Genomic DNA, 138877 nt, shown 5'->3' on the forward strand with positions numbered 1-138877 from the left:
AACCAAGTGCTATGACAATGTTCTCTTGCAAAACATTAATGTAGAAGTTTAAAAATATAAATATAATTAATGAACGGTACAAGAAAGTCTGTTGTTCCACTTCAAAACATCCTAAAAAAAATTACCTTTAATCCTGCACTCTGTTCCTACTATTGTATCAGTGTTGCACACTGTGTGGAATCGCATTACAGGCTGTAACTCTCAGCAAAGACTTATTTTTTGCCTGCCAAAATAATGCAATGTGGACACAAGGACGAAGTATCACCTTTAATTGTTAGGTATTTAAGACAGCATGCCATTCACTTGACGTTTAACACAGAGAGCTCTGGAGAAGATATAGCCTCTCAAACAGAGGTTACTACAGCATTTAATGCTAGTGAGACCATACATTAGCCGAATAGATTTGGGACAGCCTTAAGAGTTAGCCGTGAGCTCGCTTGAGGCTTTTTTATTTAAAGGCATAAACGTAGAACGTTTTATATAATGCGCAGATTATTGTTTCTGATACTGCCTCAGCTGTTAGCAACTGGTACATGTGATACAAGCCTAGGTCCTCAACAAGAAGGAAAGCATGAAGGTAAGACGATTTGTTGCTTCGACAGGAAATGTTTCATTTCGATTGATTTGAAAAATCTTACCATGGGGAACAAATTGATCTCCTGTATTTGTTACTGCTATCTCAGAAATGTGCTTTCAGCAAATAGTTGTTAACAATGTGAAAGTCTTTTTGATAAGGCAAGGAATGAAAGATTAGTGTAAATTTAAATTATAAAATGGGATTTTCCTTAAATTTTAACAAGGATGCATAGAACTCGGTTACCGGGCTACCCAGTTGAATACCTTTTTAAAGCATGAAACAGTCTGACTCGATCTTCGTATACAGTTTCTGTACAGTGCAATCATTTCAGTTTGTGAAGCCTCAAGACATGCTCTGGAATTTAAAATGACTGTGTAAGTGTGAATGTGTTTATTCGCGTCTAATAGATCATTTGTTTGTTAGAATTTAACGTTACTAATTGTTTCCTGACATATACAACATGTTCGAATGTTCCATGTAATCATTTTTCTTCACTGGTCGCTTTATCTATTCGGTGGTCCCTGTAATGACCTGCGCAAATAATAATCTATTCAATACTTGAAATAGACATTTCAGAGAGCTTAGCAGATGGGAGGTCATGTTGCTGCTGTGCAGGACATTAGTTATGCCACTTTTGAAATACTTGTTCAATTTTGGTCTCCTTCCAGGAAAGATGTTGCTAAAGTTGAAAGGTGCAGAAAAAACTTGCAGGGTTGGAGGGTTTGAGCTATAGGGAGAGACTGAATAGGCCAGGGCTATTTTCCCTGGAGCCTCCGAAGCTGAGGGGTGACCTTCTTTTCTGGAGGTTTATAAAATCATGAGGGGCATAGATAGGGTGAATGGCCAAGGTGTTTTTCCCCAGGTGGGGGAGTCCAAAATGAGGGGGCATAAGTTTAAGGTAAGAGGGGAAAGATTTAAAAGGGACTGAAGGGGCAATTTTTTTTCAGAGGGTGGTGAGTGTACGGAATGAGTTGCCAGAGGAAGTGGTGAAGTCTGGTACAACAACAATCAAAAGGCATCTATATGAATAAGAAGGGCTTAGAGGGATATAGGCCAAATGCTGGCAAATGGAACTAGATTAATGGAGGATATCTGATCAGTATGTAGGAAGTGGACTGAAGGGTCTGTTTCCTTGCTGTATGACTCTGACTTTGTGTAAGTTTGCAAAAAGTAGTAAGCTGAAGCACATACAGTGGGAATAAACTTTTTTAAGCTTTGGAAAATAATGTAGATAATCACCTGGCTTTGTCCTTCAAGATATTGGCAACTATATTTTTTTTAAAAAAAGGAACAGGCCTGCAGTTATATAGTGCAAAACTTTGGATGGGGTACCGCCTTATGAATGAGAAAGCAGCATTTTGCCATCTCAGGTGGACCTAGAAGATCCCACTGTGTTATTTAGAGAAGAGCAATAGAATTCTCCTGGTATCCTGGCCAACATCTCTAAATCAGACTTCCCAGTTATTTGTCTTATTGCCATTTGTGAGATCTTACTGCACTTGCATAATCTGACATGTTCCTTACATTGTCACAATAAGAGTACTGTACAGTAATAACTAGTTGTGGATCATTTTGAGGTAATGAAAATGCTGTATAAATATATCAATGAGATCTAACTATGTCTGTATGTATTATATACAACTATTTTCTCTTTAAGCTCGCATTCATCCTTTAATGCTGCTTTTTTTCACTTTGTCTGTGGTGTAATCTCTTTTTCTTCTACTCCTCTCTCTGTTCTTCCTTCCTTGTTTGGATCTGACTTCAATTCAAGGCCCAAAATTTGGTTAGGATAAGGTCATAATTTTTAAAAATTAAAATAACCACTAAATGTTTTGGTGAATCTGTAAGCTTTTTGATATTGCGCGCTCTCAGTAGGTGTTTTGAAACCTGATAGGATGGTAACTCAAGCATTGGTGGATTTTTTTCCACTTCACTTTCCTCACTTGTCTTTCCTCATTTACCTTGCATTGATAGTCAAATGCTGGCGTATTAGCATGGAGTAGTTAAATTTAAATGGGCGCATCTAGCTGGAGGCAGAGCTGAAATGCAGGATAGAAACTGCTGAGCGGAGCTCAGCATAAGGTAGGGCCATTTTACCTTGTATCTCGTGTCGCATTTGAATAAGCAGGACAGATTCCTGTGTGCTCCTGTAAGGAGTGACATCAAGGGAGGCAGACAGGGAAAGAATTCTGGGCATGCAAGGGAATGGTTTTTGCTACAAAATGCACACTAGAGTGGGCAGTTGACAGCTGATCCACTTCCATACTTCTGTGATGCCATTGCCAGGAGAGAAGACCAGGTGCCGGAAGATCTGAGGATAACTTGCAAAACCAGGTGGACCTTTCCAGCTTTTCTCCTATTCCAGCTACCACCAAAAATTAAATGCAGTTCACTAATTTTTCTGTCTCTGACTCCTGCCATGGGTCACCTGTCCTAGTTGACCCCTCAGTGGGCCTTCTAAATTCTTAATGTCAAAAACCTGTGGCAGTGCTCATTGTAAAAGGGTTTCCAGATTCGCCAAAGGGCCTAGTCCTCTTTCCTGGAATCCAGTTTATTAAGAAAGTTGTGACGTGGGGGATTAGAGCCAATGGTTGGGAGCTGTGAGAGCTATCAGGAAAAGGAATGTAATCACAGACCACGTTCATCATTGCTGCATTTTAAGGCAGATCCTAAAATCTACTTTTGAGTTTCAAAGTATAAAGAGTAACTGCAAACTTAATATGCTGCAAAAATTAAAAACCTCAAAGTTTGTAACAGATTTTGCCCAGACCTAGCCTAAGACCACAAGACAAGAGCAGAATAGACCATTCAGCCCAATAAATCTTCTCCACCACTCAGTGAGATCATGGCTGATTTAACGATCCTCAACTCCACCTTCCTGCCTTGTCCCCATAACCCCCTTGACGCCCTTATTGATTAAAAATCTGTCAATATCAGCCTTGAATCTAATTAACAGCCTGGCTTCTAGAGGCTTCTGCAGTAATAAACTCCACAGATTGACTGACTTAAAAACTGAAAGAACTGCAGTTGCTGTAAATCAGGAATAAAAACAGAAGCTATTGGAAAAGCTCAGCAGGTCTGGCAGCATCTGTAGAGGAAAAAAATCAGTTATGTTTTGGGTCTGGTGACCCTTCCACGGAACTGATAGTAGCTGGGAAAATAGGGACTTATACAGATTCACTACCCACAGAACAGAAGAAATTTCTGTCTGTCTTAAATAGGTGACCTTTACAGTTACATTGTCCTTGCACTTATAGTGACTCTTCATAAGGAATCGCTTGATTCTTCAGAACAACCTGGGCTTATAGCATCAAAATTTCATACAATAATCCCATCATGGTTATTGTACTGCACCAGGTAGTTACATCCGTCAGATCAGAGGTACCATACCAGCAGCAGACTGCAGCATTTCATTGGCTGCACAGTGCTATGAGAATATCAAAGTTATGGAGGGCTATAAATAAATGCAAATTTATATCTCCCCTCTGTTTTTCCCTGAAACTGTAGGCACTGAGTGACCAGTGATGGTTCCACTTGCCCACACTGGAAAATGCCAGTGGCTTTGGGCAGAAAAGGGCCTGCTTTTTAGGAAAGTTATAGGGTGCTTAATGGTGGCATCTCCATGAAAACCTGCGTGAGATCAGCCTTGGAGTGGCTAATCGCATCCATAATCTGCCAATGGTTGTACAGCGGCAGTTTCTGACTCCTTATTCTGTAACTAAGCCCAAAGGCAATGTTCAGGCCTGCTCTGCCTCAGACCACCTATAGTACAAAAGATTATTACCCAGTACTGATACTCAGCATAGCACCCCTGCCAGCTGGCCCGCCCTTTGGTACCAGAATGGGAAGGTGACTTTGAACATTTGCATAAGGTAAGGGTGATGAAGCCTCTGGTGCCTTACACAGTGGAGGTTAGATTGGTTTGCTAGTTGCTTTGGCACGTGCCAGGCTGGCTTACTCCTGGAGTAAAAATGGGCTTTATCCTATCAATGCAAATTAGAATAAATCATGCCCCCCACTCATAATTAAAGGCTGTGCCAACTATGCATTGACCCACGAATTCACTGAGCCAATTATAAAACAACAGCAGAAAATGCTGAAACAAAAACAGAAATTGCTGGAAAAGCTCAGCAAGTCTGGTAGCATCAGAGTTAACGTTTCGGGTCCAGTGACCTTCCCTCAATCCAGCAGAAAATGTTGGATACACTCAATAGGCCTTCATCACCTGTGGCAAAAGAAGAGCAAATTATTAAAATTGGAACTTCTTTTAAGCAAGTGAGGAAGGGAAGGGGGAGCAGAAGATCCACTGGTAATCTGTGGTATTTATGGAATGATTGACCCTTATTTTTGCACCATCACTTAAGAGACAACAATATCTAGTGCAGTGTAAATGTAATATGCAGAGTTACCATCAAGAGTTGCCAGGGATAGAGATTATGATCTGAAATTGTTGAACTCAGTGCTGACTCTGGAAGGCTGTAAAATGCCCATTTAAAAGATCTGGTGCTATTCCTTGATCTTGGGTTGAGCTTCATTATGACGGCTTAGAAAGCCATGTTCAGAAAGATCAGACTGATAGTGGAGTGAAGAATAAAAATGATAGGCCAAAAAACGCTTTGAGTTTTGCTTGAAGACTGACTGAATGGAGCTGTTCTGTCAAGCAGTCACTCAATCTACATTAAGACTCTCCAGCACAGTTAGCAGTAGTGTAAATTGAAAGACCGATAACTAACTAAATCACTGTTTAACGTGGAAGGTATATTTGGGACCTCAGATGGTGAGTGGGGAGGAGGTAAAAGAGCAGATGTTGCATCTCCTGTGTTAGCATGGAAGAATGCTGAGGGGAAGTGTTGATGGGAGAATGCTGATAGCTGACATGTAGAAAATGGAACTGATACAGCTGAGGGCTCCACCAAACTCGGTGAGGATAATCCTCTGTTAAGAAAAGGGATTTTTTTTTGTAGTAAGCTGCATGATCAAAGGAACTGGGAGAACGGAGTGCACTCCTTTGTCAGGAAGCCAGGCAGAAGGATGATTGAAAAATGAGAAGGAAAACCAAACATGATCTGAAATGTTATTGCATATTTTATGACAAGTGCATTTTATTATAGCGTGATTTGAGACCAAGCACAGGATTTGTCTTTTATCCGTACACGCATGATTTAGCAGCAGGCCTACAAGCTACAATTTAGGAACAAATTTTGACCTAAAGGAGGTGAGAGATGTAGAAAGACAAAGATTTTTAAGTAGGGAATTCCAGAGTTTGGTGCCTCAGCAGCTGGTTAACAAGAAAAACATAGCCATGTGCCAGGAAAATGAAATGTGAGGCTGGATGAACACAGCAGGCTAAGCAGCATCTCAGGAGCACAAAAGCTGACGTTTCAGGCCTAGACCCTTCATCAGAGATCCATATGCCAGGAACTCTGGTTCTACAACTAATACTTGAGCTTTCAAACCTTTTGTACAGATGCAGGCTTATAAGCACCATTCTCTGGTGATTTTAAAAAGGCTTGACAGACAGGAAAAGGTATGTGAAGTGTCATAACTTTGATTTGATTGGACCCTTTTAGATTACAGGATGTTGCCCTGGAGCTGCATAAACAGCAAGCAATGCAGCACAGGAACAGGCCCATCAGCCTTTCAAGCCTGCGCTGAGACATTTTGCCTTTCCAAACTAAAACCACCTTTACTTACAGGATCTATATTCTCTATTCCCTTTCTATTCATGTATTCGTCCAGATGTTTCTTGAATGTTGCTATTGTGCCTGGTCCATCACCTCCTCTGGCAGGGTCTTCAGGCACTCACCACCCTTTTGTGTTTTTAAAACACACATTTCTCTCAAACTATACCACCCCCCCACCCCCCGCACCTTGATCCTGTGTCCCCCATGGTAACTGCCGTCTCTGTTCTGGGGGGAAAAAGCCTCATACTACCCACTCTATCCATGCCATTCACAATCTTTTAAACTTCTATCAAGTTGCCCCTCTACCTCCTGTGTTCCAGTGAAAACACAGCCAATTTTTCTTTATAGCTGAAATCCCCCATACCAGGCAACATCCTGGTAAACCTATTCTGTACCCTCTACAAAGCATCGACATCCTTCTGGTAGTGTGGTAACAAGAAGCATGAAGTTTACAACTCTAACTCAATATAGTTGTGTTTTACAGTAACTATTACTGTTAATGGTTACTGGGCCTTGTATAATGAATTCTTCAAAATTCATTATTGAATCCTTAGACTCCCTATCGTGTGGAAGCAGGTATATGGCCCAACAAGTCCACACCGACTTTATGCAAAATATCCCACCCAGACTCTCACCCTGCCCTATCCCTGTAACCCTACACTTCACATGGCCAATCCACCCAACCTCTTTGGACTGTGGAAGGAAGCCCATGCAGACACTAGGAGAATGTGCAAACTCCACACAGACAGTCTGAAGCTGGAATTGAACCTAGGTCCCTGGCACTATGCTGCAGCAGCAGTGCTAACCACTGAGTCACAGCTCTGCCCATTTATCTTCAGGTCATTATTCGTCAATAGTGAGGATTAAAATCCTATATCAAAGATCCTAATTTAAGATTTTTCGGCATTTAGCAGTTCAAACATGACTGCAACAAAAACAGTAGATCTTCTTGTTTTGCTCCATCTATGGGTATCTGACAATGGTCGGAGGGAATAACCAGCTGTCACTTGACCTGTTGACTACAACAGATGGAACTGACCAAAGCAGCCTGTTCACGTTGTTGTCCTCTTTTTCTGGAATTTTTTTAAACTTGTGAAATGGTGGCTAACCTTCACAAAGCTATGTGCATAAAGTGACAAGAATACAGAATGTGCTACCACATGGAGTGGTTGAAGCGATTTGGGCACCAGGTCATTTAGGATGCAGCTTGATGAAATGAGAGGGAGAAGAGGCTACAGGAGAGGTCATTTGAGACCGAAGACAGGAAATTTCCACTCGTGCCTTGCATAACTCCTGACCCAAGTCCATTGCCACAGGACCTGGCAGCTTCCTTATGGCAGACTTTGTGGCAGTTTCCAGGATCAGTGTGAAGCCCTCCCTCTCCTCACACCCAGCCCCAGCCCCACTTCCTGCGGGCACCATACCAACATAGCTGCAGCTGCATGCCACCCTCCCCCTTCACAGTAGTGGTCTGGCAGCCCTAACCATATTTGTTTTTACTCGTTTTATTTGTTGGCACTGAGGTGAATCTTTCTCTTGCCTGCCTCACCAGGCTGTCATAGTCTCAGTACTACAGAACCTTCTATTGCCACTCCTCATTCAGGATGAGCTAAGTCGTCTATAATTGCTCAGTGACTACACCCTCCAACCATTTGTACAATTGTACAAAAATTGGGTGCAAGACCATTTCTGACATTGTGCAGTCAGGAAATGTACTTGGTTCCAATATTGGGACCTAGTCTAAGAACAAAAGTGCTGACCATAGCATCTTTATAACATTAAATCTTCCAAACTGTAACATCGGCTTAACCTCAATTCATTGATACAAATTGGCACCACATCCATACAATATTTTGTGAATCCCGCGAGTTTGGAGTGTGGCCTTCTAAAATTTTATGATAGAATTATACGACTGGAAGCAACTTCAATGTTTGGAATTTGTTCATTAAAACTTTGGTAACAAGTGATGAGGTCTGTCCCAAGATTACCCATGTGCTAATCTCTTAATCATAGTCCATATTCCTGTGGGGGAAACCCAGAATGAGGGAAAGGTGCTTTAGGGCAGCACAGTGGTTCAGTGGTTAGCACTGCTGCCTCACTGTACCAGGGACCCAGGTTCAATTCTACCCTTGTGCGACTGTCTGTGTGGAGTTTGCACGTTCTCACCACGTCAACATGGGTTTCCTCTGGGTGCTCCGGTTTCCTCCCAAAGTCCAAAGATATGCAGCTCTGATGGATTGGCCGTGCTAAATTTCCCCCATAGTGCCTGAGGATATACAGGCTAGATGTGTTAGCTGTGGAAAATGCAGAGTTACAGGGATAGGATAGGGAGGTGGGTCTGGATGGGATGGTGTTTGGAGGGTCAGTGTGGACTCAATGGGCCAAATGGCTTACTTCCACACTTGGGGATTTTATTGTTCTACAAGTGGTCTCTTCCAGGTGGAAAGGTAAAAGAGCAAGAAACTATTGTTTGTGCTGGAATAGTGAAAAGTTTTCAGTGTAGTGTTATGGGGAGAAAGTCGTCTACCTAGTTTCTCCTTTACTTTCTGAAAACTCTAAAGGAGAAATGATGCTAAATAGAATCTCCCCAAATATCACACCAGAATTGTTAACATGCATAGCATAGGAACGTAGAAGATAGGAACAGGAGGAGGCTATTCGGCCGTTTGAGCTTGCTCTGCCATTCTTCATGATCATGGCTGATCATCCAATTCAATTGATAACGAGGTGTAGAGCTGGATGAACACAGCAGGCCAAGCAGTATCAGACGAGCAAGAAGGCTGATATTTTGGGCCTAGACCCTTCGTCAGAAAATTTTCTAAAATTTTGTTATCTCAAGTTCTCCAGCATCTGCAGTTGCTATTATCTCATCCAATTCAATAGCCTGCTTTCTCCCCATAACCTTTGATCCCATTCACCCCAAGTACTTTCTCTAGCTGCTTCTTGAATACATTCAATGTGTTGACATCAATTACTTCCAGCGGTATAGGAACATAAGAACAACTTTTAAAGTCTCTTGAGTTGATTGAGTCTATTACTGTTAGAGATAGTAAGAACTGCAGATGCTGGAGTCAGACTAAAGGGTGTGGACTTGGACAGCAGGTCAGAAAAGGGTCCCGACCCGAAACGTCAACTTCCCTGTTCCTCTGCTGTCTGATCAGCTGTGTTTCTTTAGCTCCACATTTTATTACTGTTCCTGCCATTCATGCTAAGCATTATTCCTTTATTACCCTTTAAGCATGCTAGTGAATGTAAGGCTTACATGCATTGAAAATGCCACAAGAAAGGGTAAAGAACATTTGCCTCATAATGAAGAACATGTTTCTGAATATTGGAACTTAATCATCTAAAAAATATGTCCCTTTATTTAGACCTTAAGACCATTAGACATAGGAACATAAATTAGGCCATTCAGCCCATCAAGTTTGCTTCTCCAGTCAATAAAGACTGACCAGTTTCTCAACCCCATTCTCCCGCTTTCTCCCCATAACCCTTGATCCCCTTAACGATCAAGGGCCTATCCATCTCAATCTTAAATGTACTCAGTGACCTGGCCCCCAGCCTTCTGTGGCATAATTCCATAGATTCACCACTCTCTAGCTAAAGAAGTTTCTCCGTATCTCTGTTCTAAAAGGCCTTCCCTTTAGGACCTGAAGGCACAGCCTTAGAGTAGTCTCTCTTATCAATGGAAACCTCTCCCCAATATCCACTCTGTCCAGGCCTTTCAGTATTCTGTAAGTTTCAATTGGATCCTCCCTCATCCTTCTAAACTCTGAGTATAGACCCGGAGTCCTCAAATGTTCGTCATGTTAAGCTTTTCATTGCTGGGACCATTCTTCACAAGATATATGGGGCCCAAAACTCCACAAAATACTCCAAATGCAGCCTGACCAGATCCTCCTACAGCCTCAGTAGTAAATCCCTGTTTTTATATTCAAGTCCTCTCAAAATAAATGCCAAAGTTGCATGTGCCTTCCTGACTACTGACTCACCCTCAGGTTCACCTTGAAAGAATCCTGGACTAGAACTCAAGTTTCTTTGTACTTCAGACTTCTGAATTTTCTCCCCATTTTTAAAAAAAATAGTCTGTGCTTCTAATTCTTCTTACCAAAGTGTTTGACCTCTCTCTTTCCCACATTGTACTCTATCTGCCACTTCTTTGCTCACTCTCCTAACCTGTCCAAATCCTTCTGTAGTCCCCTGCATCCTCAATACTACCTGTCCCTCTACCTATCTCTATTTCATCTGCAAACTTAGCCAGAATGCCCACAGTTCCTTCATTTAGATCATTAATGTATAAAGTGAAAAGTTGTGGTCCCAACTCTGGCCCTTGTGGAACACCACTTGTCACCGGCTACCATCCTGAGAAAAACCCTTTTAATCCCACTGTCTGCTTTCTGCCAGACAGCCAATCTTCTATCCATGCTAGCACCTTGCCTTTAACGCCATGAGACCTTATCTTACTCAGCAGCCTCCTGTGTGGCATCTTTGTCAAAGGCCTGCTGGAATTCCAGGTAGATTACATCCATTGGCTGTCCTTGGTCGAACCTGCTCATTACTTCCTCAAGGAATTCTAACAGATTTGTTAGGCATGACGTCCCCTTGGTGAAACCATGCTGACTTTGCCTTATTTTACCATGCACTTCCAAGTATTAAGAAATCTCGTCCTTCACAAGTGACTCTAAAATCTTAGCCACGATTGAGGTTAGGTTAAAATAAAAACTGAAAGAACTGTGGTTACTGTAAATCGGGAACAAAGAGTTGGTGGAAAAGCTCAGCAGGTCTGGTAGCATCTGTGAAGAAGAAAAACAGTTAACATTTTGGGTCCGGTGACCCTTCCTCAAAACTGAGGAACCGAGGTTAGGCTAATTTGGTCTGTAATTTTCTGTCTTTTGTTTTACTCCCTTTTTAAACAAGGGTGTCACATTAGCGATTTTTCAGTCCTCTGGGACCCTCCCTGACTGTGGCGATTCCTGAAAGATCACCACTAACACCTCTTTAGCTATCTCTTCAAGAACTGGGGTGTAGTCCATCTGGTCCTGGTGGTTTATCTGCTTTCAGGCCAAGCATAAAACTGTAAAGTTGTGAAAAATTGCCAGTTCTGCACACTTAAATTTATTTCAGGGATAAGGGCATTACTCTCCTTGAGAAGGTGGTGGTGGGCTCCCTTCTTGAACTGATGAATTCCATCGGGGTTAGGTAGACCCATGATGCTTTTGGGGAGGGATTCTGATCCAGTGACAATGAGGAATGGCAATATGTTTCACATTAGGATGCTGAGTGGTTTTTTGGGAGCCTGCAGCTGGTGATTATCTTATTTATTATGCTGTTTTTATCCTTGCAGAGGATATAGGTTTAGAAGGTATTTAGGCAGGACTGGGGTGGGGGGGGCGGTGGCGGTGAAGGCATGGTGAGTTACTGCAGTATCTTCTGTGGATGTTAAGTGCTACTGGCACCATACATTGGTAGAGGGAGTGATTGTTGAAAGTGAGCAATGGAGCTCTGTCCCGAATGGTTTTAAGTTGCTTGAATTTTGTTGAAGGTGTAAATGAAGAGTATTCCACGACACTCCTGACTTGTGCTTCGTAGATGGTAGTCAGGGACTGGAAACTGAGGTGAGTTTTAATGTAACTTCTATGTTTAATCACAAAGCTTAGAATTGTGAAGAAAGTATTTATTGCATGAAATAGAACACATTTTAGTCTTAAAAATTGTCCTAAGCATCAGACTAATTTTATTCCCTGTGGCAGAGTTATTTCTTTTTCATTTCACATTTTTGTTGAATTAGCATGAATGAGTGAGCAATTCGGTATTCTGCAAACAGACAATGCACAGAAATCAGCAATTAATTTGCAATACGCAATGACTAACAGAACATATCATTTGTACTTCAATTTTCATTGGGAGCAAATAGTCAATACACCAATCTCTATGCTTACTTGTGGTGTGATCCACAGCGATCATTATGAATTGGCCTCCTACAAGAATCTAATGTGCGAATGAAACATATCAATTCAAGTGCTTCCAAACGGAAGAGGAAAAAAAACTTGTAGTTATGTTGCATTTTCATGGCATCAGGCCAACATAAAATGTTTACATGTAAATGATTTACTTTAAGAGCAGTCTGTGTTGTCATGCAAGGCAATTAAAACCACTCCAAATTTGCTTTAAACAACATCCCACAAGAAGTAATGAAAGACATGAGTTGATGATCTGTTTTAGTTGTTGATTTTAAGGGATAAATGTTAGCACGACAACTTAGCTATTCTTCAAATAGCAGCTTGGAATGTTGTTTTATATCTGTCTGTTAGCTGAGATTGCAAGTGCGTTTTTCGTGGGGAGGGAGAGTGATATGGTTAGGAAGAAAGTGGTCAGAAAAATAATGACAGCAAAAATAAATGCATTGGATTGGCTCTCCAATTAGTTCCAACCTGAATTCTTTTTAAACCAGACATTGCTCCAAATTGGTGACTTCAACCCACCTGTAGGTGGCTGGAATCCAGTTAAGTGGAGGCAGTTTAACCTCCAGTCTCCCAATGTGAGGGAAGGTGAGAGCAGCAGTCCTGAGGCTGTCTGTAGACAAATACTTGCAATTGTTTGCTCATTGCCCACAGAGAGAAACCCTCAGGATCATATGGCGCAAGAGGAATTGGCTGCCATTCTTAGGTCCTTCAGTATGATCTGAACAGGTTGGCTGAGTGGGCAAATCAATGGCAGATGAAGTATAATTTGGATAAATGTGAGTTTATCCACTTTGGAAGCAAAAACAAGGCAGTTTATGACCCAAATGGCTATAAGTTGGAGAGGGGAGTGTGCAGTGGGACCTGGGTGTTCTTGTGCACCTGTCGCTGAATGTAAACCTGCAGGTGCACCAGGCAGTAAAGAAGGATAATGGTATGTTGGCCTTCATTGTGCGAGGTTTTGAGTACAGGAGCAGGGATGTGTTGTTGCAGTTGTACAGGGCCTTGGTGAAAATGCACCTGGAATGATGTGTGCAGTTTTGGTCTCCATCCCTGAGGAAAGATGCTCTTGCTCTTCAGGGAATGCAGTGAAGGCTTACCAGGCTGATTCTGGGGATGGCGAGACTGACGTATGAGGAGAGATTAACTGACTAGGTTCAGATTGTCTCAACTCCAGTGAAAACAAATAAGTGGGGAATCTCCAGAGACTTATATAGTTCTAACAGGACTGGACAGGGTAGATGCAGGGGTGATGTTCCTGATGGTGGGAGTGTCCAGAACCAGGGTCACAACCTGAGGATTTGGGGTAGACGGTTTAGGACGGAGATGAGAAGACATTTCTTCACCCAAAGAGTGGTGAGCCTGTGGAATTCATTACCATAGGAAATAGTTGATGCTGAAACATTGAACGTATTCAAGAGGTGACTAGACATAGCACTTGGGGTGAACAAGATCAAAGGTTATGAGGAGAAAGCAGCATTAGGTTATTGAGTTGGATGATCAGCTATGATCGTGAAGTATGGTGGAGCAGACTTGAAGGGCTGAATGGCCTCCTCCTGCTCCTAGCTTCTATGTTTCTACCAGCAGTGTGGCAGCTCTGCTTGTGCCTCTTCTCTTTTCACCTCAGCAGTAAATAACTTTCACAATGGGTCTGTCAGCCGCCCAGACATTCTGCTTTGGCCCTGCCCACGGTCTCCAATCGCTCAGCTTCCCGAGCACTGGTAGATGCAGCTTCTTTAATAGCCTCTTCCAGATGAAATCATACCCGATGTCCCCTCTCATTCAAACTCAGTTTGTGAATTGAAAAGGAAAGCTCAGACCTATGGTCTCTGTTCAACATCTCTCCAAAAGGCATAATTTCCGATAGTGCAACATTTCCTCAGCACAGCTCTGAAATGCCAGTCAGATTTATGTTCTCGGTTTTCAAGAGTGGGACTTGAATGCACTTCTGCTGAGGTGGGAGTGCCACTCCAAGCCAGAGCATACCTTTTCCAGCCTAGCGTAGAGCTAGATTGGAATAAAATTTGGTTATAGTTTTGTAATTGAATGCAATACTCTATCAGGTCAATTAGGTGAAAATTGAGGTGTTTAGCTGCTGAGCATTGCAAAACTGAAATTGCATTATGAAGCACATTAGTATGAAAGCGTTTAGTTCCCTAGTTTGACAAAAGATTGATTAATGTGTTAATGCCTTTTGTTAATATGTACAAAGGAATTCCAACCTGATGCCTTGGATGTATGTTTTATTAATAGCCCAGAGCAAGATTTCAACACCATGTTGACAAATAGATGTAGTCAGGAAATTACTAGCACATAAAGTAAGCCAATAATATTAATGTTTGAACAATTTGTTCCACAAAGATTAATTCTGAAACTCTGCACATTGCAGGTAGGCATATAGCCAGTGGTGAGAGTTTTAAGAAATTCCCACCCACATAATGGATTCAGGAATCCAAATGACCATATCCAAAACAATTTTGTTTCAAATTTTCTCAGTTTCATGTTCAGCTGCATTTATGGTCGTAAACCTTTTTTTTTTGCTGATAGTCCGAGACTTATGTCATTTAAGGATAGTTGCATACGATTCCCATGGATTGTGATACCAATCAAAGTGGTCTACGTCTACAATTATTGACTGGTTTTCATTGGACCATTAAAAATCATGTTTTCAATTTTTACTAAAACATCTTAAAATGAGTTTTTTAAAATGCACTGACTGGAGAGAGGAAAAGAAATAACCAGCACAGAAACTCAACATGGGTGACCTTTGCACCAGTACAATAGTGTAGTTGTTGGAAATGCATTGAGATCTAACTCTCAAGCATTACTGTAATTGAAAGACAAGCCAACAATGTTTTGTATAAAAAGTGAGTTTGTTTGCAGTAACCAATCTGTTCCCTGAAAGAAATATTCAGTAACTCCAATTCAAAAACTGAAATTAGAAAACAAATCTACCTGGTTTAGCTTTAAATAAAATTTGGAAGTTAACTATAAGTTAGCGTCTCATCAATGCATTCTGTATGGCACATATCTACCAGTCAATCTGCTTTGCGACAAATAAGCACTGTCCTCATACAGTACAAAAACGCTGTTTTCCCCTATGATGTTGATGTCACTTGTCCCTCTTCAAAGATAACCATTGTAATCCTTGGTAAGCTATAACACCACCAGCTAGGTACACTTTTGGACACAATTATGCAGTTACTTGTTCAGCTTCTGATTTAGATCTAATTTGGAAGTTAATCTGTCTATCAAAACTTGTTTTGCCTAAGATGACCAATTCTATTTGGTTTCTCTCTGAAATTAAGTCTTCCTGCCAATATTGTTGATGGTGCCACATCTGGATGTGATCCTAGTTTTTGAGAAAACAAATCTCATTTTCAATAACTGCAGCTGTTTCACTTTGACACCATGGACAGTGTAGCCGCTACCTTGAAGGTGAATGAACCATTTCTGTTCTTGACAGCTAAAATGTAGGATTGCCACCTTTTCACAACTTCAGTGTATGAATTCCATTGTTTGCAGCTTTAATAAACAGTTCCGACATTGATCATAGCTTTACCGAATGGTTCTTATTCCTCATGACTTAAAAGAATGTTACCTTTCATTGCAGCTTCAATGAAGGATCACACTCTCTTTCTCTTTCCAAAGGCTGAATAGTCTCCCAAATTTTCTGTTCCAGTTATACCAGGTCCGTTTAAGCTTTTAATCTGCCCAGCGTTGCATTAAAATCTAAAGAACCAGGTAATGTTCAGGGGACTTGGGTTCAAATCTAATTACAGCAGGTGGTGAAACATTTTTAAACAAAATCTAATGGTCACGATGAAATCATTGCAGCATATATACCAACCGTTTCCTAGCTACAATCTGTTCTGAAAAACAGTCATTGGACCTGAAACATTAACACTTATTTTTCTCTAGACTATGCTGCCAGACTTGCTGAGTATCCACAGCAACTTCTATGTTTTGGTTTTATGAAACACTGTTGCAAAAGATAATCTGGTAATGTCCATTAGGGAAGGATTTCTGCCATCTTTCCCTGGCCTGGCATACATGTGATTCCAGTCCCACAGCAGTGTGGTTGACTCTTAACTGCCCTTAGAATTTCCCGAGCAAGCCACTCAATTGTACAAAGTGCTTAAAATTTTTCAAAAAAAAATTAAAGCAAATGGAACAACTAGCAATGATTAAGGCACCAGAAATGAGTATGACAAACAATTTTGTGGACCCAGCATCCATCTGGGGGTTTGAACCAAAGTTTGGAGAGCAATCTCTCAGACTAGTCAAGTAACAAGGTCAGAAGTCATATGATACCAGGTTATAATACAACAGATTTATTTGGAATCACCAAGCTTTCAGAGCTCTGCTCCTTTGTCAGGTGAGGTGAGGAGAAACACACAGGCACAGAATTTGTAGGCAGACAGATCAAAACGTTGTACAAATGGTGTGAGTGCAGGCTGAACAATAAGTCTCTCCTGGTGATCAAAAATGTCAGATGGTGTGAGTAAAGTGTCAACAACTGAATAAAAATAAATGAAGGGATGACCTATAATTTGATTAATTGACGCAGATAGATAATTACAAAAATTAAAAATCAGGTGCTGCTGGAAACAAGCTAAATGGCTGCAAAAACATGATGGGTATAAATGTCGCTGGTCAAGTTGTAAAGGGTATTGGTGCTAGATTGTTTATAAAAACACTGCCTATTCTGATCTCAAGCAAAGATTAGGATCAAATCTAACCAGTAAGATGCAAGCACATTTTTAAATGAGAGTTCACAGGAAACCTTCTTCACAGGTCTCTCCACTGTGTAATGTAAAAGACACTTAGATGAATAATACTGACCAATCTCCTCCTTTCCCACCATTACTAATACTTTATCTTTCAACCAACTTAATCCCTAGATTTTATCCTTCTCTGCTCATCTCAATCAACTCACCAACCATTCTTTTCCACCCACCCCACCCTGCACCCCCCCCCCCCGATGAAATTTCTGCTCCCTTAAGTCAGAGAATATGGCAGTAACTGTGTCTTAGCTTTCAGTGAGCATTTCACAGGTAATGGGTGGAATGACAGTGCTGGGAGTCCTCACCAGGTGTCTGAGCTATTTTAATCCTGGGCTTTCATTTTACGAAGGTTTGGTGAGCTATGAAAGCTGATGCACCATTCACCAATAGCTTGCTGATGAAGGCTTGTGTGGAAAATCTCTTTCCATCCCTTCCTTAAATCATTCACACTTCCCTACAACTCCCTTTATTTATCCTCATCACATCTGTGATGCAGTGAGTTTCATGTAAATCATGATACTGTATCTGATCCTATGGCTCCAACATCAGTAAAAGTAAAGTCGCCATTGTCCTTCCAGATCAGAGAGCTGCTTTCTCATCACAAAGTGGTGACTGGCGGTGGTTTAAAGCTGAAGGTGAAGGGAAGAGGTTCGGAAGGAGAATTGAGCCTATGCTGTTGATATTAATCTTCATAACAAATCAGCCAGCTGAGCGAATCGACCCCGAACAGCATCAGTAAGAGAAGACATCACTCTAGAATGAATATGAAGAGTGGGGCCTTCAGCATTGCATTTGAGAACCCATTATGAAGAAATATAAAAGTAGTGCTATTGTATATGGGAGTTGAAGGGCCTTACTTACTGATAAGGAGCAAAGAGCCTCAAGATAAAGCAATATCTTCTGTCACTTTATCTTCTCTTTATCTCCTTCCTTTCCTAACATTCCTTTCCCACCACCACTTATCTTTCAACCACCACTTAATCGCTAGATTTTTCCCTTCTCAACTCATCTCAATCAACTCACCAACCATTCTTTTCCAACCACTGCCCCCTTCCCAGATTAAAATTTCTGAACCCTCTCACAGGGGATGTCTCCTCTTCAACCCTTTTCTCCCCCTTTTTATGTTCTCTTCGTCTGGTTCCTCCAAAGAATCTTGACCAAGCAGTTGAGGTTCAAGCTGGGAGTGCAGATAAAAGACAGTGAGAATCAAGATATTATGTATACTCATGCTAAATCAAAAAGCTAGTAAAGCTATGCAAATCTTTTCAAGACATTGCTGAGGTTGTGATTGCAATATATGGGCTGATATATTGCAATAAGCTGATGTATTAGATTATTATCCAAACCAATGAAAAGATACCACAAAGATATTGACCATAGAATGCTTGCAGTTTTGTGCAGCTACCAAAGATCAATTTTAATCTGGAACCTAGAAGGCAGAGACAACAATTTTTTTTCTAACGAAGTATAAAAGGATAATGATGAGAATGGGACTATTCTAACATATTTGAGAGGGACCATATTTGTGCACAAATTATTTGAATGGGTGAACTGAAATGAATTGCATGGAAGCTATGATTGGTCTCTTTTGCCTCAAGCGCACCTCATTGGACTTTTTGTTTAAATATACACTTATTTTTATATTAAACAAAAGTAAAGTTAGGGAAACAGCATTAATTTGTGTACAAGTATGGTTCACTGTGGCTCACCATGGTGCTAGCATGGATAGAAGCTGCCTGGAAGGCCGGCACGGTGGCTCAGTGGTTAGCACTGCAACCTCACAGTTCAAGGGACCTGGGTTCCATTCCAGCCTTGGGCAACTGTCTGTGGAGTTTGCACATTCTCCACATGTCTGCGTGGGTTTCCTCCAGGTGCTCCGGTTTCCTCTCACAGTCCAAAGATGTGCAGGCTAGGTGGATCAGCCATGCTAAATTGCCCGTAGTGTATAGGAGTTTGGTTCGGCCACATTTGGAGTACTGTCACCACATTACCAAAAGGATGTGGATGCTTTGGAGAGGGTGCAGAGGAGGTTCACCAGGATGTTGCCTGGTATGGAGGGTGCTAGCTATGAAGAGAGGTCCAGTAGATTAGGATTATTTTCATTAGAAAGATGGAGATTGAGGGGGGACCTGATTGAGGTCTACAAAATCATGAGGGGTATAGACAGGATGGATAGCAAAATGCTTTTCCCCAGAGTGGGGGATTCAATTACTTCGGGTCATGAGTTCAAAGTGAGAGGAGGAAAGTTTTTAAGGGAGATATGCGTGGAAAGTTCTCTACACAGGGTGGTGGGTGCCTGGAACACGCTGCCAGCAGAGGTGGTAGATGCAGACACGCTAGCGTCTTTTAAGATATATTTGGACGGGTACATGGATGGGCAGGGAGCAAATGGACACTGACTGTTAGAAAATAGATGACAGGTTAGATAGAGGATCTTGATTGGCGCAGGCTTGGAGGGCCAAAGGGCCTGTTCCTGTGCTGTAATTTTCTTTGTTCTTTGTGTTCAGGGGTGTGTGGGTTATAGGGGGATGGGTCTGGGTGGGATGCTTCAAGGGGCAGTGTGGACTTGTTGGGCCAAAGGGCCTGTTTCAACACTGTAGGTTATCTAATCTAATCAAAGAAAACCTCAGTATGATTCAGGTTGCAGTGGGACAACTGTGAAACTTCCTATTTAGCTGAGATTGCAGATGTGACGTGCGCTCAAATAGAATCCCAAATCCACCTGCAGATTTACTGTGTCCTGGCTCCACTATGGGGGCAGCATGTTAAATTTCTTCAAGGCTAAGTTTAGATTTCTGATAGATAATAGTGGGGTTGAGGGGGAGCAGACAGCAAAGTGAAGTTGGGACCACTGGTCAGCTGAAATCTTTTATTAAATGGTGGAAGGATCTCAAAGGGCCAGATGGTTTACTCTGCTTCTACGTTCTGTTTTGAGCAATAACAAAGTTAGTGTCATGCTAACCTTGCTGACCCCACATTGCAAATTTGCTTTAACTATTCTTGATGCAAATGGTACCAGGCTCCGAAATTGATCTCTGCTGACCAGCTGTGTCCTTTGTAATTCCCCCTAGTCTCTGTGGGTTTTGTGTTTTCTCAGGACCTTGCTCCAGGGGCTGAGAACAAAGGTTCATGACATTGCCACACTAGCCTGTTTCTCTATGGAGTTACATGGACATAAGGGCTTTCAAAATATTTTTATAACTTCTTCTCACAAGCTCTAAATAAATCTCAAAATAGTTGAACAAGAGAAGCACTTAGATGGTCAAGATATTAGTGAAGGGAATTGCAAATTGATAACATAGAGGCACGATACAGCAGATGCTAGAGATCTGGAATTAAAGCAAAAGCTTGCCAGGTCTAGCAGCATTGGGGAAGACTATTGAGTCCTATGACACTGCTTCAGAACTGGCCTCTTGCCAGACCTGCTGAGTTTCTCCAGCACTTTCTGTATATTGGTAAGAGAAATATTTACCAATCCAGGTATCCCAACCTATAAATATGCAGGAATTTGGATTGTGCACAGACCACTTGTCCCTCAGGCCTGTGTTTCCATTCAGTGGCTGGTGTCCTGCATCACCTTGCTTTCTAACCAGTTTCCTACATCCCTTGATTTTCTGAGACTCAATCTGTCTAATTCCACTTTAATTTTGCTCCCTGATGGTCTGCCACAATCTGCTGGGGTAGAGAATTCCAGAGATTCACACCCTCTGGTGAACTTCTTCCCCCTCAGCCCAAAATGGGCCACCATTTGTCCTGAGACTCTGTTTGTTTGTCTGTTTCCCTGAATTTTAGACACCCAGACAGGGGAGCAACATTTCAGTAATCACTATGCCAAGTTTATTCCAAATCTTAGTTCAATGATAACAACTGACTCTTTTTCTAAACTACTGAGAGAATGCATCTAATTTATTAAGCCTTTCTTCTTAGAGCAGTCCTGTCTTTACATGAGTCAACTAAAACTAACCTTCGCTTTATTGACTACAAGGCAGATCTTTTCCTTTTTTAGATGTGGAAACTGTATACAAAATTTTGACATTTGGAAGATACTGCACTAAGTTATGCACACAGTTTCCACATCTAAAAAGGAAAATACCTGCCTTGTAGGCAATAGAGCAAAGGTTAATTTCAGTTGGCTCCCATGAAGACAGGACTGTTCTATGAAAGGCTGAGTATATTAGTACTACTGTGGGCAATGGCAGATGCCTGTGCACCCATGCAAAGCCAAGGATCATCATTCGATCATGGTTTGCTTATTATGCTTCCTGCATGTTGAACCCCTTGCTACTGCCTGATACATACCAATGACAATGTGATGAGGCATCAAATTGGTGTTCATCGCCTTTTTAAAGGCCATCAGGTGACAGTGGTGAGTGGCCTTCCCTCCCCTGATATTAATTTTAATTCATTCATGGAATGTGGGTGTCACAGGCTGGCTCAGCATACACTGCACACCTTTATACCCTAGAAGGTGGTAGGAGCTGCCTTCTTGAAATGCTGCAGTCCATGTGTTGTAGATCGATCCAGAATACTGTCAGAGATGGATCTCCAGCAACACTGAAGGAACAGTGATATATTTCAAAGTCAGGGTGGTGAATATATTGGAGAGGTATTTGCAAGTAGTGGTGTTCCTATGTATCTGCTGCTCTTTTGGATTGTGGAAGTTGCAGGTTTGAAACATTACATGCTTGGCCAGCATTAAGTCTCACTGGGGGTGGAATAGTACAAGATTGAGCTCATGTGGACAGCTTAATGCCTTGATTGACAAGATGCTGACAGATGGAGTACAATGTGGGAAAGTGTGCAGTTTTTCACTTTGGGAATAAGAATAGAAAAGCAGAATGAATAGACTTGAAACTGGTAAATGATGCTGTCCAGAGAGACTGCTATGTGTACAATGTTAGCATACAGGTACAGAAAACAATTGGGAAGGCAAATAACAGATAGGTACTTATTGCAAGGAGATTTCAACAGAAAAATAAAAGTAGCCTTGTATAGTATGGCATCGTCCAAGTGTCTGTACATGCCTACCTTCCTTTCTGTTCAAGATAGAACATAGAACGTAGAAAAGTACAGCACAGTACAGGCCCTTCGGCCCACTATGTTGTGCCGTGGAATAATCCTAATCCAAAAATAAAATAACCTAACCTACGTTCCCCTCCATTCACTGCTGTCCTGTGCATGTCCAGCAGTCGCTTAAATGTCACTAATGACTCCGCTTCCACGACTACCACTGGTAAAATATTCCGTGCGCTCGCAACTCTCTGGGTGAAGAACTTCCCTCTTACGTCTCCTCTATGCCTTCCTACACCTTAAAACTATGACCCCTCATGGCAGTCAATCCTGCCCTGTGGAAAAGTCTTGGGCTATCGAAGTTCCCCTGCAATAACGGCCTACCTGCCATTTACCTTCCCAATTGTTCCACAGAGCTGTCAAACTGCCTGTCAGAAGCTGTCAGCTGGCAGAATCTTGACTTCCGCCCTCCCCCACCCTTGGTTTAAGTTTTGACCATTCAGAAAGTTGGATTCATTAGCTTTGGTACTTTCAACTAAGTCATATAGATTGTAACTGGCTGATTCCAACCTGAATTATGAAGCACTTCACTGGTCACAGCCTTACTTTTTCTTTGAAAATTTGCCTCTACTGTCTGCTACTATCTACTATCTCATTATCTCTTTATTCATTCACGGGATGTAAGCATTGCTGGCTGACAAGCATTTATTGACTGTCCCTCGTTGCCCTGGAGAAGGGCAACTTCACCAGTTGCCCTGGTGAACTACTTTCTTAAACTGTATGTTTGGTGAAGGTATACCCATAATGTTTGTAGAGAGGGAGTTCCAGGATTTTAACCCAGAGACTGTGAATGTTTCCAACAGGATGATGAGTGGCTTGGAGGGGAACCTGCTGATGGTGGTGGTGGTGTTCCTATGTATCTGCTGTCCCTGTCCTTGTCCTTTTTAGATAGAAGTGGTCGTGGGTTTAAAAGGTGCAGTCTAAGGAGTCTCGGTGAATTTCTGCAGTGCATCGTGTAGCTAGTATATGCTGCTGGTATTGGTGGTGGATGTGGTGCCAGACAAGCTGGCTGCTTTGTCCTGGATGGTGTCAAGCTTCCTGAGTGTTGGGGCTGCACTCATCCAGGCACATGTGGAGAATTCCATCACACTCATGATTTGTGTTGAAGAGTCATACAGCATAGACCCTTCTGTCCAATTAGCCCACAACAGTCAAGTTTCTTAAACTAAACTCGTCCCACTTGCCCGTGTTTAGCTGCTATCCCTCTAAACCTTGCCTATTCATGAACCTGTCCAAATGTCTTTTAAATGTTGTTGCAACTGCACCTGGATCTACCACTTCCTCAGCGTAGATAATGGACAGGCTTTGGGGAGTCAGGTAGTGAGTTGCTCAATGCAGGGTTCCTAGCCTCTGACCTTGTTGGCAGAAATGGCTAATTCAACTCAGTTTCTGGTCAGTGAAACCCCAGGATGTTGCATGGATCCTTATTCCCTATGAACTCTTTGTATTACACCTTACCGAATGGATCTTCAAAAGCCAAGAATATTGCCTCTACAAGCTGCATTTATTTCTACCAGTGATCAAAATACACAGTGCAGTGGATGAATTCACCTGACAGTTCCCAAAAAGATTGGAGTGACCAACCAGAGGAGAGTTGCCCTGTGATAGAATCTGAGGTGTTGCTCCTCCAACCACAGGGTGATTCTCTCATGCTTCCTGCTGATCGACTCATTGCATGAGGAAGACAGGAAGGCTGCAATGGCTGTGGACATAAAAAAGATGATGGCGATGGGAGAGGGAGTTTACAAAGAAGAGAACTGTTTTAAAGCTGTCAAAGAAATCAACTATCTAAGAACTAGAAAATATAATCCCCTCTAGTAATGAATTCGTTAAAAATTAGTGTGGAATTTCTGCCTTAAGGTACTGTACATTCAGGAGCTACTGTATAGGGGAAAGGATGTACAGGATGCTGTTGGAATAATCAGTGTGTTGATTTGTTATATTTAACCCTGAGATTGAGTTTCAGGAAGCTGTAAAAGGGGGTAGATAACTATATCTGGTTCAATCTTCCAGCTTTGTGCATGTGTGATTAAATATGCATAAGCTATGACTTCGCCTGCCTAGAGATTTTCTTTTTGGATGTAGGGCTATGCATCAAAGGTTGGCAGGGGGGCGGGAAACATAGCGACATAGCCCTGTGACAATTTAAATACTGTGGTGCATAGGAAATTAACAGTTTTGTGCATTGTGGCTTCAGGTTTAATGGAGTGTTGATAACTATTGAGGGTATTGGTGAATTCTTCTACTTCTGCTTTCGTGAGAATCAGCAAAAAATATAGATAATCCTGGAAACACTGTCTCAAAAGAACTTATTTTTGTGCTAAGGACTACCTGTTAGTTACATGCCTCAACTCAAATTTGTCAATGATTTAACTTAAGTAGTAACATACTATTTATGAACTTCGAAGCATCACTGACAGCAGTAGCACCACAGAATCTAATCTGAATGATGAAATTTCAATTCCCACCATCCAAATGTAACAAAGTGTCCATTAATACGAGTCGAATGCCATCAGGATTTTGATGGCAACAATCAGCCATGTAAATACTGTAGCTGCAGAGCAAGTCAACAGAGGATGAGATATAATGGGAACTGCAAATGCTAGAGAATCCAAGAGAACAAAGCGTGAAGCTGGATGAACACAGCAGGCCAAGCAGCATCTCAGGAGCACAAAAGCTGACGTTTCGGGGCCCGAAACATCAGCTTTTGTGCTCCTGAAATGCTGCTTGGCCTGCTGTGTTCATCCAGCTTCACGCTTTGTTATCAACAGAGGATGAGAATTGTGTGAAACATAGCACAACTTCTGACTCCCCAAATCTCCTCAATCATCCACAAGGTACATAATGGGAATGTGATGGAATACACCCCCTTTGCCTGGATAAGTGTTGTTCCAACAACCCCAGAAAACAGTTAACATTTTGGGTCCGGTGAACCTTCCTTCTGAGGTCAGAAATGTTAACTCTTTCTTTTCTCCTCCACAGATGCTGCCAGACCTGCTGAGCTTTCCCAGCAACTTTGTTTTGTTCTTGATTTACAGCATCTGCAGTTCTTTTGGTTTTTAACATAAGAAGCTTGATGCCATTGATAGTGGTAGAGTAGTAGGTTGATAGTAGTACAGTAGAAATGCCGTGAGGCTAGCAGTCAGTGGGCCCAGGCAGCTCTGGGAGCATTGGTTCAAATCTCATCAGGGTAGCTGTGGTGTTATTCATTGATGGCACGGTTAGCACTGCTACCTCACAGTGCCAGGGGCCCGGGTTTGATTCCACCCTCGGTCCATGTGGAATTTGCACATTCTCCTCATTTTTGTGTGCGTTTCCTCTGCGTGCTCCGGCTTCCTCCCACAACCTAAAGATGCGCAGGTTGGGTGGATTGGCCGTGCTAAATTGCCAGTAGTGTTCAGGGGTGTGTAGATCAGGTGGGTTATACTGGGATGGGTCTGGGTGATCTGACGGTTGGTGTGGACTTGTTGGGCTGAATGGCCTGTTTCCACACTGTAGGGATTGTATGATTCCAGGAAAAGCACCCAGTTTAATTAGCAATCCATCCATCCCATTAAACCAAAATGCTGTGCCGCCAGTACATACTATGTACAAGATGTATCACGGTAGCTTTGGCAAGGCTCCTTTTCATGGTAATGTCCAAAACCTGCTGACCCCTACCACCTAGAGCAACAGAATTCCACTACCTGCAATTTCCCCTTCTAAGCCATTCCGCATCTTGAGTCAAATCTATATGAAACCTGTACAGACCAAAAACCCATTGCTCAGGAATATTAAATGCCCAGATATTTCTTGAGCAGACCCTGGCAATGTACAGCATCATTTTTCATGCTTTTGGGAGCAGAACATTCAGTATTTGGATAACTAAAACTATGTTCATTACTGCCTTATTGTATTTTTATCACTGTTGGATGCTGCAGGAAATCTATTTTCTGCTTCAAACTTTTGAGTCATTCTTACATCCTTCTATAATCCAAACATTTGCAAAATTGCGATGATCAATCCCAAGAATTTCAGACTGGAAAAAGTTCCAGAGTGTCCCAAAGTCATGGGGCTGGTGGGTAAACTTGCCACTGAAGTAATTCTGGGATGCAAAATTGCAGAAAAGTTACCGTGTGGAAGAGCCAGCAACTGTTGCTCCAATCACAAGCGGCTTTGCTCCTCATCTGATTTGATTGGATCACAGTGAGAAACAGCGTGTGATTGGAGGAGCAGCCAACAGTTGGGAAGCTAAATGGTAATGGTCAGTAGATGACTAAGGGCTTTGCACTGTGTGCTGAAAGGGTATGGAGAGGCTGTGGCTGGGCAGAGGGTGCTGTTGTCTTGGATTGGGGTTTGTGGGTGATGAAATTGTCTGTCTGGCTGGCTGGCTGGCCGGCTGGCCATCATGGCTGAGGTGTGAGGTATTGAGAACTGCCATGTTCCAGGGCTGGTGAAACTGACCACAGAGCTGCCTGCCAGGGAACAGTCTTCTGATCCAGAGGGTTCTGCCTGCTTTGGCCAATGGAGTTTGCTGCTGGATTTAAGGTGGATGGAGGCTGCAGTGGTAGGAGAGGAAGCCTCCAAGGTGGATTTAGAGGTGGGGGGGAAGGGGTCATGAGGAGAAAGAGACTCAAATAATCCATAAACAAGGGAATACTGCCTTCCTCCAACCAAGGCTAACTGTGAACCAAGAAAACATGATTTCACTGGAGTGATAAATTCCTTGAGAATGCATGTAAGAATCTCTAGCTCAAGGCTGCCTAGGTTCAGGAACTAGAATTTGAAGGAAGAGTAGCAGTGCTTTGGAATAGAGTACAGCTAATTGTTCAATTTAAAACTGATACTAGGATCTGAGATGTAGTAAAAAGTGTAGTCACTACGTAAATAAAATCCTGCAGCTTTGTGCAGAAATGATGCAAGGCATTAGTTGTGATGTAGTCAGTCTCCAAAAGGGATGTTCAGGAGACTTATTTTTAGTGAAGTGTATCAGTTTGTTTTAATACAGATTTTTTTTTTGTTGGTAACCTCAACTGGTGCCACAGTAGTAAATTCTGTGCTGGTGAGGAAATTATTGCTTTCCTCCTGTGTCTGGCTTTGCGTTTAATGGAGGATTTATTATTAAAGATATTGGTTTTTTCCTATTTCTGCTTATAAGCCCATAAATAAAGGGATGTTGTGAGATGACTGCATGTTTAATAAATGAGTTACTTAGAGGGGGGATAAAAGGAATCCTTGAATCCCAAAAGGTTGCCCCTAAGAATCTCAAGAGGATCCCTCTGAAAATTATTTTTGACCCCAATGTATGGCCATTTGTCCTACGTCACAAAGTCAAAGTTGTGAAACTGTAACCATGACAGTACTTGAGGGTGCACCTGAACCACCACCTCCAAAGCATTATCTGACCAACAGTCCTGTTGTTGTCTAATGGCTTTGCTGTGAATTCTTGATTCAGCTCCAAAGCTAATGAATTGACTCTGCCCAGGAGCTGGATTGTTTACTCAGCTGCAAAGACAGGGTCTAGCTGTTTGATTGACAGCTTTGAGCTTGCAATAAATTTTCTGACTCCGTTTTAAAGCTGTTTTTCAATGTCTTATTGTGTTTACTTGCACAGAATTAAGAGGAGTTAGTTGGATTTTAAAAGTTCTTCAATGGGACATGCAAAAGGGACTCCCCCACCCCAAGAGAATGTTAACTCCTTTCTCCTCACACCTCACCAGCATTTTAAGGTTTGTTTCTGAGCCTGGTGGGTATGGAGGTTGCAAGGGATGTAGAGAGGAGGAAGTGGAGGACCCATGGGAGATAGAAGAAAATATAGGTGCAGAAACAAAATAATGTGCAAAGATTATGGAGATGGCTGAGATGAGAGCTACAGGTCCAGAAGAGCATGGATGAATAAATAGAATTGGGCCTTTTTACTTCACTGGCCGCACTATCTGCCTCCCTGCATTGCAGACTTAGGAAGCAGTAGCCCTGACTCAAGCCTGCAACAATTCTGAGACCAAAATTGGTGTGTCAGATAAATTTTAGAAATCTGTAAAGGGACACCAAGAAGCAGCCTGCCCGTAGTATTGGAGCTGAGGACAAAATGTTTCTGAAATTAACCTGAATTTCGAACTATGGATTTCTAGCTTGATTTCAGGAACACCACATGTATAGTTTTTCTTGGTACTGTGAAAAAAATTGTTGTCAAATACTAACACTTATGTAACATATGAGCCATAAGAGGTAAGTTGAAGGGAATGATTTCTCCTGACCTGAAATGATTTCTTTTGGAACCACAGCATCCTAAACTTGCAATTCCCTTTAATGAAATCAGAAGTACATTGACCTTTGTCATTGACTTTGAATTCCTGACTTTGAAGTAGAAATAAACTAGGGAGCAAATATAACTTTGGAGTTCTGTGGTATATTTACAGAATCATTTTCCTAAAAGCTTTCGTTTATTACTTCATGGTAAATTCTTTGAGTCAGAAATCCTGCAGTGCCATTACACCACTCGTGAGATACCAGAGGAGAACCTCCTGTTCCCATGACTTTAAAAGATGGGGTTATTTAAACAGTTGCATTGAAAGCCCATACCTATAGTGGTGCCCCAGAAGGGGAGGTCCATCCCACTGAGACTATAATAATTTGAGGCAAATGACCCTTCTAAAATTGTTTTCTCTCTTGCCTTCTTAAATTAGAGGCTTCAATGTAAATCCAATTGGAACCAAGTCCGCTTTCAGCAGCTGCAGATCAGAGGATTTTATGGGAAAATTCACTGCATAGTCTGTAAATTACATCTGAGACCTCCTGAACTAGCAGCATAAATAATAGTGTATGGAGGGACATGACGGAAATGTTTTACTCTGTAAGGTAGTTTGAATGGTATGAAAAGGAGCAGAAATCATCAATGAATTTTCTTTGTTTTTGGACTCTGTTGCATTAGATCATCCCACAAAGAGTAGCAAATGTGCGCTTAATGATTAGAATCGATTACACACACACTCAGCGGCAGGTCTTTTCTCAAGTCCTAAATGTTTATCCCAAAGAAATTAATGCATAATCAAAAAAGACTAGTGTGGTAATAAGGAATAATAGAAACGGCTTATTCGGAGAATCCGAGATAACAAGGTGTAGAGCTGGATGAACACAACAGGCCTGAAGAAGGGTCTAGGCCTGAAACGTCAGCCTTCCTGCTCCTATGACGCTGCTTGGCCTGCTGTATTCATCCAGCTCTATACCTTTGTTATCTAGGGTGGTGATAACATTCGTTTTAGTGTAAAATGGCCTGTCTTAGCCCAATGGGTTTTACCACTAAATGCTAATAAGTATTTTAAAAATGGTTATTTGTAACTACTCTTCAAATTATTGTTCTTGGTAAATGACTATTGACATGTCAATAATTCTTTTTCTGTTTTTCTTCCCCAAGGTGAAATGTTGTCCCATTGGAGTTATGAAGGTAATAATAGCTGTTTGGATATCCAACATGATTCAATGTTGATCTTAGCAATTAAATCAAAGATTAATAATTGGACAGCAGTTACTTGTTTAACATGCGCTTATGTGGGACTTCAACTTTCCAGATATTGACTGGGAACACTATATAGTTCGAGTACTATAGATGAGTCAGTTTTTGTCCAGTGTGTGCAGGAGGGCTTCCTGACACAGTATGTAGATAGGTCAACAAGGGGCGAAGCCACATTAGATTTGGTACTGGGTAATGAGCCTGGCCAGGTGTTAGATTTGGAAATAGGTGAGCACTTTGGTGATAGCGATCACAATTCTGTTACGTTTACTTTAGTGATGGAAAGGGATAGGCGTATAGCACTGGGCAAGAGTTATAGCTGGGGGAAAGGCAATTACGATGAGATTAGGCAAGATTTAGGTAGCATAGAATGGGGAAGGAAACTGCAGGGGATGGGCACACTAGAAATGTGGAGGTTATTCAAGGAAAAGCTCCTGTGTCCTAGATAAATATTTACCTGTCAGGCAGGGAGGCAGCTGTAGAGTGCAAGAGCCGTGGTTTACAAAGGAGGTGGAGTCTCTCTTCAAGAGGAAGAAGAAGGCTTATGTTAGGATGAGATGTGAAGGCTCAGTTAGGGCACTTGAGGGCTACGAGGTAGCCAGGAAAGACCTAAAGAGAGCTCAGAAGAGCCAGGAGGAGACATGAGAAGTTGTTGGCGGACAGGATCAGGGTAAACCCTAAGGCTTTCTATAGGTATTTAAGGAATAAAAGAATGACAAAAGTAAGATTAGGCCCAATCAAGGATAGTAGTGGTAAGTTGTGTGGAGTCAGATGAGATAGGGGAAGCGCTAAATGAATATTTTTCAACAGTATTCACTCTAGAAAACGACAATGTTGTCGAGGAGAATACTGAGATACAGGCTACTAGACTGGGTGGGATTGAGGTTCACAAGGAAGAGGTATTAGAAATCCTTCAAAGGGTGAAGATAGATAAGTCCCCTGGGCCGGATGGGATTTATCCTCGGATCCTCTGGGACACCAGGGAGGAGATTGCCGAGCCTTTGGCATTGATCTTTAACTCGTCATTGTCTGCAGGAGTAGTGTCAGATGACTGGAATATAGCAAATGTGGTTCCCCTGTTCAAGAAGGGGATTAGAGACAACCCTGGTAATTATAGACCAGTGAGCCTTACCTCAGTTGTTGGTAAAGTGTTGGGAAAGGTTATAAGGGATAGGATTTATAATCATCTAGAAAAGAATAAATTGATTAGGGATAGTCAGCACGGTTTTGTGAAGGGAAGGTCGTGCCTCACAAACCTTATTGAGTTCTTTGAGAAGGTGACCAAACAGGTAGATGAGACTAAACCGGTTGATGTGGTGTATATGGATTTCAGCAAGGCGTTCGATAAGGTTCCCCACAATAGGCTATTGTAGAAAATGCGGAGGAATGGAATTGTGGGAGATATAGCAGTTTGGATCGGAAATTGGCTTGCTGAAAGAAGACAGAGGGTGGTAGTTGATGGGAAATGTTCATCCTGGAGACCAGTTACTAGTGGTGTACCGCAAGGGTCGGTGTTGGGTCCACTGCTGTTTGTCATTCTTATAAATGACCTGGATGAGGGCTTAGAAGGATGGGTTAGTAAATTTGCAGATGACACTAAGGTCAGTGGAGTTGTGGATAGTGACGAAGGATGCTGTAGGTTGCAGAGAGACATAGATAAGCTGCAGAGCTGGGCTGAGAGGTGGCAAATGGAGTTTAATGCAGACAAGTGTGAGGTGATGCACTTTGGTAGGAGTAACCAGAAGGCAAAGTACTGGGCTACTGGTAAGATTCTTAGCAGTGTAGATGAGCAGAGAGATCTTGGTGTCCACGTACACAGATCCTTGAAAGTTGCCACCCAGGTTGACAGGGCTGTTAAGAAGGCATACAGTGTTTTAGCTTTTATTAATAGAGGGATCAAGTTCCGGAACCAAGAGGTTATGGTGAAGCTGTACAAAACTCTGATGTGGCCGCACTTGGAGTATTGTGTCCAGTTCTGGTCACTGCATTATAAGAAGGATGTGGATGCTTTGGAGAGGGTGCAGAGGAGGTTCACCAGGATGTTGCCTGGTATGGAGGGTGCTAGCTATGAAGAGAGGTTGAATCGATTAGGTTTATTTTCATTAGAAAGATGGAGATTGAGGGGTGACCTGATTGAGGTCTACAAAATCATAAGGGGTATAGACAAGGTGGATGGTAAGAAGCTTATTCCCAGAGTGGGGGACTCAATTACTAGGGGTCATGAGTTCAAAGTGAGAGGAGGAAAGTTCTTTACACAGAGGGTGGTGGGTGCTTGGAACGTGTTGCCAGCGGAGGTGGTAGACACAGACACGTTAGCGTCTTTTAAGATATATTTGGGCAGGGAGCAAATGGACACAGACCGTTAGAAAATAGATGACAGGTTAGGCAGAGGATCTTGATCGGCACAGGCTTGGAGGGCCAAAGGGCCTGTTCTTGTGCTGTAATTTTCTTTGTTCTTTGTTTAAGCTCTAGCTGTCTGTAGTTGTGTGTAGTCCAATCTACTGAGCAAGTACAACTGCATACCATTCAACCCAGAAAGGTCCCAGAATTGATCCGTGTTCTGTTCTGACTGAGCTGATCTTAGCTGAAATTGATTTTACTTTATTTGATCTTAGTGCCCCTAGTTTAGGGAAGGGAACTCTTCCTATTTAGATCTGCTAGCCCAATTGGAAGTTTGGAGATGTGGATATCAGATGAGAGTTTAAACTTGTTCATCTGTGATGGTCTGTCTCTGTATTCCTGTTGTATTAAAGAATCACAAACCATGTAGAGAATGTACCATTTGTACGTGGAGTCAGAGGGCACCCATGTGATAATTTTGCAAAATGTTGGTTAAGAGCTTGTATTGCAAAAAATACTCCTTCAGCCTGCAATTTCCCGCCCATTAACTTAACTTTAACTGAGGAGTTGTTATAACATTTTCTTTATGGACATGAAGGGCATCACAGTATAATTTTATTTCTATATTCCAGTTGAGTCAATACTTTCATGGTGGGAAAGAAGGGGAATGTTTGTGATGGTAAAATTCCTAGAATATAATAGGAGAAATTCTTCCTTTTTTCAGTAATATCAACCAATTGACTTGTCAAAGTTGTTAAAAATTAGTAATATAATTTTTTAAGTGTAACCTTGTCTACTGTTTAATGAAGTAAGAGTCACAATGATCTATGTGATGTAAATAGCTCTTAATTGGGAGTATGGGTGGTCATAATGTGCCAATTGTTAATTTATTTCTTAATTGGAAAGGAATATTAGCCATGTAGTTAGAAATTGTTCAACTATATTAATAGCTATGTCAACTAGAATGTAGTGTAGATGTGTTAATCTTTTTGGATAAAAGTTGCTCCAATTGGAACTTTTACTCTGAATTCATTATTTACACTGTAACCTCCCAAAATATGATTGATAGCAATAATACGCTTGCAGTCACTCTGTTAATTCAAGGGATCATACCTAACAGTGGTGTATGTTTTGTTTCCATTCAGATCAAAACTGGGGCAAAGACTATCCACTTTGTAATGGGAATGCACAGTCTCCTATCAATATTGACACAGGAAAAGCCACAGTCGACAAAGAACTACCTTCAATCACTTTTGAAGGATATAATCTAAAGGAAACTGAACAGCTTGATTTATCTAATAATGGGCACACAGGTAAGTGTGAAATTGGGGTTTTCATCTTTGCGTAGCATTTTAATTCATCATAGAATATGGGCAGTAAAGAAGTTTGGGATACATAAAAGGCATTGAAGTTTTTGATCAGCTTGATCGTATTGAGTGGTGGGGCAGCCTCCACAATTTGAATAGTCTATTTCTGTATTAAATTTTTAGATGTGGACAATAAAATCTAAATCCAAAATCTAATACTTCCCTGTGTCTGTTCCACTATTCAATGGGATCAACTCAACTCCAATTCCCAGCCAATAGGAGGAAACAAAGCGTAGATCGGGTGACTGATTCACAGAACATTTTATGTTCTATCCCACAAAAAAGACCCTGAGCTTCCAGTTGTCTGCCACCCCAACACACCATCCTGTTCCCTGGCCGCCATTTCTGTCTCCGGGTTGCTGTAGTGTTCCAGCGAAGCTCAGCGAATGCTGGAAGAACAACTTCTCATTTCCCACTTGGGAACCCTACAGCCCTCTGGACTCAATATAGAGCTCAATATTTTTAGGACCTGAACTCTGCCGTGTTCCAGCCCCCTGCCTCACATACCAGGCCTTGTTATCACACAGGGAGAGGGGGAGGCAGGCTGAAGATGGATAGAGGAGAAGATAGGTGGAGAGGAGAGTATAGGTAGGGAGGGGATAGGTCAGTCCGGGGAGGAGGGACAGGTCAAGGGGTGGGAATGAGGTTAGTAGGTAGGAAATGGAGGTGTGGCTTGAGGTGGGAGGAGGGGATACGTGATAGGAAGAGCAGGTTAGGGAGGCGGGGATGAGCTGGGCTGATTTTGGGATGCAGTGGGGGGGAGGGGAGACTTTGAAGCTGGTGAAGTAAGGGCCGCAACTACCACCCCACCCCCCCCCCCCCCATGACCGCAGTGGTCGAGAATGTCCTCGACCGTGTCTCCCACATTTCCCGCACCTCATCCCTCTCACCCCGCCCTCGCAATAACCGCCCTAAGAGAATCCCCCTCGCCCTCCAACACTTCCGCCATCTACAATCCGATCCCACCACCCAAGACAATTTTCCATCCCCACCCATCTCCCTTCTGGAGAGACCACTCTCTGCAACTCCCTTGTCCGCTCCACACTCCCCTCCAACTCCACCACACCCAGCACTTTCCCCTGCAACCACAGGAGGTGCTACACTTGCCCCCCCACACCACCTCCCTCACCCCCATCCCAGGCCCCAAGATGACTTTCCACATCAAGCAGATGTTCACCTGCACATCTGCCAATGTGGTATACTGCATCAACTGTACACGGTGTGGCTTCCTCTACATTGGCGAAACCAAGTGGAGGCTTGGGGTCCGCTTTGCAGAACACCTATGCTCAGTTCGCAGTAAACAACTGCACCTCCCAGTCACGAACCACTTCAACTCCACCTCCCATTCCTTAGACGACATGTCCATCCTGGGCCGCCTGCAGTGTCATAATGATGCCACCCATAGGTTGCAGGAACAGCAACTCATATTCCGCTTGGGAACCCTGCAGCCCAATGGTATCAATGTGGATTTCACCAGCTTCAAAATCTCCCCTCCTGTCTCCTCCTCTATCTACCTTCAGTCCGCCTCCCCCTCTCTCCCTATTTATTTTAGAATCCTCTCCCCATCCCCCTTTTCTGATGAAGGGCCTAGGCCCAAAACGTCAGCTTTTGTGCTCATAAGATGCTGCTTGGCCTGCTGTGTTCAACCAGCCCTACACTTTGGTCTTGAATGCTCCAGCATCTGCCGTTGCCATTATCTCTGGGCTGATAGAACTGTTGCCTAGTTCCTCCTTAAAGCAAGTCTGATAACTCCAATCAGTGTATTTATGAATGAATTTACCCCGTTATCCTACAATACTGAAGTGGTCAAATCAATACAAACACTAACCCAGTACTGATGCAAAACAGTCCCAACTTGATAAGGAAGCAAGTTACAATTGCTGTCTGGTGTGTGGGTTTTGTGACTTCAGAGTTTTACTTGGCCAATGTACCCAGCATTCCTTGCTGTTTGGTCAAGTTTCTTTCTATTTTGTTTTGTCACAGGTTTCCAGCAAAGCCAATTACTGCTGGCCACAGTATCAAATGGACACTGCTTTAAAAAATATACTTGTTCTATAAGCCATTTATTGAGGTCTCATCATTGAATTGAATAGTTCTGAAATTAGTCATTTTATGTCGACCCTCAATTTTTCTCATTTATTCTCCCCTACCACCACCATGTTCCACAGCCATGTCATATTTGTATCTTATTTACTTTGCGCTTAGGACAGATTCTCTTCTTTACACCCTTTTCACTTTTCTGTACTTTTAACAATCCCTTTGCCTTTTGCATTGGGCCTCCATACTGTCTTGCCCTCTTGGTCTTCCTCTGCCTCTGTTAAACATAGACAAAAGAATTCATTTTTCAGCATCTTTCCATCCTGAAGAGGAGTCATACCAGACTTGAGAAATTAACTTATTTCTTTCCACAAATGCTGCTAGACTTGCTGAGTTTCTCCAGCATTGTCTGTTTCAGATTTCCATCATGTGCAGTATTTTGCTTGATATACTTGTCCTGTTGAGATAGATAGTGTGTTCTACTGGACCCTAAACTCTATGAATTTGTTAATGGCTGTAAACATAATGAATTGTTTGTGAATACTTTTCTAAGTTTTGTGTAATATCCTTTATTTGAACACAGCAATTCCGTTGTTCATTCTTTTTTTGCTGATTACAAAGATTCTCTCTATCCTAAGCTGAACCTTAGGTGTGAGAAATGTAACTGTAGGCACCAATTTGTGTTGCTTTGTAATGTTGATTGAACTTGTGTAAGACAACACTCATGATTCCATCCTGTTTGGTATAAAAGGATCATAACACTGTGCTTTTTTGTTTTTCCTCAAGTTCAACTTTCACTCCCGGATTCCATGAGCATAAGCCGTGGCTTCAAGCAGAAGTATCTAGCGTCTCAGCTGCATTTTCACTGGGGATCAGACACCAGCCCTGGAGCTGAGCATACAGTGGATGGTACCCAGTATGCTGCTGAGGTAATACTGTCAGCCTTTGTTTATTTACTATTGCAAATGTTGGTGATTTTTTTTATGTTATTAATGCATTACAATTTCAGTAACTATATTTTGCATTTGGATTTTTTTTAAGTGACTGTTACTTGAATATAATTTTTAGTAATGGGTATACCACCACTAGATCAATGAAAGCCAATACAATGAAACAAAGCATTGCAACGTGATGTTATCTTAGAATGACAGAATCCCTACAGTGTGATATTGGGCATTTGGTTCATTGACTCGACACCAACTCCCCCCAAAGAGCATCCCACTCCTACCCTATCCCTGTAACCCCATATTACCCATAATTATCCTGGATGCTATATGGGCAATTTAGTATGGTTAACCCACCTAATCCCACTATGTGGGAGGAAATTGGAACACCCAGAGAAAACCCACGCAGACACGGGGAGAATGTACAAATGCTGTGCAGACGGTTTCCTGAGGCTGGAGTCAAATCTGGGTCCCTGGCGCTGAGGCAGCAGTGGTTGGTCTTTGAAAGGTACTTCTGTGTCTACGCTCTTTGCCAACTGTAAGATGCACCATGGTTGCTAACATGGCCAGTGGTCATTGATGATTCACAGTTAATATTGGAATAATTTTCCATTGATAATTTTAACAGATGCTAAAAGTTTGGAATATATCTGACAATTTTCATTCAGCCTGGCTTTAGCTAAAAGGCATGCTACAGCACAATTCACACTAGCCTGAAGCCAACATTATACAGAACATTTAGGGATTTTTTGGGGAAATCTGAATTCCCTGTTCTTGCCCTGTGTGACGTGAATTGCTAAGAGAACACTGTCACAAGCAAGGAGAATATTGATATTGTCTTCCTTTTGATAGTGAGAGTTCATTCTCAAAATGGTTATGCAGGAGGAATGGTTTGTTTACATTCCTTGTTGTAAATGCATCTGTGCATGTGTAAACTCTAATTTAAGAAACTGACCTATAACTAAAATTGTCATTTCAGTGAAGTATTGTTTACCATTTTATGCTGAATGCCATCAGAGTTCTTTGAATTTAGGATTTTTTTGAAATTTGTTTGTCCTGCAATGATTCAAGACCATTCACAAGAATACCAGATGTACATTTATTTAATATTGAATAAGAAGAACATGTTAATGAACTGCAGGCTGATTCTGATTGGCAGAGGTATTGCCATAGAGAATGGTTGTATTTTGATTCTGCAACTAGAGTCCTCAATCTAGATTGAGGAAATGACAATGGTATAGGACACAAGTTTGCTTTATTAGATTGGGAAGTGTTACTGAAAGGGATGACCATGGAAAGCCAATGCAAACATTCAGAGTGCTGAAATTAACCACAAAAATTGTTCAGTCCTAATGGTGCAAAAGTTAAAATGGAAAAGGTAGCGAATTTGAGGCTTAGAGAAATTAGGGTATTAGCTCTAAGGGGGGGTGGGGGGAGGCATACAAATTGGCCAGAAAAAAAAACTAACAGACAGGAGGAGTGGGAGCAGTTTCTGAGGTGAATGTTATGTTGACCTTCAGTATGAGGAAAGATTGACTGACTAAGTTAGGATTGTTTTTGCTGGAGTTGAAATGAATGAGGGGGGAAATTGCAAAATTCTAACAGGACAGGATGGGGTTAATGCAGGGAGGATGCTCCCGGTGGTGGGTGGGTACCAAACCAGGGGGTCACAACATGAGGATTCGGGGTAGACCACTTAGGACGGGGATGAGGAAACATTTCTTCACCCAAAGAGTATTGAGCCTGTGGAATTCATGACCACAGGAAGTAGTCGATGCCAAAACACTGAATGTACTCGAGGCCACTAGATATAGCACTTGGGGAAAATCTAATCAAAGGTTACAGTGAGAAAGCAAGATTAGGCTTTTGAGTTGGATGATCATGAAGCCGTGATCATGAAGAGTGGTGGAGCAGGCTTGAAGAGCTGAATGGCCTCCTCCTGCTCCTCTCTTCTGTATTTCTGTGAATTCAGGAGAGAATGACAAAGAAATGGATTGAGAGAGGGAAAGTAGAGTGAGAGTAAGCTAGTGGCGAACAAAAAAATTTGCCTGTAAAAATGGCTGACCAACTAAGTACATTTTTGGTTCTGTGTTCACAAAGGATTATACAAATAACATGCCAGCAATGTTGGAGAACACAGGATTTAGTGAGAGGGAGGTACTGAAGGAAATCGGGGGTCAGTAGGGAAATGATGTTGGGGAAACAGAACACAGAACAATACAGTGCAGAACAGGCCCTTCGGCCCTCGATGTTGCACCGACCTGTGAACTAATCTAAGCCCTTCCCCCTACACTATCCCATCATTATCCATCTGCTTATCCAAGGACTGTTTAAATGCCCCTAGTGTGGCTGAGTTCATTACATTGGCAGGCAGGGGATTCCACACCCTTACCACTCTGAGTAAAGAACCTGCCTCAAAATTGAAGACTAAATCCCCAGGTTGTGATAATCTATACCTCAGCATGTTTAAGGAAGTGGTCTTAGAAATAGTGGATACATTGTTCATCTTTTAAGATTCTATAAACCCTGGAAAAGTTTGTAGAGTTTGGAGGGTAGCTAATGCAACCCTACTCCTTTAAAAAGGGAAGTAGAGAGAACTGGGAACTACAGACTACAGGGTTTGACATTGATAGTGGGAAAACTGTCAGTGTCTATTTTAAAAGATTTAATAGCAGAGCTATTAAAATGGCAGGATCAGACTGAGTTGGCATGGATTTGTGCAAGGGAAATCATGTTTGACAAATCTACTGGCACCCTTGAAGGATATAACTAGTAGGGTTGATAAGGGGGTATTGGTGGGTATAGTTTATTTGAACTGTCAAAAGGCTTTTGACAAAGTCCCACATATCAGAGTAATGTATAAAATTTAAAACACATGACTGACGATGGTATATTGAGATGGATAGAAAACTGGCAAACAGGAGACAGTGTAGGAATAAATGGTTCTTCTTCAAGTGGCAGGCAGTGACTGCGGGGTTACTGTGGGAATTGGGATAAGGACCCCAGCTATTTGCAATATATATATACTAATGATTTAGATGAGGGAACTAAATGTAATATTTTAACTTGTAGATGATAACAAAGCTGGGTGGAAGGCTAACCTGTGAGGATAGGGCAGAGGTGAGTTTAATGTGATTTAGATAAGCTTAGCAAGTGGGGAAATACATGACAGATGCCCAATAATGTGATAAATATGAAGTTATCCACTTTGGTAGCAGGCAGGCAGACTATCGGAGAAAGGGAAATGTGCTGGTTGTCCTCATACACCAGTCATTGAAGATAAGCATGCAGGTACAGCAGGCAGTAAAGAAGGCAAATAGTATGTTGGTCTTCATAGCAATAAGATACAGGGATACCTTCTGCAATTTGTACGGGGCCTTGGTGCGATCACATCCAGAACATTGTGTGCAAGTTTGGCCTCCTTAACTGAGGAAGGATATTCTTGCTTTGGAGGCTGTGCAGCAGAGATATGTGAGCACCTGGAGAAAACCCACACAGACACTGAGCATTGTTTTAAGTTTGAAGCCAGTGTGTTGACCCTGTTGGCTTAAGGAATTGCCCCGAAGAATCAGGGAGCATGGCTGCCAACTTTTTTCCTCGTGCCTATTCCGATTGGAAAAGTGGACACATTTTTCTTTGTCTGCAAAGAGCAGAGTATTCTGCCTGTACAGGAAACTATGATGTGTGTCAGAGTAACAATCATGAGCAGGTTATCAGCATAATTCTGGGCAATCAGGACTTTTTAGCAATTGTTGTTCAATCCTTTTTTGGCAATTGTCGAGTTTTATACAACCAAAACAACTATTCATTTATAAATATATTATGCTTAACTGTACTGACAGTTTAGCATTTTACTGAATTTGAATAAAATATTAGAATGATGGACATTGGCAAGGCAGTTTCTGAAACCTAGGTGTTCTGCTGAGTATTAAGCTAGCACACTTGCTGCATAATATAACCTTAAGCTGTGACTTCCAAATTTCCAGCATTACTTAGGTGAAAGAAGAAACAAGATAATGCAGATATCAGAAATCTAAAGTAAGAGCACAATATATTGGAAACACATAGTCGCGTCTGTGAACAGAGAAACATTGTGAATGCTGCCTCACTGTTTAAAGTATTTTCTGCTTGATTCATAGCTGTGATATGCAGAGTCCAAAGCTACAACTCAGATTTTCAAAATTAATTCTTTGTATTAATGTGTATCTAGAAGAATTTGAGAACTTGCTGACAAATAGATGAATTCAGATGCTGCAGCTTCAATTTTTTAGCAGCAACATGTGTTAACTAGGTAACTTTCTATATATTTTATTTGAAGGCAATTTCCACAGCGTTCTTAAATAATGACTTTCTAAAGCTGTGAAAACAGGAAGCTGCTGTACTCCTTGAACAAGATAAGATGTTTAGTTTAAGACCCCATGTTAATTCTCTCTCCCCGAAAATCAGGTGAAGGAATAAATAAACATGAAGTTATACACTTCAGTGTGAAAGCATACCAGGTATTATTTTAAGTGGTGAAATATTGGGAATTGTCAATGTACAAAGGGATCTCATACATAAGTTTTGAAAGTAGCTGGGCAGGTACTGCAAGTGATTCAGAAGAAAAATAGCACTTTGGCCTTCATTGCAAGTGCAGTTAGCTGTCACACAGGCATTATATAACTGATTCATAGAATGAGAAAATAGGACCAGGAATAGGCCCTTCAAATCTCTGCCATTATGGGCATGGCTAATCGTCCAATTCAATAACCTGTTCCTGCATTTCTCTCTCATCATTGCAAGCAGATTTAAGTTCAGAAATTGAGACATCTTACGACAGCTATACAGGGCCTCGCTGAGACTACACCTGGAGTATGCCATGCAGTTTTGGCCTCCCTACCTAAGAAAGGATATACCTGTCATTGAGGGAGTGCAGCAGAGGTTCACTAGGCTGATACCAGGAATGGCAGAACTGTCCTTCTTTAATAGAATCCCTGCAGTGTGGAAACAGGCCCTTCGGCCCAACAAGTCCACACTGGCCCTCAGCATCCCACCCAGACCCATCCCCCCAATAACCCATCTAGTCTACACATCCCCGAAAACTACGGGCAATTTTAGCATGGCGACTCCACCTAGCTGCACATCTTTGGATTGTGGGAGGAAACCTACAGTCAGTCACCTGAGGGTGGAATCAAACCTGGGTCCCAGCTGCTGTGAGGCAGCAGTGCTAACCACTGTGTATCCTATGAGGAGAGATTGGAAGTGCAGGCAAAACATTCGTTAGAGTTTAGAGGATCCATTTGAAACATATAAAAGTTGTAACCAGCTGGGTAGCAGGGCATACAGTCAGAGGATAAGGGTTACGTAATTTGGAACAGGAATAGTGAAGCATTTCTTCACGCACATGCACGGAATTCTCTATCACAAGGCTATGGAGGCCAAGTTACATGAGTACATTCAAAAAAGAGGCATTTTTAGGGTTTGAGAGAAAAAGGGAATATGGCATTGAGACAGAGAATTGATGATCATGCTCCTGAATGGCAGAGCAGGCTTCGTGGGTCTCACAGCTTACCTATAGTTGTAGTTTCTGAAATTCTGTGAAATGCCCTGGGTCAAACTCTTGTAAAGGCAATGGCTGGAATCATTATATTTGGGGATGAATTGCCTAATCCTGTTCCTTGCACTGGTGTTCCTTATGTGCTGCTTATTTCTGCAGATGCACATTGTTCACTTTGCTGCCAAGTATGAAAGTTTGGCCAATGCAGCGCAGGAAGCAGATGGTCTCGCTGTTCTGGCAATACTCTTTCAGGTAAAGTGCTATCAAGCCTTTATTTGATCTTCTGTAGGAGATCACTTAAGAAATAACCCTTAAAGTCCAATTATTATCAGTTTCTTCAATGTATACTGCCTCCTTTTCTTCCTGCAATGTTTCAGACCTATGTTTGATACTCTTTCCTACACAATTTCCCACTTTATTACGCATTTTTTCTTTCCACATTATCAGCTTGAAATACCACCTAAGTTTAACTATTTTTATTCTGCGGCATACCTTTATAAAGTGTCACAATTTTGCTTCTTGAAGATTTATAAAGGTTTTCAAACCATTCCTACATCCTTAAATAGCACCCCTCCCATAATTTGGCAATGTTTTTCATGTCTCCTCGGCCAATACTGCATCCCCTCCCCACCACAGACAGTATATACTTTGTAATTGCCCAACCAACAGATCAGATCAGACATAAACTCCAGAGTCGTGAACGATGGCGGATAATTAAGCAACTAAACAGGGGAATAGTCACAGATATCCCCATCATCCAATGATAAAAGGAATCTAGCACATCAGTACAAATGGTGAGGCTGAAGCACACTCAAACCTCTTCTAACTGAGGTGCAAAATGGATGATCCATCTCAGTGTGTTCCTTCACTTGCCACCATTACAGTTGTCCACCTCAAGTCAATTCAATTCTGTTCACTCTGTGAAATTTAAGGAATGCCATCTCTGTTCTCTCAATTCAATGTGTGTGTAATTTTTCAAAGAACTCAGCATTCTGTTGCCTTTCTGCATTTCTTTCTTTTAAAATGTTCCTTTTTAAAGCAATCTTTTAGCCAACCTAAAATCCTTTCAGAGATAGTAGGAACTGCAGACGCTGGAGAATCTGACATGAGGTGTAAAGCTGGGTGACATCATCCTTAACTGCTTTCTGGAGGGACCACTGTCTCCGTGACTCCCTTGTCTGCTCCACACTCCCCTCCAGCCCCACCACACCTGGCACTTTGCCTGCAACTGCAGGAAGTGCTACACCTACCCCCACACCTCCCCCCTCACCCCTATCCCAGGCTCCAAGAAGGCTTTCCACATCAAGCAGATATTCACCTGCACACCTGCTAATTTGGCTAACTGTATCTGCTGTTCCTGTTGTGGCCTCCTCTACATTGGGGAAACCAAGCAGCGGCTTGGGGACAGCTTTGCAGAACACCTACGCTTGGTTCGCACTAAACAACTGCACCTCCCAGTTACGAACCATTTCAACTCCCCCTCCCATTCCTCAGACAATATATCCATCTTTGGCCTCCTGCAGTGCCACAATGACGCCACCCGAAGATTGCAGGAACAGCAACTCCTATTCTGCCCTTGAAACCCTGCAGCCCAACAGTATCAATCTGGACTTCACAAGCTTCAAAATCTCCCCTCCCCCTACCGCATCCCAAAACTAGCCCAGCTTGTCCCTGCCTCCTAACCTGTCCTTCCCCTCACCTATCCCCTCCTCCCACCTCCATCTCCTACCTACTAACCTCATTCCGCCCCCTTGACCTGTCTGTCCTCCCTGGACTGACCTATCTCCTCCCTACCTCCCCACCTACATTCATCTTTACTGGCTCCATCCCTGCCTCTTTGACCAGTCTGTCTCCTCTCCACCTATCTTCTCCTGTATCCATAGAACATGGAACATGGAACATAGAAACATACAGCACAGTACAGGCCCTTCAGCCCACGATGTTGTGCTGTGGAATAATCCTAATCCAAAAATAACCTAACCTACATTCCCCTCAATTCACTGCTGTCCAGGAGCCTGTCCAGCAGGCATTTAAATGTCACTAATGACTCCGCTTCCATGACTACCACTGGTAAACTATTCCATGCGCTCACAACTCTCTGGGTGAAGAACCTCCCTCTGACATCTCCTCTATACCTTCCTCCTAACACCTTAAAACTATGAGCCCTCGTGGCAGTCAATCCTGCCCTGGGGAAAAGTCTCTGGCTATCGACTCTATCTGTGCCTCTCATTACCTTGTACACCTCGATCAGGTCACCTTTCTTCCTCCTTCTCTCCAGAGAAAAATCTGAGCTCAGTCAACCTCTCCTCTTAAGACAAGCCCTCCAGTCCAGGCAGCATCCTGGTCAACCTCCTTTGCACCCTCTCCAAAGCCTCCACATCTTCCCTATAATAGGGTGACCAGAACTGGACACAATATTCCAAGTGTGGTCTCACCAGGGTTTTGTAGAGCTGCAGCATAACCTAGCAGCTCTTAAGCTCGATCCCCCTGTTAATGAAAGCCAAAACACCATATGCTTTCTTAACCTTATCCACTTGGGTGGCAACTTTGAGGGAGCTATGCACTTGAACACCAAGATCCTGCTGTTCCTCCACACTGCCAAGAATCCTGCCTTTAATCCTATATTCAGCATTTAAGTTCAACTTCCCAAAATGCATCACCTCACATTTATCCAGGTTGAACTCCATCTGCCGTTTCTCAGCCCAGCTCTGCATTCTGTCAATGTCTCACTGAAGCCTGCAATAGCCCTCGATACTATCAATGGCACCTCTAACCTTTGTGTCATCAGCAAACATACTAACCCACCCCTCAACCTCCTCATCCAAGTCATTTATAAAAACTACCAAGAGCAGAGGCCCAAGAACAGAGCCCTGCGGGACATCACTCAGCACTGACCTCCAGGCAGAATACTTACCATCTACAACCACTCTCTGCCTCCTGTCAGCCAACCAATTCTGAATCCAGACAGCCAAATCACCCTGTATCCCATACCTCCTGACTTTATGAATGAGCCTGCCATGGGGAACCTTATCAAATGCCTTGCTGAAGTCCATGTACACCACATCCACTGCTCGACCCTCGTCAACCTGTCTCGTGGCCTCCTCAAAGAACTCAAGATTTGTGAGGCATGACCTGCCCCTCTCAAAGCCATGCTGACTCCCTTTTAATCATGCTGTGCTTTTCCAAATAGTCATAAATCCTATCCCTCAGAATTCTTTCCAAAACCTTGCTGACCAGAGACGTAAGACTGACTGGTCTGTAATTTCCAGGGATTTCCCTATTCCCTTTCTTGAAAAGAGGAACAATATTTGCCTCCCTCCAATCTTCAGTTATGACTCCCGTGGAGAGTGAGGAAGCAAAGATCTTCGCCAGCAGCTTAGCAACCTCCTTTCTCGCTTCCCGGAGCAACCTAGGATATGGTCTGGCCCTGGGGACTTATCAATCTTAATGTTCACTAAAATTTCCAGCACATCAACTTCCTCAATCTCAATCTGTTCAAGCCTGTTTTCCTGCTCCTCAAAGTTCTCATTTACAACAAGGTCCCTTTCCTTAGTGAAAACCGAAGCAAAAAACTCATTCATTTAGGGCTTCCCCTATCTGCTCAGACACCACGCACTAGTTCCCTACACTATTCCTGATTGGCCCTACCTTCTCCCTGATCATTCTCTTATTCCTCATGTATGAGTAAAATGCCTTCGGGTTCTCCCTAATCCTTCCTGCCAAGTCTTTCTCGTGCCCCCTCCTGGCCCTCCTCAGTCCATCTTTGATCCGCCTCCCCATTTCTCCCTGTTTATTTCAGAGCCTCCTTCCCCTCCCCCATTTCTGAAGAAGAGCCTAGGCACAAAACGTCAGCCTTCCTGCTCCTCTCATGCTGCTTGGCCTGCTGTGTTTATCCAGCTCTGCACCTCGTTATGCCCCGAAATACCTTTGGTCTGGTGTCAAATTTGATTTGATGTTTCTAAAAAGGTTGTTTGGTGATGTTTTACCAGTAAGAATCTGTATAACAACAAGTTATTGCTGTTGTGCCATGGCTGTGTGCTATTGGTATAGGGTATTCTGTAAGAAGGGTAGTTTTAAAGATAATTGAAGCACCCAACCCTATCTTGACTCCTGACTGAAATTTTTGGTAAGTTCTTTTTTAATGAGTTATTTGAAAGTGAGTGACGTTCATTGCAATATAAGTGACAATATTCTAGCTCACATTCTAGTTCATTCTCCGGGTGGTGGAAATATTGATGGGTGCTGCCAGAGGAGGCAGCGAAGGCTGGCTAAAAATATATCATTCAAAAGGTATCTGATGGGTACACGAATAGGAAGGGTTTAAAGGGGTGTGGGCCAAATGCCAGCAATTGGAATAGATCAGTTTAGGATATCTGGTAGGAATGGACGCGTTGGACCAAAAGTCCTGTTTCCTTGCTGCATAACTATGACTGTAAGTCACATTAATTCCTCATGCAGCCTGCACTTAATGGGTATTTTCTCATCCTTACCAGAAGTTTAAATTAACTTTATTAATAATGTCCTTCCTGAATTGAAACCACTTTTCAAGATGAATAAATATCAAAAAATGAGTTCAAAAACAAAATCATTACAAAATGTGCAATTTCAAGGTAAAGAAATTGTTGCAGGTTCTTCCTGCTGGCATCTCACAATGGATCTTTTCTGTAATATCAGTAGTTGATGTTTATTTGATTACAGCAAGAAGAATATTTCCAGTGTCCTGTCTCTCAGGGCCTGATGATCGTGTTAGGTAGTGAGCTGACAGCCCACAGCCATGTGGATTGGAGGCCAGGGGAGATTATCTTGTGTTGCCTGATGGAAAACAATCCTGTTCTCCTGGGTTACAAGCACAGCTGTGAAGATATTTCACGCTTAATGAAAACTTCCTTGCTTTCATTCAGCTGATGACCCAGAAAAATCGGCCACCTGTGCTTAAAATTGGACTGACTATCAAAACAGACAGATGACCAAAATGAAAGAGGACACCTTCTTAGAAATAATTAGCCAAGCTAGTCCCAGGATCAGGTTCAGTATGGACTGTGTGTAGCACTTCAGACTGGAAATGAGTAGGTTCAAGGCGAGTATGGTTTAGTTTTTCTTTTACCTCCGACATTTTCCTAACCCTATGTTAATCTTGCAGGTTGGAGCACAAGACAATAAAAACTACAAGCACATATTTGATAAACTTCAAGATGCTGTTGAAGGTAATTGATCCATGCAAGATTACAACTGGCCTGCCATCTGTGCAATCAAAAGTATTTGTCTTTTTATTTCAAGGAAAGACGTTGCAATTATTGCTATATTGTTGTCAAATTAACTCATCACATTGAGCTGATGTTGAATTTAAGCAATCCTAAGGCCACAAAACAAATGCCATCCTTGAACATTTTGTCACTACCTGGATTCTGAAGATAAGAGCCCAATTCAGATTTCCCTTAGCCAGCAGTGCTCCTGTCAGCAGCTTGTTACCTCCCCACAGTGCATCCATGTTTTGACTGATCACCACACAACTTTCTAGCTCTGTATACATTCAAAATGTAAAGTATTGCAGATGTTGGAAATGTCGAAGCACTTTGCAGGTAAGTCAACTTCAGCAGGTTGAACAGTCAGTTTCAAAGTTATTCCTTCAGGTTTGGAGCCTTACTGCGAGCTGGAAGATATTTTGGATGAACAGTGTTGTAAAAAAGAACAGCGCAATTGGAACGAGATTCTTCTGGCACTTAAGCACCCCTAACATTGCTGCTTGCTGTCTTGCGACTATTTACTTTTAGTCTTCATTTCCCACATTCACTTGCATTTCCCCCCCGCCTTGTATCTCTGGTGTTTCTATCTGCACGGCTGTAGCCAAGGCTTTTGGCGCTAACACTGATCATATCAGTTAATTGTGGAATTAGTTAGCAATATCTTATCGGAGGCATGTGATAGAGGTGTGGGGGACCACTTAGTGCCATCATAAAACTTTAGAACTGAAGTTCTGTAATGTTAGTGAGGGGAGGGAACACAGCCAAATTCGGTTTTAAAATGTCGGCCCAAGTTGGAAATACAAATAGTGTTGTTTGACTGAAAGTGCTGCAAACAGTTTTAGTTTTCCATTGTTAGTCTTTAGGCCTTGCATTTTTGTACTGGAACAAAACAATGGTTTTTCTTCTGATCTGAAAGATTAGAATGAAACACCAATTATCTGATGCCCCGTTTTGCTTGCTAAATTACACAATAGTTTTTTGAAAATGTTGTAGATGGGACATTAAACATCAGACTTTTCCACTCATTTCATGGTCTCCTATACTAACTGGGATGAACTGGTTTATCTGTGTGTATTAACGGTCATTCAGGGATTCTGTATTGCTGTGACAAGAGCACTTTGTACACGTTTTAGTGTGGACTGCTGAATAGTGATTTTCCTAGAGGCTTTTCCATTGTTTTCCATCATATGTCTGACGAGGGATCTTCCTCTGTGCTTACAACCTGCCTTTGGCACCTGGTGGATGCATTTACCTGCTTGGCCACATCACTTTAGTTGTCAAGTCCTGGAGTGAAACTTGTATGTGGAGCCTCTGGCTCAGGCAAGGATGCCATCCACTGTTCCACAAGACCATCTGATGAGCTACATTGAGAACAAAATTGACTTTCTAAAGGGAAGAATAGTGGCTAATATTATGATTCTAATATATTGTGATACAGAAGTTTACGTACAGTTAGCCAGTCCAGTTAAGGATGGTGGATTGACGTTCTGATTTTAGTGTGGGGAAAACCCTTTAACAGATACAGTTGGGCTCTTGAGTTCACTTTGAGCCAGTGGGTGTGTAAACAGACGAATCCCATCAGCTGTGATTTATTGGAGAAGACCACAGACAACCACCATGAGACACTCTCTGAAGAGTAATGGAGATCACAACCCAACCAGGCTACACCACTCCAGAAGCACAATTGTCTTCTCGTTGGTTGGTTTACTGAAAGTAGAGTTGGCTGAATTGCCTCTGTCTTGCCCTTTCTCTAAGGGGGTGAGTAACACTTTAGGAAGCATCCACTCCTTCTGAAGATTGAAGTGAAGATCTGAGGAAGTGTAGGCTGCTGTGAGGTGAAGGAATCTCAGAAGGTGAACACATCCAAAATTGTAGTTGGAGAGGAGTTGTGGTTTGGAACTCTTTCTTGTTTATGGATCTCATTACCAGATGCAGTGCCTCAATTGGTTACATCAGTACAATTTCTCCATGTGGGGCGGGCCATCAATGGTGGCCAAATGTGCCTTGGGTGGCACGGTGGCTCAGTGGTTAGCACTGCAGCCTCACAGCACCAGGGACCCGGGTTCGATCCCAACCTCTAGCGACTGTCTGTGTGGAGTTTGCACATTCTCCCTGTGTCTGTGTGGGTTTCCTCTGGGTGCTTCGGTTTCCTCTCAGCCCAAAGATGTGCAGGCTAGGTGGATCAGCCATGCAAAACTGTCCATAGTGTTCAGGGGTGTGTCGGTTATGGGGGATGGGTCTGGGTAGGATGATTCAAGGGGCAGTGTGGACATGAAGGGCCTGTTTCCACACTGTAGAGAATCTAATCTTTATGTTCACGTCTGTCTTAATTTGAATGTGTTGTCCAACTCTGACAAAAGTTGTTGCCCAGTGAGATGCAAGATAACGTGCAGCTGTGGGCAAGGTGTGCACCTGATGGTTGGAAAGTGCTAGAAATAAAGAAGGTGCAAGCGGTAATGAGCTGGAGGGCTGTAAGCTGTGGATGGTGAGGACGTGTGATGAGGGCACTGATGGCTGCTGTCATCCACCAGGGCACTTACGGTCGATGGAATCTGGTGGCAGTGGGGATGTTGGTCACCAGCAGGAGAAACCAGTGAGATCCCATGTTAGCTGTTTATGGGACGGCCCACATCCTGAGGGCCCTTGCCAGGCTAGTGACAGGCTTCCCTCCATGGATCAAGGACCCTGCAGAAAGAGGTCCTGCCCTCCAAGAGCCACTGGCCAATCAAAAGTTAACTGCCCTCCTGTATTCAGCAAGGGGAGGACTGTGTGGAATATGAATTACACACTGCTTAGCTAGTAGTTTTGAATGGGGGCATCTATAAGCAATCCCTCCAAGACTGCTGCTTCTTCTCCCCATAGACTGAGTTCCTCCAGCCACCTCTGGGCTAATGCTGGCAGCAGTTTGATGGGGCCCCTGTGGTCATTTATAGCCCACTTCAGCTCATCAATTGGCAATAGGTTAGGAAAGCTATACAAATGGGAATGCGGTGGGGCAACCCTTGAGCCTGATCAGATGCCCTTTCCCCAGCACCACCACCATCATTAAACTCCTCAAAGGGAAAGGGTCAAGATTCCTCTGACAGTCTCCTGTAGCACTGGGCCATGATTATCTCCCAACCAGCTCCACCTTTACCAGTGGATACCAGGTCAAGGATATGACCTCCAGATGCCTCCTAGCAACCTTCTATCATGGCTCTTGCCCCTCCTATGTGGGGGCATGATCCCTTGTTACCACTAGGTCCAAGTGTCTGGCGTTTGTTACATATAGTCTTTTTTGGACAGATTGCGATTGTGATTGGTGGCCGTTTTCCCCATACACTACTGCCACTTGTAAATCCATAGTGTTCATGACTCCATTCAGTTTCAATTTACTAAAGGCCCATTTTCCCTGTCAACTTGTGTAGCACCGAGCTCTCCTCTTCCCAAGGTCTGGAATGCTGCCGTCTAATGTCTTAAGGGTTCCTGCCTCTACCACCCTTTTCAAGTTGAGAGTTCCAGATGCCCACAACTCTCTGGGTCTTAAAACATTACTGCAAACGTAGGCAGCACAATGGCTCAGTGGTTAGCACTGCTGCTACACAGCACCAGGGACACGGGTTCGATTCCACCCTTGGGCGACTGTGGAGTTTGCACATCCTCCTAGTGTCTGCGAGGGTTTCCTCCCGTGTTCCAAAGATATGCAGGATAGGTGATTGGCCATGCTAAATTGCCTGTAGCATTCAGCGATGTGCAAATTAAGGTGGGTTACAGGGGGATGGGTCTAGCTAGGATGCTCTGAGGGTTGGTGTAGACTTGTTGGGCTGAAGGGCCTTTTTCCACACAATCCCTAGTTTTTAAAAAAAAAAATCTCCTCCAAACATCCTGCTCCTTAGCTTTAAAACTGTGATCCATTGGGATTAGCTTCTCCCTATCTACCCAGCCCATGCATCTCAGAACTTTTGTACGCCTCAGTCAGATCTCCCAATAGGCTTCTCTGTGCTGTGCAAAACGACCACCATCTATCCAGTTTCTCCCCAGGATTCTTTTTTTCGTAATTGCAATTGCGTCAAATTGTATTTCCATTAATCACTATATAAAGTTATTATGAGAATTCAAGACCACTAAATTATTTTTCAGCTATTGATGCTAATTCCCCTGGAGTTTCTGATGATCTTTCATGAACTTAACCCAGGGATCTGTAGAAACCCCCATGGAAATTCAGGGCCATTATTCTGCAGTAATTTTTGGCAAGGCCTGCACACTTCTGCAACAGTGCTTCAACCTGTTTTGGTGTGTTTGCAGTTCATTCCCACAGTCTGAGTCATTTGTGTGAATGGTGGAAAGATTCCCTTCCTGCTGATAATGATTAAGAGACAAATCTTTTTCTGAGGCCTTAAATAAGCAGGAGGGTAAAATTACATCTAGAGGTTATAGAGTAGGACCGTGCACTCCAAAAACAGAATTTCTTCTCTCAAACTCTGGCCAACGAACAGACTGGGAGATCCTGCCCATAAAAGCACAGTTTCCTAATTGGTTGAAGAATCAAGGGATACTTTGTGCTAGAGATAATGGGAACTGCAGATGCTGGAGAATCTGAAATAACAAGCTGTGGAGCTGGATGAAAACAGCAGGCCAAGCAGCATCTTAGGAGCACAGATATTTTCTGCTGTCAAAGTGGACAGGATGTCTGATAAAGGAACAGCTGGGAGAAGGGGAACTGAACTTGCTGTTTTGCTTATGTGCCAATACACTGATACAGATTCTGAGTCAAACATATTATTTTGCTAGTGTTACTCATGCACCATTGCCAGTGTGTCTCAGCAGTTTGATGTTAAGAACACTGTTGTTGGGAATGCGGATAGTAAATGCCAGCATGCAGTGATAATATGACAGATAACACATTAACGTGCACATAAACTCTTCAGATAAGGGCATTGAGTTTCCATAATGATCAACCTGTTTCTTTTTCCCTTGTTCAGATGCTTGCTGTTTGCTCTGTTGATTCCCAGAGAAGAATTCCCACTCAGACTTCTGCTAAATATAATTCTATTCAAAATTTACAAGCACTGCTGCATGCTGTCCATCACAGCATCGTAAAACAGGTTATGTTTCTATAAGTACACCTAGTTTGATGCCACCACCACTTCCACTCCTAACCTCCCCAATTATCTGTAAATCATCAGCCATCATCTTCAGTTTTCCAAACTTCCTCCAGTTCTCTAAAGAAACTTTTCCACAGCTATTGACTCCATCTGTCCCCTTGGCAATTCTGAGACTGAATCAGTCTGTTTCCTGCTATGTTAATGGTCTAAGAATCCAATGTTTATCAAGGATTGACTAACTCTGGATTAGTTTATCTATGACATTAAAACAAATTACAAGTTCAGCGAAATCACTTGGTTTGTGCGTGCAGCTTGCAGACTGACAGGAAAATGCACAAGATTGTATATAAACACCTAAGTTCTAGAGTCCTTTATTAGAAGAACTTCTTTAAAGGCAAAGTATACAGATCTAACATTTCATATTAGGTTTGACTGAAATGATCATCTAGCCTAATACCCACACCACTATCGAGACTACCCATTTGCACCTTTGTAACATCACTCAACTATACCCTTGTCTCAGGTGGCACGGTGGCTCAGTGTTTAGCACCATTGCTTCTCATTGGCAGGGACCCAGGTTCAATTCCACCCTTGGGCAACTGTCTGTATGGAGTTTGCACATTCTCTCCATATTGCCTCTGCATGTTCTAGTTTCCACCCACAGTCCAAAGATGTGAAGCCTAGGTGGATTGGCCATGCTAAAATTACCATAGTATCCAGGGATTGTTTAGGCTAGGTGGGTTAGCCGTGGGAAATCTAGGGTTACTAGAATAGGTAGGAAAGTTGGGACTGGGTGGGATGCCGTTCAGAGGGTAACTGGACTAGGTGGGCCAAATGGCCTCTTTCCACATTGTAGGGATTCTATTATGATCTTCTCAATTCATTTCATTTGCTCAAGCCCTCATCTGTACGCTCATCACATCTAAAGATGAAAATTCCAATAGACACTCTCAGCCTAAGTTTTACCCTCAGTAAATTTGACATTATCCAAACTCAGCTGCACATGTCCCAAATTGCAGCTAGTTCCATTTAATCATATGCCTGTAGATCTAGACAGGTTAAGAAATGCCTCAATTTTAAGTCTCAAATTTGTTGCCAATTCCTTCCATGCCACCTTTCCTATCTCCATTAATCCCCATTAGACCTGTGACCCTCGGAAATTCACCCTCCTCTCATTGTGACCTGTTGAGCCAGTTATTAGCTATACTTCAGTTGGCAAAGCTCTGATATCTGGAATTGTCTGTATAGACCTGTCTGCTGCTTTAAGATGCTCCTTAACGCTGTTTCCAACCAGACTTTTTTGCTCATTATTTTTCTGATTTCTCCTTGTGTATTGGTGTCATAAAAGCAAAGAGTGAAAATAAGTGGGTGTCTTTCTGATTCACGATCAGTGGCTAGTGATGTGCCTCAGGGCTCGGTGTTGGCAACGTAATTGTTTACAATTTTACATGAATAATTTGGAGCTGGGTACCATGTGTAGTGTGTCAGTTCAGATGACGCGAAGATAAGTGTGCAGAGAACACAAAGTTTGCAGACGATATAGATAGAATGAGTGGCAAAGGTCTGGCAGATGGAGTACAATGTTGTAAATATGAGGTCATCCATTTTGGTAGGAGACACAGCAAAATGGATTATTATTTAAATGGTTTTTAAAAAATTGCAACATGCTGCAATACAGAGGCACTGGAGTGTCCTTGTGCATGAATCACAAAAATGTTGGTTTGCAGGTGCAGCAGGTATTTAAGAAGGCAAATGGAATTTGTAGGGAGTGAACGATAGGCTGGGAGGGTGAGTAGTTGTTAATGGGGACTGTTAATGACTAACAATAGGGGGTGTGTAATGGCAGGCTGTGGTAACAACAAGGCCTGGTGTGTGGGATGGGGGGCTGGGACATGGGAGAACTTAGGCACTAAAATGATTGAACTTGCTATTGGGTCCAGGGAGCTGCAGGATGGTGTTCTTCTGGCTTGTGCTGAGCTTTGCTGGAACACTGCAGCAAGCTGGAGACAGACAGTTGGTCAGGGAACAGGTTGGTACGTTAAAGTGGCAGGCAATGGTAGTTCGGGGTCTTCTTTGCAAGCAGAATGTAGATGCTCTGCGAAGCAGTCATCCAGCCTATGCTTTGTTTCCCCAATGTAGATGAGACCATATTGTGAGTAGTGAATGCAGTCGACTAGATTCTGGGACGTGCAGGTGAGGTGTTGCTTCACCTGGAAGGTATATTTGGGTCCTCGGATATTGGGGAGGGAGAAGGTAAATGGGCAGGTGTTGCAGCTTCACTGGTTACAGGGGAAGGTGCCATAGGGCTGTTGGTGGGAGGGGGGGAGCGGTGTTGGGGGTGGACCAAGGTGTCCTGGAGGGAACAGTCTGCGGAAAGCGGACAAGGGATAGAATGGGGAATGTGTCTGGTGGTGGCATCTCACTGGAGGTGGCAGAAATGGCATCTGATGATCTTCTAGATGTGGATGCTGGTGGGATGATAGGTGAGGAAAAGGGGAACCCTATTGCTGTTGCAGGAGGGAAGCGAGGGGATGAGGGCAGAAATGTGCGAGATGGATTGGACCCGGTTGAGGGCCCTGTCGACCACGGAGCTGGAGAATCCTCCGAGGCAGAAGGTGGACATTTCGGAGGCTCCCTTGTCGAAGTTGGCCTCCTCTGAACATGACGGAGACAGAGGAACTGAGAGAAGGGAATGGGATCTTTATAGGAAGCAGGGTGTGAGGATGTGTAGCCCAGGTAGCTGTGGGAGTCGGTGGGTTTATAGTGGATATTAGTGGCCAGTCTATCCCCAGAAATGGAAACAGATGTCAAGGAAGGGATAGAAGGAGTCAGTTAGACCAGGTGAAAGTGAGGGCAGGGTGGAAATTGGAGACAAAATTGAAGTTTTTCCAATTCCAGACAGCGTGGTTTGGATAAAAGATATAATGACGTTGGCCCAGTGTAGTGTACTTCTTTTTAGCCCTTTTTTACAGATTTATTTCTCACTTTTTAAAATGTGGCTGAGGTGGCATTCATTTAAAATAGCATTTTGAATCTCTTCAAACAGATTAAGTTAATTTGATTTGAGTAACTTAATAACCATTCTTAACATGAATTAATTTTGAGGTTGAAGTAATCATTTTAAAGTGCTTAAAGCAATTACTGTAATAAAATGTTCATCTTTGATTTGTTCTCAGATTTTTATTGACAGTTTCTGATATTTAGATTTTTCTAGTGGTGCTCTCTACACAAAACCCACTGTTTTTGCTTTGATTCCATTGTAGGTGCTACTATAAAAATTCCTGGTTTTGACATAAACACATTGTTACCCAGTCAGCTATACCGCTTTTTCCGCTATAATGGATCTTTGACAACACCACCCTGCTTTCAGACAGTTACCTGGACAGTATTCAACGAGACCGTCCTCATTTCTCAAGTACAGGTACTTCTGCAACTACCACAGTTTAGCTTACAGTGAAATATAGCACAAAAGTCAAAGTGTCAGCCAATGCCTCTTATCTTCGGGTAATAATGAGTGGAAAGTATGTGCACGGTATGCATTGAGGGATCTGATACAGGTTTCTGCCTAATGGTTACAGATTGAAAATGTCACCATGGAATAGACTGAGGGACCATATTAGCTTACTCCCGTTTCTTATTGCTTCAGTAATATGTGCTTTCTTCTTTATTATCTGTCAATGTTGTACAGTTCTCTTTTACAATTCTCATTTAGCAATAAGTAATGTTAATGTAACTATAGCATCGGCGGGTGAGGGGGAGTGAACATGAGCAATGTTTTATGTTTTCATGTTTATTCTTAAACTTTTGAGCACAGCACTGAAGCCCTGAGACTTCCTGCCAGACCAACCTGACTGTCTTCCTCAAGTCACCAGGTCCTAATCCAGCCTGCCCTCTCACCCAGACAAAATGTCTGGGCCGATGAAGAAAATTGGGGCTGACGCATGTCCATGTAGCTCTACCTTGTGCTGAATTATCAGTTGTTTTAAGCTGGGGACAAATCACCATGATGGGGTGGATTTTTCATGGAGACAGATCAGCCTCCAACAACCTCAGAGTTGGTTGGGTCATTGCCAACCAGTTATCTCTAAGGTCTTTTGTAGATCTGTAGCTCGGTTTGTGGATATTGTGTTTGGTTGGCTCACCGAACTGGCTCGTTAGTTCAGACATTTCATTATCCCACTGGGAAACGTCATCAGTGCAGCCTCCAATGAAGCAGTGTTGTGTTTTACTGTCTAGTATTTAAACTCTGGGGTCCATTGGACTTGATTACCTCCTTTCCAATTTTTCTTCGCAGTGGTGTATGTACAAGGTCTAGTTCTGTGTTTAAGGGCCTTCTTGGTGGAGAACCAGACCTCTAGGAATTCCTGCACTTGTCTCTGTTTGGACTATCCTAGGATCCTGGTGTTGTCCCATTGGAACAGGTGGCTCTCCTTATCCGTGTGAATGGAGACGAGTGAGTATCGGTCACGTCTTTTTGTTGCTGGTTGGTGTTCATGTATTCTTGTGGCCAGTTTTCTTCCTGCCTGTCCAATGTAATGTTTGCCGCAGTCCCAGCATGGAATCTGGTGCGCATCACACAAACAACAACTACTGCACACCCTGACAGACTCCTCATGCTACCATACATCAAGGACACATCTGAACTGACTACAAGACTCCTACGACATTGGGCATCAGGGTAGCACACAAACCGATGTCAACCCTATGCCAACTGTTAACTCGAACCAAAAGACGCTTTACCCACTACAGACAGACCAATGTGATATACAAAATTCCACGCAAGGACTGCAGCAAACATTACATTGGACGGACAGGAAGGAAACTGGCCACAAGATTACATGAACACCAACCAGCAACAAAAAGACAACCCAATACTCACTCATCTCCATTCGCACAGATAAGGAGAACCATCTGTTCAAATGGGACAGTATCAGGATTCTGGAACAGGCCAAGCAAAAACAAGCATGAGAATTCCTCGGTCTGGTTCTCCACCAAGAAGGCCATCAATAAACATAGAAATAGACTCTACATATACACCACTGTGTAGGAAAACCGGAAATGAGATAATCAACCCCAACAGGGCCCAGAGTTTAAATAACAGCCAGGGGGAAAAAAACAGTGCTTCATCGGAGGCTGCGTTGATGACATTACCCAACAGGGCAATGAAATGTCTCCGAACTAACAGATCAGCTCAGCGAGCAAACCAACTACAGTACCCAGTAATCTGGATGCCCCACTATTATCTCTCTCACACGTGGCTCTCATGGCGCAGTAGCAGTGTCCCTACCTCTGAACGTGGAGGTCCAAGTTCAAATCCCACCTACTCTAGAGATGTGTAATAACATCTCTGAACAGGCTGTTTAAAAATGCCTACACTTGTGGCAGTCTTAATTGGCTCAAAATGGGCCTTGTGCCCCCAACAAGGAACAAAGTCCTGCCCTAGACAGCTGCCAGTCAGTCTGATTGGCTGGAAGGCTTTGAAAGCCCAATAGTGCCAAAACAGCACAGTGGTCACTGCTGGGACTACAACAAAATTGCAAAGAAGATAAAAGATTAAGTGATTCGCGCAATTTTGGGCAGACCTGTTGGGAGGCCACAATGATGGAGTGGCATGAGGGGATCAGTTTGGAGATCTGGCAGGGTGGAGGGTGTACGATTAGAAGGAGGTATAAACTGGGGGCGTGAGCCTCCTGATGGGCGAATATATCTTGCTTCATATCTCCCCATTGTCTTAAAAAGTTGCAGCAGAGATGGATTAAATTTCTCACAGGCAAACTAATTGCCCTCTTAAAGGCCTCAATAGGCCCAAGAATGATGAGCTATGGAATTAAGCCATAGGATTTGTAGCTGGATTGATATCTTCTCAATTACAAATGCTTATTTCCAATAAGCAGAAGTTATGATCCAAACGCCAGGGCTGAATTCTAGCCCATGACCCCACTGGAGCCAAATTCTCAAGAAAACTTAGAATAATTAGACTCACCAGCACTGTCTAAAATGCTGAAGGGAGGAGCCATTGCAGCATTATCATTCTTAGAAGGTTACAACACAAAGGGGCCATTTGGCTGATCACGTCTGCCTCAGCTCAGTACAAAAGCAATTCAGCTAATGTCGCTCCCCTAGCCTGAAAAAAAATCTTTAGTTCATTATCATAGAATCCCTACCATGTGGAAACAGGCTGTTTGGCCCAACAAGTCCTCTCAACTCTCAGAGCATCGCGCATGACCCAGTTAATCCACCCATCCCTGAACACGATGGGCAATTTAGCACGGCCAAACCACCTAACCCGCACATCTTTGGACTGTGGGAGGAAACCAAAGCAAACCCACGCAGACGTGGGGAGAATGTGCAAGCTCCACACACAGACAGTCACCTGAGGGTGGAATCAAACCTGGGTCCCTGGTGCTGTGAGGCAGCAGTGCTAGCCACGGTGCCGCCCTTCTCTTGGATAGTGATGATCCCCTAATCGCTCACCATGTGAAAAATGGGTATAATTTTAATGTGAGAGAAGGATTTAAAAGGGATTGAGGGGCAATTTTCTGAGTGGTTCATATGTGGAATGAACTGCCAGGGAAGGTGGTAAATGCAGGTACATTTTTAACATTTTAAAAGACATCTAGACAGGTACATGAATAGGAATTGCTTAGAGGATTGTGGACCAATCACAGGAAAACGGATTAGTTTAATTTGGGAAACTTATTCAGTGTGGACGAGTTGGACTTAAGGGCCTGATCCCGTGCCCTGACTCTGGCACCTACCATCAGCTGCCAAGTTTCTCAAAGGGCCCAAAAACTCAAACTCAATTGGCCAGTCCTAAAAAAGGATTTATCTAAACTGCACCATACGCCTTCGACTACTAGGGGTGGGGAGGCCATGGCAACTAGCAATCCAGCAACCCAGATCAATGTTCTGAGGACATGGCTCCAAAATATAAAACTAGCTTAATAATAAGTGTTGGAAAAAATACCATTTGCCATTTGAAATGGCTTGGGAAGGCCCTGAGTTGGGTCAAACCACTACAAAGTCTAAAGAAAGCGACAAAATTTGAACTAGGTATTGGAAATGACATTGGCAAAAATAGCCTTACCATGCCTGCAAAATCCTCCATACAAACATATAGGTGCTGGTGCCAAAATTGAAATAGCTTTCTCTCAGACTAGTCAAGCAACAACCTGACTCAACTAAATTATACTTTCTAAACAATGTCCCTCACGCCACCCACAGGACCTTTCTTGGGTATATCAGCCCCAGCAGAGATGGTGGCACTATGGTTTACAATCGGGAGGGCTTTGCCCTGGGAGTCTTCAACCATTTGACTCTGGATCCCATGAAATCTCACAGCACCAGGTCAAATTTGGGCAAGGAGACCTCCTACTGATTGCTACTTACCACTCTCCTTCAGCTGATTAATCAGAATTCCTCCACATTGGATGAATCACTGAGGGTGACAAGGCGTAGAGAATACCCTGGATGGGAGAGATTTCAGTCCACCATTAGGAGTGGCTCAGCAGCAGCACTACTGGCAAAGCTGGTCACATCCTTAAGGACATAGCAGCTGGACCATGTCTGCAGCAGTTGATGAGGGAAACAACATCAAAAACATATTTCACTTGCTCTCACCACTGAGTGCTGCAGATTATCAAGTGGTTTATCTATGACAGTGTAGGCAAGGGTGGCCATAGCCAAACATCTTGTGGACTCTTCTCTACATATTGTGTAGTGCTATCAGCATGGTAGATGGAACTGACTTCAAGCAGATCTAGCAACTCAAAATTGGGCATCTGATAGCTGTGGGTTATCAAAAGATTATGTTCAACCGCAATTTAACAGGTCAACTCACGGCCCGGAATGTATACCCCTACTGCACAACCGAGGGTCAGCAGCAGGCATACGTTCAACCTGGTGAAGATATGACAAAGGGCCTCTCAGCAGAACTAGCATACAATAGGTAAGACTAAGCAATCTTGCAAGCAATGCATCAGATTTAAGCTGTACTGTCCTGCCACCTCTAGTGATGAAAAGCAGGAGGAGGAAGCTCCACCTGCAACCATGGGAGAGCCCAACACATCAGTTCAAAAGACAAGGCTGAAGCATTTGCATTCATCTTCAGCCAGAGATGCCAAGTGGATGATCGGCCAGACCACCACCTGAAAAATAGTACTGTAAAACTCCCTTCTAAAAACACCACCCATGTGTGTCCCTAGGCCCAGCTGCAGTGGTTCACACAGGCAGCTCACTACCATTTTCTCTAGGGCAAACTGGGGAAAGGCAATAAATGCTGGCCTAGCCAGTGATGTTCACATCCTTTGAACAAAATGTTTAAAGCTTACATGTGAAACTCTGTACTGCCTTCATTAAACTCAAGTGGTTGAACATGGGTGAGATTGGGTTCGAGATTTTAAAATTTCTATCTCATCTGACCGCAATTAAATTGCCTTTTGATGTTAAAATGATCCCTGTGTAATCCATAATAAGACAATGTATTCTTTCTGTTCTATAAATTTTAAAGACTATGATATTGGAGCATTTTGCATAAGTTTCCCTATGAACAATTATAGGGATAATTGTAATAGCTGATTTGAAATCTTTATCGAATCAATGAATTTTATGTCAATTAATCTGAGTGGTTACTGAAAGTCTTCCCTGTCCTTTCTTCAGCTGGACAAATTGAAGACCAGCTTAAAGACTGGCCATCGCACATTGGATTCGAATTTTAGGCAGGTTCAGCCACTCAACAGAAGGATTGTATTTGCTTCCTTTTCATCACTAACATCATCACGAAGAATAGGTAAATGAGTAACTAGTTGATGATTACATCTTGTGCTTTTCAGCTCTTTTTATTTGCTTTTCAGTTCAGATTTCCAGGTCAGTTGAAACCTACTCATTAGTTTCAGGTATGATCTGAAAAATATGAGATGGAAATTAGTCACTTCTGATAAAGAATCCCAAAGGATTTCCTCCTAACTGCCGTTTTACAATTATTTCTGACTGGGTTGGCGGGGGGGAAGAGAGAATGTGTTCTGACTCCAATAATTTAGACGTGGACTTAAATGGCTAGCACTTCTTTGATTAACATTTTTGCCTCAATTACAGAATGAGAAAAATAGGGATCAATGGATTGTATTTGTTGAGTATTTATCTGAACACCTCTGCAATTATATACTGTGTGAGGAAATTCTGAACCTTGCAACCTATATTTTCATATTAAGTTATAGGTGTAGTTTGTGTACTTGTGTTACTGTTTTAAAAGAATTGTAACAATCCCCAAAAAGAATCTTTTTTAACACCTTTTTTAAAAAAAGAAATTTGAACTTCCAGTTTGAAAAGATGACATGACAAGATTTAATTTTTAAGACTTTACGGTAGCAATCACTTAAACATTATATATTTTTTAAACTATTGATCAGAACTTTCCCCTTTTCACTCTTCACTTTTTAACACAACCAAAAATCCTATCCTACATGTGTACTCTCCTCCACATCCTTTACATAGTATTCAATTTTCCCAGAACCAATTGAAGTAATTGCAGGACAGTAGGTACATGGGAACACCACTACCTACAAGTTCCCCTCCAAGCCACTCACCATCCTGACTTAAAAATATATCGCCATTCCTTCACTGTCACTGGATCCAAATCCTGGAATTCCCTCCCTAATGGCATTGTGGGTCAACCCACAGCAGGTGGACTGCAGCGATTCAAGAAGGCAGCTCACCACCAGCTTCTCAAGGGCACCTAGGGATGGGCAATTAAATGCTGGCCAGCTGGTGATGTCCATGTCTCTCAACTGAATTTTTTTTTAAACAAATGATTCTTAGGTCCTACAAGTTGATTTCTCTTGTTTTGTTTTTATAAACATTAACTCCAGAAGGCACTGTCACCAGTGAGGTAAGGATTTTCCCCAGAATTTGTCTTTCTCAATCTGGGTGAATGTTCCAGCCTCCTCTTCTTTGATAAAGTTTAACTTAATTTGATCTTTTCACTCTGAGCATGAGCTCTCAACCATATTCCAGCATAGCTTCCCCCCCCCACAACCACCACCACCAACGCTGGCCAAATCTAGTTATCTTTGTAGTTGTTATATTAGGCATTTTCAGATTTTATCATTTTACATCTCAATTCTGTTTGAATGCTCATGTTAGTCATTCACAGTCTGATGTTGAGCAGTAGACATCGTTTGTTCATTTGGATTTTAGTAAAGCCTTTGACCAGGCTCTGCATGGTAGGCTAATTAGTAAAGTGAAGTCACATGGGATTCAGGGTGATCTTGCCAATTGGATACATAATTGGCTTAACAGTTGGAGACAGAAAATAATGGTGGAGGGTTGCTTTTCGGACAGGAGGCCTGTGACCAGCAGTGTTCCATAGGGATTGGTTTTGGGACTTTTGCTTGTCATTTATATAACTGATTTTGGATGAGAGTATAGGAGGCATGGTTAGTAAGTTTATGGACAACACCAAAATTGGTGGCACAGTAGACAGGGAAGAAGGTTTTCCAAGATTACGAAGGGATCTTGATCAAATGGGTCAATAGGTTTAAAAAATAGCAGATGGAGTTCAGTCTGCATAAATGTGAGGTATTGCATTTTGGTACAACAAACAAGCATATGGCTTTATACACCTAATGGTAGTGTTATAGAACAGAAGGACCCAGGGGTGCAGTAACATAATTCTTTGAAGTTTGCGTCACATAAAGACCGGGTGGTTAAGGTGTTTGGCGCGCTTGCCTTCATTGCTCAGTCCTTTTGAGTATAGGAGTTGGGAATTTATGTTGAGGTTGTACAGCACATTTTGGGGATGCTTTTTCTGGAATACTGTCTAGTTCTGGTTGCCTAGTTATAGGAAGGATATTATCAAATAGGAGAGGGTTCATAAGAAGAGGTTTGTTAGGATGTTGCTGGGTATGGAAGGTGTGAGTTATAAAGAACAGCTGGATAGGCTTGCTCTTTTTTTCACTGGCAGGTAGGAGTTTGAGAGGCAACCTGATAGCGGTTCACAAACTGAAGAGAGGTATAGGTAGAGTTAATGGTACTTGTCTTTTCCTTTAGGATGGGGGATTTCAAGACAAAGACACCATTTTTAAGGTGACAGGAGATAGATTTCTTTTTTAAACAAAGAAATGAGGCAAATATTTTAGAGGGCGGTTCATGTGTGGAATGACCTTTGAGAAAATGGTGGAAGCGGGACAGTTACAACATTTAAAAGACATTTGGATAAGTACATGAATAGAAAAGTTTTGAAGGGACATGGGCCAGGAGGAGCAAGCAGGTGGGACTTGTTTAATTTGGGATTATGTTTATGAATCAACAGGTCTGTTTCCATCCTCTATATCCCTTTTATATCTTATCCAGTAACTGAGGAAACAATGTCGTGCACAGTCAGTCAAACAAATTTCTACGTAGAAACAACCTAAAACATGGTACCTAATAAAGAAGACTAGGCCAGCAGCCGCAAGTATGAAATAAGCATTAAATACTTGCATGTCTTTTCATCAGTTGGCGCCATGCGTTTTTAGGCACGTATGTGCTCAGATGCCACTGATCCAAATACAGCCCTCTCCCCTTCACTGTGGCCTGCTATATGAGACATGAGGCCTCTTTTCGTTGTTTCATGAGTTTTGACACTGATTGGATTGGAACTTAATATTATTGCAGTTTCATCTCTTGCTCTCCAGAAGTTACCAACGGGCGGAACTCCAAGTTCTCATAAGAAAAAGCAAGTGCTCTTCGAAGGCTGAAGTATTCATGGTGCTTCCTTGCTTAAATGAGGAAGGACCCCTTTTCACTAACTTTGACAAATATCAGCATTTAATTCCCTATAAAAGATAATGACATTTTTTGATTTGTCCCAGAGGATTTCACAGCCAAATTATCTCAGGTGTAGTTATATGCAGCTACTATTTTAGTTGGCTGGGCAGGGCCTCAGGATAAAGTTCAGAATTCTGGCCTGAAAGCCTGGCTAGATTTTCCTTCCTGATCTCAGGGCCAATGAAACTAATTATAGCATCTTGTTTATCGTTGTGGTTGAGTTCAGCTGGTTTTCAACCAAGAACTGGACTTTGCTCACAAGGCCCCTCTGATTTAAGCCACTAGTTTCCCTTGGACCATGAGTTCATAATAATGAATCATACAATGGTTACAGCCAGGAGGAGACTCTTAACACAGTTTAAAATTAGCCCATTTATGGAATGCTGGTTAATGCCTCTTAATCTGAGTATCAATGTGACTGTTTCTACTGTTTTATAGCTGAGAGTAACTTCAGTTTAGTCACTGGCCACTTTTCATTTTTAATACGTTATAGACAATTAGTAATACTGCCATTGCTCAATCAGTAGCTAAAAATGATAACTTCATTGATTTATAGCAGCAGTAGTAGAGGAGAATTGATAAGTTTACAGTTAAACTTCTAAGTACTGCTCAAAACGACACTTTGACAAAACAGTGACTTGCAGTCATCTAAATAATTCACAAGAAATAGCAAAATAGAGGGAAAATACACTTTTTACAGTACATGAGATGAGTAGCAACCTTTCCTTTCCATATTAAGGCACAATATTATTTCCACACCCTGAAAATCCTTGACTTACGAACACCACTTAAGGTATAAATGAGAATGACCCATTGATTCCTTTACAAACCTATGACTCAGAATCTATAATTTTTATAGTGCTTATAAGGAACCTGACCTTCAACTTGAAATAGCAGGGTGTGTTGCCTGATTTATATACTGAGGCAACAGACTGAGTAAACTCCCAACCCATGCATTTTGCCCTAGCTCCTAACCATGAAAGGAAAAAGTGACGCTGCATCGATTTTGTTAGTTTAATTATTACCTGCTCATACAGCATTTGCCAGGTTTTTTGGGATTTTTTTCATCATCGTTTACAGGAAATTTCTTTTGCTTTCCTTTTGTATCACTCCAGTATATCCCTCCATACTTGGTTGCCTGTAGCCATAAAGAAATTATACATGCCTTCCTGGCCCTTCATGGCAAACCTAGTGCCAGTTACACCAGACCATAGAACCATAAAAATGATACAGCACAGAAGGCGGCCATTGGCCTGTCTTGTCTATGCTAACCCAAAGACACCCAGATGCCCTTTCTCAGCCCACCTTTTTGCACACAGCCCATAGCCCTGCAGTTACAACACTTAATGTGCAGATCTAGCTACTTTTTGAGGATCTCTGCCTCTACCACCAACTCAGGAAGTGAATTCCAGATACCCACCACCCTCTGTGTAAAAACACTTTCCTCCTGTCCCCTCTAATCCTTCTGCCATTTAGTTTGAATCTTTGACCCCTGGGCAAAACTCTCTGCCAGGAGATAAAGGCTGCTCCTATCTGTTCTCTCTACTCTTCACAATTTTGTATTCCTCAACAATGTCATTCTTCAGCCTTTTCTGTTCCGATGAAAGCGACTCCAACCTCTCTAATCTGTCATCATTGCTACAGTTCTCCAGCCCTGGCAACATTCGAGTGAATCTGCTGTGTTATCTCCTGAACAATTTTGTTCCTTCTGTGATATGGTAACCAAAACTGCACACAATACTCCAGTTATGTTCTCACCAGTGTCTTAAACAGTTTCATCAGTTTTCTATACCTCTGCCAAGGAAGGAGAGCATTCCATATGCTGCCTTTACAACTTTATCTACCTGTACTGCTATCTGTTAGTGACCTGTGCTCTTGCATGCCAAGAATTCTCACTTTATCTACTCCTCTCAGTATATTTCTGTTTTCTATGTATTCCCTTTTACTTCGTGACCTCGCTTAATCATCAGAGTTGAATTCCATCTGCCACTTTCCTGTCCACTCCACCCCATTTATTTCATTTTGGAGCTTACAGCTGTCCTTGACAACTTTCCCAATTTTGCCCCCCCGCTCCCACATGCAATCCATATAAACGTATCAAACAAACAGCCAGGGTCCCAACACCTAGCCCTGCAAAACACCACTTGAACCAGCTTTCTCTTTAGAAGGTCAGCCATCAGTCATTACCCTTTGTTTCCAACTTAAGCCAACTTTGGATCCAACACAACATATTGCCCTATATCCCAGGGGTTTTTGTTTTTGACCAATCTGTCATGTGGGACCTTGTCTACATGGATTTTACTAAGGTATTTGACAATAGAACTCTCATTGATTCTCCTTGTCACTTCCTTAAAGAATACAATCAGATTGTTAAGGCATGACATTCCCTGTGCAAGGCTGATGCACTGTTAAATTAGAATCAGAGCCTGATTAACACCTGACATTCAACACTCAGTGAGACCCTTGGTTTTGAGAAATGTCTCTGCTGGCTGGACAAACATGCTTTCCAAAATCATCATGTGGTACTCTGTGTATTTGCACACTGCCAACATTTTAATAAGCCATTTCCATGAGCACTCTGAGATGAAATTAGGTCCGATGTTTTTGGACATTTACACTAGATATTCCAAGAACAAGGCATTCTAGATCCAGAAATGCTCTTATCTGCCTCTCTCCTCAAGGAAAACACAGTGACCCCCAGTGGTTGGACAGATATCCTCTGTTACTGTATTCTTGCCTAGAGATTACTGGCATGTCAGTAGGTTCCTCCATCTCCACTAGGGAGTTGAACCAGACAGGGATGGGGCTTCTGCAACTAGGCAAAAATGATATAATTTACACTAAAACGAAGCTGCGTTGTCTCCAGCATTAATGTTAAGTGCTGAAGCATATCTGGCAAAATGCAGCACTGACTATGATGAATTGAACCAGTCTAGTTGTAACTCTACAATTTCTAAACTGCAGAATGTTCAGAGAAAACTTCCTATTCACAGTCCTATACAGATGGGATCTTTTGACCAGGAAAAGGTGTCGAACAAAGTCATAACTGACACTTAAATGAGAGTAGAAAATGAATGTATCTTTGAGACTCCTTGAAATGTTCCAGGCCTTTTTCCAGCTGTCACATTTTCGCTCACAACAGTTGAAAATTTCACGGCCACGTTGTCCATCCCACACCCTATTTATTTAGTGCCTGTATAATTAAACAAGTTTCAAAATGATTCACTGTTACAGTTTTATGCTATGATTTATAATAGGCTATTCACCTTGAAAATGCGCTACACATTGCATGTACTGTATATGATCATTACAGCTACTGTGTCTCAGTAAATTATTGTTCTTAAAATTGATAGATTCTAGAGAGGAAAGCAACTAACAGACTTGTTCAATGCCTTTGTTTGGTTTGGTTAGAATTTTGAAATGCAATTATAAAATTTTTAAGCAGGTTGGCTTTTAAACTATTGATAGTAACCTGCACTTTAAAAATGTTTATAATTAAATTTGAAGATGACCATTCATCCCCATTTAGTTTTAAAACTTGCTGTGAGATTTTATTTACACCATTTTGTTTTAGTATATTTTGGAATATATTTATAACCCCTGAGGTAACATGTATTCAAATTATCACAACAAGAATTTAAAATGTCACTCAAAAGTACAATTCTTATAACCGCTGTCTTGGGGGAGGGGGCTATATTCTTTTTATTAAAATCAAATAAACAGATTTTATCAATGATAAAAATTGTCAGTGTTTCTGTGTCAGGCACAGTGGTCTTTACCTGGTGTTTTTTATTTTATTTTCCATTCTCCTCTCGCATAACACAGTGCAGTGCAGTTCAGTCACTTCCAAAATTACTATTGAAGAGGAGAGCGAGAACATTGGGGTACATTTTGAGTCTCATTGAGTGATTTGGCACAGTCCACTGGAAAATGTATTGCCCATCCATTGTGAAGGAAGCTCCCAAACATTTAACAGGCCATGCTTCATTAACAGGGTGCCACTTGATTCCCTGTTAGAAAATTTACTGGAGTTGGCAGTCCCTTAAAAGCTTTGGAGACGAAGTTAGTGGGGTGGTAGGGATCTGCATGAATGGGTCTCGGAAAGGAATGGAATGTCCAGGATAGGAGACACCCAAACTTGTTGTGAGTACTAGGGAACCACTCTTACACCTTCGGTTCATCAAGCAAAGCCCAGACCATACTACTTTGGAAGCCTTTCCTATCTTCCAGCAGGTTATGGCCGGTGTTCACCTGGTGGGAAAGCTGTCTGCTCACGTTGGAGTTAAATTTAATTGGTACCTAACTGATTTCTGCATCGCTGTATTCCAGGAAGGCCCTATTTTGGTTTTGGGTGGAAGCTAAAAGTCAAAGTAGAAGTCACAGCTGGTAGGATCATGATGGCTTTCTGGTGTAAATGGGCTCGGGCAGGCTTAAACACATTCATTTTCTGCTTTCCAACATGATTTTTAGTGCAGTTTTTACACAATCAGCATTGTAAGTTGTTCAATGCTAGGCAGGGCAGCAATAATGCCAAATACATGTGGATCCACGTCAAGGACTAACTTTGATTAAATATAGAAAAAGAGCAAAGAACATTAGCAAATAATGCAATTTTTTTGAGTTTTTGATACTTTCTGCTCTCAAACTGTGCACCATTGTTTTAAAAAGTCTGACTAGCCACAAGAAGTAAAGATTAGGATCTCATCTGGGACATTACTCTTTGGTGATACCTGTTATAAGGTTAGCAATGGTGAACTTCGCTCCATGCCCACTGGCTCTGCTCTATGCGGCAGTCCTGGATGCAAGCTTATTAATATGTCCCATGCAGCAGATTTATGTGCAGTGACGTTAGTCAGACTGGCAGCAACAGAAAACTGATTTTAAACTTGTTAAATGGGCAACAAATGCAGAATGCTGGAGAAATTTAGCAGCATCTCTGGAGAGAAATACAGTAAATGTTTCAAGTCTGATATGACATGTCTTCAGAACGCAATGGACTAAATGGGCAAAGTTCCAGGGGCAATGTGATCTTGAAAGTGTCACACCAGCCCAACACTTTCAGAACCACAATTAGTCTAATGGGACGGCTATATGGTGGGAGGTCAGAGCAGCATGAAATCACCACAAAGCAGTCTGACCGTGCAAAGGTGCAAACACTGTGAGCATCCACAAGCAGAAGCTCACTACTGCCAAGAGCAGCTCCTGGGCACTGCCAACAGTTGCTGTAAGCACAGATTATTATATGGGGAAGTATGTTTTCCACCCCCCCCCCCAAAGGAGAGCCTGTGACTGCAGCTTTGTGCCATTGACTCCTGCCATACTGGGATGGTGGGATTGGATTTAATGGAGGCCAGGCTAGGCCCCTCCACTGACACTGAGCTCCAGTATCCTGCAGGACTCCAGCTTCACCAGGGAACCCATCACCATCAGGGAAATCACAATAGTGTCATCAATATACCCCCAGGTAAACCCTCTAATACCTGTTTGGGCTGGTACCTGATGCCTGTCTGGCCTCACCTTTTACTGACACGCATTTCATTAAATTCACCATCTTCCCATCTCCATGTGACTTACTGAGATTCTACCACGTCTGGAAAATTTAGCCCCTAGTTTCACACTTGCTGACCAATTTTAATGTTTCCAAGTTTATTTGGATTAGTAAATTTGTGACCACCATCACTTCAGGCACAAAATCTCCATCGTGGCTTTATCAATTCTTCCAGTTTATCTTGTACCACTACCTGTCCTAGAACCAGTACAAAGCTGGAGCCAAAAACACCAGAATGTGTTTGTTGTGGTCTTTTGGAAAGGGTCAATTGACTTTTTTGTTTCATGCTTTCTAAATTCCATTCCGGACAGTCTCGACTGTGATAGAGAAATTCATCTTTATTAAATTTATGTTTTAAGTCAAATGCATGGGGGTCATAAAGTTAAAATGCAAATCTTCTACCATTCTCCAAGTTTGCTTCAATTATTTTAACTGGTTGATTATAGGCCCTGAAGACTCAGCTAATACTTAATCAAAAGAAAACACGTCAATAACCAGCCTGCGCTTAAAAAAAATTGGTGATTAATGACATTATGAATGTTTTTTGGATTGCATATTCAGCCTACTTGATCAGAATTTACTAATCCAGCACAAAATTTGGGAGACCCATCCAGCATTTTGAATAATGCAGTATCTTGCATCCACAGTTCCGAAAGCTGGTTTTTCTGAATCTGATGGAACTGACAATTCAGGTAGGTAATTTCTTGATTTATGGGTCAGGCGAACAGAAATTGTTCTACTTAAAATGTGCATCCCTTGGATCTTTTTTCTGGGAGCTATTTTGTGTTAACATAACCTGTAAGAAAGATGTTTCCGAGAATGGTCTAGGCCCGAAACGTCAGCTTTTCTGCTCCTATGATGCTGCTTGGCCTGCTGTGTTCATCCAGCTCTGCACCTTCTTATCTCTAAGAAAGATGCATTGCAATCCAATATCATCGTGGCCATTTTGTTTCACACCTCCAATCAGCTCTGAAGTAAAGCAAGCAGATTTTTAAAGCTGGCTACTGTCAATTTGTAGAGTAATCAAGAGAGACAAACTCCATCAGCACAGAAACAGACCCGTCAGACCAACCAGGCCATGCAGACCATAATCTCAAACTGAACAAGTTCTGCCATGTGGCCATATCCCTCCAAACATTTTCCATTCATGAATTTATCTAAATGTCTTTTAAACATTTTAACTGTACCTGTATCCACTACTTCCTCTAGAAGTTCATTCCACACGTGAGCTATTCTGTTTTTAAAAAAAGTTGTTTTTGTTCTGCTCTGTTACGTCTGTTTCTCATCTTCCACCTGTCACTTCATGTTTGTTAGCTTCAAGATGACCGGAGGTCAAACTTCTATTTCTTTTTTTTTAAAAAACGTTCACTGAGTTTAACCGAACTGGAATCCTGATGTCACTTTGCATGCCCTTTGCTGACTGGGAACATATTTTTGAGAAAAATGTGCTCCTTGAGCAAAGTCCAATAGAACAGCATGAATCCACTCAGCTGCCCAGGGTTCCAGTTTTGAAGTGGGATCTGTGAGAATAACTTCCCAGGCAGGAAAATAATAAAGAATTATACAGCAATATGTTTTAGAAGGAAAACAGTGAGGATCTACAAGGATGTGTGAGATTGCAAGATATGTGCCGCCTTTCGAATAATAACATCAACTTATTGTTTTGACTTTTGACAAAATGTTGTTTATTTGTATAAAACATTAGAATTGTTAGAAAACAGCTATTTTATTAAAATAAAAAGGGGAAGAAGACACTGGTGGGAGATACAATAGCCTAACTGTAGCTGTTGCATAGGATAGATAATAAATTAGAAGATAATGAGGGCCCTTTTTTTCCTAAACAAAAGGCAGCGCATTAATCATGGGTGACTTTTAATCTTCTAATAGATTGGGAAAATCGAATTGACAGATTGTCACAAGGGGAGCCAATGGCTACGGCGTATTTTCACAAGACTATTAATACAGAAACTCTGCTAATGATCTCAGGAGAGATAATGGGAACTGCAGATGCTGGAGACTCCAAGATAATAAAATGTGAGGCTGGATGAACACAGCAGGCCAAGCAGCATCCCAGGAGCACAAAAGCTGACGTTTCGGGCCTAGACCCTTCATCAGAGAGGGGGATGGGGGGAGGGAACTGGAATAAATAGGGAGAGAGGGGGAGGCGGACCGAAGATGGAGAGCAAAGAAGATAGGTGGAGAGGGTGTAGGTGGGGAGGTAGGGAGGGGATAGGTCAGTCCAGGGAAGACGGACAGGTCAAGGAGGTGGGATGAGGTTAGTAGGTAGCTGGGGGTGCGGCTGGGGGTGGGAGGAAGGGATGGGTGAGAGGAAGAACCGGTTAGGGAGGCAGAGACAGGTTGGACTGGTTTTGGGATGCAGTGGGTGGGGGGGAAGAGCTGGGCTGGTTGTGTGGTGCAGTGGGGGGAGGGGATGAACTGGGCTGGTTTAGGGATGCAGTGGGGGAAGGGGAGATTTTGAAACTGGTGAAGTCCACATTGATACCATATGGCTGCAGGGTTCCCAGGCGGAATATGAGTTGCTGTTCCTGCAACCTTCGGGTGGCATCATTGTGGCAGTGCAGGAGGCCCATGATGGACATGTCATCAAGAGAATGGGAGGGGGAGTGGAAATGGTTTGCGACTGGGAGGTGCAGTTGTTTGTTGCGGACTGAGCGGAGGTGTTCTGCAAAGCGGTCCCCAAGCCTCCGCTTGGTTTCCCCAATGTAGAGAAAGCCGCACCGGGTACAGTGGATGCAGTATACCACATTGGCAGATGTGCAGGTGAACCTCTGCTTAATGTGGAATGTCATCTTGGGGCCTGGGATGGGGGTGAGGGAGGAGGTGTGGGGACAAGTGTAGCATTTCCTGCGGTTGCAGGGGAAGGTGCCGGGTGTGGTGGGGTTGGAGGGCAGTGTGGAGCGAACAAGGGAGTCACGGAGAGAGTGGTCTCTCCGGAAAGCAGACAGGGGTGGGGATGGAAAAATGTCTTGGGTGGTGGGGTCGGATTGTAAATGGCGGAAGTGTCGGAGGATAATGCGTTGTATCCGGAGGTTGGTAGGGTGGTGTGTGAGAACGAGGGGGATCCTCTTGGGGCGGTTGTGGCGGGGGCGGGGTGTGAGGGATGTGTCGCGGGAAATGCGGGAGACGCGGTCAAGGGCGTTCTCAATCACCGTGGGGGGGAAGTTGCGGTCCTTAAAGAACTAGATGACATTCCACATTAAGCAGAGGTTCACCTGCACATCTGCCAATGTGGTATACTGCATCCACTGTACCCGGTGCGGCTTTCTCTACATTGGGGAAACCAAGCGGAGGCTTGGGGACCGCTTTGCAGAACACCTCCGCTCAGTCCGCAACAAACAACTGCACCTCCCAGTCGCAAACCATTTCCACTCCCCCTCCCATTCTCTTGATGACATGTCCATCATGGGCCTCCTGCACTGCCACAATGATGCCACCCGAAGGTTGCAGGAACAGCAACTCATATTCCGCCTGGGAACCCTGCAGCCATATGGTATCAATGTGGACTTCACCAGTTTCAAAATCTCCCCTTCCCCCACTGCATCCCTAAACCAGCCCAGTTCATCCCCTCCCCCCACTGCACCACACAACCAGCCCAGCTCTTCCCCCCCACCCACTGCATCCCAAAACCAGTCCAACCTGTCTCTGCCTCCCTAACCGGTTCTTCCTCTCACCCATCCCTTCCTCCCACCCCCAGCCGCACCCCCAGCTACCTACTAACCTCATCCCACCTCCTTGACCTGTCCGTCTTCCCTGGACTGACCTATCCCCTCCCTACCTCCCCACCTACACCCTCTCCACCTATCTTCTTTGCTCTCCATCTTCGGTCCGCCTCCCCCTCTCTCCCTATTTATTCCAGTTCCCTCCCCCCATCCCCCTCTCTGATGAAGGGTCTAGGCCCGAAACGTCAGCTTTTGTGCTCCTGGGATGCTGCTTGGCCTGCTGTGTTCATCCAGCCTCACATTTTATTATCAATGATCTCAGGACCCAGGTTTGAATCCCACCACAGCAGATGGTGGAATTTGAATCTGACAATGACCATGAAGCAGTTATTGATTGTCAGGTCAAACCCATCTGGGTCATTAATGTCCTAGCCTGGTCTGGCCTACATGTGATGCCAGACCCATAGCAGTGTGGTTGACTCACAACTGTCCTCTGAAACGGCCTAGCAAGCCACTCAACTGTATCAATTGACTGCAGTTGTTCAAGAAGATGGCACAATACCACGTTCTCAAGGGCAACTAGGGTTGAGCAATAAATGCTGACCAGCCAGCATGTCCCATAAATGAATTTTTATTTATATGAATATCAAGCTTCTCTGAGCAAACAGTGACCATGACATGCTTGAATTTAGCACTTGGTTTGAGAGTGAGTAACTTGGTCAGAAACAACCACTAAACTTAAATAGGGGTTATTACATAGGAATGAAAGTAGAGTGGACTGGGAAAAGAGTTTAGCAGAAAAAATGGTTGAATGATGGCAGACGTTTTTAAAAAATAAAGTTCAGGACTCACCGCAAAGATCTATCCTGGTGAGGAAAGAGTATTGTAGGAAAGGGAAATAAATCAATTGGTTAACCAGGGAATTAAAGGACAACATCAAATGGGAGAAAAAAGCATACAATGTGACAAAGATTGGTGGTAAATCAGAATATTGTTAAAGTTTTAAACATAAGCCAAAAAAATGAGAGAAAGTAAGCTGAGGGCAAACTAGCAAGTAAGGAAGAAGATAATAAGGCCTTCTTTAAATATATGAAAAGGAAGAGAAAGGCAATGGTGACATAGCTTTTAGAGAATGTGGGTGGGAACAAATGATGGGGAGCCAAGAAATGAGTTGAACAAATACTGTCTACACGGTAGAGGATACCAAAAGCATTCCAAACATACCAAAAGGGCTAATGAGAAGGAGAAAATAAACACAATAATTACCACTAGAGAGAAAGTACTAGGGAAACTAATGGTATTAAAATCCAACAAGCCTTCTGGATCAGTTCTCTCCTAGGGTTTTAAAAGTAGTGAATGAACCGGTAGCAATCTTACAAAAAGAAATTCATTAGAATTTGGAGAAATCCCAGAGGACTGGAAAACTGCCAATATAACATCCTCCATTTATAAAGGGAGAGGGACAATATTATTGAAAAAATGTTAGTGTCTGTTATAAGTATATCATAGCAAAGCATTTAGAAAACCACAATATAATCAAGTAGAGTCAGTCTGACTTGATGAAGGGGAGATCATGCTTAGAGGGTGGTGGAGGCACATTCAATCACAGTTTTCAAAAGGGAATTGAACAGGAACCTGAAGAGAACATTTTGGAGATCTGTGTGGAGCAAAGTGGAACTAGATAGTGGGATTTTTGTTTTTTTTTTAAAAGAAGAATTGACGTAGGTGTGATGGACAGATTGCCCTCTGCCCTCTTGTGCTGTACAATCCTAATGAGGCTCCTCTTTTATTTCTTGGCTCAATCACCCCAAGAATGACTTAGCACCTAAAACCATCTCATTTTGAGATGTCGTCTGTTGCTGCCTTGGGAAATAAGGCAGCCGTTTGTGCACACTGGTTGGTTGAATGACCTTCCCTCCACATCAAGGCTTAACAGGGAAAAATATCAACCGGAGTACCCAGGAGAATTCTCCACTTGTACGCAGACCATCAGAACCACAAAAGCAACAAATTTGAACCTATTGTCTCTGAGTTCGACGTGAATATATTAGAGTCAAACTAAAAGCAGATTTTAAGATCCTAATATGTGTTGTAATTTTAATTTACAGCAATAAATAGTCTTGTAGAGCTGTAAGTATCTCTTTCAAAAATATACATTGAACAGGGAGGTGGCAATCCATTGTTGAAATATTTATTGTTCTTCCGAGTCATGTGTTTACTCAGATTCTCCCGTACAAGGCCAAAGGTTTGAGGACAGAACAGAGCAAGAGACTGTTTTTTTTGACATGAAAGCAAATGAATTTATTTAGTTTGCTCGCTACACCATAGGCTGACATGAGTTGGATGTCATATAAATTAACTATGGCAGTAAAACTCGCATTGGACTTTGCCTCAAGCCCAAACAAGAGGATAAAAATGTTTATTGTGTTAAACCCGCTGTGGTTCACTGTAGCCTTTTTTCTCTGGTTTAGTTTTGAGGGCAGTTCATCAAGTCAAAGTTAATTAGCCGAGACAGAGAAATTGGTGAGCAAGGGTGAGTGGTTGGTTGAGCAAGATTTTCCATACAGGTGGGGAAGGGCTAAAGAGTGATCTGCTGGATGCTGAGGATCAGGTACCATTCCAAAATAAAATATTTCCACCCCTATTTGGTTGGACTGATTTATAAATGATGATGTATTTATGGCATTAAGCATTGCTAGGACAACGCACCAGGTAAAGCATGGCTCTAAAAATATGTCACTGCAACTCTGCCAGTCACATGACCAAAACCAGACATGGACCTTTTCCTCCATCTCAAAGACAGGCTATCCTGTATAGTTTGGAATACTGTCAGCAAAATATCTCCATTATATACACGAATTATGACTCTGTGATATGGATAGGCGTGGCCTGTAATATGTGGTATTCAGACTGGATGAGAAAACCTAGCCATTTCAGTTATTTTAATCTGCGGTAGAATTGTAATGAGTGGGGAGCAGCTTTTAATGTTGAAACTCAGCTTTCAAAGCTCCGTTCTTGGTCTGTGTATTCCCTAACACCTTTTTGATAATGTCTGTTTTCACAAACTGAGACTGGTGAATCAGTAGTAGTTCATGAAGACTGTTTTAATATTTATCAAGGAATCAATCTAAAGCACAATACTAATTATAGTTGAACTGCAATATCCATGTTTGTCTTACTAACAAAAGGATGTTTTTTAAAAAAAGTGTATGGGGACCAAGGTTCCATTGACTGCTCTACTGGACTTCAGCGATTAAAGGGTTCAGAAAACATTTACAAGGATGTTGTCAGGGTTGGAGGGTTTGAGCTAAAGGGTGAGGCTGAATAGACTGGGACTATTTTCCCCAGAGCATCAGAGGCTGAGGGGTGACCTTTTATATAGGTTTATAAAATCATTCGGGGCATGGATACGATGAATAGACAAGGTCTTTTTCCCAGGGTGCAGGAAGTCCAAAACTAGAGGGTCTAGGTTTAAGGTGAGAGGGGAAAGATTTAAAATGGTCCTAAGGGGCGACAGTTTCACAGAGGGTGGCGTGTGTATGGAGTGGTGGAGGCTAGTATATTTACAACATTTAAAAGGCATTTGGATAACTACATGAGTAGGAAGGGTTTAGAGGGAGATGGGCCAAATGCTAGCGAATGGGACTAGATTTATTTAGGATACCTGGTCTGCATGGATGAGTTGGACCAAAGGATCTGCTTCCATGCTATACATATCTATGACTCTATATGACACCAAATTGGCGCCATTGTAGATAGTAAGTAGAATTGTCAAAAGATGCAGCAGGATATTGATTGCAGATTTGGGTAGAGAAAAGGCAGATAGAATTGAATCCAGTCAAATGCGAGGTAGTCCATTTTAGAAGATCAAATGAGATAATAAATGGCAGAACCCTTAGGAGCATTGACAAACAGAGCCATCTGGGTATACAGATCCACAGATCAGAGAAAGTGGCAACACAGGTGGATAAGGTGGTCAGGAAGGAATATAGCATGTTTGCCTTCATCGGCCAAGGCATTGCATATAAAAATTGGCAAGCTGTTTACAACTGTATAAAATTTTAGTTCGGCAACATTTGGAGTATTGTGTACAGTTCTGGTCACTACACTACCAGAAGAATATGGATGCTTTGGAGAGGTGCACAGAAGGTTTCCCAGGATGCTGCCTGCTCTGGAGGGTTTTAGTTAGGAGGAACACCTTTGGATAAACGTTATTTTCTCTGGAAAGATGAAAGCTGAGGAATGACCTGATAGAGGTCAACAAAATTAGGAGGGACATAGATTAGGTGGATAGACTGAGACCCTTTCCCAGGGTGGAAAGGTCAACTTCAAGAGGGCACAGGTTCAAGATGAGAGGGGCAAAGTTTAGGAGAGAAGTGCAGGGAGAATGCTTCGCATAGAGGGTGGTGGGTGCCTGGAACACACTGCCAGTAGAGGTGGTGGAAGCAGGCACATGAGTAATGTTTAAGGCATATCTTCCTAGACATATGAGAGTTGAACAGAGGGATAGGAACTGCTTATGGGCAATAAGTAGCAGATTTAAAGGAGATTAGGAACCAGGCAGGCTTGGTGGGCCAAAGGGCTTGTTTATTGTTCTTTGTTGTTCTCTTAAACTGCAGTGGGAGTTTAGCAGAGCGGCTTGAATAAACATTGAAGCCTGGATAAGTCACATTCTATCCTTGGTTGAGAGAAGTTTGGCCCTTAGAACGACGGATATGAATAGGATGGGGTTGGATGTGGGGCTTCCCACTTCTTCAGGCTTCGAGAAGGCTGGAGTAGCATTGGAGGACAGCAGGGCTAGAGAAAGTCATGTCTGAGGATGTGGAAGCTTTGGAAAGGGTGCAGAGGAGATTTACTAGGATGTTGCCTGGTATGGAGGGAAGGTCTTACGAGGAAAGGCTGAGGGACTTGAGGCTGTTTTCATGAGAGAGAAGAAGGCTGAGAGGTGACTTAATTGAAACATATAAAATAATCAGAGGGTTAGATAGGGTGGATAGGGAGAGCCTTTTTCCTAGGATGGTGATGGCGAGCACGAGGGGGCATAGCTTTAAATTTGAGGGGTGAAAGATATAGGACAAATGTCAGAGGTAGTTTCTTTACTCAGAGTAGTAAGGGAATGGAACGCTTTGCCTGCAATGGTAGTAGATTCACCAACGTTAGGTACATTTAAGTTGTCATTGGATAAGCATATGGACGTACATGGAATAGTGTAGGTTAGATGGGCTTGAGATCGGTATGACAGGTCGGCAACATCGAGGGCCAAAGGGCCTGTACTGTACTGTGCTGTTATGTTCTATGTAACTCAAGGTGCATTGGGCAGTGGACTCAAGTTTAGAAACTTGTTTCCTTCAATTTTATGGGTATTAGACAAATTCTAGCAAGCACTAGAATGTGCAAATCTGGCATAACTGCCCACACTTTTTTTCAGAAACATGTTAATTTATTTATCCAATGTATCTCTCCACTTAGACAGCTATATTTTATAAACTGAGAAACTGACTTTGCCACCGCTGGGGGGAGGTGGTGGGAGGTGATGTATATCTTAGCAAATTTTCTCCTCTAACCCATTTAAGGGCAAATAGCATCCAAAATAAATCAGAAAACCCAGTGCTCAGTACAGGTAATGGATTGAAGTTGGAGTCACTTTGTCAAAATGGTTTAGGAAAACTCCAGGTAGTGTCTTAAAAAAAATTCTGACTGGAAAACCTGATTCTTAATTCAACGAGACCTTCATAACTAAAATCTAAATACACTCGGGTAATTTAGGTAGTGAACATCACTGTTAAAGCAATTAGCAAACATTAAGTTGGGTGAGCTGAATAAAGTAGTATACCTATTAATATCAGGTGAGGAAATGAAGCAAAATGTTGGTGGGATTTTGGTGACTTGGTGTCGGCTTTCTGGAATGATTATTATCCCTGTAAGTAGTTTTATTGTGGTAGCTGTTATCAGGCTGGGTGCAGCTTTATAACCATTTCAAACAGGAACTTTGAGAGTCATGCATGCTGTTGTTTCTGATTAGATCATCTCAATATCAGGTCATGAGATGAGATGATTTCATTTCAATGACCCTCAACTGAATGTATTTGATTGAATGTTTTGCAACTGATAGATGACCTGAAATACTCTGTAATTACAGCAGAATGTTTCCCGAAGCTTCCCTCTGGCCACTGCCTGACTAAACCTTCAGATAGGTAGATTGGATTCGCAACATTTTTACTTCTGGTTTTGACTTCAAATTTCTCCTTTTACATGTCTCTTTCTTTCGATTAGTCAACTCTTGCTGTAGTATACTTACATAAATGGAGATGATTACACAGGACCTCACCCAGTTTAGTTTGGACAGTGAAATATACATATTCTGCCATCGCTACAGAAATGATTTGAAATGTGTTAGACTGAGGCCATTTCGCCTACAAAGATCATTTTGTTGTCAGAATTTTGCACAACCTCACGTGCAAATTTTCATACGTAAAGTAAGGTAAAAGTAGCCCATAAGTGGGATTCAAGGAATGTAAGCAAAATCAAACAGATTGATGTTAATCCCATTGAGTTAGGAGTTCAATCTGTATGAACAATAAATGTCAACATCATGACGCTGCCCTTTTTTTTCTTACACACCTATTCATTGAAGCTGACTTTATTTGTATTCCTACCTTGTATCAATGCTCCCTGTAACGTATTTTGCTGCTGGCCTGATTTCAGGGCTGTGAACAGAAACTGGTTCTGGAAGTGGAAGCTATTCAACATTGCTCTGACCAATATGTGTGGAGCTTCCCAACCACTATGCAGCCACACAACTTAGAGGGAACATTGCGTGGGATGTGGCCATCGCTGGCGAGACCACCATTTGTTGCCCATTTCTAATGCTGTCGAACCAAATGGCTTGCTGGGCATTCCAGAGGGCAGCTCCGAGTCAATACATTACTGTGGGGAAGGATGGCAGATTTCCTTCCCTAAAGGACATAAGTGAACCAGATACATTTTTACGAGATAACAAGGTGTAGAGCTGGATGAAGACAGCAGGCCAAGCAACATCAGAAGAGCAGGAAAGCTGACGTTTTGGGCCTAGACCCTTCTTCAGAAACTTTTTTTTTCAGCTTTCCTGCTCTTCTGATGCTGCTTGGCCTGCTGCCTTCATCCAGCTCTACACCTTGCTATCTCAGATTCTCCAGCATCTGCAGATCCTACTATCTCTGAAATATTTTTACAACAATGTCTAATGGGCATTATTAGACCAGCTTGAATTTCAGATTTTTATTTGAATTCAGATATTACCACTCTGCTAGCTTACTCCAGATTTGAAATCTCAAACTCCTGCAAAGCCCTCAGTGAATGAAATAGTTGAGCGGTCAGTTACGGAATTCGCTCACCTGGAGGCACAGAACTGGAGTGACTCATCACACTGTGCATCAAAGAAACTAGTTTCCAAGTGCCTGACAACAGTGGAACAAAGACCATCTCTGAAACCACACCATTTCCTCGGACCCCACCCCATCCCACCCTTACTGGAGTCATTGTAGAGGGTTGCAGGAAGGTGTTAAACATGATTGTAAGACAGCAGCATCTGGGCCTGCTTCTTGCAGCCATTTGTACTGGGCACAGACTCTGAGTTGCCATGTGCTTTGGAAGGATAGCTGATGGTGGTGCTTTGCTCATGATCTCTAATGCCATGCACCTAGCTGCTATTTAATGAATCTGTTATAGTCAGTCATCTTGATTCTGCAACAAATTCACTGCCAGTCAGAGTCCAGAATGTGGTGCTGCTGCTGCTTCTGCCTTGTCAAAAAGTAATTCTGCTCGTGACTGCCAGCTCTGCAAGGCTAGCCCTCAGTTGTAAATGTCCTCCTTCATACTAACAAGTCAATGTCTTGTTTCCACTATGGCTTTGAAGAATTAGAATTGGAATATCCTTTTATTGTCACGTGTACTCGAGTGCAGTGAAAAGTTTACAATGTCACTCCAAATGGTGTCATCTTAGGTACAAAGTAGTTGGGTACAGATCTTAGATACAAAATACGGAAATGAAGGGAAAAGGGGGAGAAGTTACACTTCTTACAGTTCATAGTATAAGTTAGAAAAATGGGAGTTAAAAATATAAGCATTACAACTTTCAGATTGGTGCAGGGCGCTTCCACACCATGGGCTCACGAACGACTGACTGCCCACACCAGTCCCCAGTCCAACGACTGTCCAGTCTGCGTGAGCCTTCGGGCTACTGGCCATCCCTGCTCCGCACCATGCCTCCAGCCCACTCTACCTCAGCAGAGAACCCCAAGAGGGAGAAAATGAAGAAAATGGACAATTAAACAGTAGGAGCAGAGGAGCTCCAGTTGGAGTGCCCTACTCTATCACCATCTTGACTAAACTTGTTGCAAGTTAGTGACTGCTTCATATTGACAGTTGTTTGAGTGATTTGGTTCGAGACCAATGATGATGTTCGTGTCACTCAGCAGGGATGCAATGTTGCTGCATGGGTTAGTTGGAAATTGACAGGCTTCATCCTGTTTGGCATCATCCTTATTAGTCAACATTGAATGTCTGTCTAATGGACATAAAGCTCCTATTGTGAAGCCTGACCAACAGTCCTTTTATTGGTCTTCTATTTCCAAACATCTCCAATTAGGAAATTCCCCACTAGGAAACCTAGTGCAGTGCATTGAGACTTCAGGCATAAATATGCCTTATAACCATTGAGACAAAGATTTGTAATAATAAAGTGCTCAAAGCAAAAAAGCAACGTTTTTAAAAAAGAAAAAAAAGTACCACTCGAGCCAATTGTGTTTGAATTATATGAACATTTCATTATTCAACAAGCTTCGGTTAAAAATAATTATTTATTATTATTATTGGACCCTATTATTATTGAATAATAATTTATATTATTTGGAGAGGAAATGGCCTATTGGTAATGTCGCTGGTCTGTGAATCCAGAGACTCGGGTAATGTTCTGGGGCCCCCTGGGTTCGAATCCCACCATGGCAGATGGTGGAACCTGAATTCAATAACTATCTGGAATTAACAGTCTAATTATGAACATGGATCCATTATTGATTGTCAGAAAAACCCATCTCGTTCACTAACGCCCTTTAGGAAAGGAAATCTGCCATTCTTACCTGTTCTGGCCTACATATGACTCCAGATGTACAGCAACATGGTTGATTCTTAATATGCCCTCTGGGCAATCAGGGACAGAGAATAAATGCTTCCTGGCCAGTAAAGCCTTTATTCCATGAATGAATAAAGGAGTGAAATGTCTCACATCTTCAACTGCAGTGAGCAACCTAACTTAGTTTTCCCACTTGCCTGGATGAGTACAGCCCCAACAACACTCATGAAGCTTGACGCCATCCAGGACAAAGCAGCCCATTTGATTGGCATCATATCGACTCTCTCCACCACCAACTCTCAGCGACAGTGTATACTATCTACAGGATGCACTGTAGAAATTGGCCAAAATCCTCAGTTGGCACCTTCCAAACCCAGACCACTTCTGTCTAGAAGGATGTGGGCAGCAGATACATAGGAACATTGTCACCTGCAAGTTCCCCTCCAAGTCATGGGCCATTCTGGCTTGGAAATATATCTCTATGACTGCAGTGTTGATGGGTTAAAATCCTGGAACTTCCACCCTAAGGACATTGTGGGTCCACCTGCATGTGGACTGCGGTGGTTTTAGAAGGCAAATTGCCACTAGCTTCTCAAGGGCAACTAGGGATGAGCTATTTTTTTTAAAAAAATACTGGCCAGCCAGTAACACCCATGTTCCATGAGTGAACATTTTATTTCCTTTATTCATTCACAGGATGAGGGCATTGCTGGCTAGGCTGTATTTATTGCCCAGACGTCAGTTAATAATCAACCACATTGCTATGGGTCTGGAGTCACATGTAGGCCATATCAGGTAAGGTTGGCAGTTTCCTTCCCTAAAGGGCATTAGTGAACTAAGATGGGCTTTTCCCCCAACAATTGACAATGGATTCATCATCATTAGATCCTTAATTCCAGATATTTATTGAATTCACATTCCACCATCTGCCATGGTGGGATTTGAACCAGCATCCCCTAGGTCTCTGGTTTAACAGTCCAGCAATTTAATACCACTAGGCCATCGCCTCCCCGTGTTCTTGCATCACTAAATTATTGGAAACCCTGCATTTGAAGTAATCTTTAAATTGAATGTCCACCTTCTGAGAAGAGTGTCTGTCTGCCATGGGGAAATTATGCATGTTACAGTGAGTAGAGATCTGACACATTTCCACATACTACTCTGATCAGGACCATTCGATTTCTCATGAAATCCCAATCAGAAAATCTGAGATGGAATATCAGTGGCCCATGAAAGAAGAGTCAAAGCTATCCTCATCCAAGATTATCAATACTTTCTTTCTTTATAAAGGAATACTGGAACAGAGAGCCTGAATGTTTTTTTAAGTGCTATCACAGTGTTAATATCCTCAAGGCCTCACTGAAGTGCAGCATTCCCACAGACAGACACTGCAAAGTGGAAGAGGAGGGTCTGGGAATATGTCAGGCACCTCGAGATTTGTCACTGGGAGAAAATGGAAGCCAGACGGAAACAGCGCAAGGAGCGTGCTGCCACACCATTTCCCCGCTCTCCCTTTCCCATGACCAACACCTGCCCCAAGTGTAACAGAGCCTGTAGTAGCTGCATCAGTCTGTACAGTCTCCCCCTGAGAGTCATCCTCATCTGCAAGGGACTGCCAATGATGATGATGATGAATATCCCCATCAGCTTTGGTTGGGAATAAATAGCTCAACATAGGCCAACTAGAGAAGCTGGGGCTGCTTTCTTATGTAAAAGTGTGGGCTTAGCTATACAAATCTGTTCAGTGGTGTCAGTTACATAAATGTATGCATTTATTTGTAAAATAACAGCCCAATTCTCAGATAATTTGCAGATCTCAATATTGCTATTAATATCTGACAACTTGATAAAGCAACTGGAAAATTTACCTTTTTAAGGGTTTCAAATTACATATCTAACCTGGGAGTTGTCAGCTTGGACAGAAAACTGCTTATTTTTCACTGATCCCTGACAGATATGGGACTTTAAGCTTGGTACTGGATTCTGTCATTTGCTGGATCTACAATGTACTCAGTTCAAAAGTACTTCAGTTATTTATAATCTGTCATTAACTGACAGGATCCAGATATTTTTCTTTCTTTGCCAGAAATTTGTGTATTAAAAGGGTATTTCATTTTCAAAGGTAAAAGCTTGACAACTTATCTCTTGGCAGTCTTCATTGTTAAGTGGTGTATTATCATGCTTCTATTTGTACTCTTGTAAAATTTGAGTTTCTAAACTTGTATTTTGGTCAAAATGCAAGATGTGGCTTATGGACGGATTGAAATCTACTCTGTCCCATTACTATTGTAGAATATTTCTGCCAACCTCACCCTCAAAAATAGTACAAGAGCCAAAATATTTTTACTCTTGACTGAACAGCCATTGTCAATGGTCTACTATTCTATGATTTCATCAGCTAGAGGTTGACAGCAGGGGTGTGTTTGACTTAATCACTGAGTTGACGGTCACTACAAAGTGTTTTGAATTTAAAAATTGGGGTTTGAATTATTGTATACTAGAATGACCATTTTTCGTGTGTCTATACAGTTATTCAATCATGTACAACTTCTGTTTCTTCCTCTTTCCATTCAGCAAATGGCATCCATTTTACTTTAGGTAAGTATTTTGAAATCCAGTGCTTTTTATTCCGAAGAATTTTTGGATAGTAAATCCTTTTTCTAACTGATAATTCTAACTCCATGGTGCAGGTTCTGATTTTACTAAATGCTTCATTGTTAACAGATGTCTCTATTTCCTGTTAGGACAGATAATATTTACTTGGTGAAATATTAACTAAAGGATCCAAATTTCACATTTCATTAGAAGTGTGTGCAGTCTTTTAAGCTTAGAACAACAAAAAAAAATTAGAATCAAATGAAAACCTTTTTGTTCCAACAGCCGAATATGAATGAGCATTTTCAACTTCATCCAATAACAAAATATTACACATAAAAAAATTCTTCTGCATCTTTTAAAATAAAGTATCTCAATGCAATTCAAAATTGGAATCAACATCAAACCACTGGGGGGAGAAGCTCGGGAGACAGCTGGTCTAATCTAAAAGATGGGTTTAGTGGAGTTTGAAAACAGAAGTTAGGGAGAAAAATGTGAAGAGAATCATCTCCAGTGAAGTTGGAATCATTGTTTCAGGATGCCAACTATGGGTGCCATGGTTGTTATGACGAAGCCTGTGTTCTGACTCACACCTACATGCCCCTGCTTGCTAAGACTAGAACTGTCCTTGTTTGCCTTGAGATGCTTCCAGTGATTGCTTCACCACCCCTCAGATACAATCTATTCTGCAAGTTAATGTCTGCAGCATGTTCCTCCTTTTTTAGTTCGAAGGTGGAAATGACTGTACAAACTCCTGTCCTAATGTTATTGTCATTATTTTCTTTGGCTTGAATGTCAGATTTGTGATTTCCTTTTATTCTTAATTCATTCACGGAATGAGGTCTTTGCTGGCCAAGCCAGTATTTATCACTAATCCCCTAATTGCCCAGAGGGCAGATAAGAGTCAGCCACGTTGCCGAGTCTGGAGTCGCTTGTAGGCCAGACCAGGTAAGGATGGCAGTTTCCTTCCCTTAACTCTGGGTTAGCAGCCCAGCAAGAATACCACTAGGCCATGACTTGGCCTTTTGTTGAGTTAGGAAATAAAGATACCAATATGGAGAAAGTAGTTGCCAATCTCGGATCACTAAAAATGAGAATCCAGAAAAACCACAAAATTATCTGCCATCGAACTCCATCCTACTAAATTTCACTTGTAAATAAGAAAGGAACAGGCTTTGTGGTTTGGAAGTGGATCCATGGCAACTCTACCAGTGATATCAGAAACTCCATCCGGAGTGTTTTTTTTTAGATTAGATTAGATTCCCAACAGTGCAGAAACAGGCCCTTTGGACCAATAAGTCCACACCGCTCCCTGAAGCATCCCACCCGGACCCATCCTCCCCGCCCCCCCCCCCCCCCCCCCCCCCCCAACAACCGACACACTGAACACTACGAGCAATTTAGCATGGCCAATCCACCTAGCCTACTCATTTTTGGACTGTAGGAGGAAACTGGAGCACCCGGAGGAAACCCACGCAGGCACAGCGAGAATGTGCAAACTCCACACAGACAGTCGCCTGAGGCTGGAATTGAACCTGGGTCCCTGGGCGCTGAGGCTGCAGTGCTAACCACTGAGCCACCGTACCTCCCAAAGTTGGCTAGCCTGGCTCTTTGCCAGATAACACCATGAAAAACGGTGACCCATGACTCCATTACAAAAAGACACTTCCCTAAAAAGTAGCTTTGACTCTCTGTTTCTCATCCTTGCCTTAGGGTACTCAATCCATATCTTGAGTCTCTAAATAGGCTTTACCACAGCAGTTTTAACAAAGCGCAAACCTATGCCACCACAATCCTGCATACTGACTGAACAGCTAGAATAGGAGCTCCTGACCTAGAGAATCTCCCACTGCACCATCCCTTATCGAGTGTGGGTTCCAGCCTGGGATCTCTTCCCAGAATGCATATCCACTTCCAGGTCAAATGCAGCCAGTGCAGAACTTGTTGTTTGTGGTGTACATTAATAATTTAACGGAAATGTCTGTGGTATAGTCAAGCAGTTTGCAGATGACACAAATTAGTGGATTGGTAAATAGTGAGGATAGACATAAACAGCAGGAGGAAAGTAACAGACTCGTCAGCTGGACAGATCACTGGCAAATGGAATTCAACCCAAAAAAGGTGTCAGGAAATGCACCTTGTGAGGGCTAATGAGGCAAAGGATTACACTATGAATATTGGGACCTTGAAAATACTGAAGATCAGTGTGACCATGGTGTACATACTCACAGGTCCCTGAAGGTAACAGTAGAGATGGATGACATAGTTCAGAAGATGTGGGATCCTTGCCTTTATTAGCTGAGGCATAGAATACAAGAGCAAGGAGGTACGAAAACCTGTGTGAAACTGAATGAAACATTGGTTAGGCTATAACTGGAGTGCAGTTCTGGTCACCACATTATAAGATGGATTGTGATTGCACAACAGAGAGGGTTCAGACGAGATTTGCAAGGGAGCAGCAAGGGTTGAGAGGACCTGATGGAGATTAAAGACATTATAAGGCACATCGCTAGGGTGGATAGGAAGACAATCTTTCCATTTATAGAGAGATCAATAACCAGGGTAGACAGATCTAAGGCATGAGTTGAAGGCTAAGAGGAGTGGTGAGGAGAAACCTTTTTCACTCAGAAGTGGTAGGAATCTAGAACTCCCTGTCAGAAAGTGTAGTTGAGTCAGAAACCCTTGTAAGATTTAAGCCATATCTACACATGCAGCTGTATTCCTAAAGTCTCCATGGCTTTGGACAAAAGGCTGAAAAATTGAATCAGTGTAGTCAGATTTTCGTTAAAGGGCACAGACATGATGAGTCACCTGTGAGACTCCTGGAATGGGTCTGTTTGAATGATCAACTCATCCTGGGAGTTAAATCCTTAGAGAGCTCACTACGTCTGCTCACTGGATATTGATCTGTGCCAGACCTGTGCAATAGTCCATTGTGAAATAAAGGTATCCATGCATTTGAAGGAAGCTCCACTTGGCCTTCAGATATTCCATTCTGTCACACATGATGGCCATGTAGAAACTGGTGACTACTGATGAGCAAGGAATCTAGGCCCAGCTGCTGGAGTTTTCATAGTCAGGGTGGAACAGATTAAATCCATAAATTGCCTGTTTCAATATTTGGGATTTTTGAATAGTGTTAGAGGGGCAAGGAGAAAAAGACAGAGTTTAAAGCTGACAGGTCTGACTGGAAAAAAAAAGACAATATCCAATTGTACTACTTGTGGTGTGACCTTTATTGTTTGTTATCATCAGGAGTGTTCCAGGCCATCAGAGCCAGCAGCAGGCCTCTGAGCCTCACCTACTCTGTTGTACTGAAGGGGGTGTGGAGCCCTTGCTGCTGTCCTGCTTTCTCGTGGTTAGAAGGCAGACACAGCAGCTGAGGGAGAACATCCATCCAAACGGTTCCCCGTCAACACCCACCAGCCCTGATCCAAGATCCATTGTCTCCAAGGAAGGTCAGGGCCTTTTGTCTTGAAATAGGAGTTCTGATCCATTCTGTCTGTTTTTACTGTGTAGGTGATACCCTGGCTGTTATATTTGGGACCTTGTTTGGATGTACTGCTTTGGCCTTTGCGATTTATGTGCTGAAACAAAAAAGACAAAGGTGAGGAGAACGTTGGAAGCTTTTTTGAGTTTCAGAAATATGTAGAGAGACTTAGTACCACCATTTAATCTATTTAAAAGTATACAAAACATTTTTGTTATGTGTATAAAGAGGCAATGAGAATGAAAAAGATTGCCTACAACTGGCTGCTTTAATGAAAAGGAGTAAGGCACTGCATTGTCGGGCAGTTGTGATCCCAGTTATTGGTAATACTGGACAAGTCTGATCCCAAAGACAAACCTGGCTTGGTGGATGGTAAGTTTTTTTTAAAATTCTTTTGCAATTTCCTTGTTGCAGTGTACAGTCACTATACATGCAAAGATGCCAATATACATTTAACAAAAGAACTCTAGTTTATCGTACAAATAGCCAATTTTGAAAAACTTATCATAAACCGCATAATAACAAAGATTTAATGCTTTTTTTCTAAGAAATGTCCTGTATTGAAGTATCAATATGAAAAATTGATACTTTCCTTTGGCATTTCCTTTGGCAACTGTCTACATGGCCACCAGATGTGACTCTCTCCAGCTGTCCATGAGACACACAGATAAGCCAATACTTTGATCTTTTCATCCCTAGAATCTAAAAGAAACTCTTGTCTTTTTCTAGTCCCACCTAATTTAAAATTTTACTTACTCATGGGTTGTGGCCATTGCTGGCTGGGTCTAGGCCTGAAACGTCAGTCTTCCTACTCCTCTGATGCTGCTTGGCCTGCTGTGTTCATCCAGCTCTACACCGTTTATCTCATTGCCTGTCCCTAGTTGCCATTGAGAAGTTGCCACCTTGAATCACAGCAGCCTACATGCTGTGGGTTGACCTACAATGCCCATAGAGAGGCAATTCCAGAATTTTGATCCAGCAACAGTGAAGGAACGGTGATATACTTGCGTGTCAGCATGGTGAGTGGTTTGGAGTGGAACTTGAAGATGGTACTGTTCCCATATATCTGTGACCCTTGTCCTTCTAGATAGAAGTGGCTGAGAGTTTGGAAGGTGCTTTCTGAGGATCTTTGAATTTCTACAGAGAATCTTGTGTACAGTACACACTACAGCTACTGAATGTCAGTGGTGGAAGGAATAGATACTTGTGGATGTGGTGCCAATTCAATGGGTTGATTTGACCTGGAGGGTGGAAATTTTGTTGTGTTGTCGGAGCTGCACCCATCCAGATATGTGGAGAGTATTCCATCACATTCCTGATTTGTGCCTTGCAGATGGTGGACAGGATTTAGGGAGTTCCTCCTCACTGCATTCCTAGCCTCTGACCAGCTGTTGTATCCACTCTTTATGTTGCACATCTGGTTGAATTTCTGGTCATTGGTAACCCCCAGGATATTGATAGTGGGGCATTTAGTAATGGTAACACCATTAAATTTCAAGGGAAGGTGGTTTGATTTGCCTCTTATTGGAAGCGATCATTTGTGTGGCATGAAGGTTACTTGCCACTTGTCATCTCAGGCCTAGATATTGTCCAGATCCTGTGCATTTGAACATGGACTGCTTCAGTATCTGAGGAGTCACCAATAGTATTAAAGCAGCTTAGGACTTCTTCCCAGCTTTGGCAACAGAGATGCCAAAATGAACACTGCCCTTCTGCTAATGTTTCTTTTCCTTTTACACTGAACTGAACCTGCTTGTAGACTTTAGTCTCTACTTCCACAGGCTGTAAAAACTCGATTTAGTAAACACTTCAGCCACTGTCTCCCCAAGTAACTTACCGAGTCATTTAGCTTAATTACCTGTTTTCTTGGAAATTCTGTTTGAATTCATTGTTCAACATTTACTTTTTTACCTATTTTTCTTTTAAAAGACAAGTCACCTTCACAGAACTAAAATTTAAAAGCTCATTAGTCTCCACTTTGTAAACAAAATCCCAAATAACGATGTAACATTATATACCTTCATCTCACTATGCAATTCAGGCTTTACTATTAGTTGAGTTCATTAACTGAAATAAAGCCATAAAGTATCTCACAGGACTTTTTTTTAATCTGCTTGCTGAGGAGCATTCTTAGACTCGCACTTAATCTGCTTCCAATCCCTGAAACATTTTCACAACATTTTAGGTTGAATTGCACAAATCATGTTGGAGGGGTTAGGGGAGGTGCTAATTGATGCTTTGAGGGCAGAATTGGGGGTGATTTCTTTACTGCCATTACCACCCACACCCCCTCTATGATTGCCAACAGCTTAGTGGAAGTCACTTCCCTGATGATCCACTCCTCCCAAAGAAGGAGGCCCAGGCATCAGTAGAAACTGCCAGTGCCCCGAGGTGAGGATTTTCTAAGTATCTGTCTATCTCCCAGTGGAACTGCTGAGGTGGCAGCTGCTGGATCTCTGTGTGATCCAGAAACATTGCGGTGTCTCTCGCACTACCTGTTTTATTGAATGTATTATTCAGAGAAAGCTGACTTGGAGACCGCATCCACATGTATATTAGTATGATGATCTGACTTCTGGCAAATGAGACCACCACTGGGTCCAGATGAGTCTCAAAATCTGCAGAAAAATTCATTTGAGAGTTTTGAAATTCACCTGCATCACATGGAATCATTTCCTTTCAACATGATGACGTAGAAAGCTGACTAAATGAAATGAATGAAATATCCCCAGAGCAGCTGCCCACACATTTTAATGCTCTGAGTTGGAGGTCTGCTTCCAAGTACAGCTTGTTCTCCATTTTATTAGGTCAGGTTAAAGACAAAACATTTCAGGTCAAAACTTAATGCTGAGACAACTGTCTTCCTTTCTGGAAGGCCAACCAAAATAGATAGCAATTTTTATCTTCTTTCTTTAGTAACCACCTAGATTTTCAAAAACCTATTGCATTTGACCAAGCAAGCTCTGTTTTGAAACCGTTAGTACAATTATTCCCTTCTGGGCCAATATTCCTTATCTGCCCAAGCCATATGCTATCCTCAGGCCAAACACACAGGCATTGTTTTCAGGCATATACTAGGAGTTACATTTTAACAATCGTAGTTCATAATCTTATGCAGAATAGAAGCCACCACTTTTACAGTGTGCAACAGAATGGACCTTTCTATCGGTCCCAACTCACAGCACATCCTATGGCATTAATTCAATCGACGAAATAAATCTGGAATTGAAAGTAGTGGCAGAAATAAAACTATCATCAATTCTCATGAAATCCCACCTGCCTCACTGTCATTTCAAAAGGAAATCTGCTGCCCTTACCCAATGTAACAGCTATGCGGTTGACTCTTAAATTGTTTCTGAAGAGCGGTGGACATGATTTATATGGACCTCAGCAGTAACGTGCTTGACAAGGTTACGCATGGTAGACTGGTGAGCAAGGATAGATTGTATGGAATGAAGGGAGAATGATCCAATAGGACACAGAACTGGCTTGAAGGCGGAAGACAGAGGGTGATGGTAGAGGTTGTTTTTCAGACTGAAGGGCTGTGAACAGCAGTGTGCAACAAGCATCAGCGCTGTGTCCATTGCTTTTAGTCATTTGTACAAATGATTGATATCAACAGAGGAGGTATGGTTAGTATGTTTGCTAATGACGCCAAAACTGGAGGTGTAGTGTGAGTAAAATGGGACCTTGATCAGATGGAACAATGGGCTGAGGAGTGGTAAATGGTGTTTAATTTGGATGAATGTGAGGTGTCGCATTTTGAAAAGGCGAACCAGGGCAGGACTTATACACTTAATGGTAAGATCCTGGGGAGTGTTGCTGAACAAAGAGACCTTGGAGTGCAGGTTCATAGTTCCTTGAACAGATAACAGGAACTGCAGATGCTGGAGAATCCGAGATAACAAAGTGTGGAGCTGGATGAACACAGCAGGCCAAGCAGCATCAGAAGAGCAGGAAAGCTGAGGTTTTGGGCTGAGACCCTTCTTGCTCCTAAGATGCTACTTGGCCTGCTGTGTTCATCCAGCTCTACATCTTGTTATCTCATAGTTCCTTGAAAGTGGAATCTCAAGTAGGCAGGGCAGTGAAGATGATGTTTGGTATTCTTGCCTTGATTGGTCAGTACATTTAAATATACGAGTTGGGAGATCATGTTGCAGCTGTATGCAGGACACTGCTTAGGCCACTTTTGAAATACTGCGTACAATTCTGGTCTCCCTGTTGGGAAAGTTGAAAGGGTTCAGAAAAGATTTTCAAGGATATTGCCGGGGCTTGAGGGTTTGAGCTCTTGGGAGAAACTGAAATAGGCTAGTGCTATTTTCCCTGGAGCGTCAGAGGCTGAGGGGTGACCTTCAAGTTTATAAAAGCATGAGGGGCATAGACAGGGTGAACAGCCAAGGTCCTTTCCCCAGGGTGGGGGGGAGAACTCCAAAACTAGAGGGTATAGGTTTAAGGTGAGAGGGGAAAGATTTAAAAGGGCCCTGAAGGACAACTTTTTCACGCAGAGAGTGGTGCATGTATGAAATGAGCTGCCAGAGGAAGTGGTGGAGTCTGGTACAAAAAATTACAGCATTTAAAAGGCATCTGGATGGGGATATGAATAGGAACGATTTAGAGGGATAATGTGGCAAATGTTTGCAAATGGGACTAATTAAGTTAGGATATCTAGTCAGCATGAACATGTTGGACCAAAGAGTGTTTCCATGCTGTACATCCTTCTGGTTCTATGACTCTAAATGGTTCTACAAAACCACTCCATTCAGCAAATTAGGAATGGACACCAGATGGCAGCATCATTCTTAGCTCTGCAGTAAAAAATGAACTAATCCTTAAATGTCAGTAAACAGTAAAGTTCCTTCAATGAGTAGATTGTGTCTTCTGACAATGATATTTTTAACAAACCAGCGGGCTGCCACAGGGATTGGTGCGGAGACCCCAGGCAATCATCATATATAATTGATTGGGATGAGGGAACAAAATGCAACATCTCCATGCTTGCAGGTGATATGAAGTTGGATGGGAGGGTGAACTGTGGCATGGATGCAGAGATCCTTCAGCATGATCTGGAAAGTTGGGTGAGTGGGTAAATCAATGGCAATGCAGTATAATTTGGTAGATGTGAGGTTATTCACTTTGGAAGCATAAACAATAAAGCAGATTAAGACCTGAATGGCTGTAAATTGGAAGAGGGGAGTGTACAGCAGGACCTGGGCATCATTGTGCACCAGTTGCTGAAGGTAAGAATGCAGGTGCAGCAGGCGGTAAAGAAGGCAAATGGTGTGTTGGCCTTCAATGTGAGAGGTTTTGAGTACAGGAGCAGCGATATGTTGTTGCAGTTGTACAGGGCCTTGGCGAGGCCATACCTGGAATATTGTGGCAGTTTTGGCCTCCTTTCCTGAGGATGGATGCTCTTGCTCTTGTGCATGCAGCTGAGGTTTACCAGGCTAATTCCGGGGATGGCAGGACTGACATATGAGGAGAGATTGACATGGTTGAGATTGTTTTCGCTTGAGTTCAGACAAATGAAGGGGGAATCTCATAGAGACTTAAAATTCTAACAGGACAGGGTGGTTATGGGAATGATATTCCTGATGGTGGGTGTGTCCAGACCAGGGGTCACAGTCCAAGGATTTAGGGTAGATGATTTAAGATGGAGATGAGGAGTCATTTCTTCACCCAAAGAGTAGTGAGCCTGTGGAATTCATTACCACAATAAGTAGTTGATGTTAAAACACAATGTATTCCAGAGGCGATTAGATATAGCTTGGTGTGAATAGGATCAAAGGTTATGGAGAGAAAGAAGGATTAGACTATTGAATTGGATGATCAGCCATGATCATGAAGAATGGTGGAGCAGGCTCAAAGGGCCAAATGGCCTCCTCCTGCTCCTATCTTCTGTTTCTTTTTCTAACAGTAAACATTCTTCATTTGGTTAAAGCTAGCAACAAAGTCAACAAAGGAATTAAGGCCTGTATTTTCCCAGCCCTGTGAACAGTAGGATTGGTGTGCTGCCTGGGTAAAAAGGTGAATTGATGTTGGGTCAGCTCTGTGATGTACTTGAATTCTGTTTAAGGTTCCCAAGCCATGCTGGGAAGCAGGCTGCTTCAAACTCTTGAGGGTTTCCCCTCTGCTCTGTTCTGAGGGACTCACCAGATCTCATTCACATAATGCTTTATTTCTGTCCATATCTCCAATGGCAACTCAATGGAGGCATCCTCCTGATCTGCCTCATTTGGGGCCAATTCTCCTTTTAGTGCTTCAAGAGCTGAAGGCTCTAATTGGTCCTGCAATATCTAGAGCTTGCCTGTGTCCCTGTTTAATAGGACAGCCAGCATGGGAGAACAGTATCAGAGATAATGGGAACTGCAGATGCTGGAGATTCCAAGATAATAAAATGTGAGGCTGGATGAACACAGCAGGCCAAGCAGCATCTCAGGAGCACAAAAGCTGACGTTTCGGGCCTAGACCCTTCATCAGATGAAGGGTCTAGGCCCGAAACGTCAGCTTTTGTGCTCCTGAGATGCTGCTTGGCCTGCTGTGTTCATCCAGCCTCACATTTTATTATCATGGGAGAACAGTACCTGGCTGATTGCAGGTAAGTGTGGGATTGGGACCCCCAGTGTCATGGACCCAAAGTCTTTAGAAACAATCTGAATGAAACCTCAAAACTGAGTTTATTTTGTAATGCTATCTGCAATCTGAATGCTGCCACCAGGAGGCCAGTCACTGTTTTGCGTAGGTATATGGGATCATCGAATGTATCTCATCTTCATCAGCCAAATGTAGGTGTGTTGTTCCTCCAAAGCTGGCTAGGTCAAGTCTGCAGGACTGTCACAGCCAACTGTTAAAGCTGTTAATATTGATAAAAACCTTTTAAGGTCTGTCCAAAGTTTCAAGCCTAAACTGAAGTGACAGGCAGTTCTCATGCTGCCATCCCTACCCAGCACTCATTCAACATCATTATATCAACTGAATCCCGTGCAGCGCAAGGGGAAAGAAGTCTCCCTTGCTGGTTACTTGTGAAAACTACATGCGTTCAACCATGACGAATGGACTACAGGGCAGTTAGTTCAAGGGGTTTAAGGGTGATCATGTTCTAAAATTTGGTTTATAATGACTAAGATACCTTATTCACATTTCCTGGCTTTTTATTTTTGAGCTTGTTTTTATTCATTCGTGAAATGTGGGCTTTGCTGCCTTGCCCAGGAGTTGTTATTGCCCTGGAGAAAGTGTTGTTAGGGTCCAGTATCCAGTGCCTCCACCCTCTTAATATCGTGTGGAGTGAACTGAATGCTGAGGACGTTGGGAGGAGGCCACGATGGATCACGCACTTGGCACTCTGGCTGAAGGTTGTTGCTTAATCATTTGCACTGATGTGCCAGGCTCTCCTATTGTTGAGGATGGGGATGTTTGTGGACCCTCCTCCTCCAGTGAGTTGTTGAATTGTCCATCACCGTACATGACTGGATGTGGCAGGAGTGCTGAGCTTAGATCTGAGCTGCTGGTTATAGAATTGCTTAGCTCTGTCTCTTTCTGCTTATGCTGTTTGGCAAGCAGGTAGTCCTGTATCAGTGATAATGGGAACTGCAGATGCTGGAGAATCCAAGATAATAAAGTGTGAAGCTGGATGAACACAGCAGGCCAAGCAGCATCTCAGGTGCTCTTGAGATGCTGTTTGGCCTGCTGTGTTCATCCAGCTTCACACTTTATTATCAAGTAGTCCTGTATTGTAGCTTTACAAACTTGACACCTCCATTTTAGGTATGCCTGGTGCTGCTCCTGGTATGCCCTCCTGCACTCTCCATTGAACTATTGATGGCTTGATGGTGGTAATAATAGAGTGAGGAATATGCTGGGTCATGAGGTTGCAGATTGTGCTGGATTTTGACTCTGCTGTGGCTGATGACCCACAGTGCCCATGGATGCCCAGTCTTGAGTTCTTTTAGAAACAAAAACAAAAATTGCTGGAAAAGCTCAGCCGATTTGGCAGCATCTGCAGAGAGAAATCAGAGTTAAAGTTTTTGGCCCAGTGACCTTTCCTCAGAACTGAATCCTTAAGTTCTGAGGAAGGGTCACAGGACACAGAAATGTTAAATCTGGTGTTTCTCCACAGCTGCCAGACCTGCTGAGCTTTACCTGCAATTTCTGTTTTTGCTTCCGATTTCCAGGATCTGCAGTCCTTTCGGTTTTTACTGAGTTCTTTTGGATCTGTTTGAAATCTATTCAACTTGGCACACTAGTAGTGCCACACAACAAAATGGTGGGTGTCTTTACTATGAAGATGGGACTTCATCTCCACAATGTCAGCATGGTAGTCATGCCTACCAAAACTGTCATGTACAGATGCATCAGCAACAGGTAGGTTGGTGAGGATAAGGTGAAATGCGAATATTCCCTCCTGTTTCCTCACCAATTGTAGCAGACCTAGTCTACCAGTTGTATCCTTAATGTCTTGGTCTGTCGTAGAGCTATCGAGCCACTCTTGATGGACATTGAAATTCCCACTTGCATGGATGAGTGCAGCCCCAACAACACTCCAGAAGCTTGACTAACCATCCAGGACAAAGCAGCTGCTTGCTTGGCACTGTACCCACAAGCATCCACTTCATCCAGTACCAGTGCTCCTTGGCAGCAATGTGTACCAGCTAGATGATGCACAGCAGAAATTCAAGCTTCTTTGACAGCACATTCTAAACCCATGACCTCTACCCCATAGAAGGTCAGCAAATACGTGGAAACACCATCGTCTTTCTGAATCGCTTGCCACCTGATGTGGAAATGTATTGCTTTCCTTCAATGTCATCAAAATCCTGAAACTCCTTCCCTAACAACATTTGAGTGTCCTTAGGCCCCATGGTCTGCAGAACCTCTGGGAAGCCACTCCAATGGCAGTAAATGCTGGCCCAGCCAGTGAAGTTTACAACATCCTGGGAATCAGAAAAGCCCAGAGTATGTACTATACCCTTGTGATACCCGGTGTATCCTCTAATCAGTATTCAAGATGCAGGAGGATCTTCAACTGAGTGGAGCGAGGGACTGGGCAGTGATGTGGTCAGCAAGAGATTTTCTTGACCATGTTTGATCCAATGTTGAGCACTGCCCCAACTGTATACCATTGTGCCAGTCGCTCTACTGGGTCTGCCCTGTCAGTGGGTTTGGTGGTCGTGATGGCGGTGTCTGGGACATTGTTTGTAAGGTACGTTTTTTTGGACAGGACTGTGTCTAACATTTTCTTTACTAGTCTGTGAAACAGCTGTCTGAATTTTGGCACTAATCCACAGATGTTAGGAGGGAGTATTCTTTCCAGGCTCAACAGGGCAATTCAGACTTTGTAATTTCCAGTGCCTTAGTTGATGCCATGTAGGCCATTCAGTTTCATTCCTATTGCAGAGGTTCTACAGCATCTGGTACATTGACAGAATGGTCTCATTTGCATGGAAGCCTTGAAAATGAATGTCAACAGCCAGTTTTGACAATGGGCATCAGTCAATCATGTTCAAGATCTCACTATAATATCCAGTGCATGTTATCGGATAGTGAATGGAATGAAGCAAGCTGTTTACTGAATTGTCTCCTTTTCTTAGCCCAAAGGAGTAGACATTAGTTGCTCATAATGCTGATTCAGCTGTCAGAAGGTGATTTCGCACACATCAGCAATCAATGACCTTCTGATCTATGTGTCTGAGGCACTTGCGCATCAATGTCCATTGACACAGATAACTCTTATCTATTGGAAGTATTGTTAAAGTGGAAGGGCAATAAAATTAAAAGTTTGAATGTCAAACTACATTTCCAACTTGAATCTGCATAATTTGTAAAACAAAAACACTAATTTTCTATTCTACTTGATTCCTGTTACAGCAGTTTTTCACTTCTCCTTATTACAAACTTTTTTAATAGATCAAACGCTGAAAGAGGACAGAAGGTAATTTACAAACCTGCTGCTACAATGGAATCATGAGAACACAACGAATCAGTTTACCAGCAGAAAACCTGGAATTGAACCTCGATATTGGAGCAAAAGTTAATGATTCAGCGAGAACAAATTATCTGTTTATTATCTACGCTGTTCAGAACTTTAGATGTGATTCAATGCAGTTTGAAACTGTGTTTCTGAATAACAATTATTCCGTGCAGTACTAGGAAGAAGTCATGCTTTAATAAAGTACTGCATTGTAATATGTTACGGTCTGAATGCAGTACCTAAACAGCAGAGCTGTACAGCACAATAGCAATTCTACTGAGGTTGTTGATTGTTCAGCTACCAGGAGACTGGTAAACAATTTTGATCAGTTGTATAAAACAATTAACTTTAAATGAATTATTGTGTGCTTTTTTTATATGCGAAGTGTTATCTAAGGGCACAGTTTTATTTACTGTAAGACACAGGATGTCTCACACACACGTTTGGTGGTGGAGGATAATGTTGAAGTGTGCTCGGGTATATTTAATTAACACAACTTCAGAAACAGGTTGAACTGTACATCTGCCTGGTGAAGTATAATTTTGGGATGAAAAGGATGTCAACAATGTGTTTGTATTTTTTTTTAGTTTTTTGTAAAGCGTTATAAAGTCAGCAGTAATCTATACTGGAAGAAGCTGTGTGATAGTGTCGAGAAATCCTTTTAAAAGCATTATTGTGAACCATAACCGACAGCAATGACTAAACAAAGTTTTTCTTGGAGTAAAGGACAACTGTAAACACAAATCAAGGGATCACCCTCAGGATGGTAAGACTATAACTTGCATTTTCATACAATGTTTTATGACAAAGTCCCGGGGCTTTGAAAATTTGACTAATCGGGGAAATACCTTCCAAGGAAATTCAGAAAAGTTGATCACCCGCCAGATCATAAAAAATGGGCTCTCAGAGCTTTGGAAAAGGAGAAGTGGTCTAATGAATGATTTTCAGGAGGGTATGTTATTCATTCATACTGACAAGGCCAGCATTTATTGTTCATCCCTAATTCAGGACATGGTAGAGATTAAACTTCAGATACCACTGTACTCTGTATGGCTAACAGGGAGAGTTTCATGACTTTGACTCAGTAACAAAAAAGAAATCATTACGTTGTTTTAAATCAGGATGGTATGTGACTTGGATGGGTGTTGCTTGTTCCCATGTGAGGTCTTCCTAGGTGATAGAGGCCACAGTTTTGTCATGTACTGTCAAAGAAGCTTGGTGAGTTGTTGCAACGAATTTTGTAGCTAGTATAACCTACTGTCACTGTGCTGTGGTGCAGGGAGTGAATGCTGAAGATAATGAATGGGGTGGCAATCAAATAGCGACGTTGTCCAGGATGATGTCAAGCTTCCTGAGTCTTATTGGGGCTGCACTCAGCCAGGGAAATGGGGAGTATTCTATTACATTCCTAACTTGTGTCTTGTAGACGATAACCATGATGTGGAGGTGCCAGCCTTGGACTAGGCTGGGACAAAGTCTGAAGTCACATGATACCAGGTTATAGTCCAAAAGGTTGATTTGAACTCACAAGCTTCACCTGACAAAGGAGCAGCACTTTGAAAGCTTGTGATTTCAAATCAACCTGTTGAACTGGTATAACCTGGTGTCGTGACTTCTGTCTTTGTAGATTTATAGGTTTTGAGGAGTTTGGAGTTGAGTTTCTTGCCACAGAATGTCTAGCATCTGACTGGCTCAGAGCCACTGTATTTGTAAGGCTGGTTTAGTTGTTTTATTAATTATAGAACCAGGATGTTGATGGTAGGAAATTTAGTAATGATAATCCCTCTGAATGTCAAGAATAGGTTTGATTCCCTTTTATTGAAGATGGTCATTACCTGGCACTTCAGTGGCATACATGTTACCTGTTGAATTTACAAAGTTGACACAGATTACTTTCAGTAATTAGGAAGTTTTGAAAGGCGTTGAACATGATCAGTGAACATTCCTTTTTCTAACTATGTATTAGATTGTTTGAAGCAGCTGAAGATGGTTAGCCAAAGAAAAATATCTGGAGGAACTTCCAACTTTAGCCATGTGAAATGGAAGGTTTTTTGGGGCAGCACAGTAGCTCAGTGGTTAGCACTGTTGCCGTATAGTGCCATCAAACTGAGTTCAATTCTAGCCTCAGGTGCATTCAGATGGATAAATCCACTGGGCTTGATCAAGTCCATCCTTGTACATTGTGGGACTCTGGGGAAGAAATTGCAGAGATTTTTGCTTCATCTTTAGCCACTGGTGGTATTCCAGAAAACTGGAGGGTGGATAATCTTACTACACTGTTTAAGAAAGGTAGCAAAGACAAGCCAGGGAACTACAGGCCAGTGAGCCTGACATCAACATAAGACCAGTTATTGGAGAAGAGACTGAGAGACAGGATCAAATGACATTTGGATAGTCAAGATCTATTTAGGGATAGTTAGCATGGATTTATGCATGGGAAGTCATGTCAAACAAATCTTCTGGAGTTTTTCAAAGAGGTAACCAAAAGGATAGATGAAGGTAGGGAAGTGGATGTTGTCAATAGGGAATTCAGTAAGGCCTTTGACAAGGTCCTGGACAGCAGGCTAGTCACGAACTTTAGGTCGAATGGGATCCAGGGAGAGCTAGCCAATTGGATTCAAAATCCAAGTAGAGGGTGATGATTAAAAATTGTTTCTCAGACTGGAGGCCTGTGACTAGTGGTGTGCCACAGGGGTCGATGCTGGGACCTTTTGTTATGTGTTATTTACATAAATGATCTGGATGTGAATGTACAAGGCATGATTAGCAAGTACGTGGACGAAACAAAATTAGGAGGTATCATTGATAATGAGGAATATTATCAAAAATTACAGCAGGATCTTGATCAGATGGGCAAGTGGTCTGAAGACTAGCAAATGCAATTCAATACTGATAAGTGTGAGGTATTGCACTTTGGAAAGTTAAACCAAGATAGGATTTATACAGTAAATGCTAAAGTTCTGAGGAGTGTAGTAGAACAGAGGGACCTAGGAACAGTGTGTAGTTCATTGAAAACGGTGTCACAAGTGGACAGAGCAGTGAAGAAGTCACTTAGCATGTTGGCGTCCATCGGTCGAGGCAGTGATTGTAGGAGTTGGGATGTTATGTTACAGTTGTACATGTCATTGAGGCTGCACTTGAACAGTTTTGGTCACCCTGTTATAGGAAAGACATGGTTACACTGGAAATTAAGCAAAGAAGATTTATGAGGATGTTGCCAGGACTAGTAGGCCTGAGTTATAGGGAGAGGTTGGCCAGGATAGGACTTTATTCCTTAGAACATAGATGAATGAGGGGTGACCTTTACTGAGGTGCATAAAATCATGAGGGGCATAGACAGGATGAATCCATATAGTCTTTTTCCCAGGGATGGGGAATTGAAAACTAGAGGGCATAGGTTTAAGTGAGAGGGGAAAGATTTAAGAAGGACCTGAGGTGCAACTTCTTCGCACAGAGAGAGTGGTCCATATATGGAATGGGCTGCCAGAGAAAGTGGTTGCAATATTTTATAAAACATTTTGAGAGGTACATAGATTTGAAGGGTTTAGATGGATATGGACCAAATGCAAACAATTGAAACTGAGTTGGCACCATGGTCAGCATGGGACCAGTTGGAGCCAAGGGGCCTGTTTCCATGTTCTTTTATTCTATGACTGTGTGTGGAGTTTGCTTATTCTCCCCATGTCTGCATGAGTTATCTCAAAATGTTCTGGCTTCTTCCCACAGTCCAAGGATGTGTAGCTTAGGTGGATTAGCCATGGGAAATGCAGGGTTAGGGAAGGGAGGGGCATCTGGATGGGATACTCTTTGGAGAGTCAGTGTGGACTTGTTGGACTGAATGGCCTGTTTCACACTGTAGGGGTTCTAATTCTAACTCCATTTTGACCTAGCATCCTTCCCTTCTTCCTTACCTTTGATCGTCTGCATTGCCCTGAACAGGTTTTTCATGTAAATTAGTCAGCTGGAAAACATGGGTGATTTCATGAAGGAAAGAAAAATATCAGTTGTGTGTAATAGCACTTTTGGATTCAAAGAAGAAGGGGAAAAATATCCTGCAGAAAACAGAGGGCTCTTGCAGTGCTGCAGCAGTATCTATCTCTATCTCTGAATCCAGAGGTGTGGATTCACATCCCAGCCATTTCAGATATGTGCCATAACGTAGGCCATCAGGTTGATTTGGAAAACATATCTATCTTGGGAACCCACTGCAGCAATGTCCTGGGGCTGACCAATCATCTTTGGTGTTAGGTGTGACTCCAACAGGGCTCCTTGACGCGAGTCATTTGTTGTCTTAATTTCAATGGCAGCCATTCCCAACATACCTCTGGAATTTAGCTCTTTTGTCTTTGTTTGGACCAAGCATGGAATGAGATCTAAAGTCAGGTGGTTTCAAAGCTGCCAACGCAGATGCAAAAGAAACAGGAGATTCATTCAACTCTTTTGCACAGAGGGTTGAAAAAGATGTGTAGATGGATGCAAGGCTGAAAGAGGCTGCAGGGTAATGTGAGACAAGGTGTGCCAGGATACAGATAAGGAGTTTATCATTTTAATGTTTGGGTGGAGCCAGTATGGGGCAAACCAGATCAGGCTGAATTTGGAGAGCCAGTAACTAATTACAATGCTTTCATCAGAAACTACTTTAGATTTTAAGTGATTTTTTGAAGGAATTATTTTGACCTCTAATTCAGAGCTGAACAAACAAATGGTCAGCTTTTCGAAATGTGAGGTTGTTCATGCCAATGTTCAAGATCGTGGTTGAATACCTTTTTCGCACACTCACTGTCATTGCTCAGACCTTTTGAGTATAGGAGTTGGATTGTCATGTTGAGGTTGTACAACACGTTGGTGAGGCCTCTTCTGGAGTATTGTGTGCAGTTCTGGTCGCCCTCTTATAGGAAGGATATTATTAAAGGGAGAGGGTTCAGAAATGATTTACCAGGATGTTGCCAGGAATAGAAGGTTTGACATATAAAAACTATCTGGAAAGGTTGGGACAACTTTCGCTGGAGAGTAGGTGGTTGAGGGGTGACCGTATTGAAGTTTCTAAAATCATGAGGGGCATAGATAAGGGCAAGGTTCTTTTCCTTGGGGTGGGGGGGCTCAAATCTAGGGTCCATATTTTTAAGATTAGGAAAAAAATTCAAAAAGGACACAAAGGGCATCTTTTTTACACTGATTCATGTGTGAAATACACTACCAGAGAAAGTGGTGGTTGGGGATATTGTTTCAATGTTTAAAAGACATTTGGATAAGCTCATGAATAGGAAAGGCTTGAAGGGATTGAAGGGCTATGGGCCAAGTACAGACAGGTGGGTCTAACTTAGTTTGGGAACATGGTTGGTTTGGACCGAAGGGTCTGTTTCCATTTATATGACTGACTCTCTGAATAAAGATTTCAACTAATAAAGTTCAGTCAAGTGCCTTCAAGTTATTGATTTTTTTTTTTGTTTTGCAGTCTTCATTTGCCTCTACTTATAAGGGCATTCCATTGTTGGGGGAAAAGAAACAGAGTTGGGGCTGCATTTTAACCTGGCAGAAAACTTTGCTTTGGGAAAGGCTATAGGGAGGGCAGGGGTATAAAACTGAGGCAAATGGCATTACATCAGGGACTAGGGCTAGGGGGGAAATGGGGCAAGCATTTAACTCCAGTGCATTTGGCCATAAGTACACCACTGTCCTGAGAGAGCAGGATGCCGATGATTAGAGATAATGGGAACTGCAGATGCTGGAGAATCCAAGATAACAAAGTGTGAAGCTGGATGAACACAGCAGGCCAAGCAGCATCCCAGGAGCACAGAAGCTGACGTTTCGGGCCTAGACCCTTCATCAGAAAAAGCTGAAGGGTCTAGGCCCGAAACATCAGCTTCTGTGCTCCTAAGATGCTGTTTGGCCTGCTGTGTTCATCCAGCCCCACACATTGTTATCTAGGATGCCATTGATTGTTTTGCTAACCACTTCAGACTGGAATGTTTAATGGTGTATATGTTACTGGTTACTCTCGGGAGGTAGCAGCAGCTTGGTGGCCTACACTTCACCTGCTTCATGTTTACAGCGGACTCCTCCAATTTCTCAAATTGTGGTGAGTCTGCTTTTAAGGTCAACAATTCTCCTGTTTATCAACAGCCACAGGGTGCATTGTCTGTGTCCAGGGATTGAACCCCCTAATCCAGACTCTCCAGTATCTGTGGAGAGAAGGCAGAGCCAATGTTCCAAGTCCAGTGACCCTTCATCACAACTACAGAGTTCGTCCAGCAATTTCTGTTCTTTTTAATTTAAGATTTCCAGCATCCACAGTCCTTGGATTTATAATTGTGGATTCTCCAGCGTTATTCCTGTCTCCCTATTAACTCTTTCTTTCTTGTAAAGCGTGAGCCAGCAGGTTTAAAAACCTTACCAGTCCCACCAATTGTCTGACCTATATGTGCTGTGTCAGTGCATGTTCAGGACTCCACACCTTGAATCACCAGATCTGCCCATTCAAAGTAGGGTACCTACCTTGGACTCTAAGACCCCCACTTCTCTTACAAGAAAATCAAGCCCAATACCTTCCACCAGAAGGACCATTAACTTATGATTTGTTGTAGGATAGATCTACCACAAATTGTGCTGAGAAGGAAACAACCTTTGCTATATTTCAAGATATATACAGTGCATTTTTCTGGTACTGGGGTTGATGTTTGCTGTCAGGGTAAAGGGCATGGGAGCACTAGCGATCGCACTGAGTCCCAGTGTCAGCCTTTAGCAATCATGCTCACCGTCTGCTGTTACCACTGGTGCTCCCCATGGTTACTGCAACACTGTTATTCTTGCCCTGGTCAACCAAAAAAATCATTGCCCATTTAAGTTCGTAGTGAAATTATTCCAAGTGAAGGAGCACAAAATATCATCATTTTTTCTAATGGAATTTGACATTTCTTAGTTTGCATTTACTTTGAAGTTTCACAATTCTCCAAAATAAAGTTCCTTTTTTCCTAGATTTTATTATTCATAATTTTTTCTAACACTTTCTGCTCCTTCACTAGTGAAACAGAATGGTGTAGGTGGCAGTTCACAGTTGAAGCAGCAACATTGTTTGAGTTGTTGATAGCAGATTTAAAAGCTAGGGAGAATTGCTGCTTCTCTGCTTTATCTGGTATGGGCTAGAAGGTGCGAACAGATGGTGCACACTCAACCACTTGTAGATTTGCTTAATCTCCCACGGAGGACGCAGGCTGGAGATACTCTCAATATGGCTTTGCTTCCTGATTTTCACATTTTATATTGTTCCTAAATACAGGAAAGAAACGACTGTGAAATAACTTCAATCAAATATGTGTTTTCACAGATCAAAAATAAATCAGTGTGTTCATAAACCAGTAAACTTCACATTAGATTGCACTCAATGTTTGGGAATGGGACAATTGTACTGCCTCCATAAACTGTCCTCTATTTCATGGCATGAGAGGAGCATTCACCTTACATTTTATAGCTTATTAGATGCTTTACTGAAGTCACATTTGGAAACATGGCAGCCAATTTGAACACATTAAGATCCCACAAACAGCAATGGGATACATGACAAGGCGATCTTCTTTGGTGACAGATAAATGTTGGTCTGTTTACTGGAAGAATTCCTTTATCCTGTTCAAACAGCACAATGTTATTTTCACATCCATCAAGACAGCAGACCACTGCAACAATGGACAAGTGTTACCCTGGAGGGAACAGTGAAGAAAGGAGATGTAGTTGTTCAAGGAGCCTACATAGTCTGGGACACATTCTAAAGCCATCATTATGAACCCCACTCAGTTTGACACTTGCTTGATGCCAAGAAAAGGGACATCACAGACTGGATGCAGAATATCCTGCAAGGAAGAGGGAGCAAGACAAAGGTTGTGGCCCACATCAATACCAAAGTCATAGAAAGTGTAAGTGTAACAGCCCTTGGATCAGATTTGCACGACGTAGAGAGGAACTTTAAAAAGTAGACCATAAAATATCAGGGCAGAATTCGGCCAGTCAGCCAATAGAGTCTGCTCTGCCATTCAATCATGGCCAATGTGTTTTTCAACCCAATTCTCCCGCCCCCTTCCCTGAATGCTTTGATCGACTTACTAATCCAGAGGTTAAATAGGACATTAAAAGTAAAAATCTTTGGATTACTCCTAGTGCCACACGCTAGTAATAGGAGCAGTAAGAAGATAGGGAAAGTAAATGCATTACTTGGGACATTGGGGCAATTGGCACATATTTGAAAGGGGCAGGTTGCAGCCCATCAAGACTGGAACCCAGTGTTTTCATGGGAAGGTCCATTAATCTAGTTGGTGAGGGTTAAGATGAATTAGCAAGGGATTAGGAGCAACATTTAGAAAAAGAGATGAATGAAATGTATAAAGTGAGTCTGTTAGCAAGAAGAAGCTTGTAATCTTTGATCAGAACAGACAAAGAAGGCTTATGAAGAGCACAAGTTAAGGAGCTGAGCATAAAAGTAGAAAGGTTTTGCTACAACTATTTAACATATAGGTGTAACTGCACCTGGAGTACTTTATACAGTTCTGGTCAATTTACCTCGGAGGAATACACTTGCTTGGAACCAGTTCATAAAAGATTCATTTAGCTAATTCTTGGGATGAAAGGCTTGTCCTTAGATGCCGGTTAAGTGGGATGGGCTTTATATATTGGAGTTTAGAAAGACAAAAGTTAATCTTTTTGCAACACCCACAATTCTGATATTTGACAGGATGCTTCCTTTTGTGGGGGAACTGAGATATAAAAATAATGGGTCTCCCATTTAAGATGGAGAGATGGAGTTTCTTCTCTGAGGGTCATCATTCTTTGGCATTCTATCTTCACACACAGCAGTGGAGACTGAATCATTAAATATATTCAAAATAGAAAAGTAGAATTTTTTTTAAATTGACAAAGCAAAATGTTATGGATAACAGGCAGAAAAGGGACTTGCAGACTACAATTAAATCAGCTATGATTTTCATGACTGGTAGAGCAGGTCTGACAGGCCGAATGGTTTCCTGGTCCTTTTGTTTTAAAAATCGGAGAGGTCTACAAAACACGTATTCGTGTTTGCAGCTCATCAAACTTATAACGCATACAAGTGCGTGAATACGATGTTGTGGGAATGACAGAAAAGTGGTTTAAACTGTTAAGGATTGAGCAACTAATGTATGAGAAGATCAAGCATTTAAAAAAAGGTGAAGGTAGCAAAAGAGAGATAAGGTGGTAGTACTTATTAGAAAGTAAATTGTGGTGTTGGACAGAGTGATCGTCCTAAAGTAGGAAAGAACAGAATCCAGTTGTCGCGAAGAAGGAAAAATACCATCACTTTGCTGAGGTAATGAAGGTGACAGTATGAAGGTGTATAATGCATACAAGATTAATTTTTCAAGTACCTTAAATTGACCTGGGGAGCAAAGAGAAAAACTATACAGGCAAAGAGAGGGATTGAGCTCAGAATATCACTTATCATAAAAAGAAACCCAAATATCTTTTAACATGTGAGTTCAAGTACTAAGGTTGGGATGAGCCCTAATGGGGGCAAATAAGGTGATTTCTGCTTTGAGGTCACAGAATCACTGATTGGACAAAAGAGAGTGTGTTCTAGTATTTTAAAGGAAGTAGCTACAGAGATAGTTGATGCATTAGTATAATCTTCCAGGCATCCTTAGGTTCTGGAAACATTTCAGAGGATTAGAAAACTGCCAATGTAACACCATTATTCAAAAACAGACAAAAAAATAAGGTAACAGAGATAATGGGAACGGCAGATGCTGGAGAATCCAAGACAACAAAATGTGAGGCTGGATGAACACAGCAGGCCAAGCAGCATCTCAGGAGCACAAAAGCTGACGTTTCGGGCCTAGACCCTTCATCAGAGAGGGGGATGGGGTGAGGGTTCTGGAATAAATAGGGAGAGAGGGGGAGGCGGACCAAAGATGGAGAGAAAAGAAGATAGGTGGAGAGAGTATAGGTGGGGAGGTAGGGAGGGCATAGGTCAGTCCAGGGAAGACGGACAGGTCAAGGAGGTGGGATGAGGTTAGTAGGTAGATGGGGGTGCGGCTTGGGGTGGGAGGAAGGGATGGGTGAGAGGAAGAACCGGTTAGGGAGGCGGAGACATGTTGGACTGGTTTTGGGATGCAGTGGGGGGAGGGGACAAACTGGGCTGGTTTAGGGATGCAGTTGGGGAAGGGGAGATTTTGAAACTGGTGAAGTCCACATTGATACCATTAGGCTGCAGGGTTCCCAGGCGGAATATGAGTTGCTGGACTTCACCAGTTTCAAAATCTCCCCTTCCCCAACTGCATCCCTAAACCAGCCCAGTTCATCCCCTCCCCCCACTGCACCACACAACCAGCCCAGCTCTTCCCCTCCACCCACTGCATCCCAAAACCAGTCCAACCTGTCTCCACCTCCCTAACCTGTTCTTCCTCTCACCCATCCCTTCCTCCCACCCCAAGCCGCACCCCCATCTACCTACTAACCTCATCCCACCTCCTTGACCTGTCCGTCTTCCCTGGACTGACCTATCCCCTCCCTACCTCCCCACCTATACTCTCTCCACCTATCATCTTTTCTCTCCATCTTCGGTCCGCCTCCCCCTCTCTCCCTATTTATTCCAGAACCCTCACCCCATCCCCCTCTCTGATGAAGGGTCTAGGCCCGAAACGTCAGCTTTTGTGCTCCCGAGATGCTGCTTGGCCTGCTGTGTTCATCCAGCCTCACATTTTGTTGTCTTGAAACAAAAAAGGTAACTATAGGCAGTTAACATCTGCCATTGGGGAAAATAAAAGATGTAATAGCAGAGGGTTTATAAATTCACAATAAAATCAAACACAATCAGCATGGCTTCATGAAGGCGAAATCATGTCAGATAAATTTATCACACTACTTTGATGGAATAGCAAGTGGCAGAGATAAATGGAAACCAGTTGATGTAATACATTTGGATTTCCAAAAGCCCATCCAAGAAGGTAACACACATTAAGCTTTGAAGGCATGGTTTTTGATTATTTGTATGGGTAGAGGATTAAAGGGGGCATTTTCAGGAAGGCAACCTACAATTAGTGGAGCGACAGCAATCAGTGCTGGAGTCACAATTATTTACAATATATATTAATGACTAGGATAATGAGGGTAAATGAACTATTGCCAAGTTTGTGCCCAACACAAAAATAGGCATGAAGGCACGTCGTGAGGGTGACACAAAGAATCTACACAAGGGCATGGACAGTTCAAGTCAGTTGTCAAAAAACTTAGAAGATGGAATATAATGTGGTAAAATACGAAGTTACACACTTTGCAATGTTGCTAGCTTCTGACTGGTACCTAACTCTGATGGGACTTCTGTTACCGGTTGAAATCCTACTTCCAGTTTATTAACAGCGCATTGGTCAGTAAATGCGCATGGGACAGCCTATATGCCCCAAGGGTTAATCCTTACCTACCTCCCTTACTTTGTGGTCAGGAACAAGGAAGCCAGCACATCATAATTCAGCCCATTCCTCATTCTTGCGTATTTTTCTTGCTCTCATCCAAGGTAATTTCTGCCATCCTCAGTGTGATACTATTTAAACCCTTTAGCCCAAAATTGGTTCCTGACTTTACACTCAACAAATTGCAAGGTATCTATTCTTTGTCATCACACCTCTATGTTAAACTAATTTTGTTACTGTTACTTGCCTCCAATTTCATCTCGGTCCAATTAACCAAGCCATCCTCAGAGGTTTGATGAATCCAGTTACCCTATTAGCCTAATCAGCATTCACAACGTATTTGACAATTGTTTTCAATGTTGTTTGGTTTAAAGCCGAGACATGTTAGTTCATTCACTGCTGAATTGATTACTGTTGACTAAAGCAGTTCTCTGACATTCTCCATTATACCTACCAGCTCTTCGCAATTGATCACTGTTAACACAAGTTATGTGTTTGCCTGCCAAATGTTCTAGGCCTTCAAATACACCAGCATACTTCTCTTACAATGTGAATGATTTCATTATGACCAATCTTACCTAATAATATGCTCGTCCAAAGTCCAGTTGTATTCACTGGTTTAAAATTTGGTATAGTAGATATTTGGCTGTTTTATGCAATAATGCATGCTGTAAGGAGAAGCCTGGGAATTAGACCAATGACAGGTGGGTAAATTGTTGGAGGGGATTCGGAGAGATGCGATTTACATGCACTTGAAGAGGCATGGACTGATTAGGAGCAGTCAGTATGGCTTTTTATGTGGGAAACTCTGTCTCACAAATTTGATTGCATTTTCGAGGATGTAACAACCGAGTGTTGTTTTTCAGACTGGAGGCCTGTGACCAGCAGTGTTCTGCAGGGATCAGTGCCAGCTCCACTGTTTGGCATTTATATAAATGAGTTGGATGAGAATTTAGATGGCATGGTAAGTTAGTTTGTGGATGACACCAAAATTGGTGGTATAGTCATCAGTGAGGAAGATTTCACAAGATTACAAAGGAATCTTGATCAATTGCGCCAATTAGGTTAATTTGGATAAATGCAATGCATTCCATTTTGGTAAAACCAACAAGAGCAGGACTTCTACTATTAATGGTAGGGCCCTGGGTAGTGTTGGGAAACAGAGACACGTTGGGATTCAATTATACAGTTCTTTGAAAGGTGCAGCAAAAGGTAGACAGAGTGGTTAATGCATTTAGCACACTTGTCTTCATTGCTCAGACAACTGAATACCAGAGTCAGCATGTCATGTTGAGGATTTGCAGGACACTGGTGAGACCATGTTTGGAGTACTGTGTACAGTTCTGGTCGCCCTGCTATAGGAAAAATATTGTTAAAAATTGGAGACAGGGTTCAGAAAAGATTCACCAGGAGGTTTTGAGTTATAAAGAGACAGTGGATAGGCTGGGACTTTTTCCACTGGCATGTTGGAGGTTGACATATTTTTAAGGTGAGCGGAGAAAGATTTAAAAGGGATCTGAGTGGGACCCTTATCACAGAGAAGGTGATTTGTATGTGGAACAAACTCAGGAGGAAGTGGTAGATTCAGGTAGTTACAACATTTAAAAGATATTTGGAGGGGTACATGAATAGGAAAGGTTTACAGGGATATGGGCCAAATGCAGGGAAGTGGGACCAGTTTAGTTTGGGAAACTTGGTCGACATTGACAAATTGGACCGAAGGGTCTGTTTCCATGCGTCATGACAATTTTCTTGTTTCTTGATATTGTGGTCACATGCATTACCCACTTGAATTAGATCCATTCAATTTTGTACTTGGCACCAGGATATCTGAGCTGCATCCTGCTTGAAACAGTTCAGTCATTCATCTTGAAAATCACTGTTCATCATCTTCCAGGAAAATGAGAAAGAAACACTGCAAATGCTGGAAATATAATGATCAGTTGTGCCTCGTAAAAGGGGAAAGGCAGGTGGTGCTGGTTTGTGTACATATCCTTCATCATGTTGAAGGATGAGATAAGCAGTCAATCAAATGCTAAATAAAGAAACTGTATATAAAAATCACCAGTGAAGTATCAGACATAAAAATGACAAGTGAGACAGGGGAGGAATAAAAAGTATCTGCAAACCCCAGTGACAATCTATATAAAATAATGGAACTAAAAAATTCCACTTAACTTTGATTTATCCAAGCAAACTACTTTTAATGGGCATGTGTACTTCTACCCAAATATCATAGCCTGGATTTTAAGGAGGGGCTGTAAAGCAGTAAGAAAGATGGAGGACAGCACACACGGACCAACACAGTCATCAGTTAAAGGCCTCTTAACACTGGCAACACACTAAGACCTGTCTGACTGACTTGGCAAAACCCAGGCCCCACTCATCTGAATGGAAGGGCATCCTCATCTACCAGGCACAGACCCAATTCCAATGATGCTGCTGACACTGCTGAGCAAAATCCAGACTGAGGAATGTAGCATGGTATCTAAAGTTTGATAATAATGTCAGCATACAGCCAAATCACAAAATGTAAACTACTTAGGTTCCAACAGCGTTGGGCCAAAAACAAAGCTAAAATGTTCCCCCTGCCCCACGTAGCCAAATGTTTGTACTGGTTCCTGACTTTACGCTCAACAAATTACAAGGTTTCTATTCTTTGTCTTCACACCTTTATGTTAAACTAATTTTTATACTCTTACTTTCCTCCAATTTCATCTTGGTCCAATTAACCAAGCCACCCTCAGAGCTTTAAAACAGCTACAGGTAGCAAATGAACACCGATAATCATCCAGCTGAGGTCCACTCAAGGAGTAGTATTTCATAATCAGACTTTATTATTTAATGCATTGGTAAACATGACTCATGATGATGTCAAAATAAATGACTTCAAAGGAAACCATAATAAAACTCTGGTATATGATTTGTTCCAGATCCACAATACACCTTATACATTTACCCTGGGATACTGAGCACTGCATAACAATTTCCAGAGTACCATTTCCAGGTTGTATAAGAATTACATTTTTAATTTGTAAAAAGCAAAAGACCATCAGTTACCGCAAAACCTAAAATTTCCCATCCCCAATCAATGCTTTGTAATTGCAAACATTTCTGTTCAGTAAAAAAAGTTTTCTTTCAACTACCCACACACAGAAGTGTACAGGCAGTCCCACAAGTGTTGAATAGAAGAACAATGGATTCCTGTCTTCTGTTTAGAATTGTTCCCTGTAAATAAAATTTGCTGTGGTATTGCTTCGACTGTTTTCAAGGCGGCTGTTAGTATTCCAGCACTCTGCAGTTTCTGGCAAGATCTCATCCCGGAACAGTGGTATAAGTTTCTATCAGGAGCCAGCCTGTGTTGCAATATTATTTGTTTTCCTTACCTGAAGCAGAGGAGAGAAAAAGAATATTACCATATTCTTAGCAACAAAAATTTCAGCTTGCTTCAATGGCAGCACAGTCTTCAGAGTTAGAAGGTTGTTGGCTCTACCTCATGTGAACATAGTGTATTCCACTGAATATTCTTCAAAGTATCATTTTCAGATGCAATGTTTTTTAAAAAATCAAGTGCCTGTCTGTAGGTGGATGTAAATGACATGGAAGGTATTTCTGAAGAAGTGTTATTTTCCTGTGCCTTGGTCTACATTTAGTTGATATCACTAAGATGTATCGCCTGATTATTTAAATCAGTTTAACTCGTAACAGTTTCTGCCTACAAACCGAACTGGCTACCTTTCAAAAGTAATATATTGACCACAATGTCCTCAGAATTTGTAAAGTGTTATAAAAAGATTGTACTCTCTCACTTTTCTTCAATATTGAGGGGATAGCTTCTGGATTTGCACTGAACTCTTCACCGAGCTTCTATTCATACCTTCATATTCAAATGTGGAAAACAGGCCTTTCTTAACTCCATTACTTTCTTTTCAGGCATTAGCAATCAAGCTTATTGACTGGGGGCTGGGGCTTTCAGAATTGTCTGACTCATGTATTTAAATGCAATATTTTGTTCATATCTTACCTACCAAGGACAGGGTATCGTTCAAGTCTAGAGGATCTGGTGAAAGTGGGGCTGGCAGAAAAACTCACCATAATGCAGAAAGACTCCAGAGAACAAATGGATCAATTCTATTTGAGCACTGCATGTTGTAATATAATGCATTTCATTGATAACGTAATGTTAAAATTCTGTTGGCTGATTTCTTCATAGAACAGTACAGCCCTTCGGCCCACAATGTTGTGCCGTCCATTATCCGACTCCGGCATCAAACTACCCTGCATATTACTATCATCCATTTGCCTATACAAGAGTCACTTAAAAGTCTCTAAAGTATCTGACTCCACTATCACTGCCATCAGCGCATTCCACACACCTACCACACACTGCGTAAAGAACCTACCTCTGACATCTCCCCTATACCTTCCTCCAACCACCTTAAAATAGTGCCCTCTCATAACAGTCATTTCTGCCCTGGAACAAAGTCTCTGACTATCCACTCTATCTATGCCTCTCATCATCTTGTACAACGCTCATCCTTCTTCACGCCACTGTGAACAGCCCCAGCTCCATCAACCTTTCCTCATAAGACCTGACCTCCAGTCCAGGCAAGATCCTGGTAAATCTCAGATAATAAAATGTGAGGCTGGATGAACACAGCAGGCCCAGCAGCATCTCAGGAGCACAAAAGCTGACGTTTCGGGCCTAGACCCTTCATCAGAGAGGGGGATGGGGTGAGGGTTCTGGAACAAATAGGGAGAGAGGGGGAGGCGGACCGAAGATGGAGAGAAAAGAAGATAGGTGGAGAGGAGAGTATAGGCGGGGAGGTAGGGAGGAGATAGGTCAGTACAGGGAAGACGGACAGGTCAAGGAGGTGGGATGAGGTTAGTAGGTAGGAAATGGAGGTGCGGCTTGAGGTGGGAGGATGGGGTGGGTGAGAGGAAGAACAGGTTAGGGAGACAGAGACAGGCTGGGCTGGTTTTGGGATGAGCTGGGCTGGTTGTGGGATGCAGTGGGGGGAGGGGACAAAACTGGGCTGGTTTTGGGATGCGGTGGAGGAAGGGGAGATTTTGAAGCTGGTGAAGTCCACATTGATACCATTGGGCTGCAGGGTTCCCAAGCGGAATATGAGTTGCTGTTCCCCAGGCTTCGGGTGGCATCATTGTGGCACTGCAGGAGGCCCATGATGGACACGTCGTCTCAGGAATGGGAGGGGGAGTTAAAATGGTTCACGACTGGGAGGTGCAGTTGTTTATTGCGAACCGAGCGGAGGTGTTCTGCAAAGCGGTCCCCAAGCCTCCGCTTGGTTTCCCCAATGTAGAGGAAGCCACACCGGGTACAACGGATACAGTATACCACATTGGCAGACGTGCAGGTGAACCTCTGCTTAATACGAAAAGTCATCTTGGGGCCTTGGATGGGGGTGAGGGAGGAGGTGTGGGGGCAAGTGCAGCACTTCCCGCAGTTGCAGGGGAAGGTGCCGGGTGTGGTGGGGTTGGAGGGGAGTGTGGAGCGAACAAGGGAGTCGCGGAGAGAGTGGTCTCTCCGGAAGGCAGACAAGGGTGGGGATGGAAAAATGTCTTGGGTGGTGGGGTCGGATTGTAGATGGCGGAAGTGGTGTAGGATGATGCGTTGTATCCAGAGGTTGGTGGGGTGGTGTGTGAGAACAAGGGGGATCCTCTTTGGGCGGTTGTGACGGGGCGGGGTGCGAGGGACGTGTTGTGGGAAATGCGGTCAAGGGCGTTTGGACATAAGCGGTGGAAAAACTGCTCTTCGCCTCCACGCTTACTTCAACTGGGAGCCTAACCCTCCCTCCACTGACTCCTTCACCCGCCTCCAATACAAGACTTCCTCCTGGCCACCACCCCCAGGCCGCCTACCCTCCCTCGACCTCTTCATCTCCAACTGCCGTCGAGACATTAACCGCCTCAACCTCTCCACACCTTTCACCCACTCCAACATCTCCCCCACAGAACAGGCAGCCCTCCGCTCCAACGCCAACTTCACCATCAAACGCGCAGACAAGAGTGGCACAGTGGTAGTATGGCGCACTGACCTCTACATCACCGAGGCCAAACGCCAGCTCTCCGACACCTCCTCCTACCGCCCCCTTGATCATGACCCTGAGCACCAAACCATCATCTCCAACACCATTCATGACCTCATCACCTCAGGGGACCTCCCACTCACAGCCTCCAACCTTATTATTCCCCAACCCTGCACGGCCCGTTTCTATCTCCTTCCCAAAATCCATAAACCTTCCTGCCCTGGTCGACCCCTTGTCTCAGCCTGTTCCTGCCCCACCTAACTCATCTCCACCTATCTGGACTCCATTTTCTCCCCTTTGGCCCAGGAACTCCCTACCTACATCCATGACACCACCCACGCCCTCCACCTCCTCCAGAACTTCCAATTCCCTGGCCCCCAACACCTCATTTTCACCATGGACGTCCAGTCCCTATACACTTGTATTCATCATGCAGATCCCTCCGCGTGTTCCTGTCCCACAGGCCTGACCAGTCCCCCTCCACCGACACCCTCATCCGCCTTGCCGAACTCGTCCTCACCCACAACAACTTCTCTTTCAATTCCTCCCACTTCCTACAGACTAAGGAGGTGGCCATGGGCACCCGCATGGGCCCCAGCTATGCCTGCTTCTTTGTAGGTTATGTGGAACAGTCCCTCTTCCGCACCTATACAGGCCCCAAACCCCACCTCTTCCTCCGTTACATTGACGACTGTATCGGTGCCGCCTCTTGCTTCCCAGAGGAGCTCGAGCAGTTCATCCACTTCAACAACTTCCACCCCAACCTCAAGTTCACCTGGGACATCTCCAACACATCCCTCACCTTCCTGGACCCCTCAGTCTCCATCTCAGGCAACCAGCTAGTAACTGGTGTCCATTTCAAGCCCACCGACTCCCACAGCTACCTAGAATACACCTCCTCCCACCCAACCTCCTGCAAAAATTCTATTCCCTATTCCCAATTCCTCCGCCTCCGTCGCATCTGCTTCCAGGATGAGGCATTCCACTCTCACACATCCCAGATGTCCAAGTTCTTCAAGGACCGCAACTTTCCCCCCCACAGTGGTCGAGAACGACCTTGACCACATCTCCCACATTTCCCGCAACACATCCCTCACACCCCGCCCCCACCACAACCGCCTACAGAGGATCCCCGTTGTTCTCACACACCACCCCACCAACCTCCGGATACAACGCATCAGCCTCCGACACTTCCGCCATCTACAATCCGACACCACCACCCAAGACATTTTTCCACCCCCACCCTTGTCTGCTTTCCGGAGAGACCACTCTCTCCACGACTCCCTTGTTCGCTCCACACTCCCCTCCAACCCCACCACACCCGGCACCTTCCCCTGCAACCGCAGGAAGTGCTACACTTGCCCCCACACCTCCTCCCTCACCCCTATCCCAGGCCCCAAGATGATTTTCCATATTAAGCAGAGGTTCACCTGCACATCTGCCAATGTGGTATACTGTATCCATTGTACCCGGTGTGGCTTCCTCTGCATTGGGGAAACCAAGCGGAGGCTTGGGACCGCTTTGCAGAACACCTCCGCTCGGTTCGCAATAAACAACTGCACCTCCCAGTCGTGAAACATTTTAACTCCCCCTCCCATTCTTCAGATGACATATCCATCATGGGCCTCCTGCAGTGCCACAAGGATGCCACCCGAAGGTTGCAGGAACAGCAACTCATATTCCACTTGGGAACCCTGCAGCCCAATGGTATCAATGTGGACTTCACCAGCTCCAAAATCTCCCCTTCCCCCACTGCATTCCAAAACCAGTCCAGTTTGTCCCCTCCCCCCACTGCATCCCAAAACCAGCTCAGCCTGTCTCTGCCTCCCTAACCTGTTCTTCCTCTCACCCATCCCATCCTCCCACCTCAAGCCACACCTCCATTTCCTACCTACTAACCTCATCCCACCTCCTTGACCTGTCCATCTTCCCTGGACTGATCTATCCCCTCCCTACCTCCTCCACCTATACGCTCCTCTCCACCTATCTTCTTTTCTCTCCATCTTTGGTCCGCCTCCCCCCCTCTCCCTATTTATTCCAGAACCCTCTCCCCATCCCCCTCTCTGATGAAAGGTCTAGACCCGAAACGTCAGCTTTTGTGCTCCTGAGATGCTGCTTGGCCTGCTGTGTTCATCCAGCTTCACACTTTGTTATCTTGGATTCTCCAGCATCTGTAGTTCCCATTATCTCTAAAATCCATGCCCTCTTGTTCTTGATTTTTCCCCAAGCTGGAACAGGTTTTCTTAAGTTTCTCTGTCCAGATACATTGATGATTTGAATACCTATATCAAAACTCTGCTCATGTTTCTCCAATGAAAACAGTCCTAACTTCTTAAATATATCTACATAACTAAGGGTCCTTTTCCCTAGAATCATTCTTAATCTTTTCTGCAGTCTCTGTGATGCCTTCACATCTTCCCTAAAGAGCGGTGCCCAGACCTAAACAAAGCTACCATCTTTAAACTTCTGATGAAAGGTCATTGATCCGAAATCTTAACTTCATTTTTCTCTACAATTACTGCCTGCCTTACTGCGCTGCTCCAACTTTACTTGCACTTATTTCAGATTTCCAGCATCTGCAGTAATTTGTTTTTACTTTTAATCTCGACCTGCGTGTGGCTGACTCTTAGGTGCCCTCTGAAGTGCCCTAGCAAGCCACTAAAGTGGAAGGTGGCTCACCATCTTCTCAAGGGCGATTAGGAATTACAATAAATGCTAGGTGTTCCAGAGATATCCACATTTCAATAAGAGGAGGCTGAATAGATTGGGATTATATTCATTGGAATTTAGAAGAATGAGGGGAGATCTTATAGAAACATAAAATTATGAAGTGAGTAGGTAAGATAGAAGCAGGGAAGTTGTTTCCACTGGCGGGCAAAACTAGTACAGGAAGGTATAGCCTCAAAATTAGGGAGTCCAGATTTGGGACTGAAATGAGGAAGAACTTCTTTGTCCAAAGGCTTGTGAATCTGGAATTCCCTGCCCAGTGAAGTTGTTGAGGCTTCCTCATTGAATGTTTTTACAGCTAAGGTAGATAATTTTTGAATAGTACAGGAATTAAGGGTAATGGTGGATGTGTTGCTAAGTGGAACTGAAGTCATCAAAAGATCAGCGGAGCAGGCTCGAAGGGCCAGATGGTCTACTCCTGGTCCTGGTCCTTACGTTCTTAACAATGAATAAAATAAAATCCAAAAACACCAAGATGTTGCTCCTAACTCATATTTGCTGTTTCATTCCTTTCAATTTTTAATACAATCTTTCAGCCTAATTCCATATATAATAAACCTCTTTAATAATGTTATCAGTGGTAGCTTGTTCAAATCTTTCGTAATTCTTTGTACACTACATCCATCGCAGTTCCTCACCCAGCATACCTTCCACCTCAATAACTTGACCAGGCATGATCTTAATTTCTGAATTTCACATCAGTTGATTTGAATTACTTTCTCCTCAGGTATTTAGCAGCTTCATGTTTAAAGATCTCAGGCTTCTCATTACCTAGGTTAGTTGCCCTCCATTTGTAAACGGGGAATACACTGATCACTCTCTAACCCTCTGGCACATATTCATGCTGAACAATACGATTTATAGAGATTTAATTTCTCGCATTTCATTTGTATCATTCGAGTTCCAGATGCCAGTACGTTTTCTTAGCTCAACTAAAAACCTCTCATCTTGTTTGTAGCCAATTCAGGATTTACCTCCTCCATAACATCCTTGAAGCACTTCATAGGAGTATTTGTTAAGCAACCTAGTAAGTTTTATTTGTCCTTTCTTCTCAAGGACCCTTTTTCACATTTAACAGTTCTTTTTACTGACACAGATGTACAATACCTTGTTTTTGAGGTCAATCTAAACTCTCCTATAATCTCTATTATGCCTTGTTTTCTAGTTTGAAATGGATAGGATTGCAATCATAAACATGGGACCTTCTTGAATATTACTAATTGCATAGTTAATTACATATTGTTACTCTGTATCAATGCAAGCTCCTACTTTTAAAAAATGTGATCCACAATGTGACAGCTCACCTCAGCTACCTCACTACTCACCTTTCTAAAACCTGCCCTATTTAAATTTAGTCCCCAGTTATCACAACCTTCACTTCCTACTTATACGATAACCCTCATCACAGTCAATACTTAAGAATACTCATCAACATGCATCTCATTAATCGATGCATTTCACTTCTTAAATTTAGACCTGGTCACATTCTTGAATTGTAGAAGTACAAATAAATTACTTAAGGAATATACCCTACATGGATTTTAAGAATTCAATTTCTGTCCAACATTTACTCACTCCACCATCCAATCAATGAATCGATAATTAAGCTTCGCTAGAATTATTTGGTGTGTTCACTCATGTCCTCAGACAATCAACAAATTTCATTTTTTAAAAATTTCCTTCTCATGGACAGCAAAGACATGCCTGTGGGAAGGAGGACCCTAGGTAAGGGGCTAAATTATCCAAGGTTAACCAAGGAAGTTAAGGACTATGTTTTTTTCCTTCAATGTGGTACAATATGTACAGTCATTTAGCACAGAAACAGACCCTTCCCCCACTTCGGTCCAACCCACCCATGCTGACCAGGTTTCCCAAACTAAACTACTCCCACTTACCTCCCACATGCTGTAACAGCAGAGCATTTATAAATATGTAACAAAAATCAAGGACAGTCAACTTACCAACAAAAAGGGGAAACTATGACAGACAAATTTATTACAGTTGTTTGATTAGGTAATAAGCAGGACAGATGATGGGGAACCAGTAGACAACCTGTTGTACTTCCAAAGTGCTCAATAACGTACCATACATAAGGTTACTTAATAAGAGCCCATGGTGTTGCAGGCAGTGTTTTAGTACATTGCTGGAAACAGTACATAGGGGGAAGTTATTCTTGCTCTTAAAAAGAGAAAAGGTGATCATTTGGAAAGAAATGATATGCACCGTGGGGAAAGGCAAGAAATTAGAAACAAGGTAATAAAATTGGTACAGGCAAGATGAGTTGAATGCCCTCCTCTGTGCTGTAACAATTTTGATTTTCTGTAATTAACATGGATCAAAGATTGTTTAAACAACAAAAGACAAAGTTGGGATAAATGCAGCATTTTCAGGATGGCAACTGTAACTAGTGGAGTGCCACAGGGATCAGTGCTGAGGCCACAATTATTTATAATACATATTAATGACTTGTTTGTGGATGATATAAAAATAGTCAGGAAGGCATGATGACACAAAGACTCTATAGAGAGATAGAAGTAAAGTCAGTGGGCAAAAATTTGGCAAGTGAAATGTAACGTGGGAAGTGTGAGATTATGTACTTTGGCAGGAGGAATAGAAGAGCTGAATATTGCTGCAGCTTGGATGGATTTGGGGGTCCTTGTACATGAATCGTCGAAAGCTAGTGTAAAAGTTCAGCAGGTAATTTGGAAGGCAAATGAAATGTTCACTTTTATTTCCAAGGGAATGGAGTATAAAAATAGGGATATCATGTTAAAACTATACAAGGCACTAAATCAGCTCACACCAAGAATGCTGTGAACAGTTTTGACCCTTTACTTGAGGAAAGATATACTGGCAATGCAGGCAGTGCAAAGCATGTTCACTAGATTGATCCCAGGCATGAAGGAATTTCTTAGAGAAGCTGAGTAGGTTGGAACAAAAACAAAGTTACTGGAAAAGTTTAGCAGGTCTGGCAGCACCCGTGAAGGAAAAAAAAGTTAACGTTTCGGGTCCGAGGAAGGGTCACCGGACCTGAAACATTGACTGTTTTCACCTTCGCAGATGCTACCAGAGCTGCTGAGCTTTTCCAGTAACTTTGTTTTTGCTCCTGATTTACAGCATCTACAGTTCTTTCAGCTTTTACTGAGTAGGTTGGATTTGTAGTCATTGGAGTTGAGGTTCTTATGTGACTTGACTGGATTAGTGCAAAAAAGGTTCTTTCACTCGTTCAGAGAGTCTACAGCTAGAGGACATAATCTGAAAATATGGGGTCAAGACAGAGACAAATAATTTTTCTCTCTTAGCTGGTCATAAATCTGTGGAATTCTTTTCCACAAAGTGCTGCTGAGGCTGGGTTGTTTAGTATATTCGAGGCTGAGATAGACAGATTTCTAATTAAGAGAATCAAGAGTTATTGGAGAAGGTAGGAAAATGGTGTTGAGGATTATCAGATCAGCCATGATCTCACTAAAAAGGTAGAGCAGGATCGATGGGCCAAATGGCCTACTTCTAGTATCAGTATTATGGAGTACTAGTACTGCAACCCAACTAGTTTTCTGATTCCTTTTTTCAACTCTTGTCCTTTTTTGTATACACAAGTACTCTATAAACCACATATTCCCACCTTTGCTAAAATTGCTACTCCTTGTTATTTTTTTCCCCCAGATGCTGTCCCTACTGATACTCTCAGCGTCAATAATAAAGCGGCATGATTTTAAGGTGAAAGGCAGGAGGATTTGAGGAAAATGCTTTTCACCTACAGAGTGGTGGAAATGTAGAGTGCACTGCCTGGGAGGACAGTTGAGGTGGAAAATCTCACAACCTTTAAAATGTACTTAGATGAGCACTTGAAATGTCATAACATTCAAGGCTATGGGCCAAGTGCTGGTAACTGGCTCTCAAGTAGATTTAGAGTACTTTTGTCAGTACATACTAAATGGGCTAAAGGGCCTCTTCTGTACAGTATTCTATGATTCCATAAATTGATCAATTCATTTCTCATGCCTGCCAAGTTTACAATCATGTTCTAATAAAATTACAATATAATTGCTTTCTTCTACTCTGAGCACCACAATAAAAGTTCTTTATCTATTTTGTTTGTGCACAATGTCACTTCCTTTGCAATGCCTGTTCAAGCTAAAATTGAATTCCTTTATCTGTCTTTTCCCTGAAGCCCACTGCAAAGTTCCAATTGATACTAGTCTAAGATTAGAATGTTCAACAAGTTCAGAATTCAATCAGATGTATTGACCTAATAAACCGTTAGGGATATTTTAATTTTGAAAAATACTGGACACAAGACAGTAAACTTATTAGATATAGGGGGCTTCAGTAATAGGAGTAGATTGATGGAACTGAGATTGTTTTCCTTGGAGAAGACTGAAGTGTGATTTGAAAGCAGCACTAAAAGTCATGGAAGATTTTGACAGAATAGATAGACAGAAACAGCTGTTTTTGATATAAAGGATAAGAACCATTGGGCAGGGATCGGGACTTAATGTGTTATTCTTAGAGAGGGGGCATGAACACAATGGGTCAAATGGCAACCATGTTTTATAACCAATCCACCATTCCATATGCAAATGTGAAGTATTTATTACTTCACATTTGTTTTAAACTTGCAGCTAAATTACATCTTCCATTTTTCTGCCTAATTATATTTTTATCTAAAACATCTAATTTAGATCATCTACACTGAAATCTTTGACCATGTGAATTTAACTCATTTACATAAAACAATCTAGACATCACTTATTCCCAAACCCCTACCCATTATGTCATCCAACAAGTCTAGCTGCCAAGGCACCAAACTCTGGAGCTACTTCCAAGTGTTCCTCCCTTTCAACCTCCATCTTCTTTCAAAACATTCCTTAAAACCTACCTCTTCATCAGAGTCTTTGGTCAATCTATCCCAATATTTCCTTATATGTCCCAGTATTAAATTTTCTTCACAGTGCTCCTATGACCTATTCTGCTAAAGGCACTACACAAATGCAAATTCATGTTTTGTACCCTGCAGTTCATTTCTTATTTCTAGAATTTACCAAGATTCCTTAAAGTTCAGAGCTTTACAATTATCCTTTGGTGTGGAATTTCACCCAACACCTTTTCGAAATGTAAGTACATCAGCTTAGAGATCTTCTGCACCCAATTGGTCTCTCTTTACTTCAAAAAGTCGAGGAAGTATGTTCAGCTACAATCTTCCTTTCTGGAAGCCATGTAGAATACTGTTTATGAGGCTAGTTCACACAAGATCACTTCTGATTATTAGAATGGAAGCAAGACTAATGGATCTTTAGTTGTTTTGAGATTGTGTTCTTTTACTTTTGGAAGCCAACTTTCAGTCAACCAATAGCTTTCTCATATTCAGTGACAGTTTCAGAATGGTATCAATGTACCAATACCCAAGTCTCTCCCACAGCATTTCAACATTCCAAGATAAGAATATTCTATTCATGGAGACAGGGTATAAAGGTTCAGAATAAATCTAAGGCTTCAATCTCATTTATGTAACAGGGCAAACTGAGCCTGTATTCTCTAGAGTTTTGAGGAATGAGTGGCGCTCTCAATGAAACCTAGGAATACACAGGGTAGATGCAGATGAGATGTTTCTCCTGGAAGACTAGAACCAGGGAGCACAATTTCAAAATAAGGGGGATGCATTTAGGTTTGAAATGAGATTTTTTTCCACAGACAGGGTAGTGATTCTTTGGAATTTTCTAAAGCAGAGGGTTGTGGGAGCTGGGGTTTTGAGTCTATTTAAAATAGAATTTGATAAATATTGGATTATTAATGGCATAAAGGATTATGGGGATAGCCTGAGTAAAAGGCACCAAAGTGTTTGATCAGCCATGATTAGATTAAATGGCGATGCAGACTCAATGGGCGGATTGGCCTATTTCTGGTCCTGGGTAATGACTGGCTTTGTCTAGATTACATTTGTTTAGGGGTGGGATGTTGTTCATTGTGAATATTCTGAATGATTGTTTCCACCAGATATTAATTTTTGGGTTCGTCTTCATTTTCAAACACATCTGTCATTTATTCTTTTTACTTCTTCTCTAATTGTCATCTGATTGCTTTTACACATGTGGCACATTTTCATCATTTCAAATAACTGCAGCAGTTGCACTATTTCTAAATATCTCTGTCTTTCTGTTTATTCCTTTAGAAAGTTTTCATTTTCATTATCTGCAGTGGACTTATTCTTCTTCCTCTTCAGAATTTAAATACACTATACTTTGTCTTGTTGAGGCTCACGTTTACCTACTTCGACCTTAGTCATCCTAGGATCGTATTTATAATTATGCCCAGCATTATTTATTTAAAGATATTCCATACTCTTACATGAGGTATGGTGATGGATAGAAAGTTGCACATTCACCTTACACTGGAAGCATCTCAAATGAAGCTTAGTAACCAATATGCAGCTAAATGTGGTCTAACTATTAAATTATAATGGCATCAACGTAAAACTTAGAAAATCAGGTTCCACTGCTTTGGAAATATAGATCAATATTCATCTTGCAATGTTTTTAAAATTTAACAAAAAATGATAATAACTACTTGGTTTCCTCAAGTTAATTCTGTATTGCCTTCCACTTTGCAAACACCTAACATACAAATTTTTATATGTCAGCAACCCATATATTTTGCAAAAAGTTTGTTTAAATGCACAACTGGCCCACAACTTTTTACAACATGTCTTTTGCTCCTTATTTTAAATTTCTTGCTGAAAAGCTGAAACTTTTTTTCCTGTAGGCATAGACATAGAACAGTACAGCACAGTACAGGCCCTTTGGTCCATGATGTTGTGCCGAATTTATACCCTAATCCTAAGGTCTATCTAACCTCCACCCCTACCTTATACTATCATCCATATGCATATCTAATAGCTATTTAAATGCCCCTAATAAAGTCAACTCCACTACCCTCTCCAGCAATGCATTCCATGCCCCGACCACTCCCTGAGTAAAGAGCCTACCTCTGACTTCTCCGCTATATCTACCTCCACTCACTTTAAAACTATGCCCCCTCATAATAGCAACCTCCCCACTAGTAGTGTGTCTCTGGCTGTCCACTCTATCTATATCTCTGATCATTTTGTACACCTCTATCAAGTCACCTCTCATCCCTCATCATTCTAAAGAGAAAAGTCCTAGTGCTCTCAACCTTTCCTCATAAGACCTTCTCTCCCTTCCAGGCAATATCGTGCTAAACCTCCTCTGCACCTTTTCCAATGCTTCCACATCTTTCCTGTAATGAGACGACCAGAGCTGGACACAATACTCCAGACGTGGCCAAACCAGGCTTTTGTATAGCTGGAGCAAAACTTCACGGCTCTTGAACTCAATCCTTCTATTAATGGAAGGTAACACACCATACGCCTTCTTAACAACTCTATCCACCCAGGAGGCAACTTTCAGGGAAATGTGGACATGAACCCCAAGATCCCTGTGCTCCTCCACACTGCCAAGAATCTTTCTGTTAACCCTGTATTCTGCTTTCATGTTTGTCCTTCCAAAATGAATCACCTCACACTTTTCACAGTTAAACTCCATCGGCCACTTCTCGGCCCAGCTCTGCATCCTAGCAATGTCCCTTTGTAACCTAGAACAGCCCTCCACACTGTCCACAATGCAACTCACCCTCGTATTGTCCGCAAACTTGCTAACCCACCCTTCCACTCCTTCATCCAAATCATTTACAAAAATCACAAATAGAAGAGGACCAAGAACAGATCCTTGTGGTACACCACTTGTAACTGAGCACCATTTTGAATATTTTCAATTCACTACCACCCTTTGTCTTCTAAGGGTCAGCCAATTCCAAATCCAATCTGCCACATTTTCCCCTTTCCCATGCCCCCTTACCTTCTGCATGAGCCTACCATGGGGAACCTTATCAAACGCCTTACTTCAATCCACGTATACCACATCCACTGCTCTACCTTCGTCCATGTATTTGGTCATCACTTCAAAGAATTCAATAAGGTTTGAGAGGCATGATTTACCGCTCACAAAATGCTTCTAAACTGTTGCTATTATATAAAAATGAAGACTTTTATTGAAAACTAATACAGGTAATCCTTATGGAATTATAATTGTTAAAACAAAATTTAAAATAAAATAGACTTACACATGAAGAAGTGTTGAAGATTTTGCAATGATCCGCCTGCTGTAAAGTAAGCCCAAGTGGCCATAAGAGCCATGATCATATATGCTGGAATAAGGCTGCCTTCATAGATTGGATTCAGAAACGTCTGTAGGATTGCAAAGAACAAACACTGTAGTCTGATATGCCTTGTACACAATCATGAATGCCAGTTAGGCTGAAATTGTAGTGTAAAATAATAATTATATTGCTGAACAACAAACAATGTTTGGATTTATAGTTAGAGGAATATATGGTACAAACAGATCCTGAACATCTTGGAATACTTTAAAGAGAATCTCAGCAAAGCATTTTTTAAATGCAATATTGGGTGTAGGCACAAGCTGAAAAATTTGAAAACAATGGTAGCTTTAAGTTCAGCTAAAAATTTAAATTAATTTTAATTTTGCATGACTGAAGATATATTCTACATGCAACAAGGCCTTCATGAAACATTCCAGTAAAATAAACCATCCAAGCAGGGACCATTTCCTCCATGAAATGCTGTTCCACTTCTCCACTCCCAAAACCTAGACCATAAGATGTAGGAGCAGAACTAGGCCATTTGGAGCTCCACTTTGCTCGCCAGTTCTTTCTCTTTCTTTCTTTGTCATGTCTTTTACCTCCATTCTCTCTCTCCCTCTGCAGTAATTCTATCTCCAACCCCACCCCTTTCAGCTACCTACCTAAGGAGCTGGGTTGTTACCAGGAACCACGTGTCGGGAGCTGAACATGTGGGCTGCATCCTGTGGCGGCAGGGCAGGACTGGGGCAGTGAAAAGGAAAAGGTGGACTCTCAAGTTATCTTTTTATTTCTTATCGTATTCTAAGTTAATGTGAATGGCGCCACATATGTTCGGCAAAGGTACTCACTTTTCACATTGAATACAGATGACAATAAATGATTCAATTCAATCTTCCACTTCTTTGCTCACTCTCCTAGGCTGTACAGGTCTTTGAGGTTTCCCCACTTGTCAACACTACCTGTCCCACCACCTGCCTTTGTGTCATCTGCAAGCCTCTTTCTTCCTCCACACACTCCTGTTTCATCTTCCCATGCAATCACAAAATATGCAGCACCTACCTGTTTACCTACTATTTCCTCACTACCCAAGGTTCCAAACATAACTTCTAGGTGAAGCAGTGATTTACCCGCACTTCATTAAATCTAGTCTACTGTGTCCACTGCTCACAGTGTGTTCTCCTCTACATTGGGAAGAGGAAACACACACTGCTTTGTCAAACATCTATGTTTTTCTGTACAAAACGATCATAAGTTTCTAGCAGCCTGCCACTTCAACACGCTACTGCATTCTCTGGCTCAGCATCAGGCCTACTGCAGGGTCCCAGCAAACACTTATCTAAACCAACATCAAATAAATTCACTGCAGTTTGTCTTGGAGCATACAACCCCAGAAGCAATTTGCAACAGCAGCCAGATTAAGGGATATCCAGTGTCAACTGGACGAACAGCATCACAGTTTCCACCTCGGTGCCTTATAGCCCTCAGAACTCTATATTATATAGAGTTTAACGATTTCAGAGCATGAACATCTTCTTCCATGTTCGTTACGCCTCATCCCTAATGCCTGTTCTGTATGGGTCGCTCCCAACCCATTTTTAAACTATCCACAGTCCTCATTAGCAGCTATCCAGCATTTCTCTCTTTCTGGCTTATCATCAGCAATTGCTTTGTCCACCTCTTATTCCTCTCTCTCTGGGCACCATCTTCATCTATTAAACTCAATCCTTTTGCGTGACAGATGGTGGGAGATTTTCAAGAGACAAGAAGCAAGTTACTTGCTTCAGAATTTTCAATCTCTGAATTGATCTTGTAGCCACAGAACTTAACAATGGCTAGTGCAATAACACCAAGGATATTGCAAGGACTAGTGGCTTAGAAACTGAAAATTAGAATTAAACCTTTCAGGAATGAAATTTGGGAATAATTCCTATACACAAGCAGACAGATTCTAGAAATCTGCCCTGAAAACAAGAATTTAAAGACAGACGAACCTTTAACTTTTGGCAACAAAGATCTGTCAAGGTCAATATTAATATCTTAAGAAAAATAAAAAAAAAAATCACAATCTTAATGAATGATGGAACAGCTTTGAGTAGCAAAATGATCTATTCCTGTTTCCATGTTCCAATGGGAATTCTCAATTTATAAATGGCACTTCAGCATTAGCTATTCAAATTATAACATCATTTAAATTATAGGGATTCAATCCTTGATTTTAGTTGAGTTCATTAATACCAAAAAAGAATAGCAAAGGAAGAATGATCTACCTCACCATCCCATGTGACAGAGAAAGGAAGAATTCTGCTACAGTTCCCACTCAATTTAAGTGGCCCAACCCTTGTTGGACTATATGAATGCTACAATTCCACCCCAGTCAAAATTTCTGTCCAATTTCACATACACTAACTGTGCTGTAGTCTACTCTTTCTGCATTCTATTTGATATTAAGATCATTCACATGCTTCTATTATGGCATACAAATTTCTCAGGAAGATACCACCAAATGACATCATACAGAAGCAGTTCTGGCATAATTTAAGATGCACACGACCTGAAACACAAATTTTTAAAATATATTCAAGAGCAGGCATCTTACCAGTCCTGATACTAGCAAGTGTGTTCCAATAACTGATACAACAGCAAACCATCGTTTCTTCTCAAATCCATCAAAGAATAGCACACTCCAGAAAGTATGCAACAAGATGATGGCCATGGTCATAAAAGCTGTAATAAAAAACAAAGCACATTGAAACAGTGAACTGCAGAACATTCTTCAAGTGGACATCACAAATTTATAAACATATTCTGTAAACACCTTTCTGGCAATGAATAATGCAAGTAAGAATTTGCACCATTTTATAGCAGCAAAAGTATTTTATTAGGTTAAATTCAGTCACAAAACAGAAGGTGGAAAAGGGATGAAATGGAATATCTATTCCCAATGCATTAACAATGGCACCTAAAATCATTTGCTCACACGCAAACAACTTCCCTGCACATGGTATGCTTCAATCTGGCTGCTGTTGCAAAATGCTTCTGCGGTTGTACACTCCAAGAGAAACAGGTGTGAATTTGTTTGATTTCACTTTAGATCAAGTGTTTGATAGGTGCTCAGACTTGCACTTGTGATGGTTTGCCACAATCAGTACCCGATACCAATTAAAATCTAACTGTCCTAGATATTTGCCTTTGATGATTCTCTTGTGCCACTTTAAACCAAAGAACAGGGTGTGCACATATGTTGGCTTCTTCCACTGCAGCATCATACTATAAATTGCTTTAATGGTCACCCTGTTGCAAGGCTGGTGTGATCTTGCACAAGTGCACGTAGTGCTCCACCTGGTGGTGACATTGCTATGATTGCAAACAAAGTGAAATTGGGTTTGATAATGTAAAGACCATATCATTTTATTTTCCTCTATTTTTGATTGTAAACTGAAATAGAAGAAGACAGCTTTAAAAACCAAGGATCATGGAAGGGAATGATACATTTTTTAAAAAGTATGGTACCAACACACTAATTGTAAGTTCTGCTTATTCTTGTTTGTTCAACCAGTAAGCGAAGTACTGGCACCAGCAAGTGCTTCAAATGGGATTCAGCCAACAAGTAGCTGGTTGGTGTGTATAATGATGATCAATTATTGTTAGTGTGCCTGCCAACAACTATGTGATCGGCTACAAGGAGGCTAGACAGCTTATGGGTGTGAAAGAGATGGCAGAAGCCCTCACACCTCCAGACAGGAAGGTTCTGTATTTAATACCTTAGAAAGTTAATTTATTTTCCCCCACCAGTTGCTTTAAGCTGTAGCTTTTAGCCAACAAGTCAGTGAGTGACTATAAATTTGTGAACCAGTTATTCTGAACCTCCTGCAAGGAAGTAAAATGCATTTGCCTAAGAAGTGAATTAACGAGCAGCAAGTCCTGATGTGCAAGACGATGATCTCAGTGAACAGGGTGGACAGGGATTATTAAACTGCATTCCGAGATTTTCTCCCCAGTCATCGTACCAATTCCGTGTGTCTATCGACACGTGCATCAAGGAGGGGGAAATCAACATTTCATAGCTGTATATCCCTAGCTAGAATCTACTTTTTCATAACTGATAATAATTCTTGTTAAGTACAGAAACTTTGCTTGTGCTTTTTAATCAACCCAAGTCTTTTATAAAATCTTTTTGATACTATGAACAGGTTGATTTCCAGGTGAAATGTGACAGTAGTACTTGTTGGGGATAATGGGAACTGCAGATGCTGGAGATTCCAAGATAATAAAATGTGAGGCTGGATGAACACAGCAGGCCAAGCAGCATCTCAGGAGCACAAAAGCTGACGTTTCGGGCCTAGACCCTTCATCAGAGATGATGAAGGGTCTAGGCCCGAAACGTCAGCTTTTGTGCTCCTGAGATGCTGCTTGGCCTGCTGTGTTCATCCAGCCTCACATTTTATTATATAGTAGTACTTGTTGTTTGGGTGTCACAATGTCTCTCAAGGTTCTGAAATGTTTCCTATCGTGCACCCTTCACTTCTGGCATGAATCAGGCTAAATGCTGTATTAGTAAACTGTTAGATCCCAAATACCAAACATCTACCAAAAATACAAAAAAAAGTACGGATCTGGAGATACACAAGTCATACAGGAGGAGAAGTATGGCACGTTTTGGATTCCAAAGGATATTGGTGTACTAGTCTGGTTTTTAGAATAACCTAATGGATTCATGACCACCATTATGTATAATAGGTTCTTATCCCAGATATAAAATCTTCAACTACTGTGGTGAAAGATGAATTCATGACACTGGATTATTAGTCTACATCTTGCTAAACAATAATTTAAACATTATGGTACCATCCAGAACAAAGCAGCCTGTTTGATTGGCACCATATCCATCCACAAACATCGAGTCCCTCCACCACTGATGCTCTATAGCAGTGCTGAATGCTATCTACCAGATGCACTGCAGAATTTCAGAGTCATTCGATAGCGCCTTCTAAACCCAGAATCATTACCATCTAAGAGAACCAGAGCAGCAAATTCCCCTTCAAGACACACAACATCCTGACTTGGAAATATATTACCATTCCTTCAGTGTCACTGGGTCAAAATCCTGAAACTCACCTCCCTAAGGCATTGTGAGTCGACCCACAGCACATAGATTACAGTAGTTAGAGAATTCAACTCAACTTCGCAAGGGAATTTGGGGATGGACAATAAATTCTGGCCCAGTCAGCAACACCCACATCACAAGTGAATTTTGAAAAAGCTCAGTCACTATTGGTTATGTAGCTCAGTAGACGTGGGCAATGCTGCCAGATGGACTCTGAACAGTAGCCTATTGTCATAAAGTAATGATTCTGCTGCCTAAACTAATGTGAGCTTGTGCTGAGCAGGTCACAAGCATCATGTTGGCACATCATGAGCTGTACAACATTGCCATCCTGATGGAACAGCTCTTGCCATTAGGTATCAAACAAGAAGCTGAGGAAGAGCATAAGGAGGTAGCAGTGACAGAGAGGAGGCAGAAGACATGAGGAAGGATCTTTTCTGCATGGGGCTGTATGTGCACAACTAATTCAAATGCAATACCAGTAACCAGTAAAGACAACAAATGTTGATCAGCTAGCAACACTCGTAGCTCAATAATTAATGAAAAAATCCTCAATGACAATTTCTCATGCATCAACTATTCCATCCTACCTCAGGCAATCACATTATTCTCTTTGTCAAAATGTAAAGATTTAAATAATCATAAAATATGTACCCCAATACAAATTTGGAAATGAAATCATACCATCTCGTATAAAAATAAACAAATCACCATTACACATCCCCAAAAGCCTTATATCTATGTGCCGACTGCTACGCAGCATTATTCGAAAGGCAGTAGCATTTCTCGTGCAAAGTTGTTGCCTTTCATTGGAAGAAATGCCAGATGACCTTAAAAAGGACAATGTCAAGCATGTCTGGGACAAAGAAGCTGAATTTCAGACTGCACCAAATCAGCAGCAGTTTCAAGATAATAAAGTGTGAAGCTGGATGAACACAGCAGGCCAAGCAGCATCTCAGGAGCACAAAAGCTGACGTTTCGGGCCTAGACCCTTCAGCGAGGGTGATGGGGTGAGGGTTCTGGAATAAATAGCGAGAGAGGGGGAGGCGGACCGAAGATGGAGAAAAGAAGATAGGTGGAGAGGACAGTATAGGTGGGGAGGTGGGGAGTTGGGGAGTTTCAGCTGGCTGGCCTGGGGCATTAACCAAATGGGTAGGGGCCTTAGTATGACTGTTTCATCCTGAAAGTTGACAAAACTTTGGTTTCCACACAGCACTGCCCACTCTTCCAGTACATAGAACATAGAACAATATAGCACAGAACAGGTCCTCGATGTTACGCCGACCTGTGAACTAATCTAAGCCCCTCCCCTACACTATCCCGTCATCATCCATACGCTTATCCAAGGACTGTTTAAATGCCCCTAAATGTGGCTGAGTTAACTACATTGGCAGGCAGGGCGTTCCATGCCCTTACCACTCTCCGAGTAAAGAACCTGCCTCCAACACGTGTCTTAAATCTATCACCCCTCACTTTGTAGCTATGCGCCCTTGTACAAGCTGAAGTCATCATCCTCAGCAAAAGACTCTCACTGTCCATCCTATCTAATCCTCTGATCATCTTGTATGTCTCTATTAAATCCCCTCTGGTCCACATTAGCACCAATGACATAGGTAGGAAGAGAGATGGGGATTTAAGGCAGAAATTCAGGGAGCTAGGATGGAAGCTTACAGCTGGGACAAACAGAGTTGTTGTCTCTGATTTGTTGCCCGTGCCACGTGCTAGTGAGGCGAGGAATAGGGAGAGAGGGAAGTTGAACACATAGCTACAGGGATGGTGCAAGAGGGAGGGTTTTGGATTCTTGGATAATTGGGGATCTTTCTGGGGTAGGTGGAACCTCTACAAGCAGGATGGTCTTCACCTGAACCAGAGGGGTACCGATATCCTGGGGGGGAAAATTTGCTAAGGCTATTCGGGTGAGTTTAAAATAATTCAGCAGGGGGATGGGAACCGAAATTGTAGTTCGAGTACAGGAAAGGTAGAGAGCAGGGATGTCCGAAATCAAGTTTCAGGGACGCAAGATGGCACCAGCAAGCAAGAAGTTGGTTTGAAGTGTGTCTACTTCAACGCCAGGAGCGTCCGGAATAAGGTGGGTGAACTTGCAGCATGGGTTAATTCCTGGGACTTCGATGTTGTGGCCATTTCGGAAACACGGATAGAGCAGGGACAGGAATGGTTGTTGCAGGTTCCGGGATTTAGATGTTTCAGCAAGAACAGAGAAGATGGTAAAAGTGGGGGTGGGGTGGGGGGGCGGGGGAGAGGGAGAGGAAGTGTGGCATTGTTGGTCAAGAACAGTACTACAGTTGCAGAAAGGATGTTTGGGGACTCGTCAACTGAGGTAGCATGGGCTGAGATTAGAAACAGGAAAGGAGAGGTCACCCTGTTGAGAGTTTTCTATAGGCCTCCGAATAGTTCCAGAGATGTAGAGGAAAGGATAGCAAAGATGATTCTCAGTAGGAGTGAGAGAGACAGGGTAGTTGTCATGGAGGACTTCAACTTTCCAAATATTGACTGGGAACACTGTAGTTCGAGTACTATAGATGGGTCAGTTTTTATCCAGTGTGTGCAGGAGGGCTTCCTGACACAGTATGTAGATAGGCCAACAAGGGGCGAAGCCACATTAGATTTGGTACTGGGTAATGAGCCCGGCCAGGTGTTAGATTTGGAAGTAGGTGAGCACTTTGGTGATAGCGATCACAATTCTGTTATGTTTACTTTAGTGATGGAAAGGGATAGGCGTATAGCACTAGGCAAGAGTTTTGGCTGGGGGAAAGGCAATTACGATGAGATTAGGCAAGATTTAGGGACCATAGGATGGGGAAGGACACTGCAGGGGATGGACACATTAGAAACGTGTAGCCTATTCAAGGAAAAGCTCCTATGTGTCCTAGATAAGTATGTATCTGTCAGGCAGGGAGGAAGCGGTAGAGCGCGGGAGCCGTGGTTTACGAAGGGAGTGGAATCACTGGGCAAGAGGAAGAAGGCTGCTTATGTTAGGATGAGATGTGAAGGCTCAGTTAGGGCGCTTGAGGACTACGAGGTAGCCAGGAAAGACCTAAAGAGAGAGCTCAGAAGAGCCAGGAGGAGACATGAGAAGTTGTTGGCGGACAGGATCAGGGTAAACCCTAAGGCTTTCTATAGGTATTTAAGGAATAAAAGAATGACGAGAGTTAGATTAGGGCCAATAGTAGTGGGAAGCCAGGGAGGAGATTGCAGAGCCTTTGGCATTAACTCGTCATTGTCTACAGGAATAGTGCCAGACGACTGGACGATAGCAAATGTGGTTCCCCTGTTCAAGGGGAGTAGAGACAACCCTGGTAATTATAGACCAGTGAGCCTTACCTCAGTTGTTGGTAAAGCGTTGGAAAAGGTTATAGAGATAGGATTTATAATCATCTAGAAAAGAATAAATTGGATTAGGGATAGTCAGCACGGTTTTGTGAAGGGAAGGTAGTGCCTCACAAACCTTATTGAGTTCTTTGAGAAGGTGACCAAACAGGTAGATGAGAGTAAACCAGGTGATGTGGTGTATATGGATTTCAGCAAGGCGTTCGATAAGGGTCCCCACAGTAGGCTATTGTACAAAATGCGGAGGAATGGGATTGTGGGAGATATAGCAGTTTGGATCGGAAATTGGCTTGCTGAAAGAAGACAGAGGGTGGTAGTTGATGGGAAATGTTCATCCTGGAGACCAGTTACCAGTGGTGTACCGCAAGGGTCAGTGTTGGGTCCACTGCTGTTTGTCATTTTTATATAGAACATTACAGCACAGTACAGGGCTCTTGGCCCTCGATGTTGTGCCGACCTGTCATAACCGATCTCAAGCCCATCTAACCTACACTATTCCATGTATGTCCATATGCTTATCCAATGACTACTTAAATGTACCTAAAGTTGGCAAATCTACCGTTGCAGGCAAAGTGTTCCATTCCCTTACTACTCTAAGTCTCATTTTTATAAATGACCTGGATGAGGGCGTAGAAGGATGGGTTAGTAAATTTGCAGATGACACTAAGGTCGGTGGAGTTGTGGACAGTGATGAAGGACGCTGTAGGTTGCAGAGAGACATAGATAAGCTGCAGAGCTGTGCTGAGAGGTGGCAATGGATTTCAATGCGGACAAGTGTGAGGTGATGCACTTTGGTAGGAGTAACCAGAAGACAAAGTACTGGGCTAATGGTAAGATTCTTAGTAGTGTAGATGAGCAGAGAGATCTCGGTGTCCATGTACACAGATCCTTAAAAGTTACCACCCAGGTTGACAGCGCTGTTAAGAAGGCATACAGTGTTTTAGCTTTTATTAATAGAGGGATCGAGTTCTGGAACCAAGAGGTTATGGTGAAGCTGTACAAAACTCTGGTGCGGCCGCACTTGGAGTATTGCGTACAGTTCTGGTCGCCGCATTATAAGAAGGATGTGGAAGCTTTGGAAAAGGTGCAGAGGAGATTTACGAGGATGTTGCCTGGTATGGAGGGAAGGTCTTACGAGGAAAGGCTGAGGGACTTGAGGCTGTTTTCATTAGAGAGAGAAGGTGGTTGAGAGGTGACTTAATTGAGACACATAAAATAATCAGAGGGTTAGATAGGGTGGATAGGGAGAGCCTTTTTCCTAGGATGGTGACGGTGAGCACGAGGGGGCATAGCTTTAAATTGAGGGGTGAAAGATATAGGACAGATGTCAGAGGTAGTTTCTTTACTCAGAGAGTAGTAAGGGAATGGAACACTTTGCCTGCAACGGTAGATTTGCCAACTTTAGGTACATTTAAGTCGTCATTGGATAAGCATATGGACATACATGGAATAGTGTAGGTTAGATGGGCTTGAGATCGGTATGACAGGTCGGCACAACATAGAGGGCCAAGAGGCCTGTACTGTGCTGTAATGTTCTATAAAACCATTAAGTATCAGTTTCTTTATTTTTTTCCATGGTATCACTGGCAAGTGATAGAGCATTTGGAGATGTATTTACTGATGATGTCCACGTATGTTGCACATTCCCACTTGCCCTAAGCTGAGCGGTTTGAGACCGTTAAGAGTCAACAACATTGCTGTGTGTCTGGAATCACATGTCGGCTAAATCAGGTAAGGACAGCAGATTTTCTTCCTTTAGGATAGCAGTGAACCAGATGGGCTTTTACAACAATTAAAATTTCATGGTCACCATTACTGAGCATGGCTGTGTATTCTCAACTTATTAGATGAATTTAAATTCCACTTGCTGTTGATTGTGGGTCTTGACCTTGTGACCTCAGAAAATTATCCTGGACCTCTGGATTACTGGTCCAACAACATTATCTCTACACCATACACTCCTCTTGACTGATGGAGACTTTAGACAGGTGCATGATTGGTGGCATGGTAAACTAAACTGTAGCTGAGGTTAGTGGTGTTAAAGATAGAGCATTTGGAGATGTATTCACTGATGATGTCCACCTATGTGAGATCATTAAACATCCAATGGCATTGCAACAAGGTCCTCGGCGCTACACTCTAGTGTTATCCTGGTGTTAACTCTGCAAATCATCTGTATCTACAGCCTCTCATTGCATAGTTGGAGGGTCTCCTGCCCAATATATGTAGAAAGTCTCCCTTCCTTTCCACCTCTGGCATTGTGCAGCATCTCTTCATTCTCCCAACCATAATGCATCCTTTAAAAAAAAAAGAGGCCGACTAGATTTAAATGCAAATTTACAAAAGTATTGAGCTGGAAGCCAATATACAAAATAGCCGCAACTTGTGTTGAACATTCGATATTCTTTCGCCAAAAAGAGAAAGGCCCTCTAGAGACAAAAGATGAATCTGATAGCTAAAGCAATTTAGGGTTTCAGATATCTAGCATGTGAATAAAATTCTGAAAAGTAATTTAGGTAAATCAAAATATGATTTAAGGATCTCTCCTATCCTTAAGAACTATCCCTTTCCAAACTTCAAGGGGACCTGCCATATCTACAACCTTGTAACAACTTGAAGGCTGAAGGCAGCAGAGTCAGGGCAAACTCACTGGCCGCAAATTACTTTCTAAATTACAAATCATCTTGATATGGAAACAATCACGATTCCAACAACACTGCAGAGCCAAGATCCTACAATTGCACCCAAAAGAGTGCAATGGGTGTGCTACATCACTTGTACCACCAATCCTGGTAAAAATTAACGACCTAGACCTTGGTCCATTGACACAATTTCAACATTTGCAGATGATATGATCCTTTGAAGTATTATGTACCAGCTGAAAGACATAGTATAGAACTGGAATGGGAGGACAAGTGGCATATAAAATGTAATGTGGAGAAGTGTTAAGTAATTCACTTTGGTAGGAAGAACGCAGAGATGTGATATAAAAGGGTGAATGCTAAAGTGGCTACCAGAACAGATGATGCTGAGATGTATATGCAGAAATCATTGAAGATGGTAGAAAAGGTTGCAAAAGTTGTTAGTAAAGCATGCAGTATCATACATGCGGAAAACCATGAGGCTGTGTGTCTTGGCGGAGAAACTGATGTTGGCAGAATGTTTCTTAAATTATGAGGTTGGAAAGATGTAAATGTTAAAAGGGTCACGGGTGTCCTTGTCAATAGTCTCTAAAGGTGAACATACAGGTGTAGCAAGCTGTAAGGAAGGCAAATGGTGGGTCATTGCTGCTCGGAAAACTCTAGGTTGGAGATGCTGCTGCACAGTGGCAGTGACTGAAAAAAAGATGAGAATAAAAATTGAGGAGGGAGATTTTACAGTGTCCATAAGAATGGGCAATGTGGTGTGCAGGGTGATGGGATTAGGTAGGATGCAGAATGCTGATTTGCTGACAGCAGGTTAAGAAGCACAAGTAAAGTCAGTAGACAACTGACAGTCATTGGGCCTCATCCTGGCCTGCAGCAGGTTTGTATTTGTAATGCATTTGCATGTCATTATTACTCACTAACACAGAAGCTCTTCTTAACAAAGTCCTAACTTCAAGTGGGGCAAAAAATCTAATCACACTCAGTTCACATATGCACAAACAATATGGCACTAGTTGACTTCAAATATTTATTTCTAAGGTTAAGTTTCCTGGATTCATTTTACAATGCAAAAGAGGAAAGCAAGAGAATGGCA

The 138877-nt window shown here is 42.4% G+C and overlaps 2 protein-coding genes across 8 annotated transcripts in view; one reads left to right on the forward strand and one right to left on the reverse strand.

Annotated features, from left to right (window-relative positions):
- Positions 1 to 289: 289 nt before the first annotated feature.
- Positions 290 to 98666, forward strand: ca9 (carbonic anhydrase IX). 7 transcript variants are annotated; one of them, XM_059649039.1, is made up of 13 exons: positions 291 to 577; positions 11804 to 11876; positions 29472 to 29501; positions 33053 to 33220; positions 36098 to 36240; positions 41951 to 42043; positions 46932 to 46995; positions 55382 to 55539; positions 60777 to 60906; positions 70119 to 70163; positions 84835 to 84858; positions 88375 to 88462; positions 98246 to 98666. In XM_059649039.1, exons 3-13 carry the CDS (start codon positions 29477 to 29479, stop codon positions 98304 to 98306), a joined length of 999 nt encoding a protein of 332 aa, XP_059505022.1. In that variant the 5' UTR covers positions 291 to 577; positions 11804 to 11876; positions 29472 to 29476; the 3' UTR covers positions 98307 to 98666. The 7 variants fall into 7 exon arrangements, with proteins under 7 accessions (XP_059505013.1, XP_048391322.1, XP_048391313.1 ...); XM_048535312.1 differs by lacking the exon at positions 11804 to 11876; XM_059649030.1 differs by lacking the exons at positions 11804 to 11876; positions 84835 to 84858 and having other exon boundaries at positions 290 to 577.
- Positions 98667 to 112549: 13883 nt separating this feature from the next.
- Positions 112550 to 138877, reverse strand: part of LOC125453872 (gamma-secretase subunit Aph-1b-like) — a 77935-nt gene continuing 51607 nt past the window's right edge. Inside the window, exons 5-7 of the mRNA XM_048533966.2 lie at positions 129281 to 129408; positions 126646 to 126769; positions 112550 to 113121 (exon numbers count right to left, since the gene is read on the reverse strand). Coding sequence (XP_048389923.1) covers positions 113105 to 113121; positions 126646 to 126769; positions 129281 to 129408 — 269 coding nt within the window. The 3' untranslated portion in view covers positions 112550 to 113104. The remainder of the gene's footprint in view (positions 113122 to 126645; positions 126770 to 129280; positions 129409 to 138877) is intronic.

Source organism: Stegostoma tigrinum, chromosome 1 (assembly GCF_030684315.1).
Source record: "Stegostoma tigrinum isolate sSteTig4 chromosome 1, sSteTig4.hap1, whole genome shotgun sequence".
NCBI lineage: Eukaryota > Metazoa > Chordata > Chondrichthyes > Orectolobiformes > Stegostomatidae > Stegostoma > Stegostoma tigrinum.

Excerpts from the sequence above, each read along its gene's own strand:
- ca9 (XM_048535312.1), top strand. The coding sequence starts at position 484 with ATGCGCAGATTATTGTTTCTGATACTGCCTCAGCTGTTAGCAACTGGT. Across the intron at positions 46,996-55,381 it reads ACTTCAAGATGCTGTTGAAG|GTGCTACTATAAAAATTCCT; the intron begins GTAATTGATCCA and ends ATTCCATTGTAG. Across the intron at positions 70,164-84,834 it reads TGATGGAACTGACAATTCAG|CAAATGGCATCCATTTTACT; the intron begins GTAGGTAATTTC and ends CTTTCCATTCAG.